This window comes from Camellia sinensis, chromosome 8 (genome assembly GCF_055761805.1).
Source record: "Camellia sinensis isolate YWXY chromosome 8, ASM5576180v1, whole genome shotgun sequence".
NCBI lineage: Eukaryota > Viridiplantae > Streptophyta > Magnoliopsida > Ericales > Theaceae > Camellia > Camellia sinensis.
The window spans coordinates 174587374-174731552 of NC_138968.1; the positions used below are offsets into that span (position 1 = coordinate 174587374).

At 38.2% G+C, this 144179-nt stretch overlaps 1 protein-coding gene, 1 long non-coding RNA gene and 1 pseudogene across 3 annotated transcripts; 1 reads left to right on the forward strand and 2 right to left on the reverse strand.

Moving 5' to 3' along the window:
* Nucleotides 1-13952: 13952 nt before the first annotated feature.
* Nucleotides 13953-85518, reverse strand: LOC114257798 (putative leucine-rich repeat receptor-like serine/threonine-protein kinase At3g14840). 2 transcript variants are annotated; one of them, XM_082884162.1, is made up of 24 exons: nt 85308-85518; nt 84869-85043; nt 53187-53258; nt 52833-52901; nt 52525-52596; nt 52343-52414; nt 51799-51870; nt 51606-51677; nt 51458-51529; nt 51256-51330; nt 51086-51163; nt 50397-50468; nt 39530-39601; nt 29077-29148; nt 28945-28980; nt 28755-28786; nt 27971-28341; nt 27493-27688; nt 16924-17094; nt 16182-16300; nt 15891-16101; nt 15542-15779; nt 15131-15278; nt 13953-14709 (listed from the first exon to the last, which is right to left on the reverse strand). In XM_082884162.1, the coding sequence occupies exons 1-24, from the start codon at nt 85396-85398 to the stop codon at nt 14341-14343; spliced, it is 3027 nt and encodes a 1008-aa protein (XP_082740288.1). In that variant the 5' UTR covers nt 85399-85518; the 3' UTR covers nt 13953-14340. The 2 variants fall into 2 exon arrangements, with proteins under 2 accessions (XP_082740288.1, XP_082740289.1); XM_082884163.1 differs by lacking the exon at nt 51458-51529.
* Nucleotides 25347-25925, forward strand: LOC145797329 (calcium-binding protein PBP1 pseudogene; annotated as a pseudogene).
* LOC145797330 (uncharacterized) lies at nt 47255-47471 on the reverse strand. The gene is made up of 2 exons (XR_014338733.1): nt 47333-47471; nt 47255-47290 (listed from the first exon to the last, which is right to left on the reverse strand). It is a non-coding gene; the product is annotated as an uncharacterized LOC145797330 (long non-coding RNA).
* Nucleotides 85519-144179: the final 58661 nt, after the last annotated feature.

Below are 144179 nucleotides of genomic sequence, written 5' to 3' on the forward strand. Positions count from 1 at the left end.
TTGTACTCTTCACAAAAGCTTCTAAAGGTCCTGCCGTCGAACTGAGTTCCATTGTCTGAGATCAGTGCTTTTGGTATGCCAAACCGAGTGATAATATTCTGCCAAACAAACTTCTTCATATCCTTCTCTTTGATTGACGCCAATGCTTCTGCTTCCACCCACTTTGTGAAGTAGTCTGTTGCTGCGAGAAAGAATTTTCTGCCACCGGGCGCTGTTGGAAGTGGTCCTACTATGTCCAAGCCCCACATTGCGAAAGGCCATGGGCTAGTTAAGGGTAGGAGTTCTCTTGCTGGTTGATGTATTTGGTGTGCGAATTTCTGGCATTTTTCACACTTCTTCACATATTTTTCTGAGTCTGCTTGCATATATGGCCACCAATATCCTTGCGAAATAGCCCTGTAGGCGAGCGACCTTCCCCCTTGATGACTTCCACATACCCCTTCATGTATTTCGAACAGGAAGGCCTCTACTTTGCTGGGATGAACGCACTTGAGGTAAGGCCCAGAGAATGACTTCTTGTATAATGCCAAGGATGGAGATAGCCAAAATCGCTGCGACTTTGCCCTTATTTTGTTGGCTTCTTTTTTCTCTGCTGGTAGGATGCCGTCTTTTAGGAACAGGATGATGGGATCCATCCATGAAGGGCCTAATTCAGTGCAATATACTTCTTCTGCTTCGGGGTCTTCTATACTTGGTCTTGGTAAGAAGTTGATGAGTAATGGATGAGGGATCGATGTATCTGCCATTGAGGCCAGGCCTGCTAGCTCGTCCGCTCGGCTGTTTTCCTTCCTGCCAATTTGTTCTATCCTTACCACATCAAACTTCTTGATCTCTGTTCTGACTAACGCTTGGTACTTGGCCATTCTGTCGTCCTTTGCTTCGTATTCGCCAGAAATTTGGTTTACCACCAGCAGAGAGTCACTGTATACCATTAATTCGGCTGCTTTCATGAAGTGTGCTGATTTGAGTCCTGCGATAAGCGCCTCATACTCCGCTTCATTGTTGGATGCTGGGAAGCCAAGGTTGATAGCTTGTTCTATAACCAGACCGTCTGGAGAGATGAGGACTATGCCAAGCCCTGCGCCATGTCGGTTGGATGCTCCATCCACAAAGAGCTTCCACATCTCTCCAACGAATAATTTCCAGCAAGTGGAAGGATCAGATGATGCCGTGAGGTCTAGAATGGTGTTCTCTTCAAGGTCCATGCTGGCTATCTGTCCTTCATCCTCTGTTTGAACTGTCGGTGAGCCTTTGTTGGTCTCTTCCTTGCTATCCTTGGCATGGTCTGTCTTGGTGCTTGATTGACTACGTTCTACTAGGGGTTGCGCTATTCCGGCGTCAACTTCCGTCCCTAGTTCGGTTGTGTCAGTCAGGTCGACTGGGCAGATATGATGACTTCCAGGGGTGAATTCTGCGACGAAGTCTGCCAAGGATTGGGCTTTTATTGCGGTTTTAGGTTGGAATTTGACGTCGAATTGTCCCAATTCTACTGCCCACTTCAGAATTCGCCCACTAAAGTTTGCCCTTTCAAATAGAGCTTTTAGTGGAAAGGCTGTGAGAACGACTATGGTGTGGGCGTGAAAGTAATGTGCCAACTTTCTGGATGCCATCATCAATGCCAATGCTAGTTTCTCTAAGGGCAAGTACCTTGTTTCGGCTCCCAACAATGTCTTGCTTACATAAAAGATGGGCAGGTGTTGTATTCCTTCTGCACGAACCAACACTGCGCTAACTGCGTGCTGAGAAACTGCCAGGTATAAAAAGAGTTCTTCACCAGGAACTGGAGTTACAAGTAGTGGTGGGGAAGACATGTACTCCTTCAAGCTTTCCAGAGCTCGGTCGCATTCTTCATCCCACTCAAACTTGGCTTTTAAAGCTTGGAAGAATGGTCGTAGTCTGTCTGACGACCTGCTTATGAACCGGTTTAGCGCAGCCGCCATACCAGTGAGATGCTGCACTTCTTTGACTGAGTTTGGTCTCTCCAACTCCTGGATTGCTTTGATCTGAGAGGGGTCTGCTTCTATACCTCGGTTGGTCACCAGGAAGCCCAAGAATTTGCCAGATCCAACTCCGAATGCGCATTTGGATGCGTTGAGGCGCAACTTGTGTTTCTTCAGGATCTGGAACATCTCGCCTAGGTCTTTCAGATGGTCATTCTCATCCTTGCTTTTGACCACCATGTCGTCGATGTATGCTTCCATTGTTCTGCCTAACAATGGTTCAAACATCTTGGTGACCATCCTTTGGAATGTCGCCCCTGCGTTCTTTAGGCCGAAGGGCATGACCTTGTAGCAATATAACCCCCTTGGTGTTGTGAAGGATGTGACCTCCTGGTCTGGTTCATGCATGGCGATCTGGTGGTAGCCTCTGTATGCATCCAGAAAGCTAAGTCGGTTATGTCCTGCCGTTAAGTCCACCAGTTGATCAATCCTTGGTAGAGGAAAGCTATGCTTTGGGCACGCCTTGTTGACCGTTTTGTAGTCGACGCAGACACGCCATTTACCATTCTTTTTTGGCACTACCACTGTGTTGGAGATCCATCTTGGGTAGTGCACCTCTCTTATTGCTCCTGCGTCCAGCAGGTTGCCTACCTCTTCTGCCACTATTTCGGCGTGGTGGAGTGCCGATCTGCGTGTGCGTTGAATGACTGGTCTGGCGGTTGGGTGGACATTGAGTTGGTGACTGATAAAGTTTGGATCAATACCTGGCATATCGTAGGGCGTCCAGGCAAACACTTCGATGTTAGAAGTCAAAAATTCCAAGACCTCTGACCTCTCAGTGCTGGATAACGATGAGCCAAGCAAGAAGAACTTATCCGGGTTCTTCTCATCTATCTTTACCTCCACCAAATCCTCCACCGCTTTCTGATCAGTTTCTTTGCCGACGTCCGCGAATAGTTCATTACTCTCTGGTTCTTCCACCGAATGAACGTATCCTTTGGCAGCTCGGCTTCCATTTGCTGTGGCGAAGCACTGTTTTGACATGATCTGATCGCCATAGACTTCTTCAATTATTCCGGCGTCATTGGGGAACCGCATTACCTGATGGTATGACGACGCCACCGAACGCATGGCATGCAGCCATGTTCTGCCCAGGATGATGTTGTAGGTGGAGGGGACCTTTAATACCCAGAACTCCACCTGTTTTGATACACTTCCCGCTCTGACTGGAAGGATTATTTTGCCGACAGGCCACTCTGGCATGGAGTTGAATCCAATCAGGGGAGAAACTGCAGGTGCCAAGTCTTTGTCTTGCAGTTTTAGTTGCTTGAATGTGTCGTAATACATGATTTCACATGAACTACCCTGGTCAATCAGAATCCGCTTGACGTCAAAATCCTTGACTCGGAGTGTGACAACCAGGGCGTCATTATGGGGGCAGTAAATTCGATCCAAGTCCTTATCCGAAAAGGACATGACATTTGTGGCCTCTGTCTTTCCTTTCTTGTTGGCTGGTTGGGCGCTTCGTACTTCTTTGAAGTGCTCAGCCTTTTTGATCGAACCTCTCAGCTCACATACGTGCTCGGGTTCTACAACTCCATGTATTACATTGATGATACCTTGTGGAGGGGCGTCAATTGGCATTCTGTTGGGATGGTCATTATGATCTTGGGGGGCCGGTTGCGCTCCTCCTTCAATGTATTTGTCCAAGTGGCCTGCTGCCACCAATTCTTCCAAGTGCTGTCTTAGTGGCGTGCAATTCTCAGTTCGGTGCCCCTTTTCTTTGTGGAAGGTGCACCGTGATCTGTCGTCGTAATTCTTCTGAGCTTCCCCAAGCTTGGCTGGCCACTTGACAAAAGGCTCATCCTTGATTTCGCTCAGAATCCGATATATTGGTTTTTTGAACACCGTGGTTATGGCAGTGCGGATTCTCAGCCATCTTTTGTCTGGGTCTTCTCCGTTATCTCGTCTGCCACGTCCATTTTTGTTACTTCGGTCCACCGTATTAACCTTTGCTGAGGTTTTCTTTTCTGGTACCGTGGCCGCACTTGTTTTGGCTTTGGAACGTGCGCCATCTTCTTCTACCCTGATGTGCTGATGCACTCTCTCCATCAGGGCCTCCATGGTGAGGGGTGGCGTCATTGTAATTGAATCCCTTAGTCTATTCCCTACTGGTAGACCTCTTTTATACTGCGCAATGGCTAGATTGGTTGGGCAGTCTCCAATCTGGTTGAATGTCTCCCAGTAGCGACTGTTGTAAGATCTGAGGGTCTCCTTTTCACCCATGTCGATGGAGAGTAACTGGTCTATCTCCACCGGTGTCTTAGTATTTGTCCGAAACCTTGTTACGAACGCTTCTGCCAATTGGGCCCAGGAGGCTATGCTACCCTCTGGGAGCTTTTCGAACCAAGTCAAGCCCATGTCGCCCAGACTTGATGGGAAAAGTATGCACATTAAGGCCTCGTTTCGCCTGTATACGGCCATGACTTGGCGAAAGTGGCTCAAGTGTGAATACGGGTCCGTCTTCCCTTCATATGTATTGAACTTCGGCTGAAGGAAGCCTGATGGTAGGGGTGCGTTTTCGATCGCTGGGACAAACGGCGAGGTCTGTAGTCTTGCCAATGCCTTGTCCGTTGGTTCGTAGGCCGGTCGCGGTATTGGCATTCCAACCTCGACGCTTCCGTGCGTCCGAGGAGCCAACCGTTGTAAGGCCGAAACTCGGTGTGGATCCCTTGCCCTGGCATCTTCCTTGCATCGTGCTTTTTCTTCTAGCACGGTTCGTAAGTCGGATGACCTGGGTAGCTCGGTTTGTCTGGATCTGGTTTGGTGTGAATGTGAAGGCCAGTACGTGCTTCCTTCAGTGTATGATCTTTCGGATCTCGTCCTCTCAGACCTGGAGTGACGAGTCCTTGAAGATAAGGAGTGAGTGTCGCCTGTCCTGAGGCTCTGCTCTCTCCTTGAGAGGGTGTAGTATTCCTACTACGACTTTCTGAGTGGCGAGGGGGCGTCTTGTGCTTGCGCCCCTCTCCTGTCGCCACATCTTTGGTCTTCATCTGGCGTTTCAAGGCCTCCATGTCCGCCGCCATTCTCCGAATCAGTTCATCTTGTTCCTTTACGCGATCTTCCAAGGCCTGAGGATCAATCCTCCTCCTTTGTCTGTCAGGACTTTGAGAATGGCGAGGGCTGTTATTCCGCCTTCCCCTGCCACTCCTCCTGGAGTTATGTTGCTGGGGCTCTAGATCTCCCATTGGAGGGACAGGGGGTAATCCTTCTCGCCTTGCGCCCCCGTCTGGTGTTAACCCGTCGACGGCGGACTGTGGTGGTTCTTCAATGTGCGCCATTGAATGAGAAAAGGAGAAGCTTAGTCTAGAGGTTTTTGTTCTTGTCTGTTCTTCCCACAGACGGCGCCAATTGTACGGGGAGGAAATAATTCTCCTCGTATAATCCTGTTGACCAAGTCCACGCTCCTCCGAACGACGTCGCTTTGTCACCTGAAAACACAAACGTGAGCTAGCCGGCGGGTGTGTGCCGGAAACCTCTCCGATGCCTAAGTCAGAAAACTTGACAAATAGACAAAGCTCTAAGTTTTCAGAAAGGTTGTGTTCAATTACCTCCTCCAAGGTGATGCTTGTGAGCTTTTATAAGTTTCATATGGCACAATCCTAGTAGGACTTGTATTTCTCCATACAGAGTCCTCCTAGGATTCAATCTCTTAAGGATAATGCTTATCCTTTTACACCCTCCCCCACTGCTCAAACCAAGTGGGATGGTTTTCTTTACGGCCGAACTTCCTTTTGACCGAAGTAAACTTGGCTATACCGAGTCACAGAAGGCCGCACTATCCTTAGCTCGGTCTTCTCCTCCAACTCTTTACTTCGGCTGCCCTGTTCGACCTTGATGCGCTTAGATCAAACTTCTAGGTAACAAGTTCGGACCGACCTAACCAATGTAAGTCACGACCGGACTAATTCCGACACCGGTCTTCTCAGAACATACTGCGACCGGACTAACTCTGAGACCAGAATAACTGTGAATCGCCTCCAGACCGGAGTAATTTTACTCTTCCTTGGGCTGAAGTAACGATCTCTTCTTGAGCCGGAGTAATTTTGCCTTTCTGGGCCGGAGTATTCTGTACGGCCTTTTTACCTAGTCCACTGCGTTTTGGGCCTCAAAAACCAAACTCGAAGTTCGGCCCAATTTTCCCAAAAATTACCCTCTCAACTTTAAAAATAAAAATACACAAAGTAATCTATAATAATAGATATTCTCACCCACTTGTATGATGCATCTGTGAAGTTAAAAAAAAAAATTACAATATGTACAAGTAAACAAATTGTTAGCCTCAAATTTTGCGTCCTTTTCATTTTGATTCTTTATATTTTAATTGCTTCAATTTGATTTTTAAATTATGCAATTTGTGTTTAAATGGTACTTATAAGCATTGTTTTGTCTGGTGGTGTTTGGAGAGTCGCTAAAATACTTACATTTTTTTCATACAAAAAAAAAAAATCACTAAAAATTCCAATTCCCAAACTCTCCATAAATTTTGAACAAAAAAAAAAATTTAAATTGGACAAAAGCCATGTTGAAACAATTTAAATACAAATTTAACACAATCAAAATATCAAAAATCAAAATGAAACAAAACTCATATTTTATAGATTAACACTGTACTGAATCCTAACATCCATTATATTATATAAAGTGTATATTTTATTTGATGCGAATGGTGTCACATTTTTATTTTTCCAAAATAGCTTCCACATCCAATATATCCTAAACTAATATTTCTCCTTTATCAAACTATCAAAAAATTTAAATGTAAAATTACGAACATACAACAATTGCACTCATAGCTAATATATATATATATATATATATATTTAAATAATAGTAATAATAATATGTAAGAAAGAAAAATGATAAACTATCAATAGCTCCTAATAGTTAGACTTATTTCTCATTGAGTCCTACTAAAAATAAATCTTAATAAATTTTTTGTAACGATTTTTTGCATGTCGCTAAAAATTAATAATTAGTGACTTTTTTTTGTCACAGTTTTCTAAATTGTGGCTAAAACTTACAATTAGTAACGTTTTTCTATGACGAATTTTTCAAATTATCGCTGAAGTTAAAATTAGTGACTTTTTTTGTGACGATTTTTCTAAACTATCGCCAAAACCTATAATTGGTGACATTTTTGTGACAATTTTTAAACTGTCACTGAAAATTAATAATTAGTGATGCATTTTAATAGTGTTTGATGAAAAATGTCATTAATTATCATTGGACTTATTGCACAATAAATCCACCTATTAAAGAAGGACGATAGAAGAAATGGGGATGGATGGGGATGGGTACCTTGGTAAATCGCAGGAAGTGGGGTGCCAGCTATAATAGAGATAGTTGTGATCAGGGCGGCCATTGTTCTGGCAGTTGAACTCTTTCTCGATGAAAGGACATGTGGTTGCGCTGTATTGAGGAGGGTTCGATATGTCTTTCACCCAACTCTCCTGGACTGGAACAAGTCACACCTACTTATCCTGTTCTCTATATTTTCATTTGCATTTCCATTTGCTAGATGATGATGATGAACAAGAACAAGAACAATCATCACAATCGCTAGTTGTTCAAAACTGCTACTAACCCACAAAACCGTTTAAAGAGAGAGAAAATGGAGCAATGAGGGACAGCCGGAAACGTATTGCTCTCTGCTTTCTTTTTTATCCTTACCTTACAGATGCATATATATATATATATATATATATATATATATATATTAACAATTATAGATACATACATGTTTGGAGGGGTGATTATTCAATATTCCCGAAATATGGACATATGGTACTCTATAAGATTTTGATTGATAGAAAGAGATAGGGGCCACAATTTATGTTGGGATAGAAGAACAACATAGGATTAAATAATTGATAATTGACTTGAAATTTCGGAATTATTAAATAATTTTCCTGTTTGGAGAGAGACAATTGGTCCATGTGATTCGGTGATGTTAGTGAACTCAAACTTTTTATCAAAATTTTTATCATACGTTTACATGAGTGTTAGACTTAGACTTAACCCCTGTTTGGGATGTTTATTTGGGTTTAAATAGCCATATAAGATAAAATATATTATTTTAATTAAATAAGTAAAATATCACATCTAACTCATAATTATTTCATTTTTTCTCTTACAAAAATTTAAAAAGTCAAAAAACATATTCCAAACGAGGCCTTTTAGCCCCAGAATAAAATAGTCAAAAAATTAAAAAGACAAAAACCCAACCCACACTAGGGGTGCAACTTTGGCGGACTCAACCCGAGCAACCCGAACCCAACCCAAATTTTTTTAGGACTTGAACAAGATATTTGAAAATTCAGTACAGGTTTGGGCAAAAATTCAAAAGCCTGAATTAAATTTGGATAGGCTTAGGCAAAGACGTCAAACAACCTGAGTAATCCGAAACCCAAATTATACATATATAAATATATAAAAATATTAAATATACATATAAATTATTAATCATTACATGATATTAAAGTTATTTAGATTATTAAATCATATTGAATATATATTATATATACAAATAACATAAAATCTTTTTTTTTTTTTTTCACTCATAAACTATAAAGACTACTATAGTAGCATCTCTATTACATTATATAAATTATTTCTTTTGATGGTATTAATGATTTTCTATAAATAAATAAAAAATGTAAATAGAGTTGAATTTTAATAATTTAATAATGTAGCTGCAAAAAAAATAAAAATAATAATTGAAATTCATTTACAATTTTGGTTTAACTCGGGTCGGGCTTGAACAGGCAACCTTGGATTACAATTCGGACCTGAGTAAGTCTTAACACAACTTGAACTGAGTTTGAACAACCTTCCAATCCTACCAAACCCACCCAAATTGCACCCTAACCCACACGTACGTGAGTCTTGTATCAAAATTTTGCATCCCTATGTCTTAAAAGAGTAAATTGTTAGGTTGTCCAGCTTGTGGAGTTCTCTTACAAACATAGAAATTAAATTTTAAAAGTAAAAATAATATTATATACAAATTGATTTTTTATTTGACCTGTCTTAACTAAATAGAAAGATAGTGAAGTTTATATTAATAAATACATCATTGTGTTTTGTTTAGTGATAAAAAAATCTCATAAAAAATCTAGAAAAATTGGTCTAACATCTCTCTCCAACTTTTAGTAATGAGAGAGGTCCACAATAAATTATTTTGTAGTCTAAGGTCCCTCACCCATACCTATATATAACACCCACTCTCTTATTCTCTCCCATCTTTCTTCTTGCACCAAACAACTCCTTTCTCTCTCTTCTCTTCGTCCACAGCATTGTTCAAAGCTTCATTGGCATTGACTACAACAGAGGAATTTGCACTAGTAAGATTTATAAAGCTTTGCCGATGGAGATCGTCGATTTATATAAAGATTCTTGATAGTGCTTTATACAACAAGAGTTATATGAAGCAGAGCATTAGTCCTCATTGTTGTTCCCCTGATCACTAGTCTTCCGATAAAAATTCCTCCGTCGACAAATATCACTACCCTCGGAGGACAAATATCAAGAAGCAACGCACTAGTAAGATTTATAAAGCATTATAGCAAATACGAAAGCAAAAACAAAATGCATCAGTTACATATCTACAAGCACAACTGGAAAATATTCATCATTGCTTCTCTTACTTTTTTCTTGTTTCTTCTTCATTGTCTTTATTGTTGATCTCAATCAACTAAATCTTAAAATCTTCATACAGAATTCAATGAAGAAATCCACATAAAAAGATATATTCGAGAGCTGGGAACATGGATTCAGTACACAAGGTGTTTGATAAAATGCGAAGGAGAGAATTTTTGTTATTCAACGAAGAAGGTATTTGATTTTTTTTTTATACTCAATTTTCTTGGTTTAAAATTGTGAACAAACACAATTTCTCTAGTTTGATTAAAATTTTTCTAGTTTGGTTAAAACAATTTCTTTGGTTTAAAATCATTGTGCTAAAATTTCTCTGGTTTAGTTAAAATAATTTTCTTTGGTTTAAAATTGTAAACAAATACAGAGAAATTTGTGAACAAAGTCAGAGGAATTCTTTATGAATAGAGCCAAAGAAATTTCAATTCTATGTGAACAAAGCCAGAAAAATTTGTGAACAAAGCTGGGACCATGAATTCGTTTAGTAACTTGCTACTGTGGATCTTGGACGGGGCTTCATCTGAAGGGTTCAACTCATTTCTCTCGATATTTAGAGACGTGCGAGATCAAGAAGGCCAAGATTATCTAGATCTAGCCAGGTAAGAAAATCATTCAACATAAAATGCTCACTAAGGATTGGAATGTTGGTTGGTCCTTGTATTTTTTAAATGCTTAATTCTAATGTCAATTGTAATGGCTTTTGTAGAAATATTAGTTTGTACATAAATAATTGCATAAACTGGATATGGAGTAAGGGTCAACAACAATAGTATTGTTAATAAACAAAAGTTGAAATAGGAAAAGGAAAAGGAAAAAAAATTCTCTAGTTTAAACTCAGAGAAATTTCAATTTTCTCTGATTTGAACCTAGAGAAATTTGGTGTTGGAGATGTGTAAAAATTCTCTGTGATGTCTCCAGAGAAATTTGGTGTGGGTGATATGCAAAATTTTCTCTATGATGTGTCCAGAGAAATTTAGTGTCGGTGATGTGTAAAGTTTTCTCTATGATGTGTCTAAAACAATTTGAAATTTTCTCTGTAATGTGTCCAGAGAAATTCTCTAGATCAAATTTTCTCTGGCCTTAATTTTCTCTGGATTGATGTTGAGGGACCTTAGACATTATGAAAGTATTGAGTGTCCTTTATACTCTAAAATCTTAATACCAGGGACCTTAAAAAAAAATCCCCAAGATTTTATAGTATAAAGGACACTCAATATTTTCATAATGTCTAAGGTCTCTCAACATCGATCTAGAGAAAATTCAATCCACAGAATTTCTCTGGACACATCATAGAGAAAATTTCAAATTTCTCTGGATACATCACAAAGAAAATTCCAAACAGGTCAGAGAAAATTGAAATTTCACTGAATTCAAACTCTTTTAACATATATTGCAAACAAGTCAAAATCTTTCAAACCCCAAACATCTATAATCTCATGATGAGCTTAAAATTTACTCAAAACCAAAACATTGCACATCATGGTTGGTGAGCATTGAAACCAAGAAATATACACAAACAAACTATAGATTTCCAAATCAAAGAATTTCTCTGGTCCAAACTAGAGAAATTCAATGAAAAATTTAATCACACCAGAGAAAATTCAACTTTATAGAGAAATCTTACCAGAATTTCTCTGGACTCACTTCAACCTAAAGAAATTCTCTCAGTCCAGAGAAATTCACTTCAACTCTAAAGAAATTCACAAAAACCCCAAAGAAAGTTTCTCTAGATTTTTGTAGAACTTTTTAGTTCATAAATTTGTGGGTCATTTGATCAATGGTGAATATTGTAGTTTGTAATTCCAGTCTTATTCAGATTTGATTTTTGGTTTGTTTTAACTTATTAACAGTTGTTGGAATAAATTTATGTGATGATTGGTTTTTTGAAGATGTATTCAAGAATTTCTCTGGATTTCATAAAATAATGTGTCTTTACAATCCAAAGAAAATTAAAATGAACCCACAGAAATTTAAATTTTCTCTGGTTTATAAATGAACCTAGAGAAATTTTCTCTGGTTTACTCAGGGCTCCAAGGTCAAGGATATGGCCTCACAGAAACGTGTGCTGGAGCTGCTTTTACTAAGTGGGATGACACTTCTGTTGGGCGTGTTGGTCCGTCACTTCCTTGTTGCTACATCAAGGTATTTCATCTTCCGTTTGCCAGGAAAGGATCGAATTTCATAATTTCATAACAATAATATTTTTCTTCTAGGTGGATTAGGTTGATCATATTTGTGATATTGAGCATACAATACTTGAAATGATTTAAAGTTACCTTTGATATCAGAGTCATTACTCCCGCAATTACAAACTTACGCAATCCGTTAGTGACAGTTAATGTCAAAGACTAGTTGATTGGTGAATATTACAAACACAAGTTATAAGAGAAATTTGAATTTGAATTTGAACTTAGAGAAAATTAGCCAAAATGAACTCAGAAAAATTCAAATTTGAATTTGAATTCAGAGAAAATTAGTCAAAATAAATCCAAAGAAATTTGAATTTATTCCAACAAGTGAGAGATTCAACAAGGCCGTCACTGCGTGTTCTTGCGTCATTGGATCTATAGATCTAAGCAAGTATACTGAATGGAAAATATAAAAATAAGCTTTTGTTCGTAATGTTCCTCCAGCGTAAAAGATTACACTGGGACTGCTTAAAGGATAAAAGTGAAGAAAAAAAAATAGATATATGTTCACACCAAGAGCAAGAAAAGAATTGGATGCATGATATAGAACAACAAATGTAAAAAATGAATCACTTCAGAACTTGATTAGTACTTGTTCGCCCTTCAGACTAGCAAGAGCATCCAAGTGGTTTCGCACTGATGGAGTAGGCCTTGAGATATCTGAATCAGCCTTCATTCATTTCTTTATTTTGACACAAGCATGATCATGTGGTGATGTACTTTGCGAATCTCAACAAATCGCTTGGTTTCTTCTTCTACGTGACCCAACTGAGCTTGAACCTTCTCCTTGGCATTGGGAGACAGAGATGTGAGCCGATCTACATCGGCGGCAATTCCGACGGTGATGAAATCGACTCCGACACTGATGGTATTTGAGGTGGTGGTGGTGGTGGCAGTGGCCATTGAAGGGAGTGAAGTGAAGTTTGGATTTAGAGAGAGAGAGAGAGAGAGAAAGAGAGAGAGAGAGAGAGAGAGAAATGACGTTTGATTTGAGAGAATCAAATTTCTCTGTGATATATAAGTGTAGGGTTGAAAGACCTTAGACATCATAAAATAATATTGTGCATCTTTTCCATTACTAAAAATGGAGAAGGGACCTTAGAGTAATTTTTCATAAAATCTTAATATTAGGGATCTTAAAAAAAAGACCCCATAAAAGAATAATGCTATATATATATATATATATATATCTATTAATTAATGTATTAACTAGTATACTAATAGATGATATGGTATAATTTTAAAGGTTTTAGATATTTGTATTTTGTATAATAGGTGAGGTCAGTAATAATGACATAACATTAATTGATAGAATGGTATGTACATTAATTGGTACATATAAAACAACCGCATATAAAAAATTCAAAAATTCCTTCTTATTCACTCTACTTTTTATATATATTTTCGTTAAAAATTAAAAAAATCATTTCTAAACATATTTCACCATTGGTTTATTCTTCATTTTTGAAAATTAAATTTTTTTATTTTGCGTATTTTTATTTTGTTTCCATGAATTTTTTTAATATTTCAAAAAAATAGTTTTTAGATACACAAAATATAAATACAATTAAAAAGTATTTATGAAAAAAAAAACTTTAAAAAATCACTAAATACCAAAAATATAATAAAAAAATACAAAAAATAATATATTTTTATATTCTTGTGTATTTATTAATTTTTTAAAATATTTTTCACAAATATTTTACTTTATAAATATATCTAAGTTAGGTGCATTTAGAACGTAAACAAAATTACTTAAAATATTTAAAAATTTTACTAAAAACACAAAATAAAATACTCAATTTTCAAAAAATCAATCAAAATCAAATAAAGTCCTATTGCCTTAAAGGTTAAATTTCTCTCAAGTTCAAATATGAATTTGAGAGAAGTTGAGTAGCCTACAAGACCAACCACGAGTCATGTTTTGATAGTCCGAATTGTTCATTTTATAAGACCATCCATATATATCATTCATAAAAAAAATTAAATCAATCCAATAATCATAATATTTTTTACATTTTATTATGTTTGTCTCTAAAAAAATGAATGATTTATTATTAAAAATATATTTATTGAAAAACAAGCAGCTATTGTGTTTTTCAACACATTGCCAAGAAAAGAACTTCAATAACCGTAAAGATGATACAATAGTTTTTGATAATATGACCATACAGATCAAGATTCATCACAAACACAAGACCATCTTCGAAATAAGCCTCAACTAAAACAAAAGCAAACAGCCTACAACACAACAACAACAACCCAAAAAAAGAAAAAACTACACAACATATACTAATAAATAGATCATCGGACCAAAAACAAAGACTCTAAAATAACCGACTCTTGCATTACAGAGTCTGACATGCATTCATATGGATTCACGCACTAAGAAAGTAAAGAGAAAAAAAATAGTCAAAAGAACATAACCAAATGGACATACAACAGCAATGTCTATACATATGCAAAAACAATTGAGAGGATGTGTAACAAACACTTCAATCTCTCTTTTGCCATTGAGAACTCAAATTGAGTGGGTAAAGATCAGAGGCAGATGTGGTGTCAGTCCATGGCCCATCAGTTGAGATACCGTGGCTATGGCTGTCACTCGTGCTCATTTCAGGGCTGTATTGGAACCGGTTATCTGTCTTCTCGGGCTCTATACCATCGATTGAAAAACTTTGAACCTCAACTTTGCCTTCGAGCATGCTTACCACTGAAGACATTGTAGGCCTGATTGCTGCTGTGGCATTAGTGCATAGCAGAGCTACATTAAGCATCACCATCACTTGTTCTTTGTTGAAATCTGATTCCAACCTCGGATCCACAAGCTCCATCAAATTCCCTTTCTCCTTTAAGTCCAGCGCCTACACACACACAGGACAGTTTGTTTTAATGGAAAATGAAAAGTTGCAAGCTTTTAATATAGAAATTCAATATCTAAAACACATTCTATTTTATTATTTCAAGAAAACCTAAAAATTTCCACACATGAAGAAACATGAGGAAGTCTCACATTTTATACCAAAGGAATTATTTATTAAAGCTAATTACTATATTAAAATGTTCTATAATTATGAACAGGACCACTCAAATACAAAGGACATCCAAATAAGAATTAATTAACCAAATAAGTCAATTTTTCCCATCGTTAAGAATAAATATATTTCTTAATTGATAAAGGATTGACCTCCTTTTTTATGCAAACACAAGCTTTTCAAAGAAAATTTTCCTTGATATAAATAATTAAAACAAGAAACAATATACAAAAGAAAGCTTATAAGTTACCAACTCAAGAAGATTAATGGAATCCTCCTTTCTCTTACTAGTGGCACTCCTCCCGCAGACAATTTCTAAGGCCACAACTCCGAAACTATAAACATCCGCCTTGTCAGTTAAGTAACCCCACATTGCGTATTCAGGTGCCATATACCCACTGCAAAATACAAAATAAAACATCACCATTGTTTTTGTGACATGTTGTCATGTTGTCAATAATATGCACTGCTTTATTTCCACAAGGGCATATCTAAAATTAGGTCATTGCCTTTGAGGATTTCTGGGAAACAGATTATGATACTAATTTTTTTTTTTTTTTTTTGGGAACTTTAGGCAGTGAATTCATTGGTTGCAACAACAATAATCATAATAATGATAACAAGAACATTATCAACCAAAAATAAGAATTTGACAGCTTACTAAGTTCCCGCAATCCGAGTGCTTATGTGGGTATTCTCTTCTTCATCAAGCTTTGCAAGACCAAAGTCAGATATCTTAGGATTAAGATTTTTATCAAGCAACACATTAGTGGCCTTGATGTCTCTGTGGACAATCTTCAGTCTTGATTCTTCATGTAGATAAGCCAAACCTTTTGCAATGCCAATACAGATCCTGTTCCTAGTTGGCCAGTCTAGTGTTAACCGGTGTTCTTCAGGTCCTTCAGATCACCAAATGATTAAAAACTCAAAAATCTTAATACGCTAAAATATGTGTTTATTTTCTAATACCAAAAGCATGCAATAGAGTGAAGCATGAGGTTGAAATTTACCAAACAAAGCACGAGCAAGGCTGTTATTTTCCATGTACTCATATACTAGCAACAGTTGATTTCCTTCAATGCAACATCCATAGAGCTTTACCAAATTAGGGTGTTGTAAGGCAGAAATCATGCCTATCTCATTCACAAACTCGCGATTTCCTTGCTTTGATTTGGAAGAAAGCTGCTTCACAGCAATCACAGTGCCATCCAATAAAAGGCCCTTCATTTCAAAACAATGTCAATTATGAAGAGTTGAATTACTATTAACACCAGGGAAAAAGTAAAGCTACCACAAGATACCTTGTACACAGAACCAAAACCACCCTCTCCAATCTTATTAGCAACATCAAAATTCTTTGTGGCAGCTTTAATTTGCCTTAAGGTAAATGAACCAGTATGTAGGTCTAGACCCTTCAGATCTGTGGAAGAAGCTCAACTAGATAAGTAAGCACATTCAATAAAGTCAAGAGGCTCATTCCTAATAATTTGCATTAAAAAAAAAAAAATCATCCTCATCTTCTAAGCTCAGAGAAATCAACAAGTCCCACTTGACCTGGACATCGTAATTTTGTCTAAATAAAGCACTCCCACAATGAGCAAACCAAACTTGTATTGCATTAATCCTAATTCCTAAGGTAGTGTTTGGTAGACTTGATGATTTTGGGCAGGAATGGAATGGCTATTCATCGACCTCCCAATGGAATGACCATTCTCCTAAATTGGTGAATGATGAGTCAATTTGGAATGTACATTTCTTTCCTTTTTACCGAACCAAACGTGGGAATGAATGTTCTAATCAAATGACAATTCCATTCCATCCTTTATTCCAATGAACCAAACACTCGTTTGGATTCTAAAAAAGTTCTGGACAATAAAAATTATTGAACCATGACATGTTTACATAATGTGCTTATTGGGGTAAATAACATAATAGACATTGAATTTTTATCCACTCCCCACCCCAAAAAAAAAAAGAAACACCATTGATGGTGAGTATGATAATCATTACTATCATAATTATCTATAGTTGATTTTAAATTACCATGTTCCATCGTATTGTTGTGTTGTAGACATCCTTTCCACCAAAGAATACCCAGCATTAGGATGATAGCAAATACTACTCCAGCCACAATTCCAACTATACCGCCTGCAGATATAGTATTTCCCTTTCCTGATACAGATGCATTACTCCCATTCTCTGATGGATCAAAATCTGCATGAACCGAAAACAGATACACCAATGAGATGAAATTGTTAAGGTGATTAATGAATGGGATCCAAGTGAACAAAAAACAATCAAAAGGGAAAAAGGACAATAATTTATTATCCCTTTTCTGTCTTTAAACTTCACATTTTAAATGTACAGAAAAACCTCATGCTTACATTTATTGGTTTCCTGGTTTGCCTGACATTGCAGTAAGGCTAAGATACAACTAAAATAATTCCATTACCACGCAGTCACATCGTTAATTCTTGTTCAAAAGTCAATTACTCAGAAGGAATCCCACAATTTGAATCACTTTTATTAACTAGCAATTGTAAATGAACATAAATGTAAAATCATTTTGCTTAGTTGGAATGTGGAACTATCCCAACAATAACCCCAGCAAAGATGAGAAGGCCGACAAAAAATGACCACATTTTGACATGAATAAAATTATTGAGATGTCAATTTCTATTTCTAGAAGAATGATATCTTGCTGCCTGTAAGAAAATTTGTTCCATTGGCAATGTAATCAAAACAAACATAAAGAAGTGATAAAAGCAATTGCACTGTCTTCTTTTTCAACCTTTCAGTATCATCAAAATTCATTTATTAGTATTATGGTTTGCCTAACTATTTTAGAAGGCTCTTCAGAAACAGCATTGATACGAATGCATCCGTTTTTGTGAATCATCAGACTTATAAAGGTAAAGGAGTAATCACCTAATGCTGATAGTTGAAATCACAGTTGTCATTATGGGAAATAGATACGGGAAACAGAAATGTGAAAAATGGTTAAAAAAATATTATAGAAAACTAGAAATGACAGGTCATATAGGATTGAGTAGAATATGTAAAAGCAAATATTTTAGAAGCCTTGAAATAACAATATAAAGCCTTTGACTACTTTCATACTCGATTAAAATACAAATGTTAAACAATATATGAAAAAACTAATTGTTGTTAAAAAATAAGCTTTGCATGCAATAAAAATAGAAAAAGTTATGATAAAAGTGTTTCTACGAAGTTTTTCCAACATTTCCTAAGAGCTTATGACAAGTTCTTTAAAATTCATGTTGGGTTCGTCTCCTTTCCAAAATCAAGTTTTCACAGAACTAGTTCCTCCATCAAAGAGATTTAATGTTAGAAATATTTCCTATTTCATCCTGATGTATATTATCTTTATTTATACCTTAAGATGCTCCTGTAATTATGCTAATGATTTAATATTAAAGGGGATGAGATACCACTCATACCTCTAATTTTTCTCTTCTCAAAATAAACTGGTATCAGAGCCTCTCTGAAACCCTAGAAACCACAGCACCATCACACCAGCCACTGCCACCAGTCGCACAACCACAGGACCACCGCAACCCCGTCTCACCACCACAGCACCAACTGCAGCCCCCTAGGGTTCCGACGTCAGCAGTCGTCGTCAGCTAGGCTGTTAGCAGTCCTAGTCACAGCTCCCTAGGGCTTCGGCAGCACCCTAGGGCTCGTCGGAGCCTTCTTTTCCCAGCCCAAGTCTGTCGGCAGGTTTGGAGGGCCAATCATGGGTGTCGTTCCTCCCTTCTCAGGCAGACGACAGACTCTAAGAAGCCTTGGTTCAATCAAGCCTCCATCTCTCATGGGTCTGGGTTGCTGCTGCTCTCTCTTTCGTGGGTCTGGGGTGATGTGAACTTTTAATCTCTCTCTCTTTATGTAATTTGTTTTTTGTTTTTCTGTCTCTCTGTTTTTCTTTTTTGTGTTCTAAAAAAAAAGGGAAAAAAAAATGTACTATTAAATTATTATTTTTTTGGTTCTGGTTATTGCATTCTTCCCTCTTCTGGGTTTGTGATTAAACCAATGTTTGTTTGTGAGGGTTCCTTAGTAGAGTATTCATGGCAGAATTGACTAGTGAGTCTACTACTTCGCAACCTGCTTCTCAAGGCGCGAGTTCTGTTTTGCCTCCTACTATGACAGATTCTCTCCACTCTAGCCAGAAAATCACCACATCTCTTTAATGGTCAGAATTATCTAGCATAGGCGCAGCGTTTGACTATTTTTTTTTAAGAGGAAAAGGAAGATGGGATATGTTGATGGGCGTGTTCAGCCCCCCAGTACCACAGATCCGGGTTATGATCAGTGGGAGATTACCAATTCTCTTATCATTGGTTGGTTGATACATTCCATGATTTCAGAGATTGGTAAGGGATACTTGTCTATGGACACAGCCCAAGATATTTGGAAGGCTGTGGCCACTACGTATTCTCACAAAGGCAATTTTTCACAGACTTTTGAGTTGCGACACTCCATTGACCGGTCTGTCCAGGGTGAGATGGCTATCCTCCAATATTTCACTTTTCTTAGCAATGGGTGGAAGAGACTTAATCATCTTCAGGACTACAAGGCGGTCTGTCCCACTGATTCTGCTGGTTACTAGAAATTTGTTGAACAAGTGCGGGTTTTCAAGTTTTTGGAAGGTCTGAATGTAGAGTATGATCCTGTTCGGAGTCGTGTGCTTGGTATGGATATACTTCCTTCTCTCCAAGAAGTGTTTGCTTATGTGCAGAATGAGGAGAGTCGTCGTTCTGCTATGCTTCCATCTACCTCTTCTTACCACTCTGCCCTAGTTTCTGCACCCTCTAGAGATGGAGATCATGGTTCCCGTCCTCCTTCTGAGAAGGATACCCTCTTCTGTGACTATTGTCATCGCCCTTGCCACACCCGTGAGACTTGTTGGAAGTTGCATGGACCGTCATCTGGGGGTCGTGGAGATCGTTCTGGTTTTCGTGAGGGTCGCTCCGGTCAGTCTAGAGGCCGCAAGCCCAATGCCTGAGCCCATCATTCTGATATAGTTAAGCCACATCCCCCAACTCCGGTTGTTTCTTCCGTTGATATCTCTGGTTTTTCTACTTCTGAACTAGAGGTTACTCTTCGCCACTTGCTCGACCGTCGGACATCTAGTTCATCTTCAGGTAACTTTGTCCATTCAGGTAATTTAGCTTCTTCTACAAGTACTTTCTTATCTCATCAAACATTGCCTTGGATTATTGATTCTGGTGCTTCCGACCATATGTCTGAGTCTTTTGATTTGCTCTCAGCATATACCCCTTCTTCAGGACAGGATAAAGTTCGAATTGCTAACGGTACAATTTCTTCCGTGTCTGGGAAAGGTTTAATTCATGCCACTGCTTCCCTTCCTTTGTCTTCTGTACTACATGTTCCCAATTTTATGGTTAATCTTTTGTCTTTGAGTCGTATTACTCGGGACTTGAATTATAGTGTGACTTTTTTTCTTGATCATTGTCTGTTTCAGAACCTTATCACGAGGAAGATGATTGGCAGTAGTAGAAACGCAAATGGTCTGTATATCCTGGATCAAGCAGAAAAGTTAGCTCATTCCTCCATTCAGTTACCATCTACTAAGAAAGACCTATGGTCGTGGCACCTTCGTCTTGGGTATCCATCTTTTTTGTTACTTCAGCATCTTTTTCCTTCAATTGCTTTGAAAAATAATGGTTGCGTTTGATAGAATTTTCTAAATATGATTTGAGAATATAAGTTGTATTTTGAGTTTGTGAGTTTTGGAATTATGATTTGAGTGTAGAAAATTTGTTTGGTGAATGAGTTTTGAAAAGAGTTTTTGAATTGAGTGATGTGACATAATTTTTTATACAAAAACTTACAACTCATAACCAAACACAACCCAAAATTCTATTCAAAACTCATTAAAAAAAAATTAAAAATTTTGAAAATATTTTTTATTTAAAATATAAAAATAACAAGTGCAAAAAAAAAAAAAAATCATGAACATTATTCCGGTCAACCGGCCGGAGGGACATCCGGGTACACGAATTTTCAAACGCAGGTGTGGAAATGATTTTTGAAAATTGTAAACAAACGCCGCACTCAAACTAAAAGGTAGAATCATGATTCAAAAGCTGTACCAAACACAGCCAATGTTTCTGAGTTTCACTGAGTCGTGTCAATTTGGAAAACAACGCCAAACTTTTTTTGCTCCTTCTATTAATAAAAGTTTATTCCCTTTTTCATTGATTCATTCTGATGTATGGGGTCCCTCTCGTTTTATGTCTTTGAAGGGTCAAAGATGGTTTGTTACCTTTATTGATGATTGTTCTAGGACCATCTGGGTATATCTTATGAAGGACAAATGTGAGGTTTTTTCTATGTTTCAAAATTTTCATACAATGATTTGCACTCGGTTTGGGGCGGTTGTCAAAATTCTACATTCTGATAATGGGGAAGAATACATTGGCTCTGGCCTTGCCAGCTATTTTGCCACTCATGGTATTATTCACCAAACTTCTTGTACCAAAACCCCTCAACAGAATGGTGTTGCCGAACGTAAAAACCGCCATCTTCTTGATATTGCACGTCGTCTGTCCTTTGAAATGCATGTTCCTCGATCATATTGGGGGAAAGCTATTCTCACTGCAGCCTTCCTCATCAATTGTCTGCCTACCCAAGTTCTCAACAAACACACTCCTCTTCTAGTTTCTTCATTCCTCCCAAAACCTTTGGGTGTGTGTGCTTTTTTCACAACCATTCTCCTACATGTGGTAAGTTGGATCCTAAGTCCCTTCGGTATGTCTTCCTGGGTTACTCTACCATCCAAAAAGGTTACAAGTGTTATCATCCACCCTCTCAGAAATGGTTTGTCTCTATGGATGTGTCTTTCTTTGAGTCTCTATCCTACTTCCTGTCATCACCGGTGTCTCAGTCATCCTTTCAGGGGGAGCCTTGGTGTAAAGCGATTCCTGTATCACTACCATCAGTGATTGAGTAGGATGTTAAGGGTGTCTCATCTATTGCGACTGTTGAGTCTGAATCTGAATCCATAGTGAAAGATAGCAAAGTTTATGTCAGGGACAGAGATAGAAAACAAGTTACTTGGGTAAAAGAGACCAGTTTAGAATCTCCACTGCTATCTTCTCCTTCTAATTAGTGTCCAGAATCCTCTTCTGCTGATGAACCTCCAGGTAACTCGATTCTTTCTAATCTAGATGTTCCCATTGCTAACATGAAGGGGGTTAGGTTTTGCACTCAGCATCCTATTTGTCATTTTGTCTCCTATACTAATCTGTCTTCTTCCTATAAAGCTTTCTTGTCTAAAGTTTCTTTTGTGAGTCTTCCTTCTAATTTTCAGGATGCTCTTTCTACTCCTAAGTGAAAGCATGCCATGATAGAGAAAATGCGAGCTCTTGCAAAACATGGCACTTGGGAATTGGCTGAGTTACCTAAGGACATATGACCTGTTGGATGTAAGTGGGTGTACACTGTGAAACACAAAGCCGATGGTTCAATTGAACGTAATAAGGCAAGATTGGTGACCAAGGGCTTTACGTAAACTTATGGAGTAGATTACCAGGAGACATTTGTATCTGTTGCTAAGATGAACTCTGTCAGAGTCCTCTCCCTTGCCTCTAATCTTGACTGGCCTCTCCATCAATTTGATGTGAAGCATGCTTTCCTCCATGGTGATTTGGAAGAAGAAGTGTACATGGACATTCCCCTAGGCTTTGAGGATGTTAAAACCAAAGGAAAAGTGTGCCGACTACGCAAGTCACTTTATGGACTTAAACAGTCTCCTAAGGCTTGGTTTGAGAGATTTACTTAGGCTATGTGTAGAAATTTAATATATAAAGAGAAAAAGAGAATTGTATTATTGATTGATGTTTGTAATTGTTATCTTGTATTACAAATCAGAGTGACATTATATAGGAGAGGGTTTGGGTAGTAGGTGAGGAGTAGTGGAGTGTAGTAGGTGAGTGTGAGTAGTGGAGTGTAGTAGGTGAGTGTGAATGGTAAATTCTAACAGCCCCCCGCAAACTCAAGGAGGATAGAAACTAACCAACTTGAGTTTGAAGAGAGGAACAAAATAATAAAATACATAAAAATAAAAAAGGATAGGAGACACTGTATGGTCGTGTCAGACCGTTGGTGAAGACACTGGATGGTGGTGTCATAACGTTGTAGAGGACACTGTATGGTGGTGTCATAACGTTGTAGAGGACACTGGATGGCGGTGTCAGACCGATGTAGAAGACAGTTTATGGGGTCATGTCGGACCGTTGTAGAAGACAGTTTATGGGGTCATGTCGGACCGTTGTAGAAACTAACCGGAATCAATGTCGGGACAGTTTACAGAGTCTTGTCGGACCCTTGTAGAAACTAACCGGAATCTATGTCGGGACAGTTTACAGAGTCTTGTCGGACCCATAAAGGAGCTAACCGGAATCAATGTCGGGACAGTTTACAGAGTCTTGTCGGACCCTTGAAGGAGCTAACCGGAATCAATGTCGGGACAGTTTACAAAGTCTTGTCGGACCCCTAAAAAGTCGCACCCTCAAAAGGTGTGCCCAATCTTTCAAAAGGCGTGCCATCAAAAGGCGTGCCCAATCCATAAAAAGACGTGCCATCAAAATGCGTGCCCAATCCATAAAAAGACGTGCCATCAAAAGTTGCGCCCTCAAAAGGCGCGCCCACTTCATCAAAAGTCGTGCCCGACAGAAAGCGTCGAGCCATCAAAAGGTGAGCCGGAGACGCGGCGAGGCACGTGAGCGACAGAGTGGCGTGTCGGCCGCGTCGTCAGTGTCGATATAAACCAATGCGGAGGCTGTGCTTGAGGCAGAAGCGAAGACAAAAAAACCTGGGAAAAAACTTCTGAAAAACTCTTCATTTTCTGAGAGAGATATTCGTTTTTCTGAGAGATTGCCTCTAAGAGCTGCAAATCTTGAAACACTCCCCTTCCGAACATTATCAGTCTGAAATTGCTATTTCGCTGAAACACTCAGCAACCCAAAAAACATGGCCTCTTCTTCCCGTTCAGCTACCCAGAATATGGCCTCTTCATCCCGTGGTCTACTCACTCTCTTTCCCGACCTCAACGAGTCAACAAGAGAGATAACTGGTGCGGAGGCCCGTGAACCTCAACCAAACACCTCTGGTTTTGCTCCGTTGAACTTTCCGATGCGGTCGGTGGAGCAAAGAATGGCAGTGCAGTCGGATGTGGAGGCCAATCAGTATACATTGAAGTCATGTGTGGAAACCATGACTGCGGTTACAAATTTGTCGAATCGGCTGCAGAGTAGGACAAATGAGGTGCAGCAGTTAAACGCCCAACTGGCTCTGCTCCAACGCATGTATAAGGATGCGCGAGCAGAGTTAAGTGTGCTAAAGGCGGAAAATAAGGAGCTGAAGCGGAAGGCCACCGTGATGTTCCGATTTGGAGGTCCGCCATATGCTGCAGTGGAGGAGTATGGGGGAGTGAACGTGCTCGGTGGACAAGGAAACACGGAGACCGGACTGGCACGGGATACCCAAGATAAAAGTAAGAAGAAGAGACCTGCAGTAGAATAGAGAAGTGAAAAGAAAAATCCCACTGTGGGTGTGGTGGTTTTTTTTTTTTTTTTTTTTTTTTTTTTTTGTGTAAAATGGGGATCGGGGTGAAGCCCGATATAAATGAAAAGAAAAATCCCACTGTGGGTGTGGTTGTTTTTTTTTTTTTTTTTTTTTTTTTTTTTTTGTGTGTGTGTAAAATGGGGATCGGGGTGAGGCCCGATATAAATAAAATGAGTTTGCAGTTCGTCTTCTTCCTCTGGTTGTTTTTGTTTTTTTTTTTTTTTTTTTTGTTTTTTTTTTTTTTTGCATACGTTATGAATTTTAAACTGTACAAAAGTTTTACAAAAATATGAGGACATCCCCCAAAGCATCCTGTACAGTGGGTTTTCAAAAACGAATAAAAATAAAAAAGTGAAAAGCAAAAATCCGAAGGCTATGGCAAGTGGAACCTAGTCATCATCATCATCATCCTACCTACTGCTACCAGACTTATAGTCATCATCTGCACCACTGGTTAGGTAGTTTGGTTTTTTTTTTTTTTTTTTTTTTTTGTGAATAAAATAAATAAATAAATAAAGAAAATAAAATAAAAAAAACAGAAAGTGGAGCAACGTGGGGGTGAGGTGCAAAAGTGATGATAATGGTTTGTGAGTGGAGAATAAAGAAATGAAAAGAAAGGGGTTCTGTGGTGTGGGTTGTGGGAAAAGGGAAAAAAAAAATAAAAAAATAACACCATCACGTTTCAAGCCCACCACCATCATTTTGAAAATGCCTCGTTATGATGATCACTCTGGCAATATTCAGATTTTTTTTTTTTTTTTTATTTTAATGACGAAAAATAAAATAGAATAAAGAAAAGGAAAGTGGGGTGTGGATGAGGGGGTATAATATTTGAGAATGATTATGAAAAATAAAATAAAAAAAAGGAAAAGGAAAGTGGGGCGGTGGCTGCCAGTGCTGATGTCGAAGATCTGTTGCCGGTGATGGCTAATAAATTGGGAGGAGAGGGTCTGATAAGGGAGCTGTGTAATGGGTTTGGGCTTTTGCTGGACAGAGACAGAGGTCTCATCACGTTCGAGAGCTGGAAGAAGAACTCTGCTCTTCTTGGGTTACAGGACTGGAGCGATGACGAGCTTCTGAGTATGGTCAGAGAAGGTGACGTGGACGGTGATGGGGCTCTCAATCAGATGGAGTTTTGTGTTTTGATGTTCAGATTGAGTCCTGATTTGATGGACGAATCTGAGGCATGGCTTGATCGAGTTCTGGAATTGGAGCTCGGGACTGGTTGGTTCGATGATGAGGTGCTGGTTGCGCCGCCGTCAACGGCGGTGGTGGGCGGCGAAGGATAGGGCTTTTGGAGGTTTTGCTCTGGCGAGGTATGTGTAAAAAAAATCTTAGCGGACTAGGTTGAGGTCCGGCGGACGGCTAAGGTGAGGTTGCCGCCCGCCGGTGAAGCGAAAATATTAGGTTCTAAACCTGCTCTGATACCATGTAGAAATTTAATATATAAAGAGAAAAAGAGAATTGTATTATTGATTGATGTTTGTAATTGTTATCTTGTATTACAAATCAGAGTGACATTATATAGGAGAGGGTTTGGGTAGTAGGTGAGGAGTAGTGGAGTGTAGTAGGTGAGTGTGAGTAGTGGAGTGTAGTAGGTGAGTGTGAATGGTAAATTCTAACACTATGCTGCAATGTGGTTTCAAACAGAATCAAGCTAATCATACTTTGTTCGTGAAACACTCCTCACATGGAAAGACGACAGCTCTTATTGTCTATGTAGATGACATTGTACTCACAAGGGAAGATGTTGAGAAGGTTCCTCGGTTAAAGGAGTATTTGACCAATGAGTTTAAAATCAAAGACCTAGGCAGCTTGAAGTACTTTCTAGGGATTGAGATTGCTCGGTCCATAGATGGCATCTTCATATATCAAAGAAAGTATGTGCTTGATTTGCTAAAGGAAACTAGAATGATGCTTGGCAGTAAAGCTTGTGATACACCACTAGAGCCTGGACCGAAGCTTAGTGAGGCACCAGAAGCTAGTGGGTAAGCTAATTTACTTATCTCATTCGCGACCTGACATTGCTATTGCAGTGAGTATTGTTAGTCAGTTTATGCATGCTCCACGTGCAATTCACTTAGAGGCCGTTATGCGGATTTTGAGGTACTTGAAGTCTTCCTCAAAACATGGTCATCTTAGTATGGAGGCATATATAGATGCAGATTGGGCTAGATCAGTCACTGATAAACGATCAATCTCTGGCTATTGTACCTTTGTTAGAGGAAATCTAGTTACTTGGAGAAGCAAAAAACAAAATGTAGTTGCGCGGTCCAGTGCAGAGGCTGAATTCAGAGCTATGGCTCAGGGTGTGTGTGAGCTATTATGGATGAGATTATTTTTGAGGGATTTGGGGATTCATCAAACAGATTCGATGAGGCTATACTGTAACAACAAGGCAGCCATCAATATAGCTCACAATCCAGTTCAACATGACAGGACCAAGCATGTGGACATGGATAGGCATTTTATCAAGGAAAAGCTCACTAGTGGCACTATATGTACGCCATTCGTGAGGTCTAGGGACCAATTGGTTGATGTTCTCACCAAAGGATTAGGGAATAAACCATTTCGTGACATTCTCAACAAGCTAGGCATGAGAGATATCTTCGCACCAGCTTGAGAGGGAGTGTTAGAATGTTAGAAATATTTCCTATTTCATCCTGATGTATATTTAGTATCTTTATTTATGCCTTAAGATGCTCCTGTAATTATGCTAATGATCTAATATAGAAAGGGATGAAATACCACTCATACCTCTAACTTTTCTCTTCTCAAAATAAACAGTAACTATGGTTGATACTTTAAAATGAGGTCATTTCTTTACTAAACATTTAGTGAAAGGGGAAGACTCATTATAATAAATAGGTAATTCCATTTTCTGTGGTTTACTACAATCGATGCATGATGTAGAAATATTGTGAAATTTGTTATGTTCAGATGAGGTCAATCCCGAATCATTAACACAAGAAAAAACAAGGTAGTAGAAGTTGTAGAACATACTAGGATTCACAGAAATGGCTGAAATGAGAGGACCATATGCTCCTTTAAAAGGGATAGCAGTTGTCCCTCTTCCTGCCCAATAGAACCGTATATCTAATGTGCTTTCAGTCACTTCTGCTGTAAAATTTTGTATGGTTTCCTTACCAACCCCACCTGCTTCATGCTCAATATTAAAATCCTTCAGCACCAGCTTTCCCTGCAGCAACTTAATCCAATCACAAATGAACTCGATATGCAAGGCAACTGTTTAAATTTCACTATGGCAGGGATCTGTTATGTTAAGCTTGCCAAAGAAAATTAATAATAATTCATTTCTTATAGTAATCGATGAAAAATTGAATGCTAAATACTTGGCCATTAACACGGACAACATCTCCTTTAAGAGTACCACTTCAAAATGAGTTACCAACAAAAATATAATATGAGAAAAAGAAACCTTTCTACATCAAATTTTATGGGTGTGAAAGTATAATGTTACCTGAATGTAAACATCAAATATGCGTCTTCCAATGCTGGAATATGTTTCATCATCAGTAAACATGATCTCTGCAAAGTGAAGGTTTACTGTGTATTTTCCATTTTGTAGACAGAAACCATAGTAAGTCAGGGAGAGGGGAGAAAGCCGTGCATTCATGTACAACTCGGAATTCTTCATAGAGAGCCTCGAAGTATTTGTCCAAATGTATGTAGGGCTATTATCTTCCACAAAGTCACCAGTGCTGCTAAATGCCCAATTAGTTCGGCTTATGAAAAGCCTTGAAGACCCAGCTGAATCTGTATCCCTTTCATATGTTTTTCCATCAACCGCTACTTCAGTTCCACCACAATTTATATGGAAAGAAGAGACATCTGAGACAAAAACATAACCTGATTATTTACCTTTGAAATAAAAAGAAAGATAGCAAACAAAGAGATCTAGGAAAGAATTACTCGATAACACCCTCCCCCTAACCCCCCAAAAAATAAACAATCAATTACATTTTTGTCCTTATTTGTGATTTTAATCTAAAAGACACTAAACATTTTTTTCTAAAAAAAATCTTCTTTAAGCCACCATTTTTTATCCACTTGCTACACCTGGAAAGAAGACCAATGGAATCCCAACATCATATTTTCAGTGTGTAAGCCTTAAAAACAGGTAAATGCTTTACACGGCAATGATAAGTTGATGGAGACGGGAAAAAATAAAAAGAAGAATAGTATGACTGAGAGTTAACTGGTCAAACTATCAACACAAGGAAATAAAGAATATTTCTACTTACTTCGCTGACAAACAGTGCAGGTAAGAATTCCACTGACAGATCAACATGAGATCATGAACCAGTCAGCAACATATTACATTAGAATTTAGGTTAGATAAGAAAGAAATAAACTGAAATACTGCCCAAATAATTTATGAAAACAATAAAAAAATATTATGAATGAACTTCTTCCAAAGTTTCAGAAATTTACGAAGCATTGTCCTCTGAAGAGCTTCCAAACAAGTTCCTATAGAAAATAGAGAGTGAAAAGTTGAGCTGGATACACAGAAATTTTTTGAGAGATTATGGTAGTAGTTATTAAGTAGGACAAAAGTATTCTTACAATTTACTTTGTTGGCGTTGGCAAAATGAATCTGAATCAACTGATGAGCTTAAGTTGTTATAGGATAGATCGCTGCACACAGAATGCACATTAGGATTCATCTTATCTTGAATGCAATATAAAAGTAAGAACTATGTTTCATGCATGCTAGTTGGAAGTGAAATTAAACTATTAAAAAAAAATATTAAAAACAACATACTAATCTTGGCCCTTTTTTTTTTCTTTTTTTTTTTTCCCCCGGTGTGTGTGGGTAAAAGCCGTGTAACTATCTGACAATCCAAAAAATGGGATTTTTATTTCCTCTCAGTTGTTAAGAGTCTTAAGGGATGCATCTAGTAGCTAATTTGTTCATCTGATTGTGCCATAATGTCTACATCTTCAACTCCAATCAAGGAAAATTCTATGATGCATCGATGCCTTCTAACATTGAGATGGCCAATTTTTCTTTTGTTTTAGGTAATTGTGCAGCAGAAAATGGAAGGTAGAATTTTTTTCACCCCATGCTGGCAGGTGCCAACTCACAATTTTTATTTGCATTTTGAAGATTAAGGAAATAAACTTCAATGAAAAGTCTAAATACTAAATAAGAAGATCTGTTAGGGCTTTAAACTTATTACACATTAGATGTTTCAATAAAGTACACAAGATTTTGAGATACTTTCTTCTTCAATTTAAACATACAAATTAGCACAACACACCTAACTTAGAAGAATATTTTAACCATCTATGCATTTAACTATTTATGTGGTCCAAAATTTTAATTTATTTTTGATAAATTACCATTTTTGTGGTACAATATGCTATTGGAATTTGGAAATAGGTTTTTGGGCAAAATAGAAAACTGTTTGCCGGAGGATCAAGGAATGGACTCTAGCAAGAAACCACCCCCCCCCCCCCCCCTGCGCGCCTATGGTGGCATGAATGAATAATCATCCAAGTTCAAGGGCATTGGAAGTCAAATTGTTAATGAGGTTTTCTTTTTCTCCATGTGGAAAGTGCTCTAGCTTGCAACTAACATCGTAATGACAAATTAAGAATTTACACTCACTGTAATGATCCAATTTTTTTTTTTAAATAGCCAGTGCATAATTTAATCGAGCAAATTTTCGAATTTGATTGTTGTGTAAATTCTGTGAAAAAACAGTTCGGTTTTGTATTTTTTAAAAATAGTTCCCGATCTCAGAAAATTATGAAATTTTTATATATTATTCCCATATGAGTCTAGCACGTTGGATAAAAATTTTTGAATTATTGATGAGTATTTATTTTATGAAAATTCGCGAACTGATTGGTATTCAGTTTAATTCATACCAGAATTTTGTTATTAAATTTTGAATGTTTAGACCATGACTTGAGATAAAATTTGTTGGGTATATTTAGGTATATAATTGGGCTATATCTGGCTTATGGGTGAGAATTTAATTCAAGACCCATAACTTAGATTCAATTTAATTTGAGTTTGTTTAATGACTCATATTTAACTATTCGGTCTATTTTAATTATGTGATTGGTAGTGATCACATTGGGAGTTGTTATTATTTATTATATAAGATTATAATATATATTTGAAAGTTAAATTTATGAGGTGTACCATACGGTGAAAAATTATATATTTTTGTAGTGAATAAAAATGGTTGTATATTTCATAGTGAACAAAAGATAATATTTTATGATGTACAAAATGTTATATTTTGTGGTGAAATAAAATTATATCATTATACAATTTATGTACAAAATTTTGAAGATATTATTGTCGTATATTTTGTATTGGATTGGGTGATGTTAAGTTTGGTGACTATCTAGGGAAACTAGCCCACATGGGGTTGTTCCCAACTTCCTTTCTCCCTATCTCTTCTTTCCTTCTACTTCATTTTACTTTTGTTTTTTTTTTTCTTTCTTGAGCAGAGAGCTTTTGCTCTCTTTCTTCTCTACCATCTCTCTCTTTCCTTATTCCTCCATTGTTGGCTCAACCTTTGAGCTTGAAATGAGAGTCTTTAGAGTGAGATTTTGCAAGAGTGCCGTAAACGAAAGTTGGAGAGCACGTCGTGATCTTTGCAATGGTAGTCTCGGATTCATGATCGAGCTAGATTTGCCTTCTAGATCTGCTCCTTTTCATTATTTGAGGTAGGAACTTTCTTCATATTTACATTAACGCTATGTTAGGGTTATTTTGAAAAAATATATCATTATAAGAGATATTGCATATATATATATATATATATATTCAAATTTTTGTTTGGTAATTTTTGGAAGAAAAATTATGTTGAAATGTTAAGAATGTTGACATTTTGAGATTGATTTAGAAAAATCATTTTGTGTTGATAATTTTGCAAAGAAATCCGAAAATAAAATTTAACAGTTGTATGATTGTATTTACATCATATTATGATTAGATAATTTATTTTGAAAAATATAAAGTTGATTTTTTTTTATCTTTGATTTGGAATTTATTTTTGAGAAAAATAAATTGATGTCGAGGAATATGGAGTAAATGCTTAATTAGGAATTATAGAGTTGTTTTGGGATTAAAAAATCTAAAAGTGTTATATTCATAATATTTTATAAAAAATGGTAGGTTGATGAATAAGCTGTGTTCATTTTTATGGAAATAAAAATGTCAAATGTGGGCTTTCAAACTCATAACCTTGAAAATGTTACTATTGGGCATATTTCTTAATTTTTAATGTAAATATCATGTTGGTTAAGTAATTTTAGAAAAAGTTGTGAAATTGTTATTGGTAGAGAATTTTAGAAAAATATTACCTCTTTAAATAGCTTGGTAGGAAAAATAGTTATGTTGAAATATAGTTATGTTTGAGGAATGAGGCATGTGAAGTTAGGTTTGGTATTATTAATTTGAAATTTTTTGAATATAATAAACTTACTTATTTAGTGGATTAAATTAGTTTTGGTTAAAAGGTTATATCCGTTATGGTTAAAAGTGTGTTATTAAGATTATACCATAACTTTTGACATAGTAGGATGAAAATGATAATATTTAATAAGTAGAGATTTTCTTTGAGTTATATATATGTTTTTGCAAGATCTAGATGACTTTCGAAATCATCCTTTGATTCGTTTTGAAAATTGATTGTTGATTCAAGAAGATGAGAAATTTTTTTTGAAAGTGGGTTTACTTTCTTGTTCCTTTTAAAATAGAAATTGAGGGTTTTGAATTATGAGGATTAAAGAGAGATGTTTTTGGTGACTTTCTTTCAATAAATGAAGAGTGGATTTGGTGAGAAAATCTAGAAATTGGGAATTTTTAAGAAGGATGTTGACAATCTTTGAGGATGTTATATTTATTTTGTGTGCCAAAATAAATGATGTTTGAAAAATTATTTATTTGTTTACATATAAATGATGGTTTTCATGGAATATGTGAATTGTTGAAGTTTTGGAAATTGTTCAAAATGTTGATATAGTCTTGATGTGACTAAATAGTTGAGATTACTCTAAGTGTGGGAATTTTGTTGTCCCATAGATGAATTGTTATAAAAGTATTTAATTCATCTTGAGAAATTATATTGAAATGAGAAATGAGAATTGAAAATTGAAAATTTTGATCACAATGGAAATATTGTGTGGAAATATTGAAAGTGGAAGAAATATTGCATTGTATTATTAATCATTGCATTGGCATATCAATTCATTTGATAATGATAAGCTTTGAAATTTGATTTGAAAACTTTGCATTGAGAAATGAATGTTGGGAAACAAGTTTTCAAGAAATGATTTTAGGGTAAATACGATGGTAAGTCTTAAAATGTGGTGTAGATGATAGGTGTCGAGCCTTCCAGTTAATACTGGTAAAAATGACAAATTGGTAGTACTTGTATAGTCTACTTGCAGACACCAGCCTAGGGATTACCTGAGTCGTATTTACCATCTTGAAATTTTATTGAAATTGTTGGATTAATATGTTTTTAAAATGGCATGGTGCGTAAGATTTTCAAAAGATGAGAAAAATATTTTGAGCATGACATAACATATGCATTCATCTCATAAGACCGTATAAATGGATTTGACGAATTGTTTAATTATTTGATTCAATTGATAATGAGAGAATTGAATGAATTGAAAAGGATGTGCTATTGCTATTGAAACATGTTTATTTATTTAACTTCTTGTGATTAATTAAATAAATTGAATTTAAGAGATAATGTAATAAAATCATATGGTTTTGACATGATATGATTTCACGTATATGTATGAGTATTTTTGTACCCGCATATCTTCTAATGTTTTAATATGAAATTGCTTAGTGAGCTAGTGGTTGCTCACCCCCTGTCTGTACATGTGTACAGAGAATGCTTTTCGGATTTGAAGATCAAACAATGGGTTTTACCATTTCATAAGTGTAATGTAGTGATGGATTGTACTACTTCATTTGTTGTTTGGCTGAGTGCTATTTTTTTGTAAAGAGTAGTGTCCTCTTTTTTATTGTAAGCCTCAAGGCATTTCTTTTATTTGTATGTAAATGTCATTGTTGTATAACGAGAGGGAACATGTATATTTAATTATTCATCATTTCATCCAAGGATGAAATGTTATTTGTAAATGAACTTAATTAATGAATATTGATAATGTTATCCGAGTAATAAAATACGGGGCGTGACAACTTGGTATCAGAGCGAACCGGGTTTAAATACTGTAGAAATTTAATGTATAAAGAGAAATAGAGAATTGTATTATTGATTGATATAATGTTATTGATATCTATTACAATGATTCATGATTCCTATATATAGAAGAGGGTGAGTGTGTAGTAGGTAAGGAGTAGGTGAAGTGGAGGTGGTAGTGGTGTAGTGGGTTAGGTTTAGTGGAGTAGGTGAGGTGGTAGTGGTGTAGTGGGTTAGGTTTAGTGGAGTAGGTGAGGTGGTAGTGGTGTAGTGGGTTAGGTTTAGTGGAGTAGGTTTAAGTGGGTGAAGTAGGTGGAGAGTAGGTGGATTTTAACAGCCCCCCGCAAACTCAAGGGGGATAGGAACTAACCAACTTGAGTTTGGAGAGAGTAACAAAACAAGAAAATACATAAAAATAAAAGAGGATAGGTGACACTGTATGGTCGTGTCAGACCATTGGTGAAGACACTGTATGGTGGTGTCATAATGGTGTAGAGGACACTGGATGGCGGTGTCAGACCGCTGTAGAAGACAGTTTATGGGGTCATGTCGGACCGTTGTAGAAGACAGTTTATGGGGTCATGTCGGACCGTTGTAGCAGACAATGTGGTGACAGTTGTTGTGACAGTTTACGGAGTCTTGCCGACAGTTTACAGAGTCTTGTCGGACCCATGAAGGAGCTAACCGGAATCAATGTCGGGACAGTTTACAGAGTCTTGTCGGACCCATGTAGAAACTAACCGGAATCAATGTCGGGACAGTTTACACAGTCTTGTCGGACCCATAAAGGAGCTAACCGGAATCAATGTCGGGACGGTTTACAGAGTCTTGTCGGACCCATGAAGGAGCTAACCGGAATCAATGTCGGGACAGTTTACAGAGTCTTGTCGGACCCTTGTAGAAACTAACCGGAATCTATGTCGGGACAGTTTACAGAGTCTTGTCGGACCCTTGTAGAAACTAACCGGAATCTATGTCGGGACAGTTTACAGAGTCTTGTCGGACCCATTAAAAAAGTCACACCCTCAAAAGGTGCGCCCAATTTTTCAAAAGGCGTGCCATCAAAAGGCGTGCCCAATTTATCAAAAGGTGTGCCGGACATGATGGCGAGGCACGTGAGTGTCTTGGTTGGCGTGCCCGTTTGTCGGCTGGTGGCAAGAGGCGCGCGATGCGCGTGGCTGCCTCGGCTATAAGACGGAGGCTGAGGCTGAGGCAGAGAAAAGCTGCGAAAAACCTCTGAAACAAACTCTTCCTTTGCTGAGAAACTCTGTAGTACTCTGTAACCAACCCGTCTCTGAAACACTCAGCAACATGGCCTCTTCTTCCCGTCCAGCTACCCAGAACATGGCCTCCTCTTCCCGTGGTCTGCTCACGCTCTTTCCAGAACTGAACGAGTCCACAAGAGAAATAACTGGTGCGATGGCCAGTGAACCTCAACCAAACACCTCTGGTTTTGCTCCATTGAACTTTCCGATGCGGTCGGTGGAGCAAAAACTGGCGGTGCAAACTGATATTGAGGCCAATCAGTATACTCTGAAGTCATGTGTGGAAACCATGACGGCGGTCACAAACTTGTCGCACCGGCTGCAGAGCAGGACAAATGAGGTGCAACAGTTAAACTCCCAGCTGGCTCTGCTCCAACGCATGTATAAGGATGCGCGAGCAGAGATAAGTGTGCTAAAGACAGAAAATAAGGAGCTGAAGCAGAAGGCCACCGTGATGTTCCGATTTGGAGGTCCTCCATATGCTGCAGTGGAGGAGTATGGGGGAGTGAACGTGCTCGGTGGACAAGGAAACACGGAGGCAACACCGGCAAGGGCCGCCCAAGACGGTGGCAAGAAGAAAAGACCGGCAGAATAGGCGAGAAGAAAAATCCCACTGTTCCGATTTGTGTTGGTTGTGTTTTGTTTGTTTGTTTGTTTTTTTTTTTTTTTTTTTTTTTTTTTTTTTTTTTTTTTTGTGTGTAAAATTGTGATCGGGGTTGATCCTGACATGAATAAAATAAGTGTGTTTGGCAAACTGGAATGGTAAGTGTGGTAATGCAGAAAAATCAACTGGAATGAATTTTTTTTTTTTTTTTTTTTTTTTGTGAAAATAATAATAATATTAATATGGGTATCATGGAGTGGGCGGTGGTACAAAAAATATTGTGTAGAAAAAGAGGGAGATGGTGGAAAAGGGAGGCCACTCATGTTATTAAAATAAATTAAGGCATGTGTTTTCATCATAAGAAGTGAGTTGGTGATAAAATAAAAGAAAAGAAAATAAAATAAAAAGAAAGTTGGGTGGTGGAAAATTATTGTTTAGACAGAGAGAAGGCATGTGAGGTGTAAAGTGGAGGACAAAATAAAAGAAAAAAGGTGAGAAATGTGATGATTTCTGTCCCTTCGCACAAAAACAGTACTACTACCACTCTGTATACCATTTGTTGCCGAATTTCAATTCACTGTGATTTCGAGGAGAGAGATTGAGGCTGTGAAGATGATGCCATCGACAACCAATGGTACTACAATGCCAAATACCGAGCAAACTTTCCGCCTAAATTGGGCAACCTTCAGCGCAGGTGCGGCGCCGCCAGCAAGAGTAGGGCGGAAGCAGCGGAAGCTTAAGGGGCCAGAGGCGGCAGCCCGTATTCCGACAGTGACGCACCTTCTCATGTAAGAAGAGAGCATGTACTACCACCACAACCCAGATCATGAGACCAACAATAGTCAACAACAGCAGATTCAAGCCCAGCAATACTCAGATTACTATGCATTTAGAGGCCATGAGGTGTACCAAACACCATTCAAGGAGGGGAAGAAAAGAGGGCTGAGAAGCTTGATCAGAAGCAGGTTGGCCATAGGAAGTCCATTGATACATTTGGACAGAGGACTTCACAGTATAGAGGTGTCACAAGGCATAGATGGACTGGTAGATATGAAGCCCATCTATGGGACAACAGTTGTAAGAAAGTTGGAAGATGTAGGAAAGTGAAGGTATGTGTACAAAATTCCAGCGGGCAGCGAAGGCAAGGTTGCCGGCCGGCTGCCCGCCGGTGAGAAAACAAAATACGGGCCTAAATCTTATGGCTCTGATACCATGTAGAAATTTAATGTATAAAGAGAAATAGAGAATTGTATTATTGATTGATATAATGTTATTGATATCTATTACAATGATTCATGATTCCTATATATAGAAGAGGGTGAGTGTGTAGTAGGTAAGGAGTAGGTGAAGTGGAGGTGGTAGTGGTGTAGTGGGTTAGGTTTAGTGGAGTAGGTGAGGTGGTAGTGGTGTAGTGGGTTAGGTTTAGTGGAGTAGGTTTAAGTGGGTGAAGTAGGTGGAGAGTAGGTGGATTTTAACAAATACCTTGGTTCGTGGGAAGTGGTTTTGACCACAGATGGGTTTACCTCATGATTGTAAGCGACGTTTGCATTCTATGTGATAACATGCTTATGTGCTAAGATGTTATGTGTTTATGTGGGCATGGGGTTGAGTCTCGAGGATGTTGTGTCGGTTCCAGAAATTTTCTTAGAAATCTCATTGGAAATGCGCTTGATCAACGTGATTTCTAATTAGAGGTCTAAAAGGATTTCTAGAACGACTAACTATCTTCGTAGTGGCAACCTGTTATTTGTTATGTGGTTATGTGATTTTATGCTACTTGATGGGCATATGTTGAGTTTCGTGTTGGAACATGAGAATGTACCTTAGTGGGAGGTGTTGATGCTAAATGTTATGCATGGTTATATGTATAGCCTTACATGATTGTGAAATTGTTCTATTTACTTGGGTATGTGTGGAGTTGTTCCTAAAGCTTGGGTTGTATACCCTTGTGTGTATTTGGGAAGAGGCGTGTCCTCAACATGGTAAAGATTGTGAATGGTGGTAAAGGGTGTATTTCCCAAAAGAGGTTGACTGTTTTGAGATTTGGTTGTAAAATCTATAAAGTGCAAACTATGTAAGGTTTTAAGAAGAGATTTGAAACAGACAGTATTCATAATTGTTGTTATCCTTATTTATTTATTTTTGTCCTTGGGTGTCATGAGGGAGTGTCCAACACTCGATGGTAAAAGAATTATCTTAAAGGGAATGAGTAGTATTTTGATCCATGGTTAGGTTTTCTTTTGGGATCATCTTATGCCCGGTTGGCTAGTCTAGCGGTTTCCAAATGGAGTTTTGGAATGACTCTACAAGTGTGATGGTTTGACGGGGTAATCTAGATTTTAAATTGTTTTGGCCCGTGGGCAGTTTAGAATGGAAGTTGATTTCATCATTGTGCAATTTGGGTAGCCTTGAGAACTAGGTTCCCTTTTCCTTGCAATTTGGTGAGTTGGAATGGATTATTGGTTTGTTTGCTAAACCTTGGAGGGTGCTTCAAGGATGAATTATGAGTATGTCCTAGAAGAGAAGTAAGATCTCTTGTTGGTTGGCCAAGGGAATGGCACTTTTGTTTTCAGTATCCCGTGAGTTTGTGTCAGTTGAATCATGGTTGCATTTAGAGTGGACCTTGTGAGTTGAATTAGCTTTTAGCTTAAGGGCCATGTATGGCTTGGGTGTTTGCCTAGTTGTGTTGAGTCTTGCTTAGACTTAAGGTATATTGTAGAGACCATTTTGTAAACCTCACATCGGAGTGGAACCGTTAATGTTGATTTGTAGTCTTGTTGAAGGAAATCCTATCTCATTGTCCAAATTGATTTTATTTTGTTTGGGTTATGGGTTGTAGCATCACCCTAGCGTTGGTTAAGTGTTGTTCGTCTTGTGACGGTTGGCGGTCACTTTTTGAGTTGGTGATTAGTGCTTTTGAAGAGGTATTGTTTCATTTTGTTAAGGTCTCAGAGTAGTAATAGTTGTTTTGGCCTTGGGGTGCATTGTGCATTAGGCGATGGAGATAATTCGTTGAAGTTGGATTATCACCAAAAAGGGATGGTGTCTTGGTATCAGAGCTAGTTGACCTATCACTTGAGTGCAGGCGTATCACACATGGGAACTCTCGCTTGTGACTGTGTCACCGAAGCAAGACTCTCCACCCATGGGGTGACGGTGTACCGTTGGCGTCGGTGGCCGGCTAGGCCGATAGGTCCAGTTGTTGGGTGACATGGTGTACCCATGATCAGTGACACTCACATAACGGTGATACCACGCGGTGGTATCACCATCCAATGAGCAATCTTGATTTGCAATAGGGACCATAGCATTGTTAGGTTAGTGGGAGACAAGCGTTGTCCACTTGGTGCAATTAGAATGGTTTGATCGACGTACAATTGAGCAGAATGTGAGAAAGAAGTTTCTAGCTATTAGTAGGATGGAACACTATATAATGACGTCAAATGGCAATACGCAAAAGGTCAAGCACCAACACAACTCAAGATCAACTCATATCATTTCAATTATCCAATTTATTTATTTTTAATTCCCATACTTATCTTTCAATTTCAATTCATGTTCAATTTCAATTGTATTTCATTACCAGTTAATGCAAGTTCCATTTTCTTCATTTTCCAGCACTCATTTCAATTCCATTTATTTTCACACAGTTACAAAATTATAGCAGTCCTCTTCATTGAGACAAAACCCAAACCAAGTGGTCCATTCTCTTAATCACACACAATCAATCTTGATTAGAAGTCATGCTTTATTCCAATTGGATTGCATTCGGTCCTGGCATGCCCGGCACAAATCGCATTCGGCCCAAGTGTTTCACACATCATGCAAACAAAAGCACACAAGTACCAACATGGAAAGAACTAATAATCAAAGTAGATTAATGATTGATTTCATGTGGAATGAGATTAGACAATTTCACATAGCATAGACACCTTGATTAAGGGTTTGGAAGAGAAACTTACATTGACACCTTCAGTTTACTATCCAGCATCCAAGTAGGCACAGATCCACTGAGCAAGTTACCAGTTAAATAACTAAACAAAAGCGATATCATCAATTAGTCCGGGCTCTTAGATTTCTGCACAACTGAACCATTAGTATTGCGACAAGAAATACAGCCAAGAATCTCACACAAAGTATTGGGGGCCATACAAAATTTGAGCTTTTCAAAATGGATCACATGACATTTGCACCCTCAAACATTACAAAAATGAATTTAAATCCAGATTTGATATTTTTGAAGTGAAAATCCAATTTTTGGCCTGTAGAAATCAAACTATTACTAATATTTCCTGTCCTCTAGAGAGGAAGACATTCCTCAATTAATTAGAAGAGAATGAAGAAAAGGTCTATGGTTAGCAGCTAACACATTTTAATGTGGCCTTTTCAAGTTTAATTTTCAAAGAAAGAATGCATTCCTCCTCTTACATAACTCACACAAAAGAACAATCCATATTTTCATCAAAGTACAAATAAAACCTAATTTTAGTCTCACACAGTCAAATACTTTGTTATTAGAATCGTACGATTCGCAATTCGAACCATACAATTTGATTCGATTCAGTGGGTAATCGATACAAACAGGTTGTGTGAATCGCAAATAGCTATGAATCGTAGGTGAATCGGTGAATCATGAATCGATTCGATTCGCTAACATCGATGTTTGGCTTTCTTTTTTGGTTTTTTATTGTTGGAAAAGGGTTCACGCAACATTTTTAAGGTCTTTAGGATTTACTATATGCCATCTTTTGACTTTCTCCCTCCCTATTTACTCTCAAATACTCAAACCTTAGCCGAAAAAATGGAACTCTCTCTCTCTACAATATTCTAGGCTTACATATTCAATTTTATCTAAATACTTGCATTTACAAAATGAATATTTGGAAGTGAGATTTTTTTAAAAGTTCGAAGATTTTGATTTTTTAACTTTGTAAAAAGTTAAAAACACTGTTGTTGAGTTATTGTTACTTAGAAGTTGGAAATTGAAAGTTTGTCTTTATTTACTTTCTTTATTAAGTGTTAGAATTTCCCATTTTTACCTTCACCTACTCCACTACACACTCCACTTCACCTACCTCCACTTCACCACACACTCCACTTCACCTAACCCACTATCACCTCCACTACACCTACTACCACATTCTCTTCTATATATAGATTGTATAGGAATTGTAATTTATAAATCTTGTAACACATCAATCTTGTAATCAATCAGATATCAATCAATAATACATATATTTTTTACATGGTATCAGAGCTATAGGTTAGCTCTTGGTGAGCTTCACCTTCCGGCGGGCGGCAACCTTGCCTTCACCGCCCGCCGGACCCTAACCTGTTACATAATCAAATCTCAAACAGACCTGATTCACAGCCTCGTACCTGCCATGCGCCGTCCCTGCCTTCTTTCCTCCTCTGCTTTCAGCTGTTGTAGTTGTGCAAGTAACAGCACCCCGTACAGAAGGTGGTTCCTTGAAGTTTTGACTCCACTGGAAATCTGCAACAGATGCAGTCAAGGCTCCATAATCACTTGCAGCCTTCATTAGTAACTCTGAAAATTGTTTCTGAAACTCTGCTTCCACGGGGATGCAATCTAGTGAATATGGTTATTGAAGACGAGCTATAATGCGGTCCTTGTTCTGAATGACATCCTTCAATATAGTCGTAATTCTTGCCAAAGTCTCAATCTTCTTTTCCATTTCACTCACATGTGTCAAATGTGCTACATTCTTATCCTCCTTGTGACCTTGAAGTTCCACTTGCAAATCTGCTATTTTTCTTTGTACAGTGGTAAGTTCTCTTAAACAGAGGGTTTCACTCTTCCTCTCTATCACCGACGTGAACCCCTATGTCTCTCCTCACCACTTCTCCAGATTTATTTATATTTGTGGACCCAAACTTTAAACCCTCTTTTTTTTTTGCCTTTCTTTTTTTTTTCCTATTTACATCCCCTTTTGTCCCCCACTTTCTCTCTCTTATTTTTTTTATCCACCCACTCACCTTTATTTTATTTTATTTTATTTTTATTATTCTACCACACCCCCACACCAAACTCACACCATCCACGCCTTTCTTTTTTCGGCAGTGCTTGAGGGCCCGAGAATTCGGGGCTCGAATGCCCCGAAATTCCATTTCAAGTAAAAAAAAAAAAAAAAAAAAAAAGGAAAAAAGAAAGAAAAAAAAAACAGTTTCCAAAAATGGAAATTAGGGGTATTAGGGGCAATTTTTTTAGGGCCACCAATCATTTTCCTTCTTTTTTTTATTCCATGGACTGCTCATTGCTTATGTTGACACCATCCCACCACTCATTCTCTCTCTCCTTTTCTACTTTCCAACCCACTACTTGTTTTTTTTTTTTTTTTGTTTTTTTAATATTTCACCCCACTTGGGCTTCTCTCTTCCCGAACACATACAAACATATATTTATATTCTTTCCTATTATTATTCTTCTCCTCTTCTTATTCTTATTCACCCAACAATGGCAAAACAAAAAACAAAAAAAAAAAATACAAAAAAAAAAATACAAAAAAAAAAATAAATAAATAAAAGAACACAAACAAAACCATAACACAAAAACACCACTCCTTTTATTCATGTCGGGGCTCATCCCGTTCACCATTTTACATCCAACACAAAAAAAAAACAAAAAAAAAAAAAAAAAAAAAAAAAAATGAGACACACCCACAAAACAACCACACCCCCAGTGGGATTTTTTCTTTTCCCTTCTCTACTCTACTGCAGGTCTCTTCTTCTTGCCTCCGTCTTGGCCGGCCCTTGACGGTGCTGCCTCCGTGTTTCCTTGTCCACCGAGCACATTTACTCCCTGCTCCTCCACTGCCGCATATGGCGGCCCTCCAAATCGGAACATCACGGTGGCCTTCCGCTTCAGCTCCTTGTTTTCTGCCCTTAGCACGCTTATCTCTGCTCGCGCATCCTTATACATGCGTTGGAGCAGAGCCAGCTGGGAGTTTAAATGCTGCACCTCATTTGTCCTACTCTGCAGCCGGTTCGACAAATTTGTGACCGCCGTCATGCTTTCCACACATGCCTTCAGAGTATACTGATTGGCCTCCACATCCGACTGCACTGCCATTCTTTGCTCCACAGACCGCATAGGAAAGTTCAACGGAGCAAACCCTGGGGCGCTTGGTTGAGGTTCCAGTGCCACCGCACCAGTTGTCTCTCTTGTTGACTCATTGAGGTCGGGAAAGAGAGTGAGCAGCCTCCGGGAAGATGAAGCCATTTTCTGGGCCACAGAGTATTACAGAGTATCTCTCTCAGAAATCTCTCTCAGACAACAGAGTGTTACGGACTATCTCTCTCAACAAAACGAAGAAGAGTTTTTGTTTTTTCCGAGGTTTTTCGCAGCTTTTCTCTGCCTCTGCCTCAGCCTCAGCCTCTGTCTTATAGCCGAGGCAGCCACGCGCATCGCGCGCCTCTTATCACCAGCCGACAAACGGGCACGCAAGCCAAGGCGCCCACGTGCCTCGCCATCATGTCCGGCACACCTTTTGATGAAGTGGGCGCGCCTTTTGAGGGCGCGACTTTTGAGGGCTCACTCTATATATCCATATATCTATATATTTGGGCAGCCTATATACACCATCATACAGTGTATTTTTTAGGGGTCCGACAAGACTCTGTAAACTGTCCCGACATTGGAAAGTAAATCAATTTTTGAATCTATCTACATATCACTAAATTTTAAAAGCAAGCATTTTTAAGTACACTTGAGTTCATTAATTTGTTTAATTTGTTTTATGAATTTTAGGTTTACCAATTCAATCACTGTGTTTGGTTTGAAAATTTCAAAATCCGTATTTTTTTATTTTAATGAGTTTTTTAAATATTTTAATTAATATTTTTATTTTTTAGATATATTTAATTTATATACACTTAAAAAATAATAAATAAAATGCCACTAAAAAAGCCATTTCCCTAACGAACCCAATCAAATTAGTAAATATCATAATCCCATTGAAAAAAAAAATTAACGGGAAATTTTTAAATTAAGTTTAAAATAATAATTAACAAATATTTTTACAAAGTACCATATCACTACTCTTGACTAAATTCTTAGATAAAACATAGTCCATGGTGTTGGCCTGGGTTTGGGCCAACATCCTGCCGTGGCGGAGGCTCGGGATAAGGCTAAGTCACAATCGACTTGTGATGCTTGGCGTTGTACCCTTTAAGGGAATAAAGTTGCGCCTTCACCACTACCTACGGGTTTTGGTGAGATGGTAAGCACTGCGGTCCTACACATGAGTTAGCTTGATTTGATCCATAATAGGTTTTTCAAATGTAATTATATATTAATTAAAGTTTACAAATTTCATATAATCGATATTAATCATATTTGAAGAATAAATCTATAAAAATTTTAGGGTTAAATTCGTTTTACCCCCTTATGGTTTAGGACTGGAGCACTTTACCCTTGATAATTCAAATATAACCAGAAAATCCCCATGTAATTTTAGACTAAAGTATTACCGCTAGTTTTTCCATCCAAACTAACGGAAGGTAACACACTATTTTTTATAGTGGGCTTTGTTTTCTGAAAAAATAGAATGAAATGAATACAACAAAAAGGTAATTTTAGCCTCATTTTGTCCAAACCTAAATTTTGATTAATATGTTAATCAAAATAAATAAAATATAATATAATTAAGAATTGATCTAAAATATAAAATATAAAAGAAAAACAATAATTAAGAATTGATATAAAATGTAATTAAATTAAAATTAGATTAAAAAGTGTTAAAACCTATCACCTACTTCACCCACTTAAACCTACTCCACTAAACCTAACCCACTACACCACTACCACCTCACCTACTCCACTAAACCTAACCCACTACACCACTACCACCTCCACTTCACCTACTCCTTACCTACTACACACTCACCCTCTTCTATATATAGGAATCATGAATCATTGTAATAAATAGAACATTATATCAATCAATAATACATAATTCATTCTCTCTATTTCTCTATACATCAAATTTTACATGGTATCAGAGCTATAGGTTAAGCTCTTGGTGTTCTTCGCCTTCCGGCGGGCGGCAACCTTGCCTTGACCGCCCGCCGGATTTCATTTCCCTATACAAATCATAACCCTCTCAAGGCTTGTGCAGCCCGTGGAGTGTACTGTTCCACTGTGATCACAGCTGTCACTGCTCAGAACACCATTGGAGTTCAGGGTGTGAACATTGTGCCCGAGGATTTTGTTGCAGAGCAATTAAAGTCCGTGCTGTTTGACATGAATGTTGATATTGTGAAAACAGGCATGCTTCCTTCCATTGGCATAGTCAAGGTTCTTCATCACTGTCTCAAGCAGTTCCCAGTTAGAGCTTTAGTCGTTGACCCTGTAATGGTATCTACAAGTGGAGATGTACTGGCTGGACCTCCCACACTTATGGAATCTTTAGTGGGTTTTGATGAGGGCAGAACAGCATTGACATCTGAAGAAGGTGGAGTGCTTGCAGTGGTCGAAGTTCTGGAAAGTGGGTCTCTTCAAAGCCGTGAGCACACAGTGGATGTGTGAGGCTTCCTCACCAGAGTGTTTCTCTCCATTGTTACTTGGAATCCAAAACAAACCAATACTTTGCCTTTCTTTCTTTTTCTCTTCCCTTTTCCAACCTTCTCCACTCATTTATTTTATTATTATTTTGTACAAATCCAACCCATCCTTTTTCTTTTTCATTCTTTCCACACACTCATGTTCCCCACTCAACTTTTTTACTCCATCTTTTGAAAAGCAACCAACACACCCGCCCACAACTTTAAATCTCCCATTTCTTTTTTAATTTTTTATTACTTTCACATTCACACACTTCTCTTCAATTTTCTTTTCTTTTAAAAAAAAAAAACAAAAAAAACAAAAAAAAACAAAAACAAAAACAAAAACAAAAACAAAAACAAAAACAAAAAAAGACGCAGGAAGATCTGCACACCAAACTCATTTTATTCATGTCAGGGCTCACCCCGATCACCATGTTTCCACATACAAAAAAAAAAAAAAAAACAAACAAACAAACAAACAAACACCCACATTCACAGGTGGGATTTTTCTTCTCTACTCTGCCGTCGGTCTTTTCTTCTTGCCTCCGTCCTGGGCGGCCCTTGGCGGTGTTGCCTCCGTGTTTCCCACTCCACTGGGCACGATCACTCCAGCATACTCCTCTACTGCAGCATATGGCGGACCTCCAAATCGGAACATCACGGTGGCCTTCCGCTTCAGCTCCTTATTTTCCGCCTTTAGCACACTTAACTCTGCTCGCGCATCCTTATACATGCGTTGGAGCAGAGCCAGTTGGGCGTTTAACTGCTGCACCTCATTTGTCCTACTCTGCAGCCGGTTCGACAAATTTGTAACCGCAGTCATGGTTTCCACACATGACTTCAATGTATACTGATTGGCCTCCACATCCGACTGCACTGCCATTCTTTGCTCCACCGACCGCATCGGAAAGTTCAACGGAGCAAACCCAGAGGTGTTTGGTTGAGGTTCACGGGCCTCCGCACCAGTTATCTCTCTTGTTGACTCGTTGAGGTCGGGAAAGAGAGTGAGTAGACCACGGGATGAAGAGGCCATATTCTGGGTAGCTGAACGGGAAGAAGAGGCCATGTTTTTTAGGTTGCTGAGTGTTTCAGCGAAATAGCAATTTCAGACTGATAATGTTTGGAAGGGGAGTGTTTCAAGATTTGCAGCTCTTAGAGGCAATCTCTCAGAAAAACGAATATCTCTCTCAGAAAATGAAGAGTTTTTCAGAAGTTTTTTCCCAAGTTTTTTTGTCTTCGCTTCTGCCTCAAGCACAGCCTCCGCATTGGTTTATATCGACACTGACGACGCGGCCGACACGCCACTCTGTCGCTCACGTGCCTCGCCGCGTCTCCGGCTCACCTTTTGATGGCTCGACGCTTTCTGTCGGGCACGACTTTTGATGAAGTGGGCGCGCCTTTTGAGGGCGCAACTTTTGATGGCACGTCTTTTTATGGATTGGGCACGCCTTTTGATGGCACGCCTTTTTGAAAGATTGGGCACACCTTTTGAGGGTGCGACTTTTTAAGGGTCCGACAAGACTCTGTAAACTGTCCCGACATTGATTCCGGTTAGCTCCTTTATGGGTCCGACAAGACTCTGTAAACTGTCCCGACATTGATTCCGGTTAGTTTCTACAAGGGTCCGACAAGACTCTGTAAACTGTCCCGACATTGATTCCGGTTAGTTTCTACAAGGGTCCAGCAAGACTCCGTAAACTGTCACAACAACTGTCACAACAGTGTCTGTTACAACGGTCCGACATGACCCCGTAAACTGTCTTCTACATCGGTCCGACATGACCCCATAAACTGTCTTCTACATCGGTCTGACACGACCACACAGTGTCTGCTACAACGGTCCGACATGACCCCATAAACTGTCTTCTACATCGGTCTGACACCGCCATCCAGTGTCCTCTACACCGTTATGACACCATCATACAGTGTCCTCTACATGGTTATGACACCCCCATACAGTGTCCTCTACAACGTTATGACACCACCATCCAGTGTCTTCACCAATGGTCTGACACGACCATACAGTGTCTCTTATCCTCTTTTATTTTTATGTATTTTCTTGTTTTGTTACTCTCTCCAAACTCAAGTTGGCTAGTTCCTATCCCCCTTGAGTTTGCGGGGGGCTGTTAAAACCTATCACCTACTTCACCCACTTAAACCTACTCCACTAAACCTAACCCACTACACCACTACCACCTCACCTACTCCACTAAACCTAACCCACTACACCACTACCACCTCCACTTCACCTACTCCTTACCTACTACACACTCACCCTCTTCTATATATAGGAATCATGAATCATTGTAATAAATAGAACATTATATCAATCAATAATACATAATTCATTCTCTCTATTTCTCTATACATCAAATTTTACAAAAAGTTAGTAATTACAATGATTAGGGGTGACCATTGGTTCAATTGTAAAACTTTGGCCTAATAGCCTTGAGGTTATGGGTTCAAGTCACAGGGCAACCACTTTGCACACTATGTCAGGTTAGGTGTGTACCCAATCTTTCCCCTCCCAAACACACATTAATGTGTACTAATTGGGCATTGCTTAGTTGTGATCTAAACTATAATTAAATTAAAATTAGAATAAAAATTTAAGAATTACAATAAATAATTAAGAATTTATAATTAATTGTGATTTAATTGAATAAATACCATACATTATAAATTATATGTATGGGAGATGAGAGAGTAAGAAGATAATAAAAATATAAGGTTTGAGGGTATTAAAGTCATTTCATATCTATAGTTAATGATGTTAATAGCTGCATTTTAGTCTAAACTCACATGGGAGGCATATGGCTATTTTTAAAAGACAGGAGGTAAAGTGCTATCAAGCCATACCACAGGAAAGTAAAATAGATTTTGCTGAAATTTTTATTTAAAGTTTACCAAATTAATAAATATATAAAAAATATATACAATTTTTTTTATTTTGATTTCAAAAATATTGAAAAATATATGTATTGATTAAAAATAAATAATACACATGCCAAGCAACTCATGAGATTTGAGCACTAAACAAGACAATTTATCAATAACTAAACTTAGGCTAAGTATAAAAGTTTACTAATAACTATAGCATAATTAGAATTTGAATTTTTTTAATGTAGATACACTTAAAAACTAGCAAACACTTTTGAATTTTTTTCATCTTGCATTTTAGCCAAAACACTACTAAAAAAGCCAATACCCTAACAAACCCACTCAATTGGTAAATATCATAATCCTAATAAAAAAAATTTTAAATGGAAAGTTACAATTTTTAAATTTTAAAATTTAAAATAATAATTAACAAATATTATGAGTGTAAAGCACAACTTCTTCTTTCTTTTTATTGATGTATTTTAATGACTTCAAATATTTCTCACCGTGCATAGTACGGGTTTTTCACTAGCATTTAATATCTAAGTATGTAAATATATTTTTCTATGTAATTTAATAAATGTGACCGAATCTTTATGATTCACAATTTGATTCGATTCGATTCGTGATTCGGTACAATTCCATTTCAATTTACGATTCAAATCCCAATTTGACAACTATGGTCAAATATTAGAGATAAAAAGTAGCTTTTCTTTTTCTTCTTTGCAAAGCAAAGCAGGATTCTCGTGTTACATACTTTTTCAAGTAGTCCAGAGGGTTACAAAGTGCCTGTTTGTCTGCTTCTTGCTTGCTTTCTAATAGTACCACATGAGAAGACTCTTTGGGCCAAAGGATTGTCCTGCTTTATACCCAAATAACTTCCTTGGTTTCATATCCAAGACTCTAAGAGTTAATCTAACATTCATTTAAGTCAATAAATTTCAAGCTAATCTGTTCAGGTTCATCGCTTAATGAATTTGATTTTTGGTGCCTTTTGATAATCAGCATCCAGGACTTGGCATAAGGAAACTGATGGAGAAAAAATTATATTGTCAAAAATATCAGAAGATATGGAAGATATTAGAATATATAAAGATCCCATGATTTATACTTATTACAATTTTTTGTATCTTTGATTTATTTCAATTTCTTAATTGAAGAGATTTGATTGTATCTCCCACTCTATATATATGGTGTATCATGTAAACAACAAGTTGAGTGAATGAAAGATGTATCCTTTTACTGCTTTGTGTGTGTGGATGTAAGTCAATATTAGCCGAACCACATTAAACCTTTATGTTCTTACTTTTATCTTGTATGTCTCTATTATCTCTCTATATTCAATTTATCAAAAAAAAAAAAATTATCTCTATATTCAACCTTATTGTCTTATTACAAAATTCAACTTGGTATCAGAGCCTACTGAATCCTAGGCATGTCTCTCTATAGAGAACTCTCTCACTCTACATTTTTTGTTATCAAGGTGTTTTTCCCTCTTCCTTGAGTTGATCACTAGTTTGCTGATATGGTAAGCAAAATATATGATTTTTACTTATTTCGGGGTTGCCAGTGGGTTTAGTAGCATTATTTAGTGATACGCTGAGTTTTCCAACTACTTCTCTACCCTTTTAGGGTCCCTGTGCTGATGTGATAATTACATATTTAGTTCTTTTTTATTTTTGGGCTACTGGTGTGTTCAATAGCATTCTTTGTGGGATGCCGTTTTTCGGCCTTTTGGTTTGTGATGATTTGTCGTTGCTTTGGCCTCATTGCTTTCTCTCTCCCCGTTGGTTACTCTTACTACCATCATGATTGATTCAATGCATGTTTCTTCGTTCCAAGATGTTGAATCCTTACTATGCTCAATGAAGTTATCATTGAAGGGAGTTATTACAATTGTTGTTATCTTTTGGCAATTCATTGTAGTTGTTTGTAATGATCATACTATTTTCAAGTTCAAGTTGGATACTTCACTTCAATCGTTCCGTGTTCCAACTTGAGGGGGAGTGTTGGAGATAAGATTGTTGTCAAAGATATCAGAAGATATAGAAGATATTAGAATATATGGAGATCCCATGATTTATGCTTATTATCACTTTCTATATCTTTAATATATTTCAATTCCTAACTGAAAAGATCTGATTGTATCTCCTACTCTATATATATGGTGTATCATGTAAACAAAGAGTATCAAGTTGAATGAATGAAAGATATAGTGTAGCCCTTTAGGGCTTTGTGTGTGTGGACGTAAGCCAATATTGGCTGAACTACATTAAACCTTTGTGTTCTTACTTTCCTCTTTTCTGTCTACATTATCTCTCTATATTCAACCTTATTGCCTTATTACAAAATTTAACTGAAGCCAAACAAGAAAAGAGGGCTTACATGGAAGTTAAAGTGCTCAGATTCTGAAAGTTGCTTGGAATTCCTCCACTTAGTTTGTTAAAGCTAAGGTCTCTGCAAGAGAAATCATAAAGAAAAAAGTTTAGAATGACTATTCAGAATAATTTTTATTTCACAACAATTTCATTTCAGTAAAATTGGCTCTGAAGCAGATAGTCAATACAATGAATTGAAATTTTCAACCCCACAGAAGTAATTGTACATCTTTGCAACATGATGGAGTATTTGGCAGAACAACAAATTCTCAGCTGATCAATTGCTACCTTTATCTTTGAATTAAATTATAAGACATTTCTCCCAAGTGGAGTAGTATAAAAATTGCCAATACAGGTTTCATTTCTTCATTAGTTGGTTTGTTATAAATCTAAATTCTATATTATGCTTCCACATTTGAATTTATCATCACTGCTACTAGTAGTTGTACATACACACATGCTACTCGAGGTTCCTTCAATTATCAGATATCTAATCTACAGGGTTAAAAACTTGGTTTGTTTCACTGCTATAAAAAGTTTGATACATTACATACCAAGACAAGATAGCTAATTTACAAGACATGACATTAAATTATCCTCGGACAAGCAAGGACCAAAAAGCTCTTACAAGAGAACTAACTATTACTACTGCACATGCTAATAGATAATGGAAGAAAGGAATAACAATATACTAACAAAAATTTTAATTCAGTCCATTGAGTCATCCCAAGATACAATGGTAAGCTTCCATTAATGTTGCAACTTTTCAACAACCTGCAATGCGATCAAGAATACATGAGTTCAAGTCACCAAGAAGACATTTTCATACTCTTTCTAAGGCTATGATATAGAAGCATCCAACTTACAGTCTCTTCAGTTTTGTCATGTTACCAACGGATGGAAAATCAGACACTTTGCTTCCATTCAAGTCGCTAATTCTCCTACATATTGTATTTCAACAAAGAACAAAATAAATGAAACATCAGTTACCAAGAAAATTATTATTCAAACACCACCAATGCATACAATATGGATAAAATCTGAAAGAGTGAAAGGTTTCTCACTGACAAGTCGGTCATATTAGTCAGAAAGGCAATGCCAGAAGGAATTGGACCATCCAAACCACTAGCCTGAATCAATCTGCCATTACCATATGTTTATTTAAATAAGTTGTTGAATGAAAAACAAGTGACATCAAAACACGTCAAGGACTCACAAAGTTTCAAGATGTATCCAGTTTTGGATGAAATTGGGTATGCTTCCTGTAAAGAAGTTGTCCCCGATCCGACTGCATTGTGGTAAACAATAATTGAACAACAGATTTCAAAATATAAACATTGGTAACTAGTTTAGGAATATTAAAATCCCACAAAAAATGAAAAAAAAAACAATAACTTATAAAAACTCACAAGTCCTTCAAAGTGGTCAGCTTTGCTAGTGTTCCCGGCAAGTCCCCAGAAAAATTATTTGAGGTTAAATACCTTCAAAAAACAAAAACAAAATAAAGTTCATCCAAAGGATCAAAAAACCAATTGGGTAGTCCTAGTTTTCGGGGTCTATGACTCTCATATACAATGTCATGGGTTCAATCCTCAATGATGGACATTAAAAGTTCATTTCCCACTCCTTTGAGGTCACCCCAGGGGCCTAGGCCCAGTAATTACTGAGTGTATATGCAGGATGGAAGACTACATGTACTGGGAATTGAGAATTCGCTGGGGTGAAGACCTGGACACACTATGAGTTAAAATATATATATACATATCGAAAGGTTTAATTGTCCTTGACTTCGGGTGCCAACAAATGGATGCTCCGAAAGCCCAATCTATTAGAGTAGGGCATAAGTTGTAACATCTATTTCAACACTATTAGGACTAGCACATTTATTTAACAACTTTATGACGTAACATATTTAGAAAGGAAGGGAAATAAAAGCAAGTAAAAAGGTATTACAGTCTCGTAATGCTGGAAAGGTTACCAAGCTCCTGAGGAAGGTCTCCCGACAGTTCATTGAACTCGAGGATTCTACAATCATCAAAACTCCCAATCTTAACAAGAGCGTGCGTGAAATTTTTCATATGCATAAGGATAAAAAATAATTAAAAATAAAAAGATATGAGTGATTAGAATTTCACAGGCTGTTAAGTGTGGTGATGTTTCCAATTTGTGATGGGATTGAACCAGTTATTCGGTTTCCAAGGAGGGATCTGCAATGACACCATTTTTAGTATTAGAAACATGAATAGAAAAACTTCAAGGTTGCATTTAAATCTTAAAATTGTGAATGGATTTATAGAGGATAAATAAAAAATTTCTTTTTGCTTTTCTTTTTAATCTGCAAATCCATTCATAAATAAAATAAAATAATAATAAAAATAATAAAAAAACACAGCACAAAATGACATATATGTACATGTCTCATTAAATTTGTGTATTTACATACATGTCTACTAGTGGCAAGGAACCCCATTCTGGAGGGATAGTACCATTAACGTAGTTGCGGCTGATGTCACTGCACAAAAGAGAGAGTAATCAGCAAATAATGGCCAATTCTACTGTATACGCCGGTGTAGAATGAAAAAGCAATTACAGTTTTTCATCGATGGACCAGATTGACTAGAACACTTGCACCTCACTAGAAGGTTGCATTTCATTCTTACTTTCCTCGTATTAGTTAGGATATTTCTCTCCCACTTTAGGAATTTACATGTAATTGTATTTTATGTTGAATTTGATTCTCATTGTAATTACTGATCCATTGTTTCTGATACCTTGTAAGGGGAAAGTAAATACTTACAATTCTTGGAGATGAGGGAGTTTGACCAATTCTGGAGGGAGAATGCCACCAAGATTTTGTGATTTGAGAACTCTGCACTTCAAAACAAAAATTAGTTTACTCATACTACTTGCAATATGGCAATAAGGATGAAATCATGGAAAACCTTTTTATAGTTTGCCTTTTAAGTACACACCTTCTTACCGTGTTTGTATTATGAATTTGTGAAGAAATTTGTCAGGGATAAATAAAAGAAAAAAATGAAAAATAATATAATTTCTACCTTGCACACCTCATTCTTTTTCCTCTCAGCGGGCAAATCACTCCTCAAGGTAATTTTTACCATCGGGTTAATTGGATCCCCTAATGTAAAGATAAATTATAATAATATTTCTTAAACTTTACATTTAATATAGGAATACTCTTATCATTCTGAAAATTACATCAGCTCGAAGTTAATAGATGCATTGCAAATTACACCCTCCATTAGTCAACACTTAGCCAATCAAGGAATTTTGATTATGTCAGCAATTAATTTTTTTTAAATGCCAGTTTTAACCTTGTATCTCACTCAACCAAGACAAAAACACCACCATTCCAGACAAATCAAGCAAAGAGCAGCCTCCTATGTGCAATTGTCACCCCTTCTCTCTCTATAAATCAACACTCACATGATTTGAGTTGATGACTACAAGCACAAAACCCACTTGGGATTTTCATCAAACAGTTCGTCCACACACTTTCTCAACTTCGAATGTTGCCTCATATGCTTCGATTCGCATACATAATCAATGGAATCTAAAAATTCAGATTTCATGCAACACTCCTTACCATCTCCGACCACTGCGACCGACCTCTCACCGAAAATTGGGTCGTATCTGATGTGTCACAACACCGAACTTTTTTGCGCTGCAATGCTCGACAACCACTCGACTGGAACCGTTTCTAGAATCGATCTCTATCATGGTGACATCACTGGGTACCTCCCGGAGGAGCTTGGACTCCTCACCGATCTCGCATTCTTTCACATAAATTCGAATCAGTTTTGTGAAACTGTGCCTCACAAGTTCAAGAACTTGAAGCTTCTCTTCAAGCTCGATCTGAGTAACAATCATTTAGCCGAAAAATTCCCTCTGGTGGTACTGAAATTGCCGATGTTGAAGTTCTTAGATCTTTGATTCAATGAGTTTGAAGGCAATGTACCGAATGAACTGTTTGGGCTTGCCTGGATTTGATGATGGGAGGAATTGTTTGCTGCGAGGCCTGTGCAGAGGTCGAGGGCGCAGTGTCGGGCGTGCCGGGGAGGGGTCGCCGGCAGTAGTTGCAGTGGTGGTGGCCATAGAAATTGTGGTGAAAGGTGGATTAGGGTTAAACTCTTGAGGGTTGTATTGGTAATTTTGAAAAGGGATAAAAATGTGATTAAAAAAAATTGAAAATGTGAGTTGTAAGAAGAGGGCTTCATTTGCTGAAAAATTGGTGCAAGGAGTATACTCGTGTACGCTTCATTTGTTTCCTTTCGAATATGAGGCTTGCTATTTAGTCTTACATTTCTTTTTAGAGCTCCCAAATCTTTCATTTTTATTTAATTTTAATTTTATCTCAATATAAAATTTCACTTTTACTTTAGCCTCACCTTAACTTCCACCATTAGCAACCCCCTTGTTGCAGCCCATCCATGTCACCACCAATCTTTTCATCCTGGCATTGCCCTTCAACCTACCTCCACATGTCACCGCCAATACCTCCACCTTCATCTCCCTCTCCCTTTTTCTCTTCCTTCTTCTCTTTTTCTTCTTCTTCTCAAAACCCTGGGTTTTCATCTCTCTCTCTCTCTCTCTCCAGTTTTCAGCCCCATCAATGGCTACCATGACCCCCGATCTACCCCTAGCCACTGCCACTGCAAATTGCGATCTCTACTCCAATCAATCGTGTTAGGTTTTTGTCATGGGCAATCTCGTTTGACAAAAATTCGTTCAGCTGTAATTTTTTTCGCTTTTATGTTTCAGTGAAGATGTGAGTATTTAGATGCAAATCTAACCAGCATTGTGCATATGTAAAGGAGTTTGTGATCTTAATCTTTTCATGTTTGCCACTTCGCTGACTAAGTACAGAGATCGAGCTACTCAGTTAGCTCGCGGGGGTCGAAGGGGCAGCACCCAAGCGGGGTCAAAAGGCAACGACCCCGAAGCAAAAAGAAAAATTGCAGTTAAAGTTGTTTGACTACCCGAGCGGTCATTTGTGTGCTTGAGTGAAGAAAATGATTATCCAATATTTTTGCAAAGGGCTTGAACTTCTAAAAAAAAAAATTTACTGCTCAAGCGGTGAAAGTTACCCTCGAGCGGTCAGCTTACCGCCTTAATCACGCCGCTCAAGCGATGAAATGTGCGCTCAAGCGGTCTATGCGATCCAGTTTTCTATAAAGTGCGTTGTCGCTATTTTTAGGATTTGTGCCGTCCAGATTTTCAAAAAGGAAGAAAATACAAAGTGTTTTATATTAGAGGATGCTTTATGAGCGTTTTCTTGATGGTTTAAAAGTGATCAATGAATCCATGAATTTTATAGAAACATCACCAAGGGGTTTGTTTATTTTCTTTTATTCACAAAAGAGAGAGTTATTTTTCGGAGTGGCTCTATGAATTTTATGAGTGTTTTCTTGTTTGTTCATCTAGGAAACTTGGGTCTGACACTTTGATGGATTTCGGAGAGGCTCATTGTCGTGGATTCAACATCAACGTTGTAGATTCAACGTTAGACAGGACAATTCTAAGCTGAAGATGGTGGTAGAAGATGTTGGAACATTTTCATAATATATTTATATATATTTAAATATATAATATAGTTATATACATGATTAAAGAGATGTGATTCTTGGGTTTAAACCAAATGATGTAATCATTGAATTTAAACAAAAAGGTGTGCCTTTTGGATTTAAACCATGGGGTGTAACCATTGGATTTAAACAAAAAAGACATGACTCTTAAGTTTAAAGGGTATCACTTTTGAATTTAAAGGACACGACCTTTGGTCTAAGGGATACAAACCTATGCTTATATAAAGGCAAAATGGGTTGGCATTTGGATAAGAAATCATCCATATGAAATCCATGGAATTTCTCTCTAACATTGTTATTTTCCTCTATACTTGGTGGATTAGAAAAATCCAAAAGTATTCGGGATCTAATTTCGTTTGTGCATACTGTAGTCAGATATCAGTCTTTAGACTGGGTTTCATTGTATCCTAGATGCGAATTCGCAGGTAACCCGATGCACACCATATTTGACAGAATTGGTGAGGGCGAATATCGTCTTAAGGAAAGCGACGTTGTAACTCGCCTTAAAGTAATACTAATTATTTTTTGTTTTATCTCCTTCCATCACATTTACCAGTTTTGTACCAACAATCTTAAGACGATATTCTCGAAGAGATGGATATGATTAATATTTATTTGAAAATATTAGAAACAATTAAAAGATTGACTTTTAATTCTAATTTGGTTTTTGACCGTCAAATTACAATCAAGGTGATAAAATAATTTGCTTCAATTTATTATTGGCAAAGGTATGTCTAATGCTTTGCTTTGTGATTTTTATTTGAAGACCATGCTTACAATTTGAACATCACAAAAGTTCATAGTTTGTATGAAAACTATGTTTACTTATAATTGTCATTAAAATAAATACTTTATTTGTTCAATACTAGATTTTGTGTATTGGTTTGATAGTAATAATATATGTATAGATTTTGTTGCTTCTGGAATTTTTGGATCTTATATGATTTTATGATTAGTTGTATGATAAGAAGTCTTTGATTCCAATTTTTGAATTTTGACTATTGCAATCATGTATATGCAAAGGTGTTGTGCCTATGTTTATACTTGACAACCTGCTCTTGTTATTGGTCTAAATATATATGAGTGAATTTTCTGATTGTATGACTGTCAGTTTCTTTACGACAAAATTTGTAATTTTTAGATTTGATTCGATACGTGTCTGTATTCTACGTGTGTATATATTATATGCTTTATTCATGACATCACTGTTTTATAAGGGAAATTATATTGTCAATTATTAGTTGAGCATAATGATCAAAATTTTGGAAAGTCAACTGGAAATTTTTAAAATTAAATTTTCTAATTTAAAATAAATATATAAATATGGCCTATTTGTGTGTTTGGCACAATGGTTTTTGCCAATATTTTAGAGAAATTATTTGATAGTTTTGAAATATTTTTCTACATACTCATCTTGTTATTTTTCAAAAGAGACATAAAATGATGGCACTCACTATTTGTCAATAGACTAGTGATCAAATTTTATGTCACTGCTTTTGATGCAACTTTTGATGCAAAACGACGAACTGGTAGGTCATGACAGTTGCTGCTCCGACAATCTTCTTATGATACTAATAATTCTGTTAACATGTTTCTGTCTAAATTTTCAGATTTATTTGACACTTGTTTTATATTTACATTTTTGTTCATATAAAATTTTTAAATATTATGAGTCTAGGTTTGATCCATGATGTATGTTCACAGTGAAGTTATTGGTTAGGGAGTCAGGTTGCCATGTGTGAATGTCGAAAGATGCCAAACGGTGTCGTTAAATTTGCATTTGAATTGGTGCTTGGACCTATCATATTTTTCTTTAGAATTGAACTCTTTATAATGGGCCTAGTATATTGGTCACTGAACAAGTTTCTAATATGACTCTTCTTTTATTTGATGAATATTATGTATTTAAATTTTATAATTGTGAGATTTTTCAATTATGTATAATTGTTTGTAAGTAAGTATATCAAGATCCTTGTTCTGGATTTGAGGAAAGGCACAAAATTTTTGGAATATATTTTGTGAAAGTTTTCAAGAATATGTTTTAAAATTAGGTTATGATCTTAACTGTTAAAATCAAGGTATGATTTTTGAATTGTGATTTATTGAACTTGAGAAAATATAGAGTATATATTATATACTTGGAAAAAATTTCTAATGTAAAAATTAGAATTTCAAATTTATGTAACTTGTATTTGAATGGAAATTTTATATTGATTGGTCAATTTTATTCAATACAAATACAAGCACAAATCATGAAACTTAAGATATAAGAAAGTGTTGGTTCTTCATGTCTAAAGTATTGATTGTTTAAGTCCCACAATTTAATTTCTTAAAGTTATTGCGAATGGTTAATTTATATGTTAAAGTGGGTATCTTGTTATTTGAAAAACTATGGCTTAGAGTAAATAAAGATTACTCTTGGTGGAGGTTTATTTCTTAGAATTGAAGAGATGGTTCTTAGTCTCTTGTAACAAAGAGATGGACTGACATAGTATTTTTGTCACGGATTTTTCTTGAATTTTTCAAGATGCAAACTCATCATCAATATGAGTTGATAGTTATGATAGTGATTGTTAATCCCGACATGTTGATCAAGTCATAAACTGTGGTAATACATACCTATGTAAAAAATTTATCCATGTGAGTGTAAATTATCTTAAGAAAATTATCTTAAGAAATTATTCAAGAAATTTGATGTGAGATCATCAAATGGGATGGGTCTTAAGCCCAAGTAATATATCACTCCTGGTGGAAACTCGACTCAACATTTGAAGAAACATCAAGTCCTTGAGTTCAATAAGCCCAAGTATACCATATGTCGTGATTGCAAGCACTTAGATTTTTATTTTTATGACCATCCCAAGGTATAAAGTGCTTGGGACCTGTAATGCAAACGAGGAGGTTGAGCTCCTTAGCTCTTAATAAGTTTGCAATGGTGAGTTAGGGTACTTTATTTACAGGGGTACTCTCCGTAAACTTACCTATATGAGTGTGGGAGGTGATGCCGTTTCCTATGAGTCTAAAGGCTTGACTCTGGAGTACTTATGAAACAAGATATAGACACAAGGCCAATCCACATGTTGTCTTTTTGAATTACGTAAGATATATCAAAGTATAACGCAGCGGATAAAAATATTATCAGATCATAACTTAGGTGATAGAATTTGAAGCGAAGAATCTCGTAGGTAAATCACGTGCTTCAAGAATGCGAACAACGAACCTAGCAGTGGAGTGATACTACAATATGAGTATCACCCACACAAGTCACAGTGCAGAGGCTGGATCGTTCTCATATGGGAGAGAGTTAGAGAGAGAGTCTGAGATAAAAGGTTATGGGTAAAAGCCACATAACGTATATTATATCGATCCCATCATATCAGATGTATATAATCAAATATATAACAATCAATATCTATCTATCCATCTATCCATATCTCTTGATAAGATATGGTAGATATAGAAATAGATTGTGGGTTATCCAAATAATTCAAATTCAAATTCAAACTTAATGGATAATTAATTGGTCATGGGTCATGCCACATGGGCGCCCAAATTCGGGTCCAATACCCGGTCTAATTTCCAACAACCTAAGGAGAAGAAAATTTGTGTGTGAGACGTGTCCGGTTAATCGTATAAGATTGCTAGTTCAAAAACAAGTCTACTATGTCATCTTGATTAACTGTGATGTGTTGTCACTAAGTGAATGATTCAAATCGAAAGATATCTTCATTTATGCATAAATTTTCCTAATCTATCCAAGTTGTTATTTTCATATATCTTGAAAATGGTGGGGGAATGTTAGAACATTTTCATAATATATTTATACATATTTGAATATATAATATAGTTATATGAATGATTAAAGAGATGTGATTTTTGGGTTTAAACCAAAGGATGTAATCATTGAGTTTTAACAAAAAGGTGTGTCTTTTAGATTTAAACAAAAAGACATGACTCTTAGATTTAAAGGGTATCACTTTTGAATTTAAAGGACACGACCTTTGGTCTAAGGGATACAAATCCATGCCTATATAAAGGCGGAATGGGTTGGCATTTGGATAAGAAATCATCCATATGAAATCCATGGAATTTCTCTCTATCATTGTTATTTTCCTCTATACTTGGTGGATTAGAAAAATCCAAAGGTATTCGGGATCTGATTTCATTTGTGTATACTGCAATCAGACATTAGTCTTTAGGCTGGGCTTCATTATATCCTGGAGGCAAATTCGCAGGTAACCCGATGCACACCATATTTGGCAGAATTAGTGAGGGCGAATATCGTCTTAAGGAAAGCGACATTGTAACTCGCCTTGAAGTAATACTAATTATTTTCTATTTTATCTCCTTCCATCACACTTACCAGTTTTGTACCAACAGAAAAAGCACATTGGATCGGTTCAATTTAGGTGTGGATTCACTAGGTAATTGAGAGTACAGTTGTATAATTCTTTTTTTGTCCTCTTAGTGGATTGTTTTATGGCTTTGGCCCGTAATTTTTTTATCACAATTGAAGGCGCTCCAATTGTGATTTTTTCATATTAAATCGTTGTGTCGATTCGTCTTTGATTGTTTGATTGATATTGTTATTTACTATTTAAAATAGATACATAATCATAAATCAATATCTCAGGGATTTTCAAAATTTTCAGATCGTGATCTCAAACTTCGCCGCCACAGCTATCTCTCCTTCTCTGTGCCTGGTTGGGTCGCTAGGGTTTGGAGGTGTGATGGTGGTGCTCGCGAAGTAGTGGAAAGGCGACGACAATGGACAACTTCATCGGTTGCTCAGTTTCTCCCGCGGAAGCGCCATCGTCGGAAGTAGAGAAGTAGGCGGTGGAAAATCTAAGGTTTGTGGTAATGGAGGTGGTTTTGGAGAGGAGAGAGACTGAGGATTGGTGGAGTGATGAGCTAGGAAAGTGACGACAATGGCAATGGAGTGATGAGTTGGGAAGGTGGCGACGATGTAGAGAACGGCGGTGGTCAACGATGAGAAGAGGTGATGAGTTGGGGGTTCAAAGAAGATGGGTATAATTGGGATTAAAGCAGGGGTTCAAAGAGAAAATGTGTGGGACTCAATTAAGTGGGTAGGGGTTCAAAAAAGTGGGGGTCCAAAAAAATTAGGTAGGTACTAATAGTAGCCCTTTTGAACATTAACCTCTTAATAAAAATAAAATGTTCGAATATCAATTTTCTGAATAAAAATCAATTATTCAAACAAAAATCTTGTTCGACAATTGATATATGAATATTTATATTTTGTTCGAGAGTAAATATTCAAATAGTTATATTTTGTTTGAAAGTTGATATCCGAACGATATAAATAATATGTACCTTGACAAAGTCTAGCGTGAAATAGAATCACCCGTATACCCATCTTTTGGGAGTGTAATTTATTTACTACATTTCTTGTATTATAATTAGAAACATAGAATAATTATTTTCTTAATGGAAAATTTTACTATACACACTCTTTGAAAAGGGTATATCATATGCACTCTTAATTATGTCATTTTATTATTTAATTATTATTAATTTTCTTTTTTTAATTATGGCTCATGACTCGTGTGATATTTTAATTATGATTTTTTTAATTATGACTTAAAAAGTATAAAATTATATATATATATATTTAATTATAGGTGCATATGGTACACAGTGTGTACCATAGGCTTTCCCTTTGTTAATAAACAAACATTAGTAATTGGTTTTTGTTAAAATTTACCATCACCTATCACACACTTACCATCACCTACCACACACTCACCTACTACACTCACCTACTCCTCACCTACCACCACCTACTCCACTACACCTACATCTATATAAGGAACCATTTGTAATAGACAGCAGAAATATAAATCAATCAATAATACATACAATTTTTCTCTCTTTCAATTTCTTTACATGGTATCAGAGCAGTAAGATTTAGGTTCGTATTTTGTTTTCTCACCGGCGGGCAGCCGGCCGGCAACCTTGCTTTCGCTGCCCGCTGGCATTTTCTACACATACCTTTACTTTCCTGCATCTTCCACCTCTCCCCAACCTTGCCTTTCACCACCTCCTTTGTCTCCGACAACGTGCCGCCAGCCTCGTTCTTCAAACTCTTTCGGCTTCGTCACACAGCCCACAGCCCACCAAGCCTTCATTTAACTCAACATTTAGTTCTGCGTCTCCGTCAACTGGGTTCTCCTTTGGAGCATCCTCGGTTTCTGTTGCTGCTACCAACAGTGCCCCTATGGTGTTTGGATCATCCACTCCTACTAGTGGCTCATTGGATTCCATTTTCATGTTCACTTCAACTGCTTCTACTGCCACTGCCTCTTCCCAAGCACAGCCCATGTTTGGTAGTGCTGTTCCTATCTTCACGGTTGCCTCAGGTAATGGTGATCAGATGAGCATGGAGGATAGCATGGCTGAGGACCCAGTACAGGCATCCATCATGCCTGCAGTTCCGGTATTTGGTCTACGAACTCCATTAGCACCAGTGGTGCCACTTCAAGCTTTTTTAATTCCACTTGACTCGAAAAGGCAACCCATGTGACCCAACTTCTTCTCTCTCTCTCCGCGCACATAGTCCAAACCCATGTTCTTTGATTCTTTTCTTTCTTTCTTTATTTATTTCTTTTAATCCCTTTAACACCAAGCTCATCCGCTCGTGTCCCCCACTAAAACTTAGCTGCCCCAAAATCTTTTGTTTATTTCATTTCAAAACAAAAAAAAAAAAAAACAAAACAAATAAAAACCACACTTTATTTTTTTATTATAAACCACACTTTTTGCAAAACACACGACACACACATTGCTTTGCACATACACTTTCTGATAACATTATTTTTCTTTATTTTTTTATTTTTTAATTCAATCCACTCCCTCTCTCTCTCATCCCTTTTTCTATCCACTAAACCCACTTTCATCATTTCTCTGATTCCATTACAAGCAACCCACGTGATTCTCTTCTTATTCTTTCTTTCTTTTTTATTTTTCTTTCACTTTATTTTTCATCTTTTTTTTCATTATTATTTTCTCTCAAAAAAAAAAGGGCAGAAGACGGACTACACACCACACTCATTTTATTCATGTCGGGGGCTCACCCCGATCACCATTTTACACCAAAAAAAAAAAACACAAAAAAAAAAACAAAAAAAAAACAAAACAAACACAAATCGGAACAATGGGATTTTTCTTCTCTACTCTGCCGCCGGTCTCTTCTTTTTGCCTCCGTCCTGGGCCGTCCTTGACGGTCCTGCCTCTGTGCTTCCTAATCCACCAAGCACATTCACTCCCCCCTGCTCCTCCACTGCAGCATATGGAGGACCTCCAAATCGAAACATCACGGTGGCCTTCCGCTTCAGCTCCTTGTTTTCCGCCTTCAGCACACTTATCTCTGCTCGCGCATCCTTATACATGCGTTGGAGCAGAGCCAGTTGGGAGTTTAACTGTTGCACCTCATTTGTCCTGCTCTGCAGCCGGTGCGACAAGTTTGTGACCGCAGTCATGGTTTCCACACATGACTTCAGAGTATACTGATTGGCCTCAATATCAGTTTGCACCGCCATTTTTTGCTCTACCGACCGCATCGGAAAGTTCAACGGAGCAAAACCAAAGGTGTTTGGTTGAGGTTCACTGGCCACCGCACCAGTTATTTCTCTTGTGGGCTAGTTCAGTTCTGGAAAGAGCGTAAGCAGACCACGGGAAGAGGAGGCCATGTTTTGGGTAGTTGGACGGGAAGAAGAGGCCATGTTGCTGAGTGTTTCAGAGACGGGTTGGTTACAGCGTATTACAGAGTTTCTCTCACAGGCAAGGAAAAGTTTTTCAGAAGGTTTTAGCAGGTTTTCTGCCTCAGCCTCCGCATTGATTTATATAGAACATGACGAAGCGGCAGACACGCGCATCATGCGCCGCTCGACGCTCGCCGACAATATGGGCGCGCCTTTTGATGGCACGTCTTTTGATGGCACGCCTTTTGATGAATTGGGCACGCCTTTTGATGGCACGCCTTTTGAAAGATTGGGCACACCTTTTGAGGGTACAACTTTTACAACGGTCCGACATGACCCCATAAACTGTCCCGACATTGATTCCGGTTAGCTCCTTCATGGGTCCGACAAGACTCTTTAAACTGTCCCGACATTGATTCCGGTTAGTTTCTACAAGGGTCCAGCAAGACTCCGTAAACTGTCACCACAACGGTCACAACATTGTCTGCTACAACGGTCCGACATGACCCCATAAACTGTCTTCTACATCGGTCTGACACTGCCATCCAGTGTCCTCTACACCGTTATGACACAACCATCCCGTGTCCTCTACCACGTTATGACACAACCATCCCGTGTCCTCTACAACGTTATGACACAACCATCCAGTGTCTTCATCAACGGTCTGACACGACCATACAGTGTCTCCTATCCTTTTTACTTTTATGTATTTTATTATTTTGTTCCTCTCTCCAAACTCAAGTTGGTTAGTTTCTATCCTCCTTGAGTTTGCGGGGGACTGTTAAAATTTACCATCACCTACCACACACTTACCATCACCTACCACACACTCACCTACTACACTCACCTACTCCTCACCTACCACCACCTACTCCACTACACCTACATCTATATAAGGAACCATTTGTAATAGACAGCAGAAATATAAATCAATCAATAATACATACAATTTTTCTCTCTTTCAATTTCTTTACAGTTTTTTAATCCATAAACCTAACCAGCTCAGATAAGTGTATCATCTTTACTTTGAGCCTCATGACTTGGGGGCTTCAGTTAACACCAAGGTTCTTGAGAGGGTGATTTATGCTCCGGCGTTGGGCCGAGGTATAAACCGAACAGGTTGGGGGCCCAGCAGAGCAGTGGGCCGAGATGATCGACTGTTCACCCGGAGATGGGCTACCAGAACTTGGGCCGGGCAGAGTTTGGACTATGTGCTGCCCCGAACCGTGCAGAAGGTGCTCGGCCATGAAGTGACCGGTCAGACCAGGATGCTCGGTCCGAGGATTGTCGAGATCAAACAGACCGAGAGGCCGGCGCTCGGAAAGGCGCGGTCAGCCGAGGTAGTTGACTGACCGGCGAGAAGACCGACCAAAGGAGGATCCCGGGCTAAGCTTTGCCGAGATGCCGCCTAGCCCGGTCCTTCATTCGGTTATCCGGTCGGGCGCTTAAGGTATGAAGCATGGTATGACCGAGGTAGGGCAGCTCGGCTGCCGAGCTCCAGCTATGCTGGCAGGCAGTTGAGAGCAGGTGATGAACGGCATGGTTTAAGCTGACAGATGGGATAGCAGAGCCACGTGTCAGGAGATGACAGGGAGTGGATATGGGGCACAGAAGGTATATAAGCCTGTCTGCGCCCCCCATACGCGACAGACGAACACTCTGTAAGAAAATCCTTACACTCAAACACTCTCTCCCTTCTCTCTATTCCCTCTAAGGTGTGTGCTAACTTGACCGTCGGAGGGTTTTTCCGGCCACACACCGCCGGGTAGCTCATCCTTATTGACTCGCAGGTGATCGGACATCGACGGAGCTCGGAAGAAAGGAATACGGGCACGCCGGAATATCTGCTCCCCGTACAATTGGCGCCGTCTGTGGGAATCTTGACAGACAAAACCTTGTCTTCCAGGTTCATCTGATCGCCGTCCATGGCGAACAACGACGAGTTCCCGTTGTCCGCCATCGATGGAGCCACCCCGGAGTATACCCGAAGGAGAGAGGGACCACCTGCCGTCCATCCAATGGCTGAGTTGGGGACGCCCACTGGAGGACAGTCAGGAGACGCGCGGGATAAGCGCGGAAGGAGTCATGGGCATTCACGGAGTCCAGACGGTCACCGACGTAGAGACTCACACGCCAGGCGACTGGAAAGCAAGTTAAGGGACCAAGACGCTGTCATCAGGCGGATGGCGGCGGAGATGGAGGATCTTAAACGGCATGTCAAAGGGAAAGGTGTAGCTGGAGTGGGAGACCACAGTGAGCGCACCCTATCCCGCCGTTCAGGCGGACAGAGCCAACGACATACTCAGTCCATATCTATCACCAGAAGTTACCAGGTTGGTGATTCCGACGTGCGTGCAGAAAAGTCCAGCGCGCAAGACAGCACCTACAAACCCTCACGTCCGGCGACGACGTCGAGGTATTCTTATTCAGCTCAGTCAGAGGACTTACGGGCAGTATTAAGGGAGCGGGCTCGCCGGCGCGAAGCTCAGAGAATACCTGCTTTCCAGCGGCTCTCCTACGGGGTTCATGCCAGCGAGGAGGTCGGAATGCCTCCACCCCGCCAGGCAGTGCCGATATTCGAAGATACAGACTTGGCAAGGTTGAATGCCACTCCTTTCTCCCTGGAAATAGAAACAACGCCGCTTCCAGCGGGCTTCCATCAGCCTAAGTTCACACTTTACGACGGGAAGACCGATCCGTACATGCATGTGAGCCACTTCCGACAGGTTATGGCCGGACATCGGCGCAATGACGGACTTATGTGCCTAATCTTCCCGTCAAGTTTAGGCGAGCTGGGCTTAAAGTGGTTCGAGAGGTTGCCGGAAGGGAGTATACAAAGGTGGCATCAGTTGGCCGAGGCGTTTGTTACGCGCTTCAAAACCAACACAAAAACACCAAAGGAAGTTGATCACTTGCTGAGTGTCAAGATGGAACCGTGCGACACACTGAAGGCGTACAATTCAAGGTATTGGGAAACCTTCAACGAGATCTTAGACTGCCCGGTCAACCTTGCTATCACGCAGTACAAGCGCGGTCTCCCGGTCGGACATAGACTGCGGGACTCGCTTACCATGCACCAACCGACTTCCATGGGCCAGCTCATGCAGCGCATCAACGAGCACATCCGAGTAGAGGATGATGCGTCGGCTTCCACCGTGAAGGCCACTCCGGTCGGAACAGACAAGAAGACAGCAGGCAAGGTGCACGCAGTTGGGCAAGAGTCCAGCCGCTCAAATGACCGGGCAGAGGAATCAGACCGAGGTTCAAATCGAAAAAACCGGGGTAGAGGACGTCGGAATGACCGGGATGACTACCCCCGTGATGACGTTGAGGACGCAAACAGGAGAATGAAGGCAAGGACTGGCATAACCACGGTCTTTAAGATTCCAATCTATCGCATACTTAGCGAAATCCGAGACGAGGAGTATGTCCGGTTTCCTGCTAAGTTGGGCGATGGACAAAAGGGGTACAACCCGCGGTATCGTTGTACGTTTCACCGGGAGAGGGGCCACCGGACTGAGGATTGTTTGCCTTTGCGACAACATTTGGAAGAATTGGTTGCGGCCGGGCATCTGGACCTTTACATTGATGGCGGAGTGAAACCAAATCAGGCTCCGGTTGATCCCAGGGGACAGGACGACCGAGATGCACCACCACAAGGAGTCATTAATGTCATCCACGGCATCGTGGAACCGGAGCGTGTCTGCGAACTCCGGGGCATGATCAAGAAGGCAGAGCACATGAGGGAAGTTTTGTCAGTTCAGCCTGCCATCAAAAGGGGGAAGACAGAGGAGAAAGACGTGATCAGTTTCACCTCAAGGGATTTAGAGCGTATCCAGACGCCGCACAACGATGCTCTTGTCGTAACACTACGCGTCAAAGAATTTGATGTTAGACGGATCTTGATCGATCAGGGAAGCTCGGTCGAGATCATGTATTATGATGCGTTCAAACAGCTCAAACTTCGTGAGACAGACTTGGCACCGGCCACTTCGCCACTGGTTGGATTTAACTCGCAGCCGGAGTGGCCATTGGGAAAGATTATCCTGCCGGTCAAAGCGGGATCCGTGGTCCAGCAAGTGGAGTTTTGGGTGCTACAAGTGCCTTCAACATACAACCTTATCCTTGGAAGAGGATGGCTTCACGCCATGCAAGCCGTAGCATCGACCTACCACCAGGTGATGAGATTCCCCTCGGCTATGGGGGCAATCGAGGAGATTTGGGGTGATCAGGTCATGTCCAAGCAGTGCTTCGTGGCGGTCAACGGGAGCCGGGCTGCCAAAGGATTCGTTCAAATGATCGAGGGACCGGAGGACCAGAGTGTCTTGGATGATGTTGGCACCAAAGTAGAAGACAAGGCAGTTGAAGAATTAGTTGAGGTGCGGATTGATGCCGAGCAGCCGGACAGGTTCTTCTTGCTCGGTTCAAGTCTCTCGGCCATGGAGAGAACCGAGATGATCGAGTTTTTAATGGCGAACATCGAAGTCTTTGCATGGTCGCCCTATGACATGCCTGGTCTTGACCCAAGCTTTATCTGCCATCACCTCAATGTCTTCCCTGGAGCAAAGCCAGTCATCCAGCGAACAAGGCGATCGGCGCTGCATCACGCCGAGGTAGTAGCAGAGGAGGTAAAGAACTTGCTTGAGGCACGAGCAATACAGGAAGTGCACTACCCTCGGTGGATTTCCAACACGGTAGTGGTGCCCAAGAAAAATGGAAAGTGGCGAGTTTGTGTCGACTATAAGACAGTCAACCGAGCTTGTCCAAAAGATAGCTTCCCTTTGCCGCGCATTGACCAGCTAGTGGATTTGACGGCTGGACACAGTCGGCTCAGTTTCTTGGATGCATACCGCGGCTATCACCAGATTGCCATGCATGGGCCTGACCAAGAAATCACCTCTTTTACGACTCCAAGGGGACTCTTCTGCTATCGAGTTATGCCCTTTGGTTTGAAAAACGCCGGGGCAACCTTTCAGAGGATGGTGACCAAAATGTTCGCTCCTTTGCTCGGCCGGACAATGGAGGCTTACATCGATGATATGGTGGTAAAGAGCCGGCATGAGGCACACCATCTGTCCGACTTAGCCGAGATGTTCGCCATTCTTAAGAAGCACAAGCTGCGCTTGAACGCCTCGAAGTGTACCTTTGGCGTGGGATCCGGGAAATTTTTGGGATTCTTAGTCACAAACCGAGGCATCGAAGCAGACCCTACTCAGATCAAAGCCGTGCAAGAATTGAAACAACCTAGCTCGGCTAAGGACGTACAGCATCTGGCCGGTATGGCCGCCGCGCTTAATCGATTTATAAGCCGGTCATCAGATCGCTGCCGCCCTTTCTTTCAAGCATTGAAGTCAAAATTCTCATGGGATGACGAGTGTGACCGAGCTTTGGCTGAGCTCAAGGATTATTTGTCTTCCCCGCCGCTGTTGGTTACACCAGAGCCCGGTGAGGAACTCTACCTTTACCTTGCCGTCTCCCAGCACGCAGTAAGTGCGGTGTTAGTCCGGGCTGAAGGAATTAAGCACCTCCCAATTTTTTACGTAAGTAAGACCCTTCTGCCGGCTGAGACGCGGTACTTGCCGCTGGAAAAACTAGCGTTGGCACTGATGATGGCTTCGAGGAAATTGGCACATTATTTTCACGCCCATACCATCGTCGTACTGACCGAGTTCCCTCTCAAGGCCTTGTTTGAGCGCGTAGATTTTTCTAGCCGAATATTAAAATGGGCGGTCGAGTTGGGACAGTTTGATGTGAAGTTCCAGCCGCGCACCGCAATCAAAGCCCAAACCTTGGCCGATTTTGTTACCGAGTTCTCACCTGGCACTCATCCGGTATGCCCGGTCGTCATTGCCGGGGCAGATGATGAGACGCCCACAATGCCAACCGAGGACCTACTATCTGCAGAAGGTCGCGCCGCGGAGTTAGCGCGCACCATCGAAATTCCCTCAGTTTGCACGGTAATACCTCCCGGTGTTGCGATGACGGAGTTGTGTATCACCAACCCATCCACTCTGTCCGGTACCGCATCACCAAGGGGGGAAGGAATGGTTCCACACAGCTCAGAACTTGATGATTCGCCTACGGACTTGGGCATTCTGAACCAACTTGCTGAGTCCGGTGCCGAATCCTCAAGGGGGGAAGGAATGGTTCCAGGCAGCTCAGAACCTGCGGCCGGCTTCACACCGCAACCTGGTGTTTCGCCTACGGACTTGGGCATTACGGACCAACTTGCTGAGTCCGGTGTCGAATCACCAAGGGGCACTGACTTTGAACCGGTCAACACCAAACTTGACACCGCACAGCCGAGCAGTTGTGATCCCATTGCCCTTCGCAACTCTCAGGACCCATCTGACTGCTGGAAGCTTTTCGTGGGGGACATGTGGAAGCTTTTTGTTGATGGAGCGTCCAACCGCCATGGTGCCGGCCTAGGTATTGTTCTTATATCCCCGGACGGCCTAACCATAGAGCATTCTATCACACTCGGCTTCCCGGCATCTAACAACGAGGCTGAGTACGAGGCGCTTCTTGCTGGGCTCAAGAGCGCAATCCAAATGAAGGCTGCCGAGCTTCTGGTATATAGTGATTCCCAGCTTGTGGTTAATCAAGTTTCCGGGATTTATGAAGCGAAGGACGACAGGATGGCGAAGTACCAAGCTCTGGTCAGGGACCATATCAAGCAGTTTGAGGCAATCAGAGTCCAGCAGATTGGCCGGGAAGAAAACAGCCGGGCTGATGAACTCGCTGGCCTCGCTTCCATGGTAGATAGCACATCTCCAAACCCCCTGTTGATTGACTTTCTTCCGCGGCCAAGCATTGAAAACGCCGGGCAGACGGATGTACTCTGCGCCGAGCTAGGTCCTTCATGGATGGACCCATTGATCTCGTTCCTCAGAGACCGGACTCTTCCAGCGGACAAGAAAGAAGCACACAAAATCCGGGTGAAGTCCGAGCGGTTTTGGCTCTCTCCATCAGGCGCGTTGTATAAGAAGTCCTTCACCGGTCCTTATCTCAAGTGCGTGCACCCGAACAGTGTGGAGGCCTTCTTGTTTGAAATTCATGAAGGCAGTTGTGGCAGCCACGTCGGGGGACGGTCCTTGGCTTACCGAGCTATTTCGCAGGGATACTGGTGGCCGTGCATGCAGGCCGACGCCCAAAAATATGTCCGCAAGTGCGAGAAATGCCAAAAATTCGCTCATCAGATCCACCAGCCTGCCAGGGAACTTCTTCCCCTCACCAGTCCTTGGCCTTTCGCCATGTGGGGGCTAGATATAGTGGGACCGTTGCCAACAGCACCGGGCAACCGGAAATTCTTCATCGCGGCCACAGATTACTTCACAAAGTGGGTTGAAGCTGAGCCCTTGGTAACCATCAAAGAAAAAGACGTGAAGCGATTTGTCTGGCAGAACATTGTCACGCGGTTTGGCGTCCCCAAGATTTTGATCTCTGACAACGGTACCCAGTTTGACGGTCGCCTATTCAGAGGATTCTGTGAAGATCTAAAGATAGAATTCTACAACTCCACTCCGGCCTACCCGCAGTCCAATGGTCAAGCCGAAGCATCAAACAAGACTATACTGGATGGGTTGAAGAAACGGTTGGAAAAGGCTAAGGGCAAGTGGGCTGAAGAATTACCGAGCGTCCTTTGGGCATATCGAACAACCCCGCGACGTTCGACCGGGGAAACTCCATTTGCTTTGGCTTATGGCATGGAGGCGGTCATACCCTTGGAAGTTGAAATGCCCACCCTCAGAACTGAGAGTTTTGAGCCCGAGCTAAATGCCGAGGCTATTGCCTTGGAGTTGGACTTAGCGGAAGAGCGCCGGGAGAAAGCCCTCATCCATGTTGCCGCTTACCAACAAGAGCTCTCCAAGAAGTATAACAAGACAGTGCACCCCAGACCGTTCAAAGTTGGGGATTGGGTTTTGAGGAAAATTATGGGCAACACCCTGGTGCCAGGAGAAGGCAAACTAGGGGCAAATTGGGAAGGACCTTACAAGATCACTAGTCTGGCGGGCAAGGGGGCTTACCACTTGGAGGATCTAGAGGGAAGAGCCATACCCCGGCCATGGAATGCGGCCAACTTGAAATTGTATTATTTTTAAGCTTTTTACTTTCCTCTTTTTTGTAAAGCAATTTTTTGGCTTGCAAAGCAAAATGTAATTCTTTTTGTCAAATTATAGAAGTCATTTTGCATTAGCACTCGGATTGTTCTTTTAATGTTTAAAACCGAGATGATTTGCTCCGGTTGGAAGAGTTGGTGTTTTGTCCAACTTAGGATTCCCAACCGAGATGATTTGCTCCGGTTGGAAGAGTTGGTGTTTTGTCCAACTTAGGATCCCCAACCGAGATGATTTGCTCCGGTTGGAAGAGTTGGTGTTTTGTCCAACTTAGGATCCCCAACCGAGATGATTTGCTCCGGTTGGAAGAGTTGGTGTTTTGTCCAACTTAGGATTCCCAACCGAGATGATTTGCTCCGGTTGGAAGAGTTGGTGTTTTGTCCAACTTAGGATCCCCAACCGAGATGATTTGCTCCGGTTGGAAGAGTTGGTGTTTTGTCCAACTTAGGATCCCCAACCGAGATGTTTTGCTCCGGTTGGAAGAGTTGGTGTTTTGTCCAACTTAGAATCCCAACCGAGATGATGTATTCCGGTTGGAAGAGTTAGTGTTTTATCCAACTTTGGATTCCCAACCGAGATGAAGTACTCCGGTTGGAAGAGTTGGTGTTCTGTCCAACTTGGGATTCCCAACCGTGATGAAGTACTCCGGTTGGAAGAGTTGGCGTCTTGTCCAACATGGTATCTTGTCCAAACTTAGCAACAACCGAGATGGATATTTCGGTGCGTGAATTTGTTTTGTTATGCTCAAGTGCGTCGACCATGTTATGGACTCCGGTCGACCAAGTGTTCAAATGATAAGTCATACCGAGATAGTTTGCTGAAGACGGAATTAATTACTACCGGGCAAACACTTGGCGAAAATTCAAAATTTTTCATTGATAAAGAAATTCATTACAAGAGGTGGGGACAGAGCCCGGTTACATCTAAAGTATTGAAAGCAAAAATGCAAAGAAAAGAAAACTAAATCAGGGGGGATAGATTGGTGAATTCATCCTCGGCAGTCTCAAGGTTGGTGGTTGGGCTCGCTTCTTGGGCACCGGGCTCAACTTGACCGGGCTGCACTTCCACTACGGCGTCTTCAGCCTCCGAATCTGTCTCATCACTCCCTTCTTCAAGCCCCTCCTCGGCCTCCGCTTGAAGCGCACTGAATACATCATTTGCATATGGCACGAGGTAGACCGGTAGTGAAGCTTTGGGAGGATTGGCAAAAACGTCGGTGTCAGAGCCCTGGCCGAGCTGTTCGCAAGCGGATTTCCAGCCAGCCTTGAAGTATGTGTCTTGTGTTGCAAAGACTTGCTTCTTGTAATTCATCTCGGCCTCGTTGAAACCCGCATTGTTGGCAGCCCGGCAAGCCTTCTTCTTCGCCTTCTTCAAAGTGTCAACCTCGGCCTGGAGCTCGGTTTGTTTTTTCTCGGCTGCATTCAGTTGATCGAGCAGCCTATTATTGTCATGGTTGGCCATCTCGAGAGAAGCTTTAGCCCGGCCAAGCTCGGCTTGAAGGCTTTCAACATGGCTGGCGGTGTCGTTGGCTTTCTGCCTAAGCCGGTGGATGCGCTCCAAGACCAAATGTTGTTTTTGAATGGCCTGCAAAAAGAAGCAAAGTACATCAGAAAGGGGACCGAGCAAGAAGGACCGAGCAAACACTTGTTAAATGTTAAAAAGAACGCCGACTTACCCTGGCCATCGACTTCACGGAAGATTTTACCAGCCGGGTATCAGGGACGTGGTCACTGCCTACCACGTCGCCCGGTAGGAGAAACGCTTTGGAGAGATCGAAGGCAAGCAAATGTTCTTTGTCTGCCTTGATCGATGCAGTCGCCGGGATGTCCTGCCCCCGGTGCTTCAGCTGAGGACGCCAAGCGGGCACGGGAGCCGGAGTTTCAGCAGGATGTTCGGTTGTCAGCTCGGTGACAAGCTCGGCGGAAGGATCTGCCCTTGGTCTTTTTCCAGCCCGGCGCGCTTCTCTGGCGGATTGCACGGCAGCTGGAGCCGGAGAAGCAAGGGCTACGACGGCTGCACTCGATTGACCGGCAGCCGGGGAACGGGTGGTGACGCTCGGTATCTCGGCTGAGGTCGCGGTTAGAAGGTTTTTGATCCGAGATCTTTTGGCCATTTCTTGCTCGTCAGTTAACCGGATTAATGGGACGTCTGGTAGTGTTGGATCTGGAGGTGGCGAAGGAGCTCTGAGGAAGTCAGTTACTCTACTCCGGCGAGGAGCAGAATATCTGTAAGTCGGTGTGTAGCCGAGCAATTCGTTGCAGTCTCGGTGACGGTACCTAAGTACGGCCCGAATTGCCTCGACGTTGGGGAATTGGTAGTTGGCTTGCAAGGCTTGGATAGCTGTAAAAGAAACAGGGAAACCGGTTAGTAAAACTAAAGAATAAAGTTAACCGAGCAAGTTTGAGTGGCTTACATGAAGAACCGAAGTCCTTGCTTATGAACCAGCCCGGCACCTCGGCTGTTTCGTAGTTGCCGGACACCCAGAAGAAATCATCATCGTGCATATCTTTGTCCGGGGTGCCGGTTACGATTTTTTCCTTGCCCGGTCTTATTTTCAAGTAGTAAGCCAGGCCGTCACCGGTGTGGCCCATAGTGTATTGCCTTAATATCTCGGCTAGGCCTAAGTTGGCGCCCAGCCGTTGGTTCAATTCGTGTACGCCGTTGATTATTCTGTATGTGTTGGTGGACACCTGTGTGGGTGCCAGCCCGGTTCGGCGGAGGAACTCGGTTATGAGAGGGTTGAGTGGGAAACGAAGACCCCCTTCAACGATGGATAGCACGGTGAAGGGGCATTCCTCCCTACCCCAAGGCGTGGTCTCTTCTTCGGCCAGCTCGAGATGGACGTCGGCCGGGACGCCGTAGTCCTCTCTGAAAGCGGCTAGCGCGGCCGGAGTATCCACAAGGAAGCGGAACTTCCCCATTTGTGGCCGACTTACTATAGCCCGGTTGATGGGTTGGGCACGGTGATAAATTGCTGCAGCTCGGTCCTGAGAGGTTCAGGAATGACAGGGGTCCCCTTGGACTCTGCAGGAAAAGGATGGTAAGTGTAAGTGTGTGGTTTCGCTAAGAGAGCTAGACTTCAGCTCGGTCGGTAAGGGGGCCAAACTACCTCGGTTGTCTGATTAAGGAGCTCGGTCGCCCAAGCAGACCTGATGTTAGCCCGGTTAAGCGACCAAGTCCTTTGGTTATCTCGGTTTTTGCCATGATTGGAACAAACACGTTGTTTGCCCGGTTTGGCTAACTTTTCGGATCAAAAGAAGGCCCAGAGCCCGGTTCACCCCAGTTCTTCGATGTTCTTCAGGAAGACGAAGAACACCAAGAACAGTGGGAGGTTTAGGACGTTTTCTATGGTCTAAGCCCTAAAAGCTATGTTTTCGGGTCCTAATGTGTGCAAAATAAGAGTAAATAGCAACATAAGAGAGATTGGACATCTTACCTGTGAAGGGCCGAAGGTGTTCTTCCCAAACACGAAGAATGGCAGGATGGCAGTCGAGCTTGGGTCTGAGAATCGACAGAGATGGATGCAGCAGTAGAGGAAAAATGGAACTGGGGGGGCAAGTTTGTATAGGCGTTAGAGACCGCCCAAATTCAAATTCTGGCAAAAACGGCGGGTTGGCTGCCCGATGACCAATGGCAGACCGCCACGTGTCACCATTTATGGCTTTGGCAGGACTGAAGCGACGGGTTGAAAAGACGAAGAGCCAACCGAGCTACTTTCAACGAGAAAAGGTCAGCCGAGGAATATAACCGGTCAAATCTGCGGACAATTGCGTCAACTAGCTCGGTCGAAGCTTGGCATCTTGACGACCGGATAAACGTTATCTCGGACGAGGTGAATAATCCCAGTCACGCTTCCGCGGACGGAATTAAGGGGCAATTGAGAGGGTGATTTATGCTCCGGCGTTGGGCCGAGGTATAAACCGAACAGGTTGGGGGCCCAGCAGAGCAGTGGGCCGAGATGATCGACTGTTCACCCGGAGATGGGCTACCAGAACTTGGGCCGGGCAGAGTTTGGACTATGTGCTGCCCCGAACCGTGCAGAAGGTGCTCGGCCAGGAAGTGACCGGTCAGACCAGGATGCTCGGTCCGAGGATTGTCGAGATCAGACAGACCGAGAGGCCGGCGCTCGGAAAGGCGCGGTCAGCCGAGGTAGTTGACTGACCGGCGAGAAGACCGACCAAAGGAGGATCCCGGGCTAAGCTTTGCCGAGATGCCGCCTAGCCCGGTCCTTCATTCGGTTATCCGGTCGGGCGCTTAAGGTATGAAGCATGGTATGACCGAGGTAGGGCAGCTCGGCTGCCGAGCTCCAGCTATGCTGGCAGGCAGTTGAGAGCAGGTGATGAACGGCATGGTTTAAGCTGACAGATGGGATAGCAGAGCCATGTGTCAGGAGATGACAGGGAGTGGATATGGGGCACAGAAGGTATATAAGCCTGTCTGCGCCCCCCATACGCGACAGACGAACACTCTGTAAGAAAATCCTTACACTCAAACACTCTCTCCCTTCTCTCTATTCCCTCTAAGGTGTGTGCTAACTTGACCGTCGGAGGGTTTTTCCGGCCACACACCGCCGGGTAGCTCATCCTTATTGACTCGCAGGTGATCGGACATCGACGGAGCTCGGAAGAAAGGAATACGGGCACGCCGGAATATCTGCTCCCCGTACAGTTCTGAAAAGCGGTTGCGGTCGCCGTAACGGTGGTGGTGACGCGGTTGCGGTTGCGGGGTGTAAAGGCCGCAGTGTAACGGTTGCGGTAACCGGAACTGTGAATTTTTTTATTTTTCGCACAATTTAAAAAAAATTTACCGATACGCATATTTTTTTTCCATGATCATATTTATTAGGTTAAAAATAAATATTGATCAATTTTTGTAAATTTTTAAGTATGATCTAATATATTTCATATTTTTAAATCATTATAAACTAAATTTTTTACATTTTATTTTAATAATTAATAACTTAATATTATACAAAAAATCAATTAATAACTATTATATATAAGATAAACAATGACAAAAGTAAGAGAATAAATAAGAGCCTAAATATATACACACATTTTAACCAAACTAAATAGATAATGACCACACTTATTATTATTATTATTATTATTATTATTATTTTCAAACAATATATAGATAGACACACACAAACAAAATGGTTTAGTGATAGCAGCTGAATAGAATAGCATAGGTCTTACAGTTTCAACAAATCAATAACATGTTCTTCATCTTCCCTCTTCTCTCTCTCTATCTCTTGCTCCTCCATTTTCTCTCCTTATCTTCCCTCTTCTCTCTATCCCTCTTCCCCTATTTTCATCTTTTTTTTGTGTGTTTTTTCGAAAGAAACAGTTTGAAACCGTTACGTAACGGTGCGTAACAGGCCGTTACGACACCGTTACGACCGCTATGGCGGCCACTACGGCCGACACACCTGTGAATCTCAATCACACTGCAAAAGCGGCCGTAATGGGTGGCGGTAAACGCCAAAACCGTTACGTAACGGCGTTACGTAACGGTTGCGGCCGCTTTTTAAAACCTTGGTTAACACAGTACTAATGTACAAGTAATTACATTAGTAATGGTGATAGTAGTAAAGATGAGATAGTAGTAACAACAGTGGGGCGGGCTGGACTGGGCTGGATGGTGAGATGGTAGAGGCAGTGCTGTTGGGGCTAGGATATTGTGTTGAGGTAGTGTGGCATTGGCAGTAGTAGTGGTGGTTGGACAATGGCAATGATAACGCATCAATTAGTTTTGTAAGATTTTGAAAAATGATTTCTACTTTTTTTTTATTATTATTATATGAAAAATATTTATATTAAAAATAACATACAAAACAAGATTTGAAAGGACCACACAAATCATGCAAGAAAAACAACAAATTCACCAAAAGATTTTACTTTTTGAAAATGCAAAACATTTTTCATTTTAATAATAATAAAAAATCCTGTGACACTCAACGCCAAAAAATATAAAGAATAAAAAACAAAAAAACTCCTCGCTAAGAATTTATTACAAAAAAACTCCTCGCTAATAACAAAAAATCCTGCTTCAATATTCACCATCATCTATTCCTTTTCATTATTCATTATTGATGATACTGAGAATTTATTATATATATATATATATATAATGGTGTGGTTTAATAAAATTATTTTATTTTAAAATAAAATATTATAAAAATTATTTTTATTTATAATAATATCACTATCACATCATTTTATAAAAAAGATAAACACCATAGTTTAATTGCGAAACTACAATTAATCGCTATGGCTTAATTTTTTTAATTTTTTAATGTAAAAGAAAGATCCACACGATGCATTAAAAATTTTATAAGTTTTATATCAAAGACAACTGAAGTGAAAATGTGAGAGTAGGTTATAAATATCCAAAAGATATTTTAATATATATATATATATATAATATTTAGTCCCTTTTTTCTGTTGACTCTTTTGAATGTAAAAATATTTAAAAACTAATAAACAAATGGTAGCAAAGACTACAAAGAATTTAGACAATTAATAAAAAAAAAATTGAAACCTATAAATATAACTTTTAAATTTGTTAATGGTGTGAATTATTTTATATTAAAGTCTTGTTTGAGTTAAATTATATATGTATACTTTTTTACATACGTGTATTTATTTTGGTCATATTAATCAATATTTTTTTTTATTTTTTTACATATCTTTTTATAAAAAAATTAAAAAGTATATTTATTTAGAACCTCCTAAATCAATTCTAATTATTGATTAGTTTAAAATCAATTTTAGATGTGAATTTAAAGATTACATTCATATTCTTTGACATTTGACTTTTTCATATGGCAAATCTACGTGTGATTACGAAAAGTCCAACGCAAGGAATTGAAAATTTCTTTTTACGTGACAAAACAGAGACAGAGAGACAAAAAAAAAAAAAAAAAAAAAAAAAAAAAAAAAAAAAAAAAAAAAAAAACAACATCAATTCTATCATTGACACTAAACGTGTTGCAAATTTTTTCTTCATGACACTGATAAAAATGACACAGGAGGATTTTGAGAAAATAATTAAGAGTTAATTTTTTTAATTTTTTTTATAAAAATATATAATGAAATTAATATAATCTCAAATAAATTAGAAAATAACTTTTAACGTACATATTATCGGCCAAAGACAGGCCCGCCCTGGCCTAAGGTCAATAAGGCTTGTGCCTTAGGCCCCACAATTTTGGCCCAAAAAAAGAGTCCCAAAATTTAATAAATTGTTATAGGCTCAATTTTTTATTTTTTTTGTTTTAGGATCAATTTAAAGGGCCCAAAAATGTTTTATTGGGTCCATGTTTGGTTTAGTCCATGTTTATGTGGTTTTGGCCCACATTTATTAAAATGAAAATATATATAAAAAAAAAACAACAACAAATAAAGTGTTTGGGCCCAAACCATACATACAATATACAACATTGTTCACTTAATATATGAAAGTAAATTTTAGTTTATAATATTAATGATTATATGTGCAAGTATACTTAAATAAAAAATTTGTGAATACTTATCATTTTAATCATAAATTTTTTATTAAAAAAAATATATTAGAGGGGCCCCATTTTCATAGTTCGCCTTAGGCCTCACAAATCTCAAGACCGGCCCTGGCCAAAGACGCATCGGGGGTACTTGTTGCGCCCAACTCACAGCAGTTATTGTTGTGAGTTGAAACGGCGTCGTTTCGGCATTAAATAATTAAAAAAAAAGAGAAAATTTTATTTGGCTGTTCGAAGGGTTTGAACGCAGGCCAGCTGGAACTGTGCTACTCAGTCGATACGTAGGTAGATTGGACGTAGATTATATTTATTACATATATTAAATTGAAATAGATTCAAGGTTTATTTAAGGAGAAGCCACCACTGTTATTATGTTTTATTTTATTTGTGTTTGATACATAATAGAACATCAAATAGTGCATATTAGATATGGATTCAAGGTTTATTTAAGGAGAAACCATTGTCATTGTGTTTTATTTTATTTGTGTTTGATATGGATTCAAGGTTTATTTAAGAAGAAGCCACCACTGATATTGTGTAGATTGGAATTTTTTTTTTTTTAAGATGGAAAGGATTTTTTGTTTTATTTTATAAGCTTTATGGTGGTTGTATCTAATTGTAAATTATTATTATTTTTTTTATGCTGGAATACAGATTGTAATAATAATAGATTGTAAATTTCTTTTTTATGGTAGAATACAGATTGTAATATTAGTAGATTGTAAAAAAAAAAATTATGTTGGAATACAGATGGTAATAACAGCAAGTTGTAAATTTGTTTTTATGCTAGAATAAAAATTGTAATAAATATAATATATATCTAAAACATTAATAGGATGTCTGAATAGCGCAGTGATTAAAATTTGCTTTGCTCCCTCACTGGCCTGCGTTCAAACCCTCTGAACAGCCAAGCCAAAAAAAGACAATTTTTTTTTTTTTTTTTATTTAATGCCGAAACGACCACGTTTCAACTCACAGCAGTAACTGCTGTGAGTTGGGCGCAGCAGTACCCCCGGATACAGACGGCATGTTTGACTCAAACGCGTGCAGTTGTAGTACAGATGTCCCAACCCAACCAACCTCATAAAAGCATGAGAGAGAATGGGATATTTATGGGCCAAGTGGCTGGGGCTTTGTTTTTTTTTTTGATACATTAGTGGCTGGGCTGGGGCTTTCAACTCTCACTACTAGTCTCCTTTCCTTTTTTAGGATAGAAATAGGATAGAAATATTCATTATATTGGCCTTTGTTTTTATTACTTAATTTTTAGTCACTTTTTTAAATTTGTAACAAAAATTAAAAGTTAATTTTTTTGAGTTTAAAGACATTTGAGAAGTTGGTTTTTAACTAATAGTAACATTACAATTCTATTCCTCATGGGTCAAAATGCGTTACATGAGTAAAGTTGTAAATATTTTAAATTAAATGGGGTAGTTTTGTCATTTTATTGTGATTTGATATCATAACAAATATTAATCAAAAAATTTAAAAGTAACTTTTTACCAACTTCCCAAATCACTTATCTAAAAAAGTCAAAAGCTTGGATAAAAGTCAAAAAATCACTTTTTACCATTTTTTCAAAACACCCCATTATATTTCTTCCCCACACAAAAAACATATATAAATAAATAAATATTGGGTTGATTATTGTTATTTTTTCGGTACTTATTTATAAATTTCTCTTCTCTTACTTATGTTTCATTAATATAAATTATTTTTTATATTTTAATAAGTTTTATGAACGATATTATTATCAAAATATCCCCAATAGTAATATTCATATTAACAGTGTGAATATTCTGTGTTCACACCGTCAATGTGAACATTTACACTTATAAAATATGAATTTTTTACATCACTAAATTACTAGGCGTTCATAAAATATTTGTAAGGGTAAAATTATTCATAAAATATCTTAAATATGATAATTAGGATTTGATAAATCAAATATGACTTATTGAAATATTAGAATATGTTATGAACTAATTAAGATACAAGTACTTGAAAAATGATTTCTTAATAAATCGCCCTATTTTTTTTACAAGATGATGGATAATATATTAATAATTAGGTTTTTTAAGACATTGCTAATATTTTTCCATAGACAAAACATGAAATTTCATTCACCTTGCCACCTGAGTGTCCTTTATATGACTATTTGGGCAACTGTCTTAGATCATTGGTTCAATTATTTTATAAGATGAAAAAAAATGAAATATGTCTAGGATGGACTTTCTTAAGTTGTATGAAAAAATAAGGTAAATTACATTGACATATTTCTATTTAATATAAATCTCTGCCACAGTTAAAAAATTATACTTATATTCTGTCAGATTAAAATGATATATCTATTTCTTAGTCTTTATACATATAAAATAATAAAATTATACAAGTATTTTGTTCATATCATTTCAAGAGAAATAATAATTATTTTCTTTAATTTAACTCACACAAGAAATTGAGTTTTTTTTTTTTTTGGTATTTTTTTTATTGAATTTTTTTAATACTTTAAGCAATTTTTTTAATTTTTAGATACGTCTAATCTAGATATATTTAAGAAGTATAATATTTTGTGATTTTTTTTAAATTCACCAAATACAAAAAAAAAACAAGAAAAAAATACAACAAAATACAAAAGTTTAATACATTATCTTATTTTGTTATATTCAATGGATTTTTTTTTAATAAAAATGAAAAATTATATTCATATATAAAAATTTATACAAAAAATATAAATCATGTTTATGGATATTTTGTTTTAAAATGAAAAGTCACGATTAAACTATATCATTGTGTTTGAAAATCTTGTATAAAATTTATATTTGTATATCATCACTCACTAAAAATATGTTCAGATAGAATTTAATGATGAAAAGTTGTAGATATGTAATCATGATGATCGGAAGAAAAAATGATAGGAAAAATGATAAAATTGTCATTTAGAAAATTTTAATGCGTCCATAGGGTAATTTGTAATGAGATTATAAATCTCGGGAAAAGGAATATTAATTTTTCAAATGTGAGAGAAAAACTGTATTAAAGAGAAATCTTAAGGAATATCAGTGTAATTTATCCAAAAAAAAAATATATATATGAAAATTGATGTGTATGACGTACTTTTTAGTATTTTTTTTTATTTTTTTAATGGCTTTAATTTTTTACTTCCCCCCCTTTTTTTTTGTTGTCTTTTTTTAAAAAAAAAAAACTAAAAACTAACTTCCCAAAAAACAAGCAACATCTATAGTCAAAGTCAAAAAGGTTGTCAAATTAAAATTAAAAAATGGTTAGACTTTACAAAATTTTCTCTTTAATCAAATTTTATTTTTAAAAAATAACAAAATCAAAAATTATGCCAAATTTGTTTCAAAATTTGACAAAATTATTTTTATCACATCACTCTTTTTTGCTAAAAACTCAATTATCATTTCCTACCAAAGTTTGCTGTGCAGAAATCAATTAAATAATGTTAATGTGAAATTTAATTGTGTTAAAATGATAAGTTACTTTTGAATGCTACAGTCTAAGTATGGCTTTTAAAATAACTCATTAAAATATCAAACTATATATATTCAACACGTTTAGTAAATTTTGAAGGGCGTTTATTATATCAATTATATGCTTGTACCAACAAATTAATCCATTAATTTTTTACAGATAAGAGACTGAAGAAAAAAAAAATGGGTATCTTATCATATAAATCAACTTACGAAGCTGGAAAAAAATAATTTAAAACTTAATAAAAAAAATGTAGTAAAAATTTAATTTAATGTGAAGTGAATCACTTTCAAATGTAAATCTAATCTATGCTCTCTCTTTTTTCAGCTTTTTTCGACTTAGTTTTTGAAAATTCATAAAATTGTTGTGTAAAAGAAAAAAAAAATCAAGTATATTCTGGCACCTTTATTCACAAAGTTCTAATAATAAGATAGAATCAGGACATTTGGCCTAATAGTTGTGTGCCACCATTTTTTTATGTGAAATCTTGAGTTCAATTTGTATGAAGAAGAATTGATACTTTTTGTGGTAGTTTATTTCTCTCCCATTATGAAACTTAGTGATAGTGGTGTTGGGCTTAGGTTAAAAAAAAAAAAAATTTGATGTACTAATTTTGTTTTATTTTTTTTTTTTTACAGTGGACTGTGAGTCATGCCTATTTTCTTAACCCAATAAAATCATATGTAGGTGAGGGCTTTTAATATCCACCAATTTAACGAGTGTGCCTTAGGTTACCCCCTATCAAATAAAAGCATATAGATTCCATGAAATAATTGATATATTATATAAAGCTAACATAAAATGATATGGTATAAATTTCGATTTTATCATTTTAACAAAAAAATATATCAAAGTAGTTTATGTTTTCTCAAATATCATTATCACATTATTCTTGATAGGTCCAAACATTAGTATTGTTTATATGTTGATGATGCTTTAAAAGGATAATTATTAATGGTATAAATAATTTGTGGGTCATGTACACTGCTAACTTAAAAAAGAGAAAAAAATCTCATCCATGAAATTCCACATAATGTTTAGTTTAATTCTTTCAAAGACCCCTCCCTACCTAACATTCGAACCAAACAAAGTCAATAAAGCCAATTATTTTATTAATTTTTTATTTCAACAAAGTTGATGAAACCTACTTTGTGAGCAGCCAAGAGCCACCGAAACAAGAAATTGGAAGTCACCTCTTACTATTACTATACTATGCAAATAATGTCTTGAAAAAGAGTAATAATATATAGGAGTAATAATATATAGGAAAAATTACAAAAAAAAAAAATTTAAAATTTGAGCCTTTTAACAAAATAAATTACAAAGTTTTATTTTTATCAGTTTAAAATTAATTTTTTGATTTATTTTTAATCTAGACCATTTGTTTATTTTTATTAAGTAAAATTATCGAAGAAATAATATTTTAATTATTAAACTTAATAAAAATGAATATTTTAGACATATTTCGTACATTTACATAGTGTATAATGACTACAATATCAGTTTTTGGTCAATTTTATTTAACAAAAATAGATAAATAATTTAAATTGAAAACAAATCAAAAGATTGAAGTTTAAATTGATAAAATTTAAAATTTATTTTGTTTTAAGAGTCAAACCCTAGAATTTTTTTTTTATATTATTTCTCCTAATATATAAATAGAATATTTATAAAACACTATTTCTCAATGATTTATAATTTAAAATAAAACACGCATAAAATGATTTATATTTATAAAAATAACACTATTTCTCAAATCATTTTTATTAAATGATTAAAAAATGAAAAATGATTTGTCATTTATTGTGCATACAAGGACAACTTGAACTTTGGTTTTTGATCAAGATAAACAACAACAAATAAACAAACAGACGAGCAAAAAGGCATCCTAAGACCGAATAGAGATTGGTTTTAATTTTCATATAAAAAATTGATCTTGAAACCATATTTTATATTCTCATGTTTAAATCAACTACAAGTATAATCTATAAATTATCCGAGAGAGAGAGAGAGCTTACATGCTTACAACATGGCAGGTGGTGTTATCGGAGGTGCAGTTACCACAGGTGACAGCATTCTCAAACCCGTTAGGCTCACTCTGGTTGACCCAACCCGATTCTCCACTGCATGGATCTACACTGAAATCCCAATTCTTCTTTCCCAACTTCTTCGCTATTTCGTTCAGAGCTTCCACTGCAAAAATAAAACGCACATTAATTTATATCCGTCACCGAAATATTATCCTTAATACTCACACTCCATATGCACAGAATCCCACTGAACTTACATCAGGACAAAAACTAAGGCTCTGTGTGCTCTAAACACTAAACAATATATTTAATTTTAACAAGAGATTATGGAGACTCGAACTCAAATTTTGAGTATGGAATCCAAGAGTCTTAAACCAACCCTTGTTGGTGTTCCTAATCTTATATTCATATGTATGTGTATATATACCTTCAGAAGAGGGAAGTGGAGTGGCTCCGGAAGCGAAAGTAGCCAAGAAAACGATTACAGCAACTGAAGGAAGAAGCCGAGTGAGGAACATTATTTCAAGTTCTCTGAGTTGAGAGGGAGAGAGAGAGAGAGAGAGAGGGGGATCCCTATATATTTTACAATTCTGTATTTTGGGTCTTATATTAATGACGTGTGAAAGTTAATCATATCCATGTGTTTGGTGGCTTTCTACAGAGATTATAATCAAATGAAATTATTGACTAGGAAAAATGCATGTAGTACTCTCACAGTTTTTACTTTACTTTTTAGGAGAGAGAGCACATGTTAAGGTTGGATTTTATCCACGTGGCGATGGCTTATTTAAAAAGTGAGCTTCGTTGAAAAGTATAAAATGTGATGGTGTTGCCTAGTTTGGGAAGATTGAAAAAAGATAAAAAGTCAAAAGTCACTATCCTATTTAAGTTATATCATTTTATTTAAGTCACATCACCTCTCTAATACATCACTTCAAACTCAATCCAAACCCAACTCATATTTCATAAAAAGTCAAAAAGTGCACTTATTTAGGCCTAGTTTGGGAAGACTAAATAAGTGCACTTTTTGACTTTTTTTTGTATTATGTGTAGAAAAAGTAGAGAGGAGATGTTGATTGATGTGACCCAAAAAAGATAAAAAGATGAAATAAGTGCACTTTTTTGGCAGTAGCCAAACTTGGTTAGTCTTCCCATAATATAAAAAGTCACTATCTTATTTAAATCACATTATCTTATTTAAATTATATCACTTCTTTAACATATCGCATCAAACTTAATTTAAACTCAACTCATATAAGTTAATAAATCAAAAAATATATATTTTTAGAACATCCCAAACCAACCTTTTAAAATTTTTATGTGTAAAAAGTAGCGTTAGAGATTAGGGTCAACTTAATTATTTTAGGGTTTTAGGTGACGTATTGAATGGAGGTCTTCTAACATTTAAATAATTATTACTTAATTTTTAAATATTAAATTTCTTATTTTACTTTTTACTTTTTTATTTTTTACTTTTGATGATGCTGAATTATTAATTAAATTCTTACAATGAAAGTGTTCTAATATATTTTTAGAGTATTTACATGCAGGTTCTAATAGGTAAATTTATTATTTAATAGATTCTATGATAATTAATGATATTTTTCATCAAACGCTATTAAGAAAAGTCACTAATTGTTAATTTTTATAGACAATTTGAAAATTGTCATAAAAAATGTCACTAATTTTCAACTTTCAGCGATAATTCATAAAATTCATCACAGAAAATGTCACTAATTATAAATTTTATCAATAATTTATAAAAATTATGATAAAAAAATCACTAATTATTAATTTTTAATGACGTATAAAAAAATTATCGTAAAAAATTATCTTTAAAGAGAAGAAATGTTGATACTATTGATTGATATTAGGCTTCAAGCAACCTACATCATTATTTTGAGGCCTAAATTGAACAAAAATGATTTTATCTATTACATTTCAACACAGCATGTGCCTTTTATTTATTTGAACTAATCCATTTATAGAAGAAAGCAAATATATATATATATATATATATATATATATATATATATATATATATATGAGGTTTCATTTTTCCATTTGTAATTATGATTCGAACATGTGAGACTTCATCAACTTTATTTTTAAGCCCAAGCAAATAACAAATATTTTGAGCTTTCCCATTACTTGCATTTGCTTAATACAACAATATATATAAGTACTAATGGTAACTTATGTGATGCATAGAAAAATAGATTATATATATTTTGTGTAATAAATAAATTATCTTAATCTTAAATTATGTCTTAATAGCGACAAGCCATGATATTGTGCCTGTTTGGTGCAACTTAAAAGTTGTTTATTTCAACTTTCAGCTTAATTTAAGCTATTTTGATGTGTTTGGTTTAGTTTATAGCTTATAGCTTATAGCTTTTTGGAAGGCTGAAATCAGCTTATTCTTTGAGTAGGGCAGGAGATACTTAATTTATAAGTCAGAAATCAGCTTATGTTCATATGTATAAGTTATAAGCTGTTTAGGCATAAGTTATAAGCACTTTCCCACAGCTCTACCAAACAGGGCCATTAAGTCATCTGAATAGTTGTTAACAATAATTACCTCACAAAATTTCACAATAAAATTTGATATGCATAAGAAATTATTAATTATAAAAATTGTTCAGAATAATAATATCACAATTACTTGATAACATAAATAAATTGTATCAAACTAAACAAAACATTAAAAGAGAGAAATTCTATAAAATTAGAAAAGTTATCATAAATTTACTTGGACTTTTAAATCAGTGGTGTATATTATTATTGTGGGATCAAATTATGAATAAACATAAACTTTTAATTATAATTTATAAGTAGTGTACGGGGAGCAAATATTCCGCGGAGCCTGTACTCCTTTCATCTAAGCTCCTTGTCTATCCGATCGACCTGCGAGCACAACAGCGGTGAGCTACCCGGCGGTGCGTGGCCGGAAAACCCCTCCGACGTTCAAGTTAGCACACACACTCAAGGAGAGAGAGAGGAAGAGAGAGATAAATCACAATGAGTGTTTCTCACCAAATGATGTTCCATCCCAGCATGGGGGCGCAGTCATGCTTATATACTTTCTGCACTCAAATCTGCCCCCATTAGCCTCTTGACACGTGGAGCTGCTCTCTCATCTGTCAGCACATATCCCGCAATCACCACCTAACCAAACCGGCAAACTACATTAGTGGGAGCTCAGCAGCCCAGCGGTATCACCCCAGCCTCACACAACCGTGTTGGATAACGAGTCCGAGTACTCCACTCGTCGAGCTCCATAACGACCGTATTCAGTTGTATTCCGGCATAACCGAGCTCAAGACAGGTCGAGCTGGTAAACCGAAGCCCTTCTTGCCGAGCTAAATGCGCGAACCGTGGAATCCCGAATGGCGGGGATCACCTCGGCCGAGTAACTCAAGCAGCTCGGTCCCCACATGGACAAGCCCAAGTAGCTCGGTCCCAACATAGCCCTGGGCCTCAACCGAGCAAAACCATCTCTGGACAGGCCCAAGCTATCACGACCCAAACACGTTCGGCCTTCAATTTGCCCGGCCTTTACCATGGCCCATTCTAGCTCGTAAATCTCCCTCTCAATTGCCCCTTAATTCTGTCTGCGCAAAAGCATGACTGGGATTACGTGACCTAACCGGGGTACATTCCCTGTCGGTCTTTCCTCCACAAGTTGTATACCGCGCTAGTCAACATGCTCGGTTTCTAGACTTGCCCGGTCAACGCCTCAACTCGCCTGCTTGCCCCTTCAATACTGACGCCGCCGTCAATAGGGACACGCGTTGATCATTTATTGGCCTCGAGCAGCCAACCCCAACGTCCTTTCATATTTGAATTTTGGCGGTTGTTTTCCCCTATAAACACACCAACTCCCCCTTCATTTTCTTGTTACTGACTCACTTCCATTCCAGATGACCTAACGTCACAGTGCCCTCATCAAGTTCCATTGTTGCCTTCTGCTGCATTCGTGCTCGAAGATTCGACTTCTGCCCCATTCTGGTAAGTTCTTCGAACCCCATTATTGCTTTTTTCTTCGGTATTTCACATCTTAAGGCACAAAAGTAATAGGTTTTAGGATATAGCTCTCAAAAACCTCTCATGCCCCCTATTCTCCTTGCTGTTCTTCAGCTCCAGTGATGAACACATGAAGATCTGGGGTGAACCGGGCTCCAGGTCTTCTTTTGATCCCAAAAAACATCTAAACCGAGCAAATTACGAGTTTGTAAAAACTCCTGTAGGAACCGAGGTAGGTAAAAGGTTTGACCGCTTGACCGGGCTAACATCTAGTCCGCTTGAGCGGCTGAGCTTCTGGATTTACCTTCATGACCGGGGTGGCCTGGCACTCCACCTGACCAAGCTAAAGTCAAGCTCGTTTTGCGCGACCGCGCTCCCTCTTACACTTACCCTCCTTTCCCTGTAGAGTCCAAGGGGATTACACACCAACACTGAGGCTCTCAAAGACCGAGCAGCCACCAAACAAGAGTTTGTGCCAAACCAACACAGCCATGCTAAAACCAGCCGGCTACACATAGGGCGCTACTGCTTCCTAGTCGATACGCCGGTCGCTCTAGCCGCGTTCCGGGAAGAATACGGTATCCCAATCGACGTACATCTCAAGCTCGGTGCCGAGGAAACAACCCTCTGCAGTAGACTAGACCAATGCCCTTTCACCGTGCTCTCCATAATAGAAGGTGGCCTCCGCTTCCTGGTTAACCCCCTTTTGTGCGAGTTCTTGCGGCGCACCAGGCTAGCGCCAACCCAAGTCTCAACCAACACTTACAGGATAATTAACGGGATCCATGAACTGAACAACCGGCTAGGAACTAACCTAGGATTAGCCGAAATACTTCGCTAGTATACCCTCGGGCATACGGGCGACAGCCTTGCCTATTATTTAAAGATCAGACCGGGCAAGGAGAAGATAGTGACCGGCACCCTGGACAAAGACATGCACGACGACGACTTTTTCTTGGTGTCCGGTAATTACAAAACGACCGACGTGCTGGGCTCGTATATAAGAAAAAACTTCTGTGAAACATGTAAGCTGTGCTAACTGCTCGGTCAAATTTCTTCCTTTCTAAATTCCATACTTAATATCTTTTCTTCTTTTGCAGCAATTGAGGCTTTGCAAGCCAACTACCATTATCCCAACGAAGCAGCCATCAAAACTGTGCTGCGGTACCGAAACCGAGATTGTCACGAACTTCTCGGCTACGTACCGATCTACCGATACTCCGCTTCACGCCGGAGTAGAGTGACAGACTTTCTTCGAGCGCCATCGCCACCTTCTGACCCCACATTACCCGACGTGCCCCTCATCCGGCTGACCGAGGCAGAGGAGATGGCCAAACGAAGCCTCATTAAGAATCTTATCACTGCCACATCCACCGAGCTACCGAGCATCCCACCTTGCACTTCAAGAACCAGGAAAACATCTGAGGCCGTCATTGCCTTGGCCTCAAGCCTCCCATCACAGGCCAGCAAGGACACCCACCAAACTAGAAAAAGGCCTCGAACCGTCGATCCCTCAGTCGAGCTCGTCGCGGAGCTGAACACGGAGCAACCCACGGTCACAACTGAGCTACCATCGCCCTGTAAGCCCCAGTTGAAGCACTGGGGTAAGGAGATCCCGGCAACCGCCTCGGTCAAAGGCGACAAGGAACACCTCCTAGCCTTCGACCTGACAAAAGCCCTCCTACTGCCGAGCGACGTGGTCTACAGCGATCACGTATCCGACACCCGGCTGGTGAAGTCCTCGATCAAGTCCATGACCCGGGTAAGAGTTTTGCATGCTTTATTCAAATCTTTTCAAGTGTTTGCTCGGTTCCATCTCTAATCAAACTCTCTTCTTGCAGGCTATCCAAAAATAACACCTTGTACTGGAGCGGATTCACAGACTCCGGAAGAAGGCAACCGACGCTGCCAGCCACGTTGAGCACCTTCAGACCGAGCTGGGGAGATCAAAAACTTCTTTGGAGATCGCGAACTCCAACAACTCCAGATTGCTCGGCCAACTGGGTGCCACCAAGAAAGAAAGGGACGCTCTCCGGGCCGAGCTGGAAGTGTTGAAGCAATCGAGGAAGGACGAACTGGACAAGGCAAACAACGAAGGTTTCAATGAGGCCGAGGAAAACTATACCAAGCAAGTGGAGGCCACCGAGGACATTTTTTTCAAGTTCAGGTGGAAAGCTGCTTGCGAACAGCTAGGCCAAGGATCTGAGACCGACGTGTTTGCCTCTCCCCCCATTGCCTTTATGCCGGCATACATGGTGCCATATGCCAATGATATCTTCAGCGCGTTGCAGGCTGAGGCTGAGGAAGAAGGAGGCTTGAAGGAGGCCGAGGAAACTGCCGAGGGAGATAACTGCCCAAAGCAGGCCGGTCAAGTTGAGACCAGCGTCAAAAAAACCACAACCACGGTTGACCTGGAGGCAACCTCAACCGGGGATGACTTCGCCGGCCTGTCCCCCTTAGTTTAGTTTTCTGTCTTTTTCTTCTTTGTTTTTAAAAATGTAATCGGGCTGCCAGCCCTACCGTATGTAATTCTATTCCTCATCAATAAAAAGTTCTGATTTCGTTAAGTGTTTACACTGTGTTTAAACTAAACAACTTTGGCCCGGGTAAAGTACCTTGGCTTAACAAATCATCAATTCGTCCTTGAACGAATTATCAACTCATATAGCCGAGATAAATTATCTCGGTTGATAAAACATTAACTCATTTAACTAGAGCAAAATCATCTCGGTCTAAATCCCAGAGTTAAGCAAATCATCAACTCACGTAACCGGAGAAAAACATCTCGGTTTAAGCTGAGTAAATCATCAACGCATTCAACCAGAATAAAACATCTCGGTCTAAGTTGAGTAAGTCATCAACACGTTTAACGAGAGCAAAATCATCTCGGTCTAAATCACAGAGTTGAGCAAATCATCAACTCACGTAACCGGAGAAAAACATCTCTGTTTAAGCAGAGTAAATCATCAACTCATTCAACCGGAATAAAACATCTCGGTCTAAGCTGAGTAAATCATCAACTCACTTAACCAGGGTAAAACATCTCGGTTTAAATCACAGAGTTGAGCAAAAAATCAACTCACTTAACCGGAGTAAAACATCTCGGCTTAAATCACAGAGTTAAGCAAATCATCAACTCACTTAACCGGAGTAAAACATCTCAGTTTAAGCTGAGTAAATCATCAACTCATTCAACCGGAATAAAACATCTCAGTCTAAGCTGAGTAAATCATCGACTCATTCAACCGGAATAAGATATCTCGGTTAAAATCACAAAATAAGCATCGAAAACAACAGAATGCTTCAGCAAGAATAAGTCACTTCTATTATATTGACAAAAAGGGCATTACATTCTGAAGTGTAAGGCAAACAAGTCCTTGCTCAAAAGAATAACATAAAAACTATGAAAAACTTTAAAAATAGTACAGTTTGAGGTTGGCTGCATTCCATGGCCGGGGTATGCCTTTGCTATCCAAATCTTCTAAGTGGTATGCCCCCTTGCCCGCCAAACCGGTTATCCTATAGGGTCCTTCCCAGTTTGCCCCTAGTTTGCCTTCGCCTGGCACCAAGGTGTTGCCCATGACCTTCCTTAAAACCCAATCGCCTACTTTAAACGATCTGGGGTGCACGGTTTTGTTGTATTTCTTGGACAATTCTTGTTGGTACGCAGCCACGTGAATCAAAGCTTTTTCTCGGCGCTCTTCAGTAAGGTCCAATTCCAGGGCTACTGCTTCGGCGTTCAGCTCCGGCTCAAAATTTTCACTGCGGATGGTGGGCATGCCGATTTCCAACGGGATGACCGCCTCCATGCTGTATGCCAGGCAAAAAGAGTTTCCCCGGTAAATCGCCGCGGGGTCGTCCGGTATGCCCAAAGGACACTTGGGAGTTCCTCGGCCCATTTTCCTTTGGCTTTCTCAAGTCTTTTCTTCAACCCATCAAGAATGGTCTTATTTGATGCTTCAGCTTGGTCGTTGGACTACGGGTAAGCCGGGGTGGAGTTGTAGAATTCGATCTTCAATTCTTCACAAAATCCTTTGAATAGGCGCCTGTCAAATTGGGTGCCATTGTCAGAGTTCAGAATTTTAGGGACGCCAAACTGCGTTATCACATTCTGCCAGACAAACCGTTTGACGTCTTTCTCCTTGATAGTTGCTAAGGGCTCAGCTTCAACCCATTTGGTGAAGTAGTTTGTAGCCACGATGAAGAACTTTCGGTTGCCTGGTGCCGTTGGGAGTGGTCCCACTATGTCCAAGCACCACATCGCCAAAGGACAAGGGCTTGTAAGGGGAAGAAGTTCTCTAGCCGGCTGGTGAATTTGGTGGGCGAACTTCTGACACTTCTCACATTTGCGAACATATTTCTGAGCGTCCGCTTGCATGCACGGCCACTAATACCCTTGCGAGATAGCTCGGTAGGCCAAAGATCTACCCCCGATGTGACTGCCGCATATGCCTTCATGAATTTCGTACAGGAAAGCTTCCACGCTGTTTGGGTGTACACACTTGAGATAAGGGCCGGTGAAAGACTTCTTGTATAAAGCGCCAGATGGAGAGAGCCAAAACCGCTCTGACTTCACCCGGACTTTATGCACTTCCTTTTTATCGGCCGAAAGGGTCCGCTCCTTAAGGAAGAGGATAATAGGGTCCATCCAATAAGGACCTAGCTCGGTGCAAAGTACCTCTATCTGCTCGGTTTCCTCGATGCTAGGCCAAGGAAAAAACTCAATCAATAGAGAGCTGGGAGATGTTTTATCGACCATGGAAGCTAAACCGGCTAACTCATCCGCACGGCCGTTGTTTTCCCAGCCAATTTGTTGGACCCTGAATACCTGCAATCGCTTGATGTGTTTTCTCACAAGAGCTTGGTACTTTGCCATTCTATCATCTTTAGTTTCGTAAACCCCAGACACTTGGTTGACAACGAGTTGGGAATCGCTGTAAACCATCAGCTCAGATACGTGCACCTGAAGGGCGCTCTTGAGCCCGGCCAATAGTGCCTCGTACTCAGCCTCGTTGTTTAATGCAGGGAACCCGAGGGTAATGGAGTGTTCGATGGTCAGTCCATCTGATGAAATCAGAACTATGCCCAGCCCGACACCGTGACGGTTCGAGGCTCCATCTACAAAAAGTTTTCATATTTTGCCGACAAAGAGCTTCCAACACTCTGAGGGGTCTTTGGAGGCTTGAAGGTTGAGGGGATCGCGGTCACTCGGTTGTTCGGCTTCAGGTTCAATGCTGATCGGTTCCAATTCCTCCCCCCTCGATGATGCGGCACTGGACCCAACAGGTTGGTTTGTTATGCCCAAGTCCGTCACCACATCGCCGGTCTGCAGTATCATGTCGGCTGGAGGTTCTACCGCGGGGCACGCAGGTTCCGCGTTGCCAACATCACCCTGCTATGTAATTTTGGTTGAGCCTGCATTCACCTCCTCAGCTGCCGCGACAAGATCTACCGGGCATACCGGATGAATGCCTGGTAGAATTCAGCAATGAAATCGGCCAAGGTCTGTGCTTTTATGGCAGTTTGTGGTTAGAACTTGACGTCAAATTGTCCTGATTTGACTGCCCACTTGAGGATTCGACCGAAGAAATCTGCCCGCTCGAACAAGGCTTTGAGGGGGAACTCGATCAAAACGATGATTGTGTGAGCATGAAAATAGTGCGCCAATTTCCTTGAGGCCATCATCAACGCCAACACAAATTTTTCCAGCGGCAAGTATCTCGACTCTATTGGTAGCATGGTTTTCCTGACGTAAAAAATGGGGAAATGCTGGATGCCTTCTGACCGGACAAGCACAGTGCTAACTGCATGCTGAGAAACGGCCAGATAAAGGTAGAGTTCTTCGCCGGGCTTTGGTGTCACCAATAATGGAGCAGAAGACAGATATGCCTTTAGCTCGGCCAAAGCCTTGTCGCATTTCTCGTCCCATGAAAACTTGGATTTTATGGCTCGAAAGAAAGGGCGGCAGCGATCTGATGACCAGCTTATGAATCTGTTAAGCGCGGCTGCCATACCGGCAAGATGTTGCACGTCCTTCGCCGAGTTTGGCTGCTTTAACTCTTGTACGGCTCTGATTTGTGTAGGGTCTGCCTTGATGCCTCGGTTTGTGACTAGGAAGCCCAAGAATTTTTCGGATCCCACACCAAAGGCATACTTAGACACATTCAGGCGTAGCTTGTGCTGTTTGAGAATGGCGAACAACTCGGCTAGGTCAGACAAATGGTCTACTTGATGCCGGCTTTTGACCACCATGTCATCGATATAAGCCTCCATCATCCGACCTAGCAGAGGAGCGAACATTTTGGTCACCATCCTTTGGAAAGTCGCCCTGGCGTTCTTCAAACCAAAAGGCATGACTCAGTAGCAGAAGAGCCCCCATGGAGTAGTGAAGGAGGTGATTTCACGGTCGGGGCCATGCATGGCAATCTAATGATAACCACGGTAGGCATTCAAGAAACTGAGCCTGTTATGTCCAGCCGTTAGATCCACCAGCTGGTCTATTCGGGGCAGGGGAAAGCTGTCTTTAGGGCAAGCTCAGTTGACGGTCTTGTAGTCGACGCAAACTCGCCACTTTCCATTCTTCTTGGGCACTGCGACCGTGTTTGAAATCCACCAAGGGTAGTGCACTTCCTGAATAGCCCGTGCCTTAAGTAAGTTCCTTACCTCCTCTGCGACTACCTCGGCGTGGTGCAGTGCCGATCTTCTCATTCTCTGAATGACCGGCCGTGCACCGGGGAAAACATTGAGGTGATGACAAATAAAGCTTGGATCGATGCCGGGCATGTCGTAGGGCGACCATGCGAAGACTTCGATATTTGCCATCAAGAACTCTACCAGCTCGGTTCTTTCTTAGGCGGTAAGGCTTGATCCAAGCAAAAAGAACTTGTTCGGACTTTCCGTGTCAATCCACACTTCTACTAACTCTTCAACAGCTTTTTCCTCAGCCTTGGCGTCCACGTCTTCAAGGACTCCCCAGTCCTCCGGTCCTTCGATCATTTGGACGAAGCCTTTGGCAGCCCGGCTCCCGTTCACTGCCACGAAGCATTGCTTCGACATGACTTGATCGCCCCAAATTTCTTCAATTTCCCCCATAGCCAAGGGGAATCTCATAACCTGGTGGTAGGTCGACGCTACAGCTTGCAAAGCGTGAAGCCATCCCCTACCGAGGATTAGATTTTACGTAGACAGCACCTGCAGTACCTAGAACTCCACTTGCTTGACCACGGTTCCGGCTTTGACTGGTAAAATTATCTTTCCCAAAGGCCATTCCAGTTGCAAGTTGAAACCTACCAGTGGCGAAGTCGCCGGAACCAAGTCTGTATCACGGAGTTTGAGTTGCTTGAACGCATCGTAGTACATAATCTCAACCGAACTTCCCTGGTCAATTAAGATGTACTTGACATTGAACTCTTTGACGTGAAGAGTGACCACTAGGGCGTCGTTGTGTGGCATTTGAATGAGCTCCAGGTCCCTGGTAGAGAAACTAATCGCGTCTTTTTGTTCGGTCTTCCCCCTTTTGATCGCGGGCTGGACTGACAAAACTTCCCTCATGTGTTCGGCCTTTTTGATCATTCCTCAGAGCTCGTATACACGCGCCGACTCCACTATGCCGTGGATCACATTAACCACTCCTCGAGGGGGGGCCTCCAAGTCATCCGGTCCATGCTGATCAACCGGGGTGGGATGTGCGGCCGTAACTCCCCCATCAATGTAAAGATCCAAGTGTCCGGCTGCGACTAACTCCTCCAAGTGTTGCTTCAGAGGCAAACAGTCCTTTGTCCGATGTCCTCACTCCCGGTGATATGTACAACGGTACCGTGGATTGAAGCCCTTTTGCGCGTCGCCTATCTTAGCAGGAAACCGGACATAATCCTCGTCACGGATTTCTCTAAGTATGCAATAGATTGGAATTTTGAAGACCGTGGTGATGCCCGTCCGAGCTTTCAACCTTCTGTTCGCATTAGCTACGTCATCACGGGGGTATTCAGCTCGGTCATTCTGACGGCCCCTTCCTCGGTTCCGATGATTTGACCCACGATCAGATTCCTCGGCGCGATCATTTGGTCGGTTAGACTCTTGTCCGACCGCGTGTACCTTGCCAGCCGACCTCTTGTCTATTACTACCAGAGTTGTCTTTACGGTGGATGCCGCTGCATCGTCCTCTACCCAAATGTGCTCATTGATGCGCTGCATTAGTTGGCCCGTGGATGTCGGCTGGTTCATGGTAAGCGAGTCTCGCAGCCTATGTCCGACCGGGAGACCGCGCTTATATTGGGTGATTGCTAGATTGATCGGGCAATCTAAAATCTCGTTGAAGGTTTCCCAGTATCTGGAGTTATATGCCTTGAGTGTGTCGCTCGACTCCATTTTGACACTGAGAAGGTGGTCCACCTCCTTCGGAGTTTTGGTGTTGGTCTTGAAACGAGTCACAAATGTTTCCGTCAACTATTGCCACCTTTCGATGCTTCCCTCCGACAGCCTCTCAAACCATTTCAAGCCCAGCTCACCCAAACTTGACGGGAAGATAAGGCACATAAGAGCGTCATTGCGCCTATGTCCGGCCATGACTTGCCGGAAGTGGCTTACATGCATGTATGGATCGGTCTTTCTGTCGTAGAGCGTAAACTTGGGCTGGTGGAAGCCCGTGGGGAGAGGAGTGGTTTCTATCTCAAGGGAGAAGGAGGTGGCGCTCAGCAGCGCCAAATCTATGTCTAGAGGGAGAGGCACGGCTGGGCGAGGTGGTGGCATTATAACCTCTTCACTGGAGAAACCCCCGTAAGATAGCTGCTGGAGCGCCGGCACCCTTTGAGTCTTCCACCGGCGAGCCCGCTCCTTCAAGACTGCCCGCAAGTCCTCTGAGCGAGCGGAATAGGAATACCTCGACGTCATCGCTGGACGTGATGGTTGATAGGTACTATCTTGCGCGCTAGACTTCTCTACAGGCGCGTTGGATTTTCCAACCCTGTAGCTTCTGGTGATAGAAAGGGAGGGAGTGTGCCGATGGCTCTGACTGCCTGAACGGCATGGTTGGGTGCGCTCACTGTGGTCTCCCACTCCAGCAACACCCTTCCTTTTGACATGCCGTTTGAGATCTTCCATCTCTGCCGCCATTCTCCGAATGATGGCGTCTTGATTCCTTAACTTGTGCTCCAGACGCCTAGCGTGCGATTCTCGTCGCCGCTGGTGCCCGTCTAGGCTCCGAGAGTTACCAAAACTGCTACCGCGCTTATCCCGCGCGTCTGTTGAATGTCCTCCTGGCGAAGTCTCCAGGCCCGCCATGTTTGGAACGGCGGGGAGTCCGTCTTTCCATCTGGCTGACTCCAGGGTAACACCGTCGATGGCGGACAACGGTGTCTCGTCGTTGTTCATCATGGAAGGAAATCAGATGAGCTTGGAAGACAAGGTTTTGTCTATCAAACTTCCCACAGACGGCGCCAAATAAAGCCACCGATCCCCGTGCCTTGCACATATTGTCCGCTTTAGCATTCCGACCACACGATTTTGTTCCTCCCCCACTATGGGAAAATGCCTATGCAAGGTAAGAGGAGCCAGCCTACTTATAAGGTGGGAAAGTAGTCCCTCACAGACCGATGTGGGATTTTCCGCACAAGTAGTTTTTAAAAAAATTTAATTTAAGTTTGTTACTTTGCTTATAAAAAGAACTTCTCAAACAAATCATTAATTGATTATATTAGCAACTCTCTATCTTTGATTTCCTCTATCAATGACACATGCATATCGTATCAAAGTATAAATCCTTCTCCATACTTTGAATAATACTTGCATAGTTCTTACGTCATTTTAAAACAATTAATCAAGATAAGAATTTCATAATATTATAAAAATTATATAAGAGAATAGTTTTAATCCATTTTATTTATAAAAAAATGATAAAAAAAAATTATTTGAATTGTACTTAAAGAAATATAACAAATGATAGCTTTAATCATTATATACCCCAAAAAAAATTATATCGATTACTCAACGAAAAAATGGTCGAATACAAATAGAGTCATGGACATTGAATTAAATTATGCTGGCTCTAAATTGATAGTATAATCTAACAAATCAACTAATAATAATATAGAGATATTGACAAATATGTAGTACTTCTCTATCATCTTTGTATTATATTCATTAATTTCATATATTATATGAAAGTTTTATTCGTATCAATCCTTCAATAAAATAAGGATCAAGAAAACAAATTTGATAAGAAATTGATTCTAAACCTAATTATTGAAAAAACAAAAATTTCAAAGAGAGAATTTAGAAATGGGATTGAAGAAATACTATAACGAATGATAGTCTTATAAAAAAAAATAACAATGATCTAATGTAAATTATTTTTAATAACTAATAGAAAGAATATCATATTATTACATTTTGTAAATATAGTGAAGAAAATTAATTTTGTGAGATTTTTGTGCTGCCTTCTCTCATGTAGCCTTTATTATTTCATTATTAATATTCTTTTCATTTAGAGTGAATCAATTTCATTATTAATACTTTTCTCATTCAGAGCCAATAAATTTTTTTTAATAGATATATAGATTAACTAATCATATCTTTATCTAAATTTTATTATTTTAATTTTTTTGAAAATCAATTATTTAATCTTTATAAATTATTTATCAATTTTATATGTTTATTTATCTATAGGTCATGAAATTATTTTTTTTAAATATTTTTTTAATTTTTATCTTTATCTATAGGTCATAAAATAAATTTTCATAAATTATTTATGAATTTTTATATGTTTATCTATAATGAAATTAATTAAAGTACGAAATGAAGGGGAAAAAAAAAGGAGTAATTTTATTTAAAAAAATCAATTATTTAATCTTTAACTTTATTTGTAGGCCATGAAATTAATTTTTATAAGTCATTTATCAACTTTTATTTGTTTATTTATAGGAAGAAATTTTAAATTACCCATAAGTTATGAAATTAATTTTTTTAATTAATTGTTTATTTTTTATCTTTATCTGTAGACTATAAAATTAATTTTCAATTTTTATAAGTTTATCTATATAGAGGAATTTTGAAATTCAAATCTTTATCCATAAGTAATGAAATTAATTTTAATTTTAATTAATCAAACAAATAGAAAATGAAGAAAAATAGAAAACATGAAAGGGAATCGTAGAAGGTTGCCACGTAAGAAAAAGAGTGTTTTAAAATTATGAGAATTTAGGAATAAATATTTGAAGGCTTTTGACAAAACAACTACATTTGGTTATATATATAGTATAGAGTCTAAAATTTTGGGAGCCTTCTCAATTATAGGGTCTTCAGTGGTTTTTAAACTCGCCTAATAGACGACCAACTCTGGTAGGTCATGTTTGTTTGGTTCCCTAATTGGGGGGGTTAGACAATCAATCTTATAGGTTTTACATAGCCCATGTTTGGTTGACAAAAATAGAAGGGGACTAATAGTCCCATGGGACTATAAATACCCTCACATAAAGGGATTAACTTGGTTGGATTTTGAGTGAGATTAAGAAAATAGTAAGGGGATTGAGTCTATTTTATATAAAAAATTTATTTTTTTTACCAAGTGCACCTATTTGTTTTAATATTTGTTCTAATTTTTTTAATATAGAAATAATTTATTTGTTTATTTATATAAAAATAATTTAATAATCTCTCATACTATCATCAAAACAAATACACTTTTACTTAATTCCCTCACTAACAATCCCTACATTAATAATCTCTTCACTAACAATCCTTTCACTGAGGCCTGATTTGGGATCTTTGAAAAAAAATAAAAAGACAAAAAATTACTAAAAAGTTAAAAAGTTATCACTATTTACCAAAAAAAATTATAAAAAAATCGTTTTTATACAAAAAAAGGCACAAATCACGTTGACATGAGTTGCCTTTTGCTGACTTTGGTGAGAACAAATTACACAGGTTGATCGGATATGTAGAACTCATTGAGTACTATACGACTTAGAAAATCAGGTTGATCGGATATAGCTAACTACATGATCAAATCAGTATGTATAAAAAAATAGATGGTATTATAGTTAACGGTTGACAAAAACTAATCCGATCAAATAGTTATCGATATCCGATCAACGTGATTTTTTACAGACATTTAGTACTCGACGAATTCTACACATTCAACGGTTTTGATTACCAAAATGAGACCCATGGTGGCCCCTACAGACGAACATCACCGTCCAATTCAATACCTGAAAAGGAGGCAAGCATATCTTATATGCTAGTCTGCCATGGCTCTACCCAAGGTACGGCCTATTTCTCTCTCCTTTTTACTATACATTAAATTATATCATTTTTTAATACACATTTTTTTCGTAAAAAGTCAAAAAGGTATCACAAACAACCATATTTTTTCCCTCAACTTTTTAGTTCAAAAAGTCAAAAAATACATTTATCCAAAAAGTCAAAAAATACATTTATTTAAGACATCTCAAACAATTCCTAACAATCTCATCCAACTTGATTCACCAAACAAACGTGGCCGTAGAGATTCAAAATACCTATAAAAAAATTTAAAAAAAAAAAAAAACTAAAAAACAATGCGTAACTACGTTTAGTTTAATATCTCATGCTATGGGTTAATTTTTAAATTTGTTAGTGTAAAAGAAAGATTCACACGGGACATAGCCTCTATTTGATTTAGTTTTTTAAATGAATCTTAAGTTTTGAATTGTATTTTGAAAAATAAATTCTTAAAATGAGTTTTGAAAACAAAAACTTGTTCAGTCATGAATTTTGAAATTAGTTTTTAAATTGTATATTTTGAAAACTTATTTGGTTATAAGTTTTGAAAAAAAACTTAAAACTAACTTTTTTATTTAATTTATTTTTTGTGAATTTTTTATTTTTCGAACAAAATATGTTTTATTTTTTTAAATTATTTAAAAAAATTTAGACACGAGTTACTTTTAAAAAAATTTAATTTTTTTTAAATATTTAAAATTTTATTTTTTATTTTAAATATTTATTTTTTTCAAATTTTAGAAAATTTTAAATCGCCCATATATATCTAAATCATAACAAATTATTTGGTCAATATTTAAAAAAATAACAAAAATTATTTTCAAAAAATATATATATATATATATATATGTATTTGTTTTCAAAAATAAAAAATAATAATTTTAAAGAACAAAATTTTAAAAAACTTTAAATAGAATTTTGAAAATTTGTTTAGTTATGAGTTTTTTTATATAAATTTTTGAAAAAAGTTATGAAAACTTTTTTTGGTTATAAGTTTTGAAATTTTTTGACCCAAATCATGATTTGAAAACAAAATCAAACGCTGCCTAAAAAAATTGTAAAAAATTGAAAAGTTTTATATCAAAGACAAATGAAGTGAAAATGTGAGAGTTGTTTTATAAATATCGAAAAGATATTTAATATATAATATTTAGTTGGTTTTTTATTGGTTCTTTTGAATGTAAAAAATATATAAAAACTAATAAACAAATCATGATAGCAAAGAATTTAGATAATTGTCATATTATGATTTTTTTTAATATATACAAAATTTGTATGTTAATAATTTTTACATTTGTAATTCTATAACTTGGGTTTGTCTCTTAAGATTCGTTTGGAAAGAAATTATTAGTTTGATTTTTTAACTTTTCCAATAATAATGAGAAATTTTTAGTCCATATTGATGAGCCATGAAAAGTATTGCTGTGTTTTATTATTCTTTACATTAATTTTTGATTAAGGCTTGAGACCTTTTGTGGGACTAAGCATTAATCAAAAATCAATGTATAAGCTCCCAACTGATGTGGAGAAGGAGTATATTTTTTTTTCTCTTTTTGTCATAGGTGCGTGGAATCGTGAGGGTTGTAAGGGGTCTATATCATAACTCTTAACTTTTTCAGTCCATATTAATGAGGAGCCCCGGTACAGAGCCCGAAAACCGGGGCTCAAATTTGGCTCGAAACAAAGGCGAAGGAGGAAGAAGAAGAAGAAGAAGAGAAGGAGGAAGGAGGAGAAGAAGGAGAAGTAGAACTGCAGGGGGCCATAAAAATGGGGCTGGAGGCGGAGGCGGAGGTGGAGGCAGAAGCAGAGGCGGGCGGAGGTAGAGGCGGAGGCGAGGCTGCGAGCGACGATCGGCCGACGAGCTGCGACGACGACGACGACGACGAGCTGCGACGACGACGACGACTCTCTCTCACGCCTCTCGCCTCTGTTTCTCTCTCGCCTGTGTTCAAACGAAGAAGACGAAGAAGAAAAGAAAGAAAGAAAGAAAAGGAAAAAAGAAAAAAAAAATCGAAACGCAAAACGACGTTGTTTTGCGTTTCGAGCCAAATTCGAGCCGTGATTTTGAGCCCTCAAACATTTTTCATTAATGAGACATGAAAAGTATTGCCCTGTTCTTTTCCCATGTATTAAAAAAAAAGAAAAGTATTGCCCTGTTTGATTATTTTTTACATTGACATGGTCCATGCATGAGGCCCACAACATTTGTTTTAATATTTGTTCTAATTTTTTTAATATAGAAATAATTTATTTGTTTATTTATATAAAAATAATTTGGTAATCTCATCACTAATAATCTCTCATACTATCATCAAAACAAATACACTTTTACTTAATCCCCTCACTAACAATCCCCGCATTAATAATCTCTTCACTAACAATCCTTTCACTGAGGCCTGGTTTGGGATCTTTGAAAAAAAATAAAAAGACAAAAAATTACTAAAAAGTTCAAAATTTATCACTATTTACCAAAAAATTTATAAAATAATTATTTTTATACAAAAAAGGCACAAATCACGTTGACGTGAGTTGCCTTTTGCTGACTTTGGTGAGAACAAATTACACAAGCGGAGGCAAGCTTAAGAACGGTGCTGTTTGGCCTGTGGGGACCCATCACGAGTCCCATTTTGATAATCTGAACCGTGCAATGTGTAGAACTCATTGAGTACTATATGACTTAGAAAATCAGGTTGATCGGATATAGCTAACTACATGATCAAATCAGTTTTGTATAAAAAAATTGATGGTATTATAGTTAATGGTTGACAAAATCTAATCCGATCAAATAGTTATCGATATCTGATCAACGTGATTTTTTACAGATATATAGTACTCAACGAATTCTACACATTCAACGGTTTTGATTACAAAATGAGACCTGTGGTGGCCCCCACAAGCTGAACATCACCGTCCAATTCAATGCCTGAAAAGGAGGCAAACATATCTTATATGCTAGTCTACCATGGCTCTACCCAACGTACGGCCTACTTCTCTCTCCTTTCTCCTATACATTAAATTATGGGGATGCACCAATAAATCCCAAATTAATAACTTATACACTGTTTAGTCCTAAAAGTTTTCTTATAGACTGAAAGGTCCCATTACAATGTTTCAAACATCAGATTAATGTTTCGAACATTAGATTTCGAACATCAGATTAATGTTTCAAACATTAAATTGATGTGCAAATGGGACTAAATGGAGCATAAGAAAACTTTTAGGACTAAATGGTTCAACTTTTCAGAAACTAGGACTTATGGGTAAATTTTCCTTAAATTATATCATTTTTTAATACACATTTTTTTCGTAAAAAGTCAAAAAGGTATCACAAACAACCATATTTTTTCCCTCAACATTTTAGTTCAAAAAGTCAAAAAATACATTTATTTAAGACATCTCAAACAATTCCTAACAATCTCATCCAACTTGATTCACCGAACAAACGTGGTCGTAGAGATTCAAAATACCTATAAAAAAATTTAAAAAAAAAAAACTAAAAAACAATGCGTAACTACGTTTAGTTTAATATCTCATGCTATGGGTTAATTTTTAAATTTTTTAGTGTAAAAGAAAGATTCACACGAGACATAGCCTCTATTTGATTTAGTTTTTTAAATTAATCTTGAGTTTTGAATTGTATTTTGAAAAATAAATTCTTAAAATGAGTTTTGAAATTAGTTTTTAAATTGTATATTTTGAAAACTTATTTGGTTATAAGTTTTGAAAAAAAAACTTAAAACTAACTTTTTTATTAAATTTATTTTTTTTGAATTTTTTATTTTTCGAAATAAATATTTTTTATTTTTTTAAATTATTAAAAAAAATTTAGACACGAGTTACTTTTAAAAAATTTTAATTTTTTTTTAAATATTTAAAATTTTATTTTTTATTTTAAATATTTATTTTTTTCAAATTTTAGAAAATTTTAAATCGCCCACATATATCTAAATCATAACAAATTATTTGGTCAATATTTAAAAAAATAACAAAAATTATTTTCAAAATATATATATATATATATATATATATATATATATGTATTTGTTTTCATATGTATTTGTTTTCAAAAATAAAAAAATAAAAATAAAAAATAATAATTTTAAAGAACAAAATTTTAAAAAACTTTAAATAGAATTTTAAAAATTTGTTTAGTTATGAGTTTTTTTATATAAATTTTTGAAAAAAGTTATGAAAACTTTGTTTGGTTATAAGTTTTAAAATTTTTTGACCCAAATCATGATTTGAAAACAAAATCAAACGCTGCCTAAAAAAATTGTAAAAAATTGAAAAGTTTTATATCAAAGACAAATGAAGTGAAAATGTGAGAGTTGTTTTATAAATATCGAAAAGATATTTAATATATAATATTTAGTCGGTTTTTTATTGGCTCTTTTGAATGTAAAAAATATATAAAAACTAATAAACAAATGATAGCAAAGAATTTAGATAATTGTCATATTATGATTTTTTTTTTAATATATACAAAATTTTTATGTTAATAATTTTTACATTTGTAATTCTATAACTTGCGTTTGTCTCTTAAGATTCGTTTAGAAAGAAATTATTAGTTTGATTTTTTAACTTTTTCATTAATAATGAGAAATTTTTAGGCCATATTGATGAGCCATGAAAAGTATTGCTGTGTTTTATTATTCTTTACATTCATTTTTGATTAAGGCTTGAGACCTTTTGTGGGACTAAGCATTAATCAAAAATCAATGTATAAGCTCCCAACTGATGTGGAGAAGGAGTATATTTTTTTTTTCTCTTTTTCTCATACGTGCGTGGAATCGTGAGGGTTGTGAGGGTTCTATATCATAACTCTTGACTTTTTCAGTCCATATTAATGAGGAGCCTCGGTACAGAGCCCGAAAACCGGGGCTCGAATTTGGCTCGAAACAGAGGCGAAGGAGGAAGAAGGAGGAAGAAGAAGAAGAAGAGAAGAAGGAAGGAGGAGAAGAAGGAGAAGTAAAACTGGAGGGAGCCATAAAAATGGGGCTGGAGGCGGAGGTGGAGGCAGAGGCGGAGGCGGGCGGAGGTAGAGGCGGAGGCGGGGCTGCGAGCGATGATCGGCCGACGAGCTGCGACGATCAGCCGACGAGCTGCGACGACGACGACGACTCTCTCTCTCGCCTCTGTTTCTCTCTCGCCTGTGTTCAAACAAAGAAGACGAAGAAGAAAAGAAAGAAAGAAAGAAAAGGAAGAAAGAAAAGGAAAAATAAAAATAAAAAATCGAAACGCAAAACGACATCGTTTTGCGTTTCGAACCAAATTCGAGCCGTGATTTCGAGCCCTCTAACATTTATCATTAATGAGACATGAAAGTAGTGCCCTGTTCTTTTCCCATGTATTAAAAAAAAAAAAGAAAAGTATTGCCCTGTTTGATTATTTTTTACATTGACGTGGTCCATGCATGAGGCCCACAACATTTGTTTTAATATTTGTTCTAATTTTTTTAATATAGAAATAATTTATTTGTTTATTTATATAAAAATAATTTAATAATCTCATCACTAATAATCTCTCATACTATCATCAAAACAAATACACTTTTACTTAATCCCCTCATTATCAATCCCCACATTAATAATCTTTTCACTAACAATCCTTTCACTGAGGCTTGGTTTGGGATCTTTGAAAAAAAATAAAAAGACAAAAAATTATTAAAAAGTTAAAAAGTTATCACTATTTACCAAAAAAATTATAAAAAAAATTATTTTTATACAAAAAAGGCACAAATCACGTTGACGTGAGTTGCCTTTTGCTGACTTTGGTGAGAATAGATTACACAGGTGGAGGCAAGCTTAAGAACGGTGCTGTTTGGCCTGTGGGGGCCCATCAAGAGTCCCGTTTTGATAATCTGAACCGTACAATGTGTAGAACTCGTTGAGTACTATGTGATATAGAAAATCGGGTTGATCGGATATAGCTAACTACATGATCAAATCAGTTTTGTATAAAAAAAATAGATGGTATTATCGTTAACGGTTGACAAAAACTAATCCGATCAAATAGTTATCGATATCCAATCAACGTGATTTTTTACAGACATATAGTACTCGACGAATTCTACACATTCAACGGTTTTGATTACCAAAATGAGACCTGTGGTGGCCCCCACGGCTGAACATCACCGTCCAATTCAATACCTGAAAAGGAGGCAAGCATATCTTATATGCTAGTCTACCATGGCTCTACCCAACGTACGGCCTATTTCTCTCTCCTTTCTCCTATACATTAAATTATATCATTTTTTAATACGCATTTTTTTCATAAAAAGTCAAAAAGGTATCACAAACAATCATATTTTTCCCCTCAACTTTTTAGTTCAAAAAGTCAAAAAATACATTTATCCAAAAAATCAAAAAATACATTTATTTAAGACATCTCAAACAATTCCTAACAATCTCATCCAACTTGATTCACCGAACAAACGTGACCGTAGAGATTCAAAATACCTATAAAAAAATTAAAAAAAAAAAAAAACTAAAAAACAATGCATAACTACGTTTAGTTTAATATCTCATGCTATGGGTTAATTTTTAAATTTTTTAGTGTAAAAGAAAGATTCACACGAGACATAGCCTCTATTTGATTTAGTTTTTTAAATGAATCTTGAGTTTTGAATTGTATTTTGAAAAATAAATTCTTAAAATGAGTTTTGAAAACAAAAAACTTGTTCAGTCATGAGTTTTGAAATTAGTTTTTAAATTGTATATTTTGAAAACTTATTTGGTTATAAGTTTTGAAAAAAAAACTTAAAACTAACTTTTTTATTTAATTTATTTTTTTTGAATTTTTTATTTTTTGAACAAAATGTTTTTTATTTTTTTAAATTATTTTAAAAAATTTAGACACAAGTTACTTTTAAAAAAAATTAATTTTTTTAAATATTTAAAATTTTATTTTTTATTTTAAATATTTATTTTTTTCAAATTTTAGAAAATTTTAAATCGCCCATATATATCTAAATCATAACAAATTATTTGGTCAATATTTAAAAAAATAACAAAAATTATTTTCAAAAAAAATATATATATATATATACATATATATATGTATTTGTTTTCAAAAATAAAAAATAGTAATTTTAAAGAACAAAATTTTAAAAAACTTTAAATAGAATTTTGAAAATTTGTTTAGTTATGAGTTTTTTTATATAAATTTTTGAAAAAGGTTATGAAAACTTTGTTTGGTTATAAGTTTTGAAATTTTTTGACCCAAATCATGATTTGAAAACAAAATCAAACGCTGCCTAAAAAATTGTAAAAAATTGAAAAGTTTTATATCTAAGACAAATGAAGTGAAAATGTGAGAGTTGTTTTATAAATATCGAAAAGATATTTGATATATAATATTTAGTCGGTTTTTTATTGGCTCTTTTGAATGTAAAAAATGTATAAAAACTAATAAACAAATGATAGCAAAGAATTTAGATAATTGTCATATTATGATTTTTTTTTTTAATATATACAAAATTTGTATGTTAATAATTTTTACATTTGTAATTCTATAACTTGGGTTTGTCTCTTAAGATTCGTTTGGAAAGAAATTATTAGTTTGATTTTTTTAACTTTTTCATTAATAATGAGAAATTTTTAGGCCATATTGATGAGCCATGAAAAGTATTGCTGTGTTTTATTATTCTTTACATTAATTTTTGATTAAGGCTTGAGACCTTTTGTGGGACTAAGCATTAATCAAAAATCAATGTATAAGCTCCCAACTGATGTCGAGAAGGAGTATATTTTTTTTTTCTCTTTTTCTCATTGGTGCGTGGAATTGTGAGTGTTGTGAGGGGTCTATATCATAACTCTTGACTTTTTCAGTCCATATTAATGAGGAGCCCCGGTACAGAGCCCGAAAATCGAGGCTCGAATTTGGCTCGAAACAGAGGCGATGGAGGAAGAAGGAGGAAGAAGAAGAAGAAGAGAAGGAGGAAGAAGGAGAAGTAGAACTGGAGGGGGCCATAAAAATGGGGCTGGAGGCGGAGGTGGAGGCAGAGGCGGAGGCGGGCGGAGGTAGAGGCGGAGGCGGGGCTGCGAACGACGATCGGCCGACGAGCTGCGACGACGAAGACTCCGCTCTCTCTCGCCTCTCGCCTCTGTTTCTCTCTCGCCTGTGTTCAAACGAAGAAGACGAAGAAGAAAAGAAAGAAAGAAAGAAAAGGAAGAAAGAAAAGGGAAAAAAAAAAATTCGAAACGCAAAACGACGTCGTTTTGTGTTTCGAGGCAAATTCGAGCCGTGATTTCGAGCCCTCAAACATTTTTCATTAATGAGACATGAAAAGTATTGCCCTGTTCTTTTCCGATGTATTAAAAAAAAAAAAGAAAAGTATTGCCCTGTTTGATTATTTTTTACATTGACGTGGTCCATGCATGAGGCCCACAACATTTGTTTTAATATTTGTTCTAATTTTTTTAATATAGAAATAATTTATTTGTTTATTTATATAAAAATAATTTAATAATCTCATCACTAATAATTTCTCATACTATCATCAAAACAAATATACTTTTACTTAATCCCCTCACTAACAATCCCCACATTAATAATCTCTTCACTAACAATCCTTTCACTGAGGCCTGGTTTGGGATCTTTGAAAAAAAATAAAAAGACAAAAAATTACTAAAAAGTTAAAAAGTTATCACTATTTACCAAAAAAATTATAAAAAAATTATTTTTATACAAAAAAGGCACAAATCACGTTGACGTGAGTTGCCTTTTGCTAACTTTGGTGAGAACAAATTACACAGGTGGAGGCAAGCTTAAGAACGGTGTTGTTTGGCCTGTGGGGGCCCATCACGAGTCCCGTTTTGATAATCTGAACCGTACAATGTGTAGAACTTATTGAGTACTATATGACTTAGAAAATCAGGTTGATCAGATATAGCTAATTATATGATCAAATCAGTTTTGTATAAAAAAATAGATGGTATTATAGTTAACGGTTGACAAAAACTAATTCGATCAAATAGTTATCGATATCCAATCAACGTGATTTTTTACAGATATATAGTACTCGACGAATTCTACACATTCAACGGTTTTGATTACCAAAATGAGACCCGTGGTGGCCCCACAGGCTGAACATCACTGTCCAATTCAATGCCTAGAAAGGAGGCAAGCATATCTTATATTCTAATCTACCATGGCTCTACCCAATGTACGGCCTATTTCTCTCTCCTTTCTCCTATACATTAAATTATATCATTTTTTAATACGCATTTTTTTCGTAAAATGTCAAAAAGGTATCACAAACAATCATATTTTTTCCCTCAACTTTTTAGTTCAAAAAGTCAAAAAATACATTCATCCAAAAAGTCAAAAAATACATTTATTTAAGACATCTCAAACAATTTCTAACAATCTCATCCAACTTGATTCACCGAACAAACGTGGCCGTAGAGATTCAAAATACCTATAAAAAAAATAAAAAAAAATAAAAACTAAAAAACAATGCGTAACTACGTTTAGTTTAATATCTCATGCTATGGGTTAATTTTTAAATTTTTTAGTGTAAAAGAAAGATTCACACTAGACATAGCCTCTATTTGATTTAGTTTTTTAAATGAATCTTGAGTTTTGAATTGTATTTTGAAAAATAAATTCTTAAAATGAGTTTTGAAAACAAAAAACTTGTTCAGTCATGAGTTTTGAAATTAGTTTTTAAATTGTATATTTTGAAAACTTATTTGGTTGTAAGTTTTGAAAAAAAACTTAAAACTAACTTTTTTATTTAATTTATTTTTTTTGAATTTTTTATTTTTCGAACAAAATATTTTTTATTTTTTTAAATTATTTAAAAAAATTTAGACACGAGTTACTTTTAAAAAAATTTAATTTTTTTTAAATATTTAAAATTTTATTTTTTATTTTAAATATTTATTTTTTTTCAAATTTTAGAAAATTTTAAATCACCCATATATATCTAAATCATAACAAATTATTTGGCCAATATTTAAAAAAATAACAAAAATTATTTTCAGAAAACATATATATATATATATATATATATATATGTATATATGTATTTTTTTCAAAAATAAAAAAAATAAAAAATAATAATTTTAAAGAACAAAATTTTAAAAAACTTTAAATAGAATTTTGAAAATTTGTTTAATTATGAGTTTTTTTATATAAATTTTTGAAAAAAGTTATGAAAACTTTGTTTGGTTATAAGTTTTGAAATTTTTTGACCCAAATCATGATTTGAAAACAAAATCAAACGCTGCCTAAAAAAATTGTAAAAAATTGAAAAGTTTTATATCAAAGACAAATGAAGTGAAAATGTGAGAGTTGTTTTATAAATATCGAAAAGATATTTAATATATAATATTTAGTCGGTTTTTTATTGGCTCTTTTGAATGTAAAAAATATATAAAAACTAATAAACAAATGATAGCAAAGAATTTAGATAATTGTCATATTATGATTTTTTTTAATATATACAAAATTTGTATGTTAATAATTTTTACATTTGTAATTCTATAACTTGGGTTTGTCTCTTAAGATTCGTTTGGAAAGAAATTATTAGTTTGATTTTTTAACTTTTTCATTAATAATGAGAAATTTTTAGTCCATATTGATGAGCCATGAAAAGTATTGCTGTGTTTTATTATTCTTTACATTAATTTTTGATTAAGGCTTGAGACCTTTTGTGGGACTAAGCATTAATCAAAAATCAATGTATAAGCTCCCAACTGATGTGGAGAAGCTGTATATTTTTTTTTTTCTCTTTTTCTCATAGGTGCGTGGAATCGTGAGTGTTGTGAGGGGTCTATATCATAACTCTTGACTTTTTCAGTCCATATTAATGAGACATGAAAAGTATTGCCCTGTTCTTTTCCAATGTATTCAAAAAAAAGAAAAGTATTGCCCTATTTGATTATTTTTTACAGTGACATGGTCCATGCATGAGGCCCACAACATCTATTTTTGAGAAAAGGTATGTCACTTGTTTTAGGCCATATTATGATCTCTTTTGCGATTTTAATTATTTTGATTTTAATTATGAATTTATAATTTTATTTTAATTTAATTTAATTGATTATAAGTTTTAGCATTTTTTTATGAAAAATATGTATATAAGTGTTATGTGTCATATTTTTAAAAGTAAAATTATAAACTTACTAAATTCAATGAGTTAACCACAACCAATTTAGTAATAATTTTTTTATATATAATACTAATAATATTATCAATTGGACCAAATTGATACAAAATTTAAATTTAAAAGTTAAAATTGAGCCAATTAAATTTAAGAGTTAAAATAAAATGTATGTATCACCAACATAATTTGCCCCTTACTTTATGTCATAATTTTTTATTTTTTTTTAAGACACTACAAGAGATTGCACTTTTGGCGACCAAATTTTTAGTCGCCAAAAGTCAGATTTGTGTCGTCGAAAATTTTTCCGACTAAATAGTTTGGTCGCTGGCTTGGTCGCCGGAAGACTGTCGGGGAAGGTATTGGCGACTAAAAAGTATTTAGTTGCTGAAAGTCCTAAATTGGTGACTAAACAATTAGTCGACAAAAGGAAAGGTATTGGCGATTAATTTTTTTTTAGTTGCCGAAAGTCGGCAATTGGCAACTCAATATTTAGTCACTAAAATTTAGTCGCCCAAAGTTTTCAATAAACGTGCTTTTTGTTTTAGCAACTAAAATATTTAATCGCTAAAAACGTGGTACTCCTTTTTAGCAACTGTGGGTGTTGATTTCCGACCACACAACAAAAGGGGAACTCAACTGGAGAGTACCGGCAGAATAGATTAAGCCCGAACAACCTGTCACAGAAAGATAAGAATCTGGTGGTGGTTCGTCCACCCAGGAACACTCCGACGATCAAGTCAGTAATCAAGTATCTCTCAAAGATAGCAAATCGTGTTTAACTCACAAGAAATAGCTTATTGCTTACCATATATCACACATACCTCAAATCCACGGGGGCGCACTTCTTTTATAGCCAGCTCTGATCTGATCCTTGTAGAAGCTTCACTTTAGTAAACTTTGGCTTAATGCTCATCCTGGACTCTCAGCTAAATAGGGATAAACTCCTTAAGAGCTTTATCTTTATCCAGACTGAGATCCTTCATTGTTCTAGGACTTTTGTCCCTTATCCACTCATCTGGAATTCCGGTATCTCCGCAGATAACCTCAACCTAGCCGATATCACCTCGGCATCAGGACCAGGCCATGTAACACCTCAGCTGACACTCCGGCGTCACCTTGGCCACGTACTATCATTCATGAAATATGTCCCCACAACTGCCCCCTAGGTTCTATTACCTCGGCAACTTGAGGTGATGGAACCTACATCGTTTCTTCCTATAGAACGTCGGCTAAATTTCATTCTTTCCTTCGATCGAGATCATGACTCGTCGGTTTCAGGTACTCAAGACTCAACTGTCCATCTCTATCAATGACCAAGAACCAAGTTCCTTGAGTTCCTTAATCGAGATCGTTCCCCTAGCCGAGGTTTTCGATTCATTAAATCAAGAACTCCAAGAGTTTTATCTGCGCATGAGCTGTTACGCACGGTTTTCTCAACCGTTTCCACCACGCGTCCCTTTCTCAATGGTTCGTACCTAACACGCCCTATCAGGTTGTGTTGTTTCTACACACGTCGCCTGACAAACACGTCGTCCAAAGCATTTCATTATGATTTTCCACCTTTTCGCGTTTTTGACAAAATTCTTCCTTCTCTCTTCGTCTTTTCACTTTTGCAATTCACAATTTTCCCTTGTTTCTTTGACTTTCTCTCTCTAACATTTCCCTTCCAAACTGCCATTTTTCAAGCTCTCAACCTCTACAACTACCTTTTTCGTCACCGCCGGCTTACCATTCATCATTCGACTCTGACTGTTCAACTCGTCTGACTCCAGCGCATCTCACTCCGGCTTCAATCGGTAAATCCTCTTATTTTTATTTTAACTTCGATTCTCCACTGTTTTTTACTATTCTTGTCTATGCTCTCCCATGCAACTTCCAACAGAATTTTGCTATATGTTGCTCTTCACACCTGTTTTTGTGGAATTTGTCTCTATATTTGTAATTGCACTCTGCTTCATGCTTTGGTCACAATTTCTTGTTTCTTGAGTCTGTATCACAATTTATTCCTGAATTCAAGAGTGTGCGTATTGCTTCTGGTTCTTGCGCACTGCCTTGTACACACTCACTCATTGTTCTGCGAATTTATGATTTTCTTAATTCTTGAATCTCGGTTGCGTTCTTGATTTCTGAATCATACTCTTTTTTCTGTTTGTCTTGTTGTATTTCCAGATTTTTGCCTTCAATTCCTATTTCTGTAGTTTCTAGGTTTGGGATTTGCTTTAGAACCTTATTCTTTAGGAAAATCAAAACGAATTCCCCTTAGATCTTCAAAAACCTTGACACCAGTGCCTGTTTAGGTTTTAGCCGATGTCTTTAAACCTATATCAATCATTCTGTTGCCAAACCCCTTCTTGCCGAGATAATGGGTATGTTTAGGTGGAGGGTAGATAGCCCAGGAAAACTAGAGCATTTTAGGGGGGAGTTCTCTATCCCAGCCAACGTCCATTTGAGGTTAGCTAGAGAGGAGGACTCTATCATGCCTGATGAAAACTCTATGCCCTTCCTTGTTGTTGCATTCATTGAATGCGGATTTCGGTTTCCCCTAGATACTCTCTTCTGAGAAATCCTTCACTATTACAAACTCAACCCCATGCAACATGCCATAAACTTATATAGGGTTATCAATGGCATAATCGAACTAGCACACCAAGAAAAGGCTAGGATCACATTAGCCGATATCTAATTTTGCTATACCATATGTGGCCTTAAGTCTGAAAAAGGCTACATATACTACTTTAAGCCCAAATCCACCACCTTCAAACTAATAGCCGACCTCCCAGACTCTAACAAGGGTACTAGAGATGATTACTTCATCGTCTCGAGCAACTGGGAGTTTGCTCCTGATGACGATCTTCATCTCCATCCTCTGCGCCAAGCAATTTTTAAAGAGGATGATGGTAAGACTTGGTCATCCTACTATAATTCCATTTTGGTTAAGGCTTGCCAACTCATTCATCTCTACTAATGCTAGCTCTTTGTTTTTTGCAGTTCTTCCTCAGCCAGCAAAGGGATTTCAGTAATCATACGTCCCCAGCCGAGATCTAAAGAAGCTCTTGGATCTCCCTGTGTAGAGACGCAAGGCCCCTCTTCTGTTGAATTACAGACCAACATACAAATCGACTTTGCCTGACGTCCCTCGGAGAAGTCAAACTCCACCGTCTGCCTCAACCCCTCAAGTCGCTTTTTCACTAAGAGCTGATCAAGCTTCCTCTTCTGATCCAATTGAGTTGCCATCAACCTCTGCCTCCCAACTTATACCAATATCCCAGAGCTGACGTCGTCGTTGTGCCCCAGTAAACGTACCAGCAAGTAGTGTAACAACCGAAAAATTTAAGTTGTCCCTTAAATTTTATACAAGTATTATGGTTGTATGTAATAATATATTATTAAAAATAAAAATAAATAACGAAATAATAATAATAATAATAAAATAATGGGTGTAGTAGTATAATATTTCTCACTCTGCCATGTGCTTATAACTGCTTACCAATTTTCAGGAAACAATGCAATTCAGAAATAGTGTTTGGAAAATCTTAGATGCGGGACTGCGGAATAGACACACACAGTACTTTTATGATATTTTTTATATGTAAATATCGGCCTTTTTATCAATAAATTTTGTAATAAAAATAGAAGCTCTGATTATTATTTTAGTACCCTCACTTAAATATTATTTCCGCTCGCGTTTATTAATTTGTTTAAGAATTGGCCGGAGGTAACTTCAGTTACTGGCCATCACGATGCTGAACTCTTGGGTGCGGGGAGCGGGTCGTGACAAATGGTATCAGAGCAATGGTTTATAAAAAAAATAAAAAATAAATAACAAATCATCATTGGAGCATAGGACACACGCACATTTAAGAAGTAGGATAGCAGGCAATTAGTACCTAAATATTATATTTTGTTAATTGATTTAATTATATTATAATTTTATATGATTTTATATATATATATATATATTTTTTTTTTGGTGTGCCTAATTTGTGAAGGATATTAGATATAATTTATATTTGTTATAGTAAAAGAAGGAAAAGAAACAAAGGATGTCGAGCTTAAGCACCCACCAAAATTATAATATAATTAAATATATATAATTTCTAGTTCAATATTCAAAAAAAAAAAAAATCATTTCGACTTTTTAAAAGTGGGTTCAAATTTTAAAAATACTAATTTTGAAACTATTTTCCATCAATAGAAAGTTCTTGAATAAAAGAAATGGGAGTTCATCTCAAATCCCTTCAACTCCTGCATATGATTCTGTCATTTCACTTCCAGTCGCTTGTTTGATTGTGTTCTCATTTTATTTTATTTTATTTTTTTTCGAAAATAAAACTAATGAAAAGTTTTTAAAGTCACCGATTATTTCTCATTTTGGCCCAAAACAATTTTTGACAACTAGACAAAGAGTTGTTTTTAGTAAAGTTTTTTTTGAGGTAATATTTTCTATTAGATTAATCATCCAATATATATTTATCAGAGTGCAGAGCGGATAGTTTACACATATGACAAATTTTGAGGACGAAATCTTTAAAAAGAAGGAAGATTGTAACGACCCAAAAATTTAAGTTGTCCCTTAAATTTTATACGAGTATTATAGTTGTATGTGATAATATATTATTAAAAATAAAAATAAATAACGAAATAATAATAAAAAAAATAATGGGTGTGGTAGTATAATATTTCTTATTCTACCATGTGCTTATAGCAGTTTACCAATTTTCAGGAAACAATGCAATTCAGAAATAACTTTTGGAAAGTCGTAGATGCGGGGCTGCGGAATAGACACACACAACACTTTTATGATATTTTTATGTAAATATCGGCCTTTTTGATCAATAAATTTTGTAATAAAAATAGAAGTTTCGATGATTATTTTGGTACCCTCCCTTAAATATTATTTCCGCTCGTGTTTATTAATTTGTTCAAGAATTGGCCGGAGGTAACTTCAGTTACTGGCCTCACGATGCTTAACCCTTGGGTACGGAGAGCGGGTCGTGACAAGCAGAACTCGTAGCCGCAAACGTCAAGACTCTGAGGCGTCGGCTTATAATCTAGCAAACCCACCCATTGCACTTCCAACAATTCACTTCGGTACCAAAGTTACCCTTGCTGCAACTGCTGACGATATGGGCCGAAAAAGCTGTTGTGGAAGACCTTCTGGCCGATTTGCCAGGAGTGATTACTGTCACCTCTTCTCCATCAGAGTCCCAACCCAAGCCTAAGGAAAAAAGCGTGAAGCGTGCTAAGGCAAAATTACTGTGACTCAAATTGACACCGAAGACACCTTGCCAATCTCAAGATTGACAAAGGTTGAGAAAATTGCCTCCAACACCAAGAAAAGGCCTGCCGAGGCCGAACCATCTGATGCCACTCCGTCAAAGAAGTCGAGGTCAAAAACCGCCGCAAGCCCAAGTGCTTTCAAAGTTAATGAGCCTTGGGCCCCTGCAATTATGATTGGTGATAAGCCAATGAAGGCCGATGACAGTACTATCGACAGTATCGAGGTCAGCGCCACTCTCTCCACGGTCGTGCTCCTTCCAACTGATCTCAATCGTATGGCTGAGATCAATGAATATGAAAATTTTGCTCTGATGATGCAGCATTCCGTCTTGGTAAGTTCCCAACACTTGGTACTTTTTGGCTTATATTTTAAGTTCTTCATACCAACTTGTTTCTAGGACATCCAGTATGCCCATTCTTTCGCCACGAAAGTCGAGGCTTTCAAAGAAGAGTTAGTGCACAAAACCAAGGAAGCTGATGGCTTCTTCTCCTCTCTAAACAACACCGAGGCCAAGATTAAAGTTTTGTTAGATCAGGCCAAGGCAGCCAAACGAACCCAAGACTAGGCCGAGGAAAAAGCTGAGGCGGCCGAGGCTGTAGCTGAAGTACTAAAATTTGAGATCAAGGACGCCAAGGCCAACACTGCTGAGGTCAAGGGAGATTTCCAAGAAGCACTGGCTACAAAGGAGGTCGAGATCAAGGCGACCGATGAGAAAGCATTCTTAGAGGGGCAGGCTGCCGTCTATGACGCGTACAAAGAACTAGTCAACCAAGCCTGTAACTGAGGTTTCTACCTCGGCTAGACTGCTGCTCTCAACAAATTATCTGTCCCTATGGACTTCGACCTCTGAGATATCAGCAAACTCCAAGTGCCTTTCCCTCTGCCTTCCAAAGGATCGGGCGGCGAGGCCGATGAAGCAGAGGTTGAGTCCGACGACGCTGAAGAAGAGGAGGAAGTTGCTAAGAGGGCCAAGTCCCCGACATTGAATGATCAAGTCCTGGACTTGACTCATGATGAGGAAGAAGATTTGGTTTCCAATGGTGCCTCTCCCAAACAAACAACTTCTGAGGCCGAGGTCCGTTTAGCCGAGAAAAGCTTAGACCAAACCCTTCCGAAAATTGACGCCGAGATAGCATCGGAGAAGGAAACCACATTGCCAACTGAGGCAGACACAATGCCAACAGCCAAGGTTGAGCAATTTGGAACCGATGCCCACAATTCCAACACTTAGGAATTTTTACTTTGAACTTTACTTTTTGAACAGTTTGTAATTTTTTGTAACTTTTGGACAAGTAATCTCTTTTGCCAAGCCGAAATGCCTTTTTGTTTCTGAACAAGTTTTTCTTGAATGCATGCTTGCCTTCTTTCTTCTTTCCTAAGTGTTAAATGTTTTGCTTTATGTATGCTTACTGCTTTCCTTCTATGCCTTTCATGCTTTCATACTTAGAATATTTTTTGCATTTCTTCAAATTACACCTTAACTTGTGCAATCACTTCGGGGTAAGGTACCTCGGATATAAACCTTGACTGCTTGTCTCGGCCAATAATTGGCATATCTCGGCTAACTTTAACTTGTAAATTGTTCTGAAATTTCAACAAGTGTCAAGTCCATTCTTACTTGTAAAATTTTCTAATTCTAAAAATTTCAACAAGTCCCAAGCTCATCGAACAAGTCCCAAGCTCTCAAGTCTATTTATCATTCCTGCTCCCTGCCCCCTAATGTGAGACTAAGTTCCACTTAGGTTCACATTATCCGTTTAAGGTCTTTCGCCAAGGTCAAATTCAAACAAAGACTAGCCGAGGTGTTCAACCATGGTTTCTTTATTAATCTAACTGAAGCGAGCTTGGCTCCATGGCAAGTCAAGGTTAATTCAATGTAGTTCAACTCTATTATATGCAAGTATAATTCTACCATATAACAAGTCTAAGTTATTCGTTATGTTTCATTCGGAAACATCGCCAAATTAGTTCAACTCTATTATATGCAAGTATAATTCAACTCTGCTATATAATAAGTCTAAGTTATTCATCATGTTTCAATCAGAAACATCAGTAACTTAGTTCAACTCTATTATATGCAAGTATAATTCAACTCTACCATATAATAAGTCTAAGTTATTCGACATGTTTCAATCGGAAACATCACTAACTTAGTTCAACTCTATTATATGCAAGTATAATTCAACTCTGTCATATAATAAGTCTAAGTTATTCGTCATGTTTCATTCGGAAACATCACCATAAGACTGGTCAGTCTTATCACACAAATTTCGAATTCATAGAAATTAGACTAGAGTTTTATTATTACTTTGGCAACTCTTTGTCATCAGTGTCTTCAAGCCGATATGCCCCATTACCGGCAACCGAGATGATTCTATAAGGCCCCTCCCAGTTTGGGCCAAGTTTCCCCTCCCTGGAATCTTTCTTGTTGTCGACGACTTTTCTCAGGATGAGGTCCCCAACCTTGAACTCTCTTGTAAGCCCTAACAAGTTGTTGTTGGTATGACCCTAGCCGAATTGCTGCTCTCTCTCTTTTCTCCTCCAGTAGGTCCAGGTCTTGGGTCAAGAATGCCTCATTAGTCCCATTCTCTACTCCCAGGGTTCTGATCCCAGGGATGCCAGCTTCTAGTGGGATAACTGCTTCAGTGCCATAAGCCATGGCAAAAGGAGACTCCCTAGTTGATCTTCTCAGCGTAGTCCGATATGCCCAAAACACATTAGACAACTCTTCCACCCACTTTCCTTTTGCTGCTTCCAGCCTCTTCTTGATCCAATCCAAAATAGTCTTATTGGATACTTCCGCTTGACCATTACTCTGAGGGAAACTTGAAGTGGAGTAGTAGTTCTTGATTTTGTACTTTGCACAGAAGCTTTTGATTAGCTTACTGTCAAGTTGTGTACCATTATCTGCTACTATTGCCCTTGGGATCCCAAACCTGGTGATGATGTTCTTCCATATGAAGTTCCTCACATCGATATCTCAAATTTTCCCAAGGGGTTCAGCTTCTATCCACTTCGGGAAGTAATCAGTTACTACTAGCAGAAACTTCCTTTGCCTAGTTGCTTGGGGCAGTTATCCAACAAGATCCATGGCCCACTGGGCAAATGGCCAAGCGCTGGATACTGGGTTCAAATCTACTGTTGGTTGATGTATCAAAGGTGCAAACCTTTGACACTTCTCGCACTTTCTGACGTAGGCTTCAGCATGCTTGAACATCCTCTTGTATGTAGGGCCACCAGTACCCCTGAGTAATGGCCCTATGAGCAAGTGATCTACCACCAACATGGCTTCCACATACCCTTTTGTGTATTTCATACAAGAAGTCTTGAGCCTGAGAGGGATGCACACATCTCAAAAAGGGACCTGTGAAGGATCTCCTGTAGAAATGGTCATCTGTTATTAGGCTGAACCTGGCCAACTTTAATTTGGCCTTATGTGCCTCTTTTCGGTCGTCTGGTAGCTTGTCATCCCTAAGGAACATCTCTATTGCATACATCCAACTTGGACCCATCTCCACACACATTTGCTGCGTACTCTGTGATCAGTGGTTCCACACTTGGGCCTGACAAATAATCAACCATTATTGTCCTTGCCTCCCCTGATTCATTGCATTAGCCAGGTTAGCCAAGGCATCGGTACGACTGTTATCATCTCGGCTAACCTATTGTAGCCGACAATCCTGGAACAATGCTAGCAGTCTAAGAACTTCTTTGACATAGGCTATCATTCCCTCATCTTGGGCTGCATACTTTCATGTCGCCTTGTTCACAATAAGTTGGGAGTCACAGAAGACTATCGCCTCATCGGCTTCTATTGCTATTGCTAACTTCAACCCTGCGATCAATGCCTCATACTCTGCTTCATTGTTTGAGGCCTTAAACCCCAAACGAATAGACTGCTCTAACATTCGCTCATCTGGTGATACTAACACTACTCTTGCCCATGCTCCTTGACGGTTTGAACTTCCGTCAACAAACAGGCAGAAGGAGTTGCCAATGTAGATGTCTTAGGGCTTTGGTTTCTCTTCTTTTTTCTATTTTGCTTGAGTGGGGTTCTTTGGCCCCAACTGGGCTTCTCCTTGCTCTCCTGGGCACCCTAAGCCACGACCCACCAGAGTCCGACATGGGATGGCACCAGGTGTGAACTCGGCCACAAAGTTGGCCAAAACATGGCCCTTAATTGTTGTTTTAAGCCTAAATTCCAGGTCATATTGGCCCAACACTACTGCCCATCATATTGGCCCAACACTACTGCTCATCTGGCTACCCTGCTTGTTAGAACTCGTTACTGCAATAAGGACTTCAAAGGATACTCAGTCAGTATCAAAATATGTGGGCTTGGAAGTAATGATTCAGTTTCTTTGAAGCCATTACCAGGGCTAGTGTCAATTTTTCTAGGGGTAAGTACCTAGTCACTGCGCTTGCTAGGGTTTTACTCACATAGTATACTGCCCTTTGTTTTCCATTCTCTTCTCTGATTATCACTGTACTCACTGTGTGCTCTGAAACTGCTAAGTATAAGAACAGTTCCTCTCCAGGTATTGGATTTGACAGAACTGGAGCTGTTGTCAAGTACTTTTTCAAGTCGACCAAGGTGACTTCGCACTCTTCCATCCACAAAAAATATGTGGCCTTCTTTAACAAACTAAAAAACGGTTTACACTTATCTGAACTTCTGCTTATAAACCTGTTCAAGGCTGCAGCCCTTCCAGTCAACATCTGTACTTGTTTCACCAATGTCAGGCTTTTCAAGTCAAGGATGACCTTGATTTGATTCGGGCTTGCTTCAATACCCCTTCTGGTAACCAAGTATCCTAGGAACTTAGCAGACCCGACTCCAAATACGCATTTCAAAGCATTGAGGCAGAGCCAATATGTTCTTAGGATATCAAAAACTGTCTTCAAGTTGGCCAGATGATTCCCAAGTTCTTTGGTCTTCATGACCATGCCATCAATGTACATTTCTACTATCTTGCAAATCAGATACCTGAACATCTTCGTCACTAACATCTAGTAGGTTGCTTCTGCATTTTTTAACCCGAAAGGCATTACTCTGTAGCAATACAGCCCTTTTGGAGTGATAAATGCAATCTTCTCCTCATCAGGGAGGTACATTGCTATCTGGTGGTATCCTATGTAAACATCCAGGAAGCTCATCCTCCCATGCCCTGAAGTAGCATCCACCAGCTGATCAATTTTAGGCAAAGGGAAACTGTCTTTGGAACAAGCCTTATTCAGGCTGGTGAAGTCCACACAGACCCTCCACTTCCCATTCTTCTTTTTCACAACTACTATGTTGGACAACCAAGTTGGGTAGTTCACTTCCCGAATAGCGTTGGCTTCCAATAATTTGTCCACTTCCTCCTCTACTGCCTCCATATGAATCAACGTCGGCTTTCTTGCCCGCTGAACGACAGGTTTAGCTGACCTGTCTACATTGAGTCTATGGCAGGTGACCTCGGGGTCAATACCAAGCATCTCGTATGGCGTCTAGGCAAACACTTCTATGTTTGCTCACAAGAAAGTCTCTAACTCCTTCTCCTCCTCCTCGGCTAAGCCTAAGCCGAGAAGGAAGAAGCGTTCTTCTTCATCTTCTTTCACCAGAATCTTCTTCAAGGTTTCCTCAATCTTGTCGGCCAGTTCTTTGCCGACGTCCTCCAAGACTTCCATGTCCTCGTCTTTAATTTCTATTGTTTCTATCTCTCATACGTTGTAGGTGGATTTCATTGATGCCATGGAGCAATTTTTTGCCTGCACCTGATCCCTTCTAACCCCCTCAATTCTTTGCTCCGTTGGGAACCACAACAATTGGTGCAGTGTTAAGGGTACAACCCTCATTGCGTGCAACCATAGCCTTCCCAATATAACATTGCAAGGGGAGGAGGTGTCAATCACAGTAAACTCTGTGCTTACCTTCCTGGTGCTTGCCTACACCTCCAAATTTATTGCTCCCAGGGGCTATGTTGGCGTTCAATTGAACTCGACCATTGGGCTGTTGGACTGCTCCAAATCATCTCGGTGAAGGCCAAGCTCCTTGTAGCATCTGACATACATGATGTCACAGGAGTTGCCTTGGTCGATCAGAATGCGCCTTTCTTGGTATTCTCCAACCGTGAGAGTCACTACCAGAGCATCGTTGTGTGAATACTGTATCATGTCTAGGTCTACCTCTGTAAAAGACACTATTGTTCCCTAGTACTTGTTTGTTCGGGGCCTCTTTTGCTGAATCTGACACACATACTGTAGATGCCTCACCCTCTGAGTCTCTCTACGCACCTCGTTCTCATTAACCCTCAACCTTGTTTCTTGCTTGTTAAATCCAGTATTACCTCGGCTTCGCTTCGACGAGCCGTTTCTCTTCTCCTGCTTCGGCGCCTTCGTTCCCAGTGTATCCTTTTCTGCTCTGACATATTTCTCGATCCTTGTTATGGGCTCCTCCATACTTTTTGGTAGAGTTTTTGCGAGCGACTTTCGTAGCATGCAATCATCCTCCAAGCCGTTCTTAAAAGACACGACCGCTAGCTCCTAGTTATATCCCAGTATTCGGTTAAACACCTCATAATACCTTTTGGCATAAGCCCTAAGGCTTTCACCCTCGTCAATTTTCAGAGCCATCAAGGAGTCTACCCTCAATAGCTGTAACTTGTTTATAACAAACCTAGCCACAAACATCTCGGCCAGGCCTTCCCAACTCTTCAGTAAGAACGAACCATTGAATTTAGGTATAAGCCGATGTAAAAGTTTGGATCAGACTTACCGTCATATATCTGGAATCTCGGCATATGAAACCTTTTTAGGGGCTCAAACCTATCAAACTCTACTGAGAATGGCGTTCTCGGCTTGATGGGGGATGTAACCTCAGTAGTCTGCCGCTTTCTCTGGAGGTAGTCCCTTAAATCCTCCTTAATCCGACTAGGAGCTTGGCTGTCAATAGATTTCAACCTTTTTGGTGCGCTGCTCCCGGTGTCGTTTTATGTTCTCTTGGACTTCTCTTCATTCACCGTATCAAAGCAAAGTTCCTTCCCCTGAACGTGCCAATGTTCTTTGACATAAGTTCCCTTGGTACATGGCGTCCTCTGAGACTCTCCTCTCACTAACTCTACTCGCCCGACATCCCGTGAAGGCCGATGTGAGTATTGTTTTACCTTGTCATGCTAAGGGACTGCTGGGATTGCTTTCTGTCCCCCTTTCTGGGCGTCGTTCTTGGCCGCTTGAATTGGCGTGTCCTTCAATGGAAACGGTGGTTGCATGACGTTGTTCTGCATCATGAAGTTGACAACCGATTGTAGGTCTGCTAACTTGTTTTCCATTCCCTTCATCTCACCGTCCCTCCTCAGGCATCTATCTTTCCATACCTGGAGGTCGTTTTCGTTGTAATACTCGTCTCGATCTGCTTTTTCTAGAGCGTCTCCCTCTTGGCTGACGTCTTTCTTCCCGGGATTCTGATCCCGTGGTCCTTCATTACGGTTTTCCTCCTCCATATTAGGATCGGCATGTTTACCATTCCCACTAGGGATGTTGTCCTCAATCTTCTCTTTCTGCCAGTCGTTGGCCATCCATTCTCCTTACGTTCCCACAGACGGCGGCAAATTGTGGGTGTTGATTTTTTACTACACAACCAAAAGGGGAACTCAGCTGAAGAGTACCGACAAAATAGATTAAGCCCGAACAACCTGTCACAGAAAGATAAGAATCCGACAATGGTTCGTCCACCCGGGGCACTTCGACGATCAAGTCAGTAATCGAGTATCTCTCAGTGATAGCAAATCATGTTTAACTCACAAGAAATAGATTACTGCTCACCATATATCACACATACCTCAGACCCACGGGGGTGCACTACTTTTATAGCCAGCTCTGACCTGATCCTTTTTAGTGGACTCTGGCTCAATACTCATTCTGAACTCTCAGCTAGATAGGGATAAACTCCCTAAGAGCTTTATCTTTATCCAGACTTAGATCCTTCCTTGTTCTAGGACTCTTGTCCCTTATCCGCTCATCTCGGATTCTGGTATCTCCGCGGATAACCTCGGTCTAGCCGAGATCACCTCGACATCAAGACCAAGCCATGTGGCACCTCAGCTGACACTCCAGCATCACTTTGGCCACATGTTGTCATTCACGAAATATGTCCCCACAACTGCCCCCTAGGTTCTATTACCTCGGTAACCTGTGGTGCTGTGTACGATAGAGATGATGCTCCTGCACCCAACGCTAATGGACACAAAGCGAGAGAAACAGAGGCGAACAGAGGCGTGAGAGAGAGGGAGAGGCAGTGAGTCACAGTGAATTGGTGCTCCAGTTGTCGGCGAACGCGAAGAGGAGCGGCAGAGGAGAGCTGTTTCGTGGCCGGTGAAGAAGTGATGAAAGAGGGAGGGGAGAGGAGTAATGGAGAGAGAAAGGGAGAGAGACGCTGATAAGAGATAGAGAGGCACTGGTTTGTTTAGGGTTTGGTTTGGAAACAAGATATATAAATCCCTCCAATTCGCGACTAAACATTTTAGTCGCAAATTAATTTTATAAATCTCTTCAAAATTTAAAATGTCTCCCTCCAAATATTTTAATTTTTTAGCGACTAAAAATATATATTTTTAGTCGCTGAAAATAAATATTTGGCAACCAATTTTTGGTCACCAAGATAAAAATTAAATTTTTGCTTTTCATTCGGCGATTAAATAATTTTAGTAGCCAAAACTAATTATATAGTGACTAAAAAATATTTTAGTTGCTGAAAATACATTTTTGGCGACCACAATAAAAATTAAATTTTTGTTTTTCTTTCGGCAACTAAATAATTTTAGTAGCCAAAACTAACTATACAACAACTAAAAATTTTTTTAGTCAATAAAAATACATTTTTGGGGACCAAACTTTTGGCTGCCAAAGAGAAAAATTAAATTTTTATTTTTCATTCGGCAATTAAATAATTTTAGTAGCCAAAACTAACTATACAGCAACTAAAAATTCTTTTTGTCGCCAATTGTGACATATTTATCAACTAAAAATTTTTTTAGTCGCCAACTGTGGCATTTTTAACGAATATATTTTTTTTAGTTGCCAATAATCAATATACCCCGATTAAAAAAAATTAGTAGCTAAATCTTGTACTTTTGCCGACTAATATAATTTTTGGTCACCAATTCCACAATTTTTGATAACTAAATTTTTTTTAATCACCAAAAGTGTAATTTTCTGTAGTGAGACATCATTCCCCACGCACATTTAAACAATATAACCTGTTTAAATATTCTTTATTTTTTTTACCAAGCACTTGATTCAACCAAACCAAATGCGTATTTTAACTAGCATAAGCTTAGTTGAGTTGGACATAACTCTTATGCCGCACTTCAAATTCAAACTCTTGTGCCTCACTTCGAGTTCAAGGATTAAAAAGTCTTGCCACATGCCAACCAGTCTTCCTCTTTTGCGGATTATGAACTCCAATGCACAAAAAAAAGAAAAGAAAAAAAAGGCATACTTCTATTTAAAGGGATAATGATATGCTAAGTTTGTTACCTCACTGAGCCTTGGCCTCATAAAATCATCATTTTTGTATGATTACTTGAGTCAATATTTATGTTTGGTTTTTGTTTAGAAATAATTATTAAAAAAATAATAATAACAAATGATATTGTCTCATGTACTTAATGATATAAAACCGTAAAAAAAAAGAAGAAAAGATATATAGCAGTACCAACATAGCATCCCGAGAGTGAAGAATGGAATGGTTTAGGTGGGATAGTTAGATTTACTATACATAAAAAAGCATCCCGAGAGTGAAGAATGGGATTGTTAAGTGGGATATATGTAGAGATAGGTAGAGTTACTATACTAAAGGTTGAATTTCTCTTAAGTTTCAAATATGAATTTGAGAGAACTTGAGGAGCCAATGAGACCCACCACCAGTTATGTTTTGATAATCCGAACTATCACTACAGGAAAAATGAGTTTTGGCGACGTTTATTAAACTGCGTTTTATTAAACGTCACATTTTATAATATTTAACGACGTTTCTTAAACGTCGCGGTTTTAAAAAATAAAACGGCACCGTTTCAAGCATTCAAAAGCGCCTTCGAATGTCCCCTCTCTCTCCCTTAAATGGCAACCCTCTGAAGCCCTAGTCTCTTTCAGTCTCTCATTCGCTCTCTCTCTCTTTCTCTAAACCCTCTCAATGGATCAATTCATCTCTCACTGATTCATCTCAGAATGATACAATTTCGATTTTGATTTTGATTTCGAAGTTCTCTCTCGATTTCGATTTTGAAATTTGATGTTTCGGTGATTCTCTCTCTCAATTTCAAAGTCTATTTTGAATCTGAGAATAATTGTTAAAGCCCTTTGTAAACCCTTATTTGGAATCCTCATGCCCTCAAATCTCGTCTCTCTCAACCCTCTGTGAACCGTTATCATTCTCATAGATTCATCTTTGAGATTCAGAGTGATTTCGATTTCGATTTCGAAGCTCCACCGCCACCACCGTCTGCACCTGCTCGATTTCTCTGATTTCGATTTCATCTAAATCTCTGATTTCGATTTCGATTTTGATTTCGAAGCTCCACCGCCACCACCATCTGCACCGCCACCTCCACCACCACCACCATCTGCACTAGCGAGGTATCGATTTCTTGAAACTGGCTTCTCTTCAACACAACAGCACATCGTGACTTTTAATTCCTGGTTTTAAATTTTTGTCTTCAGGAAATCACATCTTTATCTGTTGGCCAATCTTCAATTGCTGATTAAATTTCTGAACTTATTAAGAGACCTAACCTTGAGGCAGGTATCTGTTATGACCCAGAAGATTTCCGAATGTACCATGATCAAACATACTCTGTCCTTTGTAGTTGCTGAAATCTTATCCATGATTCAGGTTTACGCGATTGATTCGAATGAGATGATGTACCATTTTTTTTTGGTATACCTATTTAACTTGTTACTCTAGAGTCTCAGGGGTCACAGAAGTATTTAATCAATAAAAGAGTTCCACTGTTATTTCCTACATTAAATTTGCTTACATTCTTTCATGTTTGAAGCACATTCCTCATGATTTTTTTTTATATTTTCTTCATCTATGACTGTGATATTTTTTCCCCTTACTTGTGAGTTTAGCTGCTGGAAGTACTTTGGAGAAAGCCACAAACTCCACTGGCATTGCTAGTAGTGCTTCTTCAGGCCTTACTGGCAACTTTTTAATGGAAAATAGTGTGTGAACTGAGATAAATTTGCGTATTACGCAAAAGTGCTTAAGTATTAATTCCTTTTCCTATGTCAAAACCTCTTAGGTAGCCGTTGAAGTGGAATGAGAAGAAGGTGAAGGTGGCACGGTCGTAGAAACATTTACTGACTATGTGAGTTTTATGTCTCTTTTAGAATGTCTTAATAGATCTACCTTGGGTATTAGTTTCGGCCTTGATTGTTGGTTTGAACTGATGGAAACTATTGCAGATGACTTTTAATTCTTTTAATTTTTCCTTTTCTGATTTGAGTCCAGCGCCCTCCCAAACTTTCTATTGGTCCTTCCCATCCTGATCCTGTTTGATTCAATGAATCTTTATGTAGGAATTGGTTGTATCATGTCATTAGTGCGCTTGTCAAAGTGAATTTTGTAGTTTGTTATCTTCTTTGTCAACCGTAGTTCACAAGATGAAGGGTCAACCGTGCGATTGATATAATTTAAAAAGAGGTGTATGATTGATTGTGTTGCTGTGTGAAGGCCACCATGGGAAGCGATAAAGCTATGAAACAATCACCCTCTAATACGCCACTGGAGGCAAGTGATAGTAGTCCTAAATCACCAGATGAAGGGTCAAGTAGGGGGAACTCAAAGCCGTTGCCATTTGAGTTCAGAGCTTTTGAGATTTGCCTAGAATCTGTCTGCAGGGGCCTTGAATCTGAGGTTATACACATTCTAAAAGAAAAAATATGTTAAAGACCCTTCAGAAGTCTTGCCTAATTTGACATACATTGGTACAACATGCTACAAATCAACTTATTTATTTATTTGGGAGAGATACAAATCAATAGCATTTTTATTTTTATTTTTTCTTTATATGCATTTAGTGCTTCTTGGTATGTGATAAAATCTTCTTGTTAGTGCTTCTTCAAGTTTTAAGTACTATTTATAAGTACTGGGTACAAATTCTTCAATTTGTGTTTATTTTGGTGAATCTCATTACAGTTTATGTTATGATGCAGGCATGTAGACCAGTGAAGACTACAACTTTAATGCTAAGACATGATTTTTGGATACATGTTAGTTTGTGGTTAATGTTAAGACATGATTTTTGGATATATGTTAGTTTGTGGTTAACGTTAAAACATGATTTTTAGATTTTGGATATGTTAATTTTGTGGGTAATGGTGATTGGATATTAATTGAATGAGAAAGTGAATTAATGCTTCATTACAACTATTTGAATGTGAGTTGTTATTTTATATTAGTGCTATTACAGATATTTTTTTAGTTCAATCAAATAAAATTAGTACAATTTCCACAAAAAAAAAAGGATATGACGGCGTTTGTACAAACGCCTCTTAAACCTTACATACTAATAGCCATATTTGTTTCAAAAAGATATGACGGCATTTTTTCAAAAACGTCGCTAAATATCGTCAGCGACGTCAGCGTGTGTTTAGGAGGACATTTGGTGGCGTTTTTAAAAACGCCGCCTATACTAATATCACGACGTTTTTAAAACGCCATAAAGCTATAGCGACGACCGCGTCCTCGGCGTTTGGTGCTAAGCGTCACAAAAAGAATTGGCGGCGTTTTTTAAACGCCACTAAAAGCTGAATTTCCTGCAGTGTATTCATTTTATAAGGCTCTTCAAGCATATCATTTATAAAAAAAAATTAAATATGTTTGATAATCATAATATTTTTTTTTCATATTACTGGGTTTGTCTCTAAAAGAAATGAATAATTTATTTTTAAAAATATACTTGGTGAAAAACAAGGAGCAGAATGTGATTTGTGTTTTTCAACACATATTGAAGATTTATATTTTTTGCAAATTAGACGCAATTCATGATTACTATTATTGCCATTTGCTTAGAAAAGAACTTCAATAAGCATAAAGATGATACAGTCTGAACCGTAGCTATTTTTTTTGTTTTTTTTTTTTATGGATAAAGGTACCTTTTGGGGTATTGTTTGTGTAGATTGTTTATTAAAATAAATGTTTTTCATGTTTAAAAACAAAAATGATACAATCAATGTGTTTGGTTTTAGTTTTCTAAATTCAATTTTTTGAAAATTGAGTATTTTGTTTTTCGTATTTTTTATTTTTAGTGAATATTTTTAAAATTTTAAGCATTTTTTTGCTTTTTTTAGATGCATCTTATTTAGATGGATCTAAAAAGTAAAATATTTGTGAAAAAGTATTTTAAAAAGTTAAATACACAAAAATACGAAAAATATATTGAATTTTCGTTTTTTTTTTTTTTTGTAGTTTTGGTATTTAGTGATTTTTTTTTAAAAAAAAATTTACAAAAATTATACTTTTAAGTGTATTTATAATAGGTGTGTCTAAAAATTAAAAACAAAATAGCTTAAAATATTAAAAAAATCAGTAAAAACAAAAAAGAAAAAAGCCAAGTAGAATTTTTTGAAACACATCTTCCAAATAAGCCTCAACTAAAACAAAAACAAACAGCCTATGGTGAAACCTTAGGTGAATCTAACACAAAAGTTTCTTCCTTGCCCATGGTCTGTCTGTTTATCGCCTGACTTGTCCATGGAGTTGAAAGTCGGGACAGAAATAGGATTTTATTATCGGAGGGGTCAAAAGAAAAATAATTTTTTTTTACCATATACACAAAATACGCATGTATATATAATATGATATATGATGATACAGTTTGTGATGGTAGAACGGGTCGGACTGATCCACGCTCCTTAAGCCTATGTCCGAATGACCAAGTCCACCTAAAGACCTGCACAAGAGTTCAACGGGAAACGGGGAGTCCCCCAGCGAACCCTCCGACGAGCAAGTTAGAGAGAGAAGTGAAGTGTAGAGATGGAATAGAGATAGAAAAGCTTAACCTTCTACATGTCTTCGACGTCTGCTTATATCCTTTGGTAATCATTACGTTGTCTCTTCCGACCTGTCACATTGGCCAAAAGTCTATGCTATAGCTTACCTTGTTCAGGGTGAGGGCGTGTTGTCCCGACTGAGAGGGGTTATCGCAATAAATGCTGTAAGGGGGCCTCATTAATGGCGATGTGCAGTGGCAATAACTTTGTAGATCTTTGTCTGCTGATGTGGCTTGCCCTTTTCTTGCCATGTGTCTTGATGGCATTGATTCTAATTGCTACATAGGGCTTCGGCAGTGCTGGGCTTCAGCATTTGAGATATGTGTTGGGCCTTAAATGGTGGGCTCTAATCTTTATGGGCTTACCCATGTCAATATATAAATTATATATATATATATAATTTAAATACTGAAAATCTAAGTGATTCGTGATTAGATCAAGATTAAAATATACCAAATCCCAAAAAGAACCAAGACACACAATCTAAATCAACAAGCACTTACGAAAGTGATTTAGATTGTTTGTTTTTGACAGATTAAATAATAAATCGACACAAAAGATTATTACGTGGAAAAAACCACAATTGGACACCTCCAACTGTGATTAAAAAAACCACGGGCGAAACGCCATAAATCAATCCACTACTGAAGTAAAAAAATTACAAAGATATCTTACAAATTACCCAACTTAGTCAATCTGTCTTCGAATCTTCTGTAACTCTTTTTCACGACTTCATCTCGGAACTGATCAATCTTGAAGTTGATTCCACAACCTCACTCACATATAGAATCAAACACCTTTCGAAACTATATGCTAGAATCTTCGGAATCCACCGAAGAGAACTCTCTCTTGAATTTAAAGAAACCAACTCCTTGATGTATGTATTTTTTGATCCTGAGTGAAGAACTCTTCTCAAGACATCAAGAAAAAACTCTCAAAAATCTCCCAAGAAGACTTTAAACACAACCCTAGTTTGTTTTTCTCAGATCTAGAAAAAAACGTCCCAAACAAAACAACGTTAGCAGCTTTAAATAGAAATCTGAATCGCGATCTCCGCTCGAGCTCACCATAGCCCGCTCGAGCGGACTGAACAAAAACTGCATACGAAGAAACAGAGATGCGCTCGAGCGTAGGAGTTTCCGCTCGAGCGTCAAATTACACCTTCCAGTATCTGTGCTTGCCCTGTCAAACTACTGTGACCTGCTAATCTACGCTCGAGCTCAAGAGTCTCCGCTCGAGCGGACAGTACAAAAACAGAAAAACATAGTTTTGAATCAACACAAGATTTTGTCTCCGGATTTGACAACACAGGGACCTAACAATCTCCCCCTTTGTCAATTCCCGGACAAAACTTTTCTAAACAAAAGTCCTTAAACACAAGCACTAGACAAAATTCAAAAACCAATACTAAAACACTCAAAACAACTCAAAACAACTCTATGAATACACAAGCTTTCCAATCTTGCCATATATCAAGCCATCAATCCAATTCATCATCCACCATTCACCTGTGAAAAAAAAAAACGAGCAACATACCAGAAAAACCAAAACTTGTGGAACTGTATAAGAATATAGCAAAATGTATCCATTCAATAGAACCAACGGAACACAATATCAAAATATCCATACAAAACAAAATATACCAACAATATCCATGTACCATCAACAAAATATACCCATGTCCAATCCAGCATGAACCAAACTCTCCCCCTTTTTGACCGGGAATGAAGAAAGCTACAAATCAAGCACCAGACGGAGGAGGGGGCGGCTGAAGCGTCAGTAAGGAAATGATGTGATCCAGCTGCGAAGTAGTGTGAGTAGCAGTCTGCTCCAGCTGACCAAGACGACCATCAAAGGCGTCAAAACGAGCATCAAGAAAGTCTAACCTCCGAGTCATGGCGTCCTCAAAATGCCGAAGCTGATCAGGAAACGAGCTAGGTGGAACAGGTGGAGTAGGATCCTCTTCACCCCCAGCAGCAGCAGCATCATATTCAGCCTCCTCAGCAAGACCAGCAGTGGTACCTGTAGAAGGACCAGCCCGAGAGGACTCCCCCTTAACATGAGCCCGACTCTGTGAGACAGTTTTCTTAGTGAAAGGGCGAGAGGGAGAGGCAAACTCATCATCATCGAGGGTAGGAGCCCCAAGGTCAGACAAAAGGCGGTTGATCAAGCAACCGTAAGGAAGGCCAAGCTTGGAATGGCCATGAGCACTGATCATCTTGGTGACAATAAGAGAGGCAAGATCAATAGAGCGGTGATTGGCAATACAAGACAAAATGAATCCTTGGTCTTGTTTGACCTCGGAAGAATGTGTGGTGACAATGATGTTGGCGCAGACAATCAAATTTAGCAGTCTGAACTCCGGAAGAAGTTCAAACTGTTTAATCAAACCGCCTTTAGGCCAATGACGGGCAACACCACAAAGTTCCAAAGACACCTCATCAAAGTCACAAGTAGGACGATCAGGTACAGGAAACGGATAGTATTGAGGAAAACCTTGCTCAATCTGTAGAAGTTGGCGAATCAAAGCAGGGGTGACAGAAATGGATTTGGACCTAACCCAAGTGGTGAAAGATGGCTCATAATCCCGAATACCCTCCATATTACAGTAGAATTCTCGAACCCAATCGAGATTCTGACGCCCCGAGAATAATAAAACACGGTCACCACCGAGAGGGTCGAACAATGGACGAATTTGGATGGACTCAAAAGTATTGGGTTGAACATTACGTTCTAAATGAATAGTTCGAGCCACAAACGATTTATGGAATGACTTGGCTTGAGAGGCTGACTGAAACCGCTCAGGATTATAGGTAGGGCGAGAAACGGTGGCCTTTCGGCGTTTTGGGGCAGGAGCAGACATACCGAAGAAGACACTAAGACACCCAACAAATCAGCAAACCCAAAACCCAATCCCAAACCAAAACAAACCAAAACAAAACATTAGTGCAAGAAACAAGTCAAAAACAGAGCAGAACAAAAAACAGGGCATGAAAGCATGGTATTGAAGAACTCATAATTAATACAAAAAATGTGAGAGAAATTGCACAGGATAAGTATGAATCATGAGTAAACCACAGCAGTGTATCTAAGCCCAAATTGTTACCCAAATTGTTACCCACAGCAGTCAAACATTCTGCCCATGAAAGGAGGAACACAGAGATCTTCAAAAATACCACAGACACAACACAAAAAAACACAAAAAAAATAGACAAACAGACAAAGAAAAAGAATGTGAGAGAGAGAACCACAGTCACGACACACAACACCCCACAAAGCTACAAACCCAACAACCAATCGAACCAAATAGAACAAGAAAACGGGAAAATAAGGAGAGGATAAAACTTACCAAAGAGCAAATCAGTGGGAAGGATGATGAATGGGAGGAGAATCGACCACAATGCAGCCACACGACCAACCCTAGATCGAGAGAATGAAACAAGAAGAGAAAAAATACCTCGAAGAGTCAAGAGAGGGAGTTAAGTATGAAACAGGTCCGCTCGAGCGTACTTAGTACCGCTCGAGCGTACAAAATTGCAAGCAGACTCCCGCTCGAGCGTGCAAAAGGCCGCTCGAGCTCAAAAAACCATCTCACAGAACTGTCAAAACATGAACAAACTGCTGCAAGAGAGAAAAACACGCTCGAGCATAACACATTCCGCTCGAGCGGAACAAAACAAAACAAAACACATTTTTTTTGTTTTTTTGTTTTTTTTTTTTTTTTTTTTTTTTTTTGTTTTTTTTTGAGAAAACAATCCAATATGCAAAATCACGAGGTGAGACCTGAAACAAAAATAGATGATCAGACTGAGCCAAAGGAATACTAAGATGAAATAATCCACAATTCATGAATCGTGTGAACTTGCACCTTTTTTTATTTTTAAAGAAAACAACACTGGAAATCATGAGCATAGCAAAAAAAATATAATCAATGATCATAAGCTACATGAGAATGTACAACTCAAAATCCAATATGAGAGCTCACATAAAAAAGTGTGTGTGTGCAATCCATGAGAGGTCACTGAGCTAGAGTTAATCCTAGTAGTGATCGGATGGCTGGACCTCCATCAAGAGTAACTCAACAATACAGTGAAAAGTCAAACCACTAGGAATCACGGGGTATTTGTTGAGTAAATGCGGAGGCTCCCCCTCAGTCAAAGAGTCCCCTTTTTTTTTTTTTTTTTTTTTTTTTTTTTTTTTTCTTGTGGGCACTCACTGGTGGCTTTCACTCTCAAGAGTATGGAAACCAAACCAGAGAAGAATGAAATCATAAAGGATGGCCTGGTTGGTGCCTCTGAGGTAGCCTTTTCCTAATGCCCGGACTACAAGGAACTGAGGGAGAAACCGTGGAAGTGAAAACAGATGGTGGATGGTTAAGAGACTCAACATCACCCATGATATGCTAGTATCGGTCAATTCCACAGTAAAAGTACAAGAAACACTGTTAGTGGTCCATAGAGAACTTTGATCACATGTGCGGAAACCCCTGCAACAATTAATCTCAAGGATGTGTACAGAATGAGATCATGAGGTTAATGAGCATGGGCATTCAAAATGAGCTATGACCAATGAACAATGAGATCTTGTAAGCAGCATGAGAGTGTAAAAAAAAAATTGGATGCAAGTAAACAGATATCAATGATAATGAGATTATCACATCCAAGCATTCATAAGGCACAAACATTTACACCTACTCAAGAAACAAGTAACACTCTAGTGATCGAGCATGACACCCAAGGTCTTTCTAAGGAACTCAAACCGAAGAAGATCAAGGGGTTTTGTAAAAATATCAGCTTTTTGATGCTCAGTGGGAATATGCTCAATAACAACAAGGCCCTCTTCCACTAACTCTCGAATAAAATGATGACGAATGTCAATGTGTTTGGTGCGAGAGTGTTGGACAGGATTTTTTGAAATGTTTATGGCACTTGTGTTATCACAGAAAAGAGTAAGAGTGTTCTGTTCTATCCCATAATCATGAAGCATTTGCTTCATCCACAACATTTGAGCACAACAACTCCCTGCAGCAATGTACTCAGCCTCAGCAGTGGAAAGAGAGATGGCATTCTGCTTTTTACTATGCCAAGAAACCAGATTGTTCCCAAGGTAAAAACACCCCCCGGATGTACTTTTCCTATCATCAGCACATCCTGCCCAGTCGGCATCAGAAAAACCAGTAATTTCGGCTGTAGTGTCAGTGGAAAACCAAACCCCATACCCCAAAGTCCCATTAACATACTTGATGATGCGTTTTACCGCAAGAAGGTGAGACTCTTTAGGACTGGCTTGGTAACGAGCACAGACACCGACACTGAAAGAAATATCAGGACGACTGGCTGTAAGATACAAAAGACTCCCTATCATACTCCTATAAAGGGTAGGATCAACATCAATACCAGAGGAATCTTTGGAGAGGTGAAGACTGGTGCTCATGGGAGTGCGAGCATGCTTGGAAGACTCAAGACCAAATTTAGACACAAGGTTTTTCGCATACTTAGACTGAGACACAAATATACCTGAAGGAGACTGTTTAATCTGAAGACCCAAAAAATAAGACAACTCTCCCATCATGCTCATCTCAAACTCATGTGTCATACAATCCGAAAAATATTTCACAAGATGTTCAGTAGTGGATCCAAACACAATATCATCAACATAAATCTGAGCAACAAGAATATGAGACTTAGTATGTTTCACAAACAAGGTCTTATCCACACTACCCCTTTGAAAATCATTGTCAAGAAGAAATGTAGTAAGTCTATCATACCAAGCTCGAGGGGCTTGTTTCAACCCATACAAAGCCTTGTCTAACTTGTAGACATGATTAGGACATTTAGGGTCCTCAAACCCTTTTGGTTGCTCAACATATGCCTCTTCTCTCAAGTACCCATTCAAAAAGGCACTTTTCACATCCATTTGAAACAATTTAAAGCCAAGAAAACATGCAACACCAAGCAAAATACGAATAGATTCGAGACGTGCAACTGGGGCAAACGTCTCGTCATAGTCAACACCCTCTACTTGTGTGTAGCCTTGAGCAACCAACCTAGCTTTGTTCCTAACAACTGTACCATTCTCATCAGATTTATTTTTAAAGATCCACTTGGTACCTATCACATTCATGTCTCTAGGTCTGGGAACTAGAGTCCAAACCTTGTTACGTTCAAATTGACCTAATTCTTCATGCATAGCATTGACCCAACTATCATCTAGCAAGGCCTCTTTAAAATTTTTAGGTTCAATTAAAGAAACATAACACATATGTGATACCTCATCCCGAATCTGTCTTCGGGTTTTCATTCGATCCGAGACACTTCCAATCACCTGTTGAGCTGGATGATTTAGTTTCACCCTAGCTGATGGTTTAAGCTCAGGACTCGCAGTGACAGGGGCAACAGGAGTTATGTCCCTTGGAGCACTCTTTGGACTTGACCTTACCTGTGAAGATGGTTCTGTAACCATTTCTTGTGATGGGTCCACACCTTCTCCTTGATTTTGTGATTCCGTATCCAAGATTGGAGACTCATCATTATCATCCTCATTTGTTGCTGGAGTAGGTGCACCTGTGTCATCTATAACCACATTGATAGATTCCATTAAAGATGAAGTTCGCAGGTTATAGACTCTAAAGGCCCTACTAGTGGTTGAATACCCTAGAAAAATACCTTCATCACTTCGGGAGTCAAATTTGCCCAAAGGCTCTCTATCTTTGAAGATGTAACACTTACTCCCAAAAGTTTTGAAGTATTTTACATTAGGTTTCAATCCCTTCCACAATTCATATGGAGTTTGTAAAGTGCCGGGCCTTAAATACACGCGATTTATGACATAAACAGCAGTATTTAAGGCTTCAGCCCAAAACTTAGGAGGAAGTTTCTTACTAAGGAGCATGACCCTAGCCATTTCTTGAACAACCCTGTTCTTCCTCTCAACAACTCCATTTTGTTGTGGAGTAATAGGAGCAGAAAATTCATGCTTGATTCCATGCATATCACAAAAATCCGAAAACGAACTATTTTCAAATTCACGACCATGATCAGTTCGGATTCTTATGATACGCCCAATGGAAACACCCTGTTCATTTTGGATTTTAGGGACTAAGGCCTGGAAAGCATCAAACGTATCAGATTTTTCCCTTAAAAAATTTACCCACGAAAATCGAGTAAAATCATCAACAGTTAAAAAAATGTATCTTTTACCTCCGATGCTTTCAGTGCGAGTAGGACCCATTAAATCCATGTGAACTAATTCAAGAGGACGTTTGGTTGTAAAGCTGTTCACTTTTTTATGAGGAGCACGGGTTTGCTTTCCAAGCTGACATGGTCCACACACATGGCTCAAATTCTTACCTAGTTTAGGTATTCCCCTCACAAGCTCTTTGTTGGCAATCTTAGTTAGGTCATTGAAATTCATGTGACCTAATCTTTGATGCCACAAATCAATGTTACTAATGATGGCAGAGTGACAAGTGAGATCATTAGTTGTAACAATCCCATAGCAGTTATCAGATGTGCGAACCCCATGTAAGACAGTATTTCCTTTTTTATCCAAAATTTCACATTTATTTTTAGAAAACAATACTTCATGATGGGAATCACACATTTGACTAATGCTTAAAAGATTTGCTTTAAGACCATCAACTAGTAAAACATTATCTAGCTTGGGAAGACCAGCAACACTTATAGAGCCCTTACCAATGACTCTCGAAGTGCCACCGTCTCCAAAGGTAACAATTCCTCCTTCATATTTTTCAAGGGAGGTGAAGTAGGATTTGTTACCGGACATATGACGAGAACACCCACTATCAAGATACCACATGTGTGAATCACGTGCTTTTAGAGCAGTGTGAGCAACAAAACAAGTCAAATCCTCTTTTCTAATCCAAATCTTTTTAGTCTTGGTGTTCAGCCTAGACATGTAAGGTTGTCTCCTAACCCAAAAAGTATTAGAATTTCTACCCTTTTGAGACACCTTACCAAAGAGTTCAAAACAGTAAGGACGAATGTGGCCATACCTACCACAGTGATGACAAATAAAAACTGGTTTTACCTCCTTTTTGTTGATTTTACCAGCTTTCGGTAGACGGAGAGAGAGATCAGCCTGGTCTACCTTCAATTTTCCCTTTGCTTGAGTCTTCTTGTCATGTGAAGTAGAGGCCTGTCCCTTGTGTGCTGTTGCATCATAGCCTAACCCGCTTTTGTCGCAACCCATTTGTTGAGACCCGAGGATGTCTTCTAAGGATTTTGAACCTTTGTTCCACATGGCAATAGTGGTTCTAGCAACCCGAAGCTCTTCATCCTTTTGACAGATTATCTCTTCCAATCTGGCTTGTGACAGCTCAAGACTTTCAAGCTTTTCTTCATATGTGGAATACACCTTCAGAAGTTCATTCCTTTCAGTTTCAGAGGATAGTAATTTTCCACATAAGTCTTGCCTGTCACTCGAGATCTTGACAATATTCTGCTTTGCTGCTACAAGTTCTTCTTTCAGCCTGACATTCTCACCCTCACATGTCTTGAGCTTGAGAGAGAGTCTGTCGTTGAGTTTGGACAAATTCAAAGACTCCTCGTACAGCTTTTCGTAGGCTTGTTGTAGTTCATCGCCATTGATCTCCTCATTATCCTCAGATGTCTCATCATCCTCTTTTTGTTCTTCATTCTCCTTTGCCTCCTCCAATCTTGCAACTAAGACTGAAAAGTCGCTGGATGGTGGTGAATGTGAGTTTCCTCTTTCATGGAATTGGCTCAAAATTTCCCATGCCTCTTTAGCCTTTGTGCAACGAACAACCCGTTGTTGTTCTTCAGCAGAAATTGCTCTACGAATAGTGCTAAGGGCTCTCAGATTGCTCGGACTGTCAACACTTTCTGTATCTTCTTCAATGGCCTGCCAGCCTTCTGGATCAAAGGCTCTCAGAAAAGCCCTCATTCTGATTTTCCAAAACAGGTAGTTACTCCCATCAAAAGTAGGAGCATGATGCAAGTTCTGACCACGAGCTAACTCCGCTGGCTTTGGAAGAGTTTGAGTGAAAGTGGACCAAAAAGCCATAAAAGCACTATCCCCGTCTTCTCCAGATTCAGGTTCTTCGGGTTCTTGCTCCGACCCGCTTTCATCATCCCAAGTTACAGTGTAGACTTTCTTTCGATTCTTTTTCGAAGGGCATTCAAGGGCAATGTGACCAAAGCCTTGACACTCATAACACTTGACCCCTGGTCCCCTAACAATCTTTTTTTCAGTAGTTTGAGCAAATTTTGGTGGAACATTTTTGGGTTTGTCATTACTCTTATCTTTTGAAATAGGGGCTCTGAAATTCGGCTTCTTTTTCAAAAAATTTTTAAACTGTTTTGTAAGCATAGCCGTCATCTCAGACTCTAAATCAAATTCAGTCTCCGGAGGTTTTGCAGTCTCATGGGCACTCGTGAAAGCCATATTTTCTTTTTGCTTTTTCTTAGAAATTTGGTGAGCTTCATAAGTCTGCAAATTTCCAACCAATTGATCGAGCTTGAGGGTATCAACATTCTGAGCCTCCTCAATGGCTGTCACCTTTGGTTGGAACCTCTCGGGAAGGGACCTCAAAATTTTTCCAACAACTTTTGCTTCCGGGATTTTCTCACCGAGAGTGAAACAGGAATTCACGATATCACTGAGTTTTGCATAAAATTCATCGAACGTCTCATCGTCGCGCATAAAAAGGGTTTCAAAGGCGGACGTGAGACGTTGAAGTTTTGCCCTTTTAACAGAGGTGGTACCTTCGTGAATCGTTTCAAGAATATCCCACGCCTCTTTTGCTATTTCACACGTGCAAATTCGACGGAATTCTTCAGGTGTGACAGAGCAGAAGAGGGAGTTGAGAGCTTTGCTGTTCCAACTCGAATTCTGGTAATCGATTGTGTCCCATTTATCCAGGGGTTTAGGAATATCACTCCCATCAATGGTGATTGTAGGTTCACTCCACCCAAAGATTACGGAGTGCCAAACTTTCTCATCGATGGATTTTAAAAATGCTCTCATACGAGCTTTCCAATAAGAATAGTTTGTACCGTCAAGTAAAGGGGGTCTATGAGTGGAGTTACCTTCACGAATAGAATCCATGATACTAATCACACAAAATCACACTCCTATAGTTTTGAAAAAACAAAGAGTGACCCGCTCTGATACCAATTGAAAATCTAAGTGATTCGTGATTAGATCAAGATTAAAATATACCAAATCCCAAAAAGAACCAAGACACACAATCTAAATCAACAAGCACTTACGAAAGTGATTTAGATTGTTTGTTTTTGACAGATTAAATAATAAATCGACACAAAAGATTATTACGTGGAAAAAACCACAATTGGACACCTCCAACTGTGATTAAAAAAACCACGGGCGAAACGCCATAAATCAATCCACTACTGAAGTAAAAAAATTACAAAGATATCTTACAAATTACCCAACTTAGTCAATCTGTCTTCGAATCTTCTGTAACTCTTTTTCACGACTTCATCTCGGAACTGATCAATCTTGAAGTTGATTCCACAACCTCACTCACATATAGAATCAAACACCTTTCGAAACTATATGCTAGAATCTTCGGAATCCACCGAAGAGAACTCTCTCTTGAATTTAAAGAAACCAACTCCTTGATGTATGTATTTTTTGATCCTGAGTGAAGAACTCTTCTCAAGACATCAAGAAAAAACTCTCAAAAATCTCCCAAGAAGACTTTAAACACAACCCTAGTTTGTTTTTCTCAGATCTAGAAAAAAACGTCCCAAACAAAACAACGTTAGCAGCTTTAAATAGAAATCTGAATCGCGATCTCCGCTCGAGCTCACCATAGCCCGCTCGAGCGGACTGAACAAAAACTGCATACGAAGAAACAGAGATGCGCTCGAGCGTAGGAGTTTCCGCTCGAGCGTCAAATTACACCTTCCAGTATCTGTGCTTGCCCTGTCAAACTACTGTGACCTGCTAATCTACGCTCGAGCTCAAGAGTCTCCGCTCGAGCGGACAGTACAAAAACAGAAAAACATAGTTTTGAATCAACACAAGATTTTGTCTCCGGATTTGACAACACAGGGACCTAACAAATACTATAGAAGCAATTTCTATTAAGATGAAGAAATTTTTTTGGTGTAAAATAGAAAGAGAATTTAAGATGGAAGAAGAATGATATATATATATATAATTTTTTTAATACTGGGAGTATTTTTTTAATACTGGGAGTCCATTTTATATATAAAATGATATATATATATATATATATATATATATATATATATATATTTTAAGTTTTATGGGAAATAATAATTTTCACAAAAACATGGGGCCATGGCCCCTATAATCTCCTCTTAGTTCCGTCCCTAGTTGAAAGGAAGCTATAGTTCCACTGTTGTTGTAAATGTTGGAACAATTCATCTTGAATTCTTCAGTTGGTGGTATTTGAGTCTTTTCTCTCTTTCCGATGTGAGTCAAAGTCCCAAGCTTATTTCAAGCTTTCCAAATAAAAATAAGGAAGGTTTTGAAAACACCCAAAAACTAAACAATAAATTTTGAAAATTTCCCAACAGTAAACGAGCTATATAGTTCCACCATTTGTGGAGAAGACAAAAATCTACAACTCAAGCAGTGAAAGCTTTTCAGATAGATGTGTTGGTTGACTTGGGGGAGTTCCAAGAATTTGATGGGTAAAACGGTGATGGCGGTGTCTGATGTTTGTAGAAGATTCAGGTGTAATTGTTGGCTTTTTGGCTTTCAAAAGTTAGTATTATAATTTGAAGTGTGCCAATAATGATCAATCAGTCCTTACAGAAGATTAATTGCTAACTAATTATCAGACGATTGTGTTTTAGTTCTTTCAGCTTCAATAAAAATGACTTTTACTGGTGGCTTGTTTAGGAGAATTTAGTAAACAACAATTAAGTGAAGAATAATTGTAGTATTTCATTAAGTAAAAATGAAAAACTTACAATGATCTGACCCAGCCTCGTAGAGGTTTACAACAACAAACTATTTGAAACTACTCCTATGAATGAAGTGCAATACCGAAATTTGAAATACAGAAATGTAAAGGACTATAAAAACTGGAAGGAAAATAAAGTAGATAAAACTAGTTTTTTTTATCTGTGTCTGGATCCTCCTTTCTGAGGCCTTCTCTGCGATTTATGCTTTTCAATGATAACCGTCGAAGTGGACTTCTAACCGTCGAAATGTCCCTCCATGATTGTTGATCATGCTTTCTCACAGTCAGCCCCATTACGCCATGTTTGCAGTTAAGCTTCCCTCCTAATTTTGAATTTGAACCTCGTGAATAACCGTTAGGCCACATCACCTTATATCCTTTGATTATTCCAGTGCTACGCAGACCCATTATTACCAGTATGGGTTGACACATTTCTAACTATGGTTGGCAACTTATATTACCTCCCAAAATTGCCCTTTTCATGCCACGCGCCAATTTGCAATTGGCTTATACAAATTATACAACCAACAGTAATCTTGCAAGCTCAATAAATATATGCACATATATATTGCATCTGTGTATGTTCTACCTTCTGAAACAACGTGTATGTTTTTTTCATTCTTGTTCTAGTGTATGTTCCTCCTTG

What these genes read in the sequence shown, in the direction of transcription:
- LOC114257798 (XM_082884162.1), bottom strand. Translation starts at nt 85,398, where the DNA reads ATGTTCCTCACTCGGCTTCTTCCTTCAGTTGCTGTAATCGTTTTCTTG. An exon ending in CTTTCCAGCATTACGAGACT is followed by an intron (nt 51,871 to 52,342) that starts GTAATACCTTTT and finishes TGTTTTTTGAAG; the next exon opens with GTATTTAACCTCAAATAATT. An exon ending in ATGACAAAACTGAAGAGACT is followed by an intron (nt 51,164 to 51,255) that starts GTAAGTTGGATG and finishes ATCGCATTGCAG; the next exon opens with GTTGTTGAAAAGTTGCAACA.